This window comes from Myotis myotis, unplaced genomic scaffold (genome assembly GCF_014108235.1).
Source record: "Myotis myotis isolate mMyoMyo1 unplaced genomic scaffold, mMyoMyo1.p scaffold_m19_p_18, whole genome shotgun sequence".
Classification (NCBI taxonomy): Eukaryota; Metazoa; Chordata; class Mammalia; order Chiroptera; family Vespertilionidae; genus Myotis; species Myotis myotis.
In genome coordinates, this window is record NW_023416322.1 from 9,968,141 (window position 1) to 10,085,469 (window position 117,329).

The 117,329-nt window shown below is 48.3% G+C and overlaps 5 protein-coding genes and 3 pseudogenes across 11 annotated transcripts; 4 read left to right on the top strand and 4 right to left on the bottom strand.

Moving 5' to 3' along the window:
• The first annotated feature begins 9 nt into the window (after nucleotides 1–9).
• On the top strand, nucleotides 10–7,425 carry IL20 (interleukin 20). 2 transcript variants are annotated; one of them, XM_036344807.1, is made up of 6 exons: nucleotides 10–40; nucleotides 3,744–3,931; nucleotides 4,208–4,270; nucleotides 4,387–4,539; nucleotides 5,231–5,305; nucleotides 6,731–7,425. In XM_036344807.1, exons 2-6 carry the CDS (start codon nucleotides 3,773–3,775, stop codon nucleotides 6,806–6,808), a joined length of 528 nt encoding a protein of 175 aa, XP_036200700.1. In that variant the 5' UTR covers nucleotides 10–40; nucleotides 3,744–3,772; the 3' UTR covers nucleotides 6,809–7,425. The 2 variants fall into 2 exon arrangements, with proteins under 2 accessions (XP_036200700.1, XP_036200699.1); XM_036344806.1 differs by lacking the exon at nucleotides 10–40 and adding an exon at nucleotides 2,738–3,582.
• A 9,672-nt stretch (nucleotides 7,426–17,097) lies between these two features.
• On the top strand, nucleotides 17,098–19,115 carry LOC118673244 (annotated as a pseudogene).
• Nucleotides 19,116–24,487: 5,372 nt separating this feature from the next.
• Nucleotides 24,488–31,546, top strand: IL24 (interleukin 24). 5 transcript variants are annotated; one of them, XM_036344505.1, is made up of 6 exons: nucleotides 24,488–24,693; nucleotides 26,019–26,217; nucleotides 27,325–27,387; nucleotides 28,229–28,387; nucleotides 29,028–29,099; nucleotides 30,187–31,546. In XM_036344505.1, exons 2-6 carry the CDS (start codon nucleotides 26,047–26,049, stop codon nucleotides 30,268–30,270), a joined length of 549 nt encoding a protein of 182 aa, XP_036200398.1. In that variant the 5' UTR covers nucleotides 24,488–24,693; nucleotides 26,019–26,046; the 3' UTR covers nucleotides 30,271–31,546. The 5 variants fall into 5 exon arrangements, with proteins under 5 accessions (XP_036200398.1, XP_036200396.1, XP_036200395.1 ...); XM_036344503.1 differs by having other exon boundaries at nucleotides 24,491–24,592; nucleotides 29,025–29,099; XM_036344502.1 differs by having other exon boundaries at nucleotides 24,494–24,693; nucleotides 26,016–26,217; nucleotides 29,025–29,099.
• Nucleotides 31,547–31,822: 276 nt separating this feature from the next.
• Nucleotides 31,823–46,568, bottom strand: FCMR (Fc fragment of IgM receptor). 2 transcript variants are annotated; one of them, XM_036344507.1, is made up of 8 exons: nucleotides 46,409–46,568; nucleotides 39,768–40,100; nucleotides 38,964–39,083; nucleotides 37,543–37,765; nucleotides 36,003–36,133; nucleotides 35,578–35,736; nucleotides 35,205–35,284; nucleotides 31,823–32,532 (listed from the first exon to the last, which is right to left on the bottom strand). In XM_036344507.1, the coding sequence occupies exons 1-8, from the start codon at nucleotides 46,446–46,448 to the stop codon at nucleotides 32,356–32,358; spliced, it is 1,263 nt and encodes a 420-aa protein (XP_036200400.1). In that variant the 5' UTR covers nucleotides 46,449–46,568; the 3' UTR covers nucleotides 31,823–32,355. The 2 variants fall into 2 exon arrangements, with proteins under 2 accessions (XP_036200400.1, XP_036200399.1); XM_036344506.1 differs by having other exon boundaries at nucleotides 38,964–39,134.
• Nucleotides 46,569–50,639: 4,071 nt separating this feature from the next.
• Nucleotides 50,640–70,457, bottom strand: PIGR (polymeric immunoglobulin receptor). The gene is made up of 11 exons (XM_036344756.1): nucleotides 70,344–70,457; nucleotides 61,835–61,930; nucleotides 60,662–61,003; nucleotides 58,661–59,314; nucleotides 57,094–57,432; nucleotides 56,038–56,361; nucleotides 54,930–55,149; nucleotides 54,407–54,528; nucleotides 53,657–53,794; nucleotides 53,237–53,295; nucleotides 50,640–52,220 (listed from the first exon to the last, which is right to left on the bottom strand). The coding sequence occupies exons 2-11, from the start codon at nucleotides 61,875–61,877 to the stop codon at nucleotides 52,125–52,127; spliced, it is 2,337 nt and encodes a 778-aa protein (XP_036200649.1). The 5' UTR covers nucleotides 61,878–61,930; nucleotides 70,344–70,457; the 3' UTR covers nucleotides 50,640–52,124.
• An 8,550-nt stretch (nucleotides 70,458–79,007) lies between these two features.
• FCAMR (Fc fragment of IgA and IgM receptor) lies at nucleotides 79,008–85,693 on the bottom strand (the record flags this gene model as incomplete). Its single annotated transcript, XM_036344941.1, has 4 exons — nucleotides 79,008–81,780; nucleotides 82,738–82,856; nucleotides 83,998–84,757; nucleotides 85,279–85,693. Coding segments are annotated over 4 exons (1,464 nt in total), but the record flags the coding sequence as incomplete, so codon positions are not given.
• Nucleotides 82,238–82,382, top strand: LOC118673832 (annotated as a pseudogene).
• Nucleotides 85,694–98,051: 12,358 nt separating the features above from the next.
• Nucleotides 98,052–100,304, bottom strand: LOC118673245 (annotated as a pseudogene).
• Nucleotides 100,305–117,329: the final 17,025 nt, after the last annotated feature.

Consider the following 117,329-nt stretch of genomic DNA (forward strand, 5'->3'; position numbering starts at 1 on the left):
CTCCTAGGAGATCAGCAGCAACAGCCGGTTCTGAGTTCAGGTAAGAGAACTTGCCCTCTATCAACACCATTTAACCAGCCCAGTTCTGCCAGTCATCTACCTCGATGTGTACAAGGTCACATCTAAAGGAGCCCTTTCCATTAGGACAAAATATACCCTGGAGGGTGGGAATTTCCATGTTTATCTTTGTACTTCATTACCTAGCACAATATTCAAGACAGTAGGTGCTCAATAAGTACTGGTTGAATTGTTTAATTTATCATATATTTACTATACACTTACTATGTTCAGGGCAAACTAACATCATTCTTTATTTAAAACGAATTAACCACTCACTATAGGCAGGTGTATAAATTAGGCTTTATTTTATTTAAATGTAAAAACAAGTTTCTGGGGTATGTTTAATTGTCATCATTTTGGGGCTGAGAAAACAAAACTCAGAGAGGTGAATGGACTTGCCTAAGGCCCAGTAGATGTAGGGTGACTCACTGATCCGGTTTACCTGTGACTTTTCCAGTTTTAAAACTGAAGTCCTGTGTTTTGGCAACTTTCTCGGTTCTGGGCAAACTGGAACAACCTACACTGATGGGAACTTGTAGGGAGGGAAATGAACCCAGTTCTCTTGTCTCTAAACCCAGAGTTCTTTCAGATTTTGGGGGGTTCAGTTTGTTTATTTCTTTTTCCTACATTTGGCAATATCTCAGGTGGACATGGATATAAAATATACCTGGCATATTGCCTGGTACATAGGAAAAATTCAGTAAGTGGTAATGATGATCAGTGTGTGCCAGCATATGGGAGCCTAAGGCAAGAGGAAAGATGTACACCCCATTACATATGTTTTTATGTGTTTTATGTATGTTATTTCCCCAAAACATTAAAGTAGTTGAAAAATATTGAAAAATTTAAAAGTAGCTATATTACAACTCACAACATTATTGTAAATTTAAATATTTATTTATGCCCCATACATAATTTATTATAATTTTACTTTCTTGGTGAAGACTCATCACCTGTATTTTCATCATATATGTACTTCTGGGGAAAAATTAATCACTAAAGATACATAAAAACATATAGTGTAGCCTGGCTGGTGCGGTTCAGTGGTTGAGCATCAACCTATGAACCAGGAGGCCATGGTTTGATTCCCGGTCAGGGTACATGCCCGGGTTGCAGGCCCAATCCCCAGTAGGGGACGTGCAGGAGGCAGCTGATCAATGATTCTCTCACATCATTGATGTTTCTATCTCTCTCTCTCTCCCTCTCCCTTCCTCTCTGAAATAAATAAAAATGTATTTTAAAAAGCATATAGTATATATTAAGTAAATAGGAGTACTCATCTTCCCTTCTGTCTTGAGTTCCAATAGGGCTCAGCTTGGCACTGTCAGATTCTGTCTTTATTTTAAAATAGTGATATTTTATTTATCATGGATTTTTCATTAATTTTGATGTTAATATAAATTAAGTATATTTATAAAATTTAATTTATAAATATAATATTAAATATAATGATTAAAAGGTTACAAGTATTATCCTATATAATAAAAGCATAATATGCAAATCGACCAAATGGCTAAACAGTGGAACGACCATCTGGACGACCATCCGGGACCACGCTATGACACCCAGTGGTGCCAGCCAAGGCAGGGTCGATGCGATTGGTCAGGGGCCTAGCCATGGCCCCATGATAGCCCCACAGGGTGTGGCAGGTGGGCGGGGCCTCCCTCTGTGAAGGAAGCCCAGGTTCCAGGTACAGGAGAGAAGCCGGTGCTGGCATCCAGGGGAAGGAAGGCCTACTCTTGCACGAATTTCATGCACTGGGCCTCTAGTTATTTATATAATATTAGGAGCCCAGCGTGCAATTTGAAATCGCACTGCCCACCCTCCCATCCGGCCCTGCCTCCCTCTCTGGCCCTTGAGGCAGCTGTGGCTGCTGCTGATCAGGCCCTCCCCCAGCACAAGTGTGTGGAGGCCCCTGCCGCCCCACCCCTGATGCTGCACGTGCAACCTCCTGTCCAGTCGAACCATTTCGAAGCCCCGGTTAATTGGCATTTTCTCTATTTTTTATATATATGCAAGCAATACTAATTTTCCACTTACATCAGAGACAAAGTTTCCTGTTTAAATAAATTTTGGGGTAAAATCAAGAAATGCGGAAAATATTAACTACTAGAGAGTTGGTACACAACATTTGTTTACTGAGGGGGAGGTGTCCCTCAGCCCAGCCTGCGCCCTCTCATATTCCAGGGCCCCTCAGGGGATGTCCACCTGCCGGTGTAGGCCGGCTCCTCGCCGTGAGCTGGGCTTCTGGCTGAGCGGTGCTCCACCCTGTGGGAGTGCACTGACCCCCAGGGAGCAGCTCCTGTGTTGAGCATCTGCTCTCTGGTGGTCAGTGTGTGTCATAGTGACTGGTCATTCCACTGTTTGGTTAATTTGCATATTAGGGTTTTATTATATAGGATTAAATATAACGATTAAAAGATTATTTAAATCTCAATTTATTATTATTGATATTTCTGAGACTTTTGGTGCTCCCTAAAATTTTGTGCCTGAAGTAAGTGCTTCTTCACTCTAATCCAGCTGTGGGCAAACTACGGCCCGTGGGCCGGATCCGGCCCGTTTGAAATGAATAAAACTAAAAAAAAAAGAAAGACCGTACCCTTTTATGTAATGATGTTTACTTTGAATTTATATTAGTTCACACAAACACTCCATCCATGCTTTTGTTCCAGCCCTCCGGTCCAGTTTAAGGACCCATTGTGGCCTTCGAGTCAAAAAGTTTGCCCACCCCTGGACTAATCCCAGCACATTATTATTTCTTCGTAAAACTCAGCAAACACTATAAAGTGCCACTACAGAGCAAGGCTCACCCCAAGAGGAAATCAGTTTTCTCCTGCCTTTTTCCTCTGTGTTCGAGATCCTACTTGATCTTCACCAGGAGTTAAAGGGCCAGGAAAGAGTGTGCTCTTGGATTCATCCCAGTTGTGCCTGACTAAAGTCTTCCTGCAGAGGGCGCTGAGGAGTCAACAGCTCAGGAGGGTGGAGAAGTGTTAGGTGGACTTGGGATGATTGCCTATCAGATCTCGCCTTTCCCTGGCAGTAGAATTATTATGAAGTCATTGACTTTCTATTTGCCTTCAGGGCTGAAATAAATCTGCCATCCTCAAATAACCGATCTGATCTCAGACAAATGCCAATCAGAACTAAGCTTCTCTGCCCTGAGGTGGCCATAAAATTGAGACAATTTTCTCCAAGTGTTTTTGGTGGCTCAGCAACAACTTCTGTGAGTTCTGGTTTTCCCTAGTTTTCCCTGCGGGTCTAGGGTGAGCTACACTGGCATCCTGGAAGCGAAGATGATTTACGTCAAGGCACCCAAACAAGTTTTGACATTTTCCCTGAGATGTCATCCTCTGTCTACTCACTACAAGTGCCTGCTGCTCCAGGCCTTACCTGCTGGGCAATGACGATGGGGCTGGGATGGGGACAGAATAAAAGAGCTGGGACCTGTAGCACCAATTCACACTCAGACCTTGAACAAGCACCTGAAAGCTACTCTTTGAGGAGGCTCAGCAGTTTTCCTTAGTAAGTTAGATGAATGCATCCGACTGTCAGAAGTCAGATAAAGCTATGAGGTTTCACCCCCAAGAGACATCTGGGGGAGGCCCGTCCCTGGTGACTAGATTGGCTTCTGAAAGCATGAGATGGGAAATCAGTAAGTCATGCTCTTTCCTTTGAATTCCTAGCTCCTGTGGTTTCCAGATTCTGGCACAAGATGAAAAGTTCTTGTCTCCCCCTCTGCCTTCTCTTGGCTGTGTTTTCTCTCTTCTGGACACCTTCTGCTGGGCTGAAGACACTTCATTTGGGAAGCTGTGTGATCGCCACAAACCTTCAAGAAATGCAAACTGAATTTTCTGAGATACAGGACAGGATGGTATGTGAGGGAGGCACCCTCCCAATTTGTGACTGCTTCTCCCCTTCTCTACTTGTCTTTCTCTGTCCCCCAATAGTGTGAACATAAAAAGAGACAGGTTGGGAACTCCTTACCAGGAGGATGCATTCCCAGGAAATATCTGTAGTTCATAATTTAAAAGTGTTTTGGAAAGGGACACTGTCCAAGGGTCATGGCAAGGAGGGGATAAGAGGTCTCTATGTCTAAGACCCTGACAGCCATCACTGACCTGTCATTTTCTTGTCTTTTTCTGTTTAGCAAGCCGAAGATGAAATCATGGACCTCAGAATGTTGAAAACTGAGTCCTTGCAAGACGCAAAGGTATGTGTTTGGCCCATAGAAGTTCTGGGAGGGAATGTGAGCCAGGGGCCTCTCTATTACTCTGAGTCTTGTCCCTGGCCACCTTCTCCCCACCAACATCCTAGTCTTCTTTGTAGCCTGCAGATCAGTGCTGCCTCCTTCTCCTTTATCTGAGACTCTACCTGGACGAGGTATTCAAAAACTATCAGGCCCTTGATCGACATACCCTCCGGAAGCTCAGCAGTCTCGCCAACTCTTTTCTTACTATCAAGAAGGACCTTCGGCTCTGTGTGAGTAAGGGTCTTGGGTAAAGGATTAATCTTAGTACACAGCTTCAATGACTTAGCAACCAAGCTCTTTTTTTTACTCCCATTAATAGATGGAAAAACTGAGTTCAAAAGTTCTAATAGTCTGTGTTGAGCCGTGTGACTAGGTAATAAGAACTCAGTTTTATTGACTTTTGGGTATAGGTTCCATCTAAAAAGTCTAAAGAACTATAAAATGCTAGCTATTGGATGTTAATGACAATTATCTTTTTTCCACGAAATTAAGGTGAGGTATCTGATGGTGTGTGTTCTAGTACATCCGGGGTCCAGGCAGCCAGTCATTAGGCCATTGGACTCAATATCAAGATAGGGCCTCAGTAGGATCTAGGAATCCAATTCTTTCTTTCCATGGGGACTCTCTGGGAGGGGAGCAGACTAAAGCTGAATAGGGGGTACAGGCCAGATGACACTGTGATCACAAATTCCTTCAGTGTTACTTGTTTCTAAAAGAAGCAATGAGCTCTGTATTTGAGCCTAAAGAGCTGGTTTTCTGATCTACTGATGACTAGGTTAATGCTCTCAAATGATGAGGTTTGATAAGACTTGTCTATGAGAAAGGAGTACCTATAGAAAGAGTAGAATTCCCACTTACTTCATGTTAATGGCAGATAATCGAATACTTATAAAACCTATCATTCTTTGGCATTCTTTTCAGCATGCCCGTATGACATGCCCTTGTGGGGAGGAAGCGATGGAGAAATTCAACCAGATTCGGAGTCGCTTCAAAAAGGTATATGCAATTTTGGCCTCGGTTGGGCTGAGTGTGTTTTCAGAACTGAGATCATAAATGAGTGGGATGAGTATTCACACTGGGAGAAATCCTGTTGCCCTCAGGGTAATAGCTCTCTGAAGTCATGTGGTCTGTCCCTCTGCTCCACCCCAGGGACACCCAGGCAGGCTTAGAAGGGTGCTTTCTCTGAAAAATGCTTTAAGAATTAAAAGGGCCGAAACCGGTTTGGCTCAGTGGACAGAGCGTCGGCCTGCGGACTGGAGGGTCCCGGGTTCGATTCCGGTCAAGGGCATGTACCTGGGTTGCGGGCATATCCCCAGTGGGAGATGTGCAGGAGGCAGCTGATCGATGTTTCTCTCTCATCGATGTTTCTAACTCTCTCTCTCTCTCCCTTCCTCTCTGTAAAAAATCAATAAAATATATTAAAAAAAAAAAAAAAGAATTAAAAGGGAATGGCCATCAAGTCACTTCAGAGACATGTGATCTTCCAGGTGCACGAAGGAGAGTCTATAGTCTTCCAAACATGCATGCACTCACACATGCCCTCAAAAACAGTCACTCACAATTTCACCAGTGCCCACCCCATGCTGTTTTTCGCCTCATGCCTTTGCACATCTGCTACCTCTCTGAGTTAAATGCTGTTGTCCTGTGTGGACTCCATCATTTATTCACCATGCTACATTTTAAAAAAATATATTTTTATTGATTCCAGGGAGGAAGGGCGAGGGGGAGAGCGATAGAAACATCAATGATGAGAGAGAATCATTGATCAGCTGCCTCCGGCATGCCTCACACTGGGGATTGAGCCCGCAACCCAGGCATGTGCTCTGACCGGGAATTGAACAGTGACCTCTTGGGTCATAGGTCAACGCTCAACCACTAAGCCAAGCCGGCCAGGCACCACACTACATTTTAACTGCCTGCTTCTGCCTGTCTCCTTCACTAGACTGTAAAGGCCCTGTGGGTAGAGGATGTACAATTCATCTCTGGATCCCGAGCCAGCCCAGTGCTTAGCACAATACATATTTGTTCAATGGAAGTATGCAGAGTAAGCAGCCCCTGTGTGCGTGAGCACACGTGCACACACCCACACCCGCACACACCTACACCCACCCACACACACACCTTTAAAAAAACACAGCCTAATTGCTTTGATCTCTGTGATGCAAGAGGCTTGGGCTATAGTCCTAATTCTGCTACCCCTCCGGCCTTAGTTTCCCTATTTGAGACCAGGGTGATGGACTCAATAATTTTCCTTCCTCTTGTGAGATCTTGAAGTTCCATAACTTCTTCAAGCTCTTCCATCTTGAAAAGAATGCTCTGCTTGTGATCCCCAACAGAACTGCCAATGAAAAAAGAGGATCAATCTTGGGGCGCATGTTGTCTCCTTTTGATTTGCTCATTACACAACTGTATGTCTTTCAGCTTAAACTTCAGGAAGCGGTGGTGAAAGCTTTGGGAGAGCTAGACATTCTCCTGCAATGGATGGAGGAGATGAGATAGGAGCAAAGTGATGATATCACTGACAGTATTTCTGGCCGAGTCCCGTCCTGAAAACTGTGGAGACATGACCCCAAACCACCATCTCTTTGCTTCATCATTTAGTGCTGGTCACTGTGTATATTACTTATTTAATATTTATTTCCTTATTGTAATTGTTTTCCTTTCTTAATCTACATCATGGGTTTATGGTTTGGGTGATATCTTTTGTACTGTTGGATGTATTTATTCGTTAATTTATTTATTTATTTCTGCTATTTAATCTATTTATTTTTGTACTTGTGCATGTCTTTAAAAATTCGTAGATAATATTTATGACTAGGGCACATTATATACTTTCAAACCGTGAACAAACTATAACTTCTAGACGAGTGGCTGGGGTGGGTAGTCACTTTTATTAAATTAAGGACATATTTACTGACTGCCACAATGGTTTTGTCAATGGAAACAATGGATACTAAGTGGGAGCTGTGGAAGAAGTTCCAATGAAAAATGACAGACGTGCCTCACAATTACTGACCACCCCACCCAACTCCTCATCCCCATACTTGTGTATCTTCCAGCTGTGGCATCCTGTATGGTAAAAATTGTATTCTACGAATAAAGTTTTCTTTGCCTAATATTTGGTTGGTGTTGAAAAATGCGTCAGGAACAGAAACAATGACGGGGATGAGCTTGAATCTCATATTGCCGAGGGACTGCTTGCTCCTTTGGGGAAGAAGAACGAAAGTGGGGACCCAGGCCTTCTTTCTGCTGTGGAATACCTTCCCAGCTCTGACCTCTTAGTTCACTCACATCTCTGATCTCATGATTCTACCCTCCACATAAAGTGACTGTGACTGGAGGAGGGGCTTTAGCCATCCTTACTTTCACCTTATTGGCTTGAGCAATGTCCTCTCTGTACCTCAGTTTTCTTCCTCATTTCAGGTCCCCATACGCTTGAGCTAGAGATCTTGATTACACCGCAAATTACAATGGGCAGAAGTTTCTATTGTAGGTTAAGAGCACACACATGCGGAAGATAGTGACTGAGCCTTGCCCAGGAAAGTGCATGAGCCCTCTTTTGAGGCCGTTTCTTTTTGGATTCTGTCCACCCCAGGATCTAGGTTATTCCTGGATCAAGTATTTGTTGTCATGACCAACTAGTAAATCAGTGTTATTCAGGTTGAACTTCCCTGGGCTGTAAGGAGCCGGAATCCTGGCCTGGGCTGCTTGCATCCTTTCTCCCCACCTTGCTCTGAAAGGAACCTGAAGCTTAGCAGTTCAGTGTTTCCAATTTCAGAAACAGCAGACTGAGGCTGATGCCCTGGCTTCTAGAGAGCTCAGCTAACTGCCTCTGGTTTCTGCTCCAAGCCCTCAGCCTGAGACCTGGTTTGTTTAAATTATTTTACTAGTTTTCTTTTCTATTTTTTCTTCTCATTATACAAGTAGCAACTACCTAATACAGAAAATTTGAAAAATACAGAGAAATATAAAGATAAATTAGAATCATCCATTAGTCTACTGCACATAGGTAACTACTCAAACATTTTGACGTCTTTTCTTTAAAAAAATGTCTTTATTGACTATCTAGGAAGGAGGAAGGAGAAAGAAATAGAAACATCAATGATGAGAGAATCATTCATCAGCTGCCTCCTGCACACCCCTACTGTGGATCGGGCCAGCAACCCGGGCATATACCCTGACTGGGAATCGAACCATGATCTCCTGGTTCCTAGGTCAATGCTCAGCCACTGAGCCACCGAGTCTGGGCAAGAGAAAGTCTTTTATGCTCCTCTGAAAACAAGGCACCTTCTGCTTTCATGCTCCCCATTGTAATCACCCATTTTCTGTGAGATTTTTCCTATCACCCTTCTTCTATCAGATTTTCTAGTCACATGTCTCTTGGTTTTCTCTGACAAGTCTGACGAAAACTTAGCTTCAACTCTCAAGAAAGAGTGGAGCCGGAACCGGTTTGGCTCAGTGGATAGAGCGTCAGCCTGCGGACTGAAAGTTCCCAGGTTCGATTCCGGTCAAGGGCATGTACCTGGGTTGCGGGCACATCCCCAGTAGGAGATGTGCAGGAGGCAGCTGATCGATGTTTCTCTCTCATCGATGTTTCTAACTCTCTATCGCTCTCCCTTCCTCTCTGTAAAAAAATCAATAAAATATATTTAAAAAAAAAAAGAAAGAGTGGAGAAGTCAACTTCACTGAAGTCAGTGTTAAAATTAGAAACACCACTTCTAAAAGACATTGGATGGCAATGAGGAGGCTGGTTTTACCTGCCAATGGGGTGAGTCTTCCAGATGGGCGTGTCTGAGGTTGGCTCACAGAGGTGAGGACAAAGCTCCTTTATTTGTTTTCCTGGGCCTTGCCAACAGGAGGCAGCGGAACAAATGGTGAGAGAATGACGCCGCTATTTCACTGGAAGTTGGGAGGAGAAAAGGTGACACTCGCTGTTCAGCCCAGTTGTCAAGAGCACAGTGAGTCAGGCCTTAACTGGAAGAGGCGGGGCTCGGAGGCCAACAGGCAGGAAGCTGTGGATTACAACGGGGAGCGCTAACCCCCTTCAGAGGGCATTGCTTCACTACATGTTAGAAACGAGGGGAGGAACGTTCGGATCACTTTACAGTAACTCGGGTTCAGAGAGGGAAAGTGACTTGCCAAAGGTTACATAGTGAGTGACGGCAGAGTTGGCACTGAAACTCAGGTTCCTATATCTCCAGGACATGAAACCTCAAGTCAGTGTAAGAAGAAACACAAGTCATCCTGGTTGGAAACGAAGAAGTAAAACTACCTGTATTCATAGGAGACATGCTCATCGAGGTGGGATCATCTGATGGAATTTACAAAAAGCTACTAGAGCCCTAACCGGTTTGGCTCAGTGGATAGAGCGTCGGCCTGTGGAATGAAGGGTCCCAGGTTTGATTCCAGTCAAGGGCATGTACCTTGGTTGCAGGCACATCCCCAGTAGGGGGTGTACAGGAGGCAGCCGATCGGTGTTTCTCTCTCATCGATGTTTCTAACTCTCTATTCCTCTCCCTTCCTCTCTGTAAAAAAATCAATAAAATATATATTTTTTAAAAAGCTACTAGAACTATTAAGGAAGCTCCATTTGGTAGCAGAATATAAGCTCGAGGTACACAGATCAATTGTAATTCCATTTACCACAAACTGGACATTTTTTAAAAAAAGACTATAATAGCATCAAAGATTTTACATACTTGGGCATAAATTAGGGACAAAAGATGTGAAAGGTATCTCCACACCAGAAACTGTAAACCATTGTTGGGAGCAATGAAAGATGATGGAATAATGAAGAGTTTTACTGCCAGATTCTTGGGTTGGAAGTCTCAGTATTATCAAGATGCCAATTCTCTCTGAATTGATCTATAAATTCCACGCAATCACAATTAAAACTTCAGCAACCTTATTAAGGTAGAAATGGACAAATTCACTTTAAAACTCATATTAACATGCAACAGACCTAAAATAGTCAAAATAACTTCGACAAAGAACCAAATTGGAGGATTAATATTTGATTTTAAGATTTATATAAGACTATGGCCATCAAGAAAGTGTGGTATTGGTGTAAAAATAGACAGATCAATCAGTGGGACATAACAGAAAGTCCAGAAAAAGACCCACACATGTATGAGCAATTGGTTTTTGACAAAGGTGCAAAGGTGATTCAGTGGAGATAGAATAATCTTTTCAAGAAATGGTGCTAAAATAATTAGATAGCATGGGAGGCAAAAATGAATGAATCCCCACCTTATTTCACGTGTAAAAATTAACTCAAAATGGATCACGGATCTAAATGTACAATCTATACTATAAAACTTCTCAAAGAAGCCCTGAGCAAAGTCATTTGTGACTTTGAGTTAGCCAAATATTTTTGAGATATGACAGCAAAAGCAGAGGCCACAGAAGAAACAAATCGATTATTTGAACTTCATTAAAGTGAAACTCTTCTTCTCTTCAAAAGACGGCCATCGTCTGGGTGTAATTATTTGCAAATCCTGTTTATGATAAGGAACTAGAGTCCAGAAAATATAGCGAATACTCAAAACTCAGTTATGTTCCACCTCCTATCAAAGTGAGTTAGAGTGTCTTCTAAAGATCCATGCAATACAAAAGAGGTAAGGAAACTAGGGGAAACCCTTGGAACACAGTCAATACCATGAAGTTGAACTAAGATTGTTCCACAAAGGACAGATGATAAGGTTCTGAATCATAAGTTGTTAGAAGGATCAGTATTTGGCTCTGAGCTTTTCAGAGTCTGGAACAAAGAAGAAAACTACGGAATTCACTGAGCACATCATCTAGGTTGTCTCACTCAGTCTTTACAGACCTGCCTGGTAGGTCTGTCTCTCCTTCCAATGGCAGAGTCCAGTGATTTTTCCGCAGCTGTTGGGGACCTGGTGAATGCGCAGAAGGATTTTTCCTCTTTACTCATTTGCATGAAGGATGCTTTTTTATTTCATTTGATTGATTTCAGAGTGGAAGGGAGAGGGAGAGAGAGCTAGAAACATCAATGATGTGAGAGAATCATTGATAGGCTGCTTTCTGCACACACCCTACTGGGGATGGAGCCTGCAACCTGAGCATGTGCCCTGACTGGGAATCAAACCGTGACCTTCTGGTTCACAGGTCGATGCTCAACTGCTGAGCCACACGGACTGGGCTGAAGGAGGATTTTAAATGAAACTTCTCATTGAGAAGAAATCAAGAAAAGTTGGGAAAAAATCAGAAAATATGAAAAAAAAACAAAACCCCACACCTGTTTGAAGATATTAGAGATAACAAGACAGGCATAATTACAGGGCCGAGATATGGGAGCTGGAATCCAGAGAAGTGAGCCCAGAGTTGGGGACAGCTTTTCCCTGTGGGAAGTTATCTAAATTTAGAAAAGTTGATAAAAGTTTGGGAGATTGAGATGATGTGCAGAACTTTCCACAGATTTACAGGATCCGGGCAATAAAAATCAGTGTTCAGAGCCTGCTGAAGGGGGCCCTACTAACCTCTCAGACAAGCTTCCGGTTGAAATCCCAAAGTGATACCCCCTGGCAGTCATGGTCATCCCTGAATATACCAGCCCAAGTTGTGGGCTCGATCCCCAATAGGGGGCATGCTGGAGGCAGACGATTAATAATTCTCATCATTGATGTTTCTCTCTCTCTCCCCTTCTCCCCTCCTCTCTGAAATCAATAAAAATATATTTAAAAAATTGTGGAAGTACTTTGTAAAATACTACACAATGGTCTGGCTTTTGGACTAGAGCTGAGAGCTGCCCCTTAGCCCCCAACCCTCATGACATGTGGATTCTGGTCTCATGTTACCGGAAACTGCCCCAAACCAATCATTATGGAGGCACGTGGACATCCTGGGGCCAAGAATTGCTCTGAGTGTAAACTGGGAAAGCTGTTTCACTGAACTCTGTAATCCTTTGGGCCCAAACACCCTATAAAGGCAGAATGTGACTTCGTAACATCTTTTGGCTGCAGCAAGTTGGCACTAAGACCTGGTGAGGGGAGTCCCATTCTCACCATCATTGGGCAGCTGTTGGAGCTTGCAGCAGCTGGCTCGCCAGCCCTGATGGCTAAGGTCAGTTCACGGACACACCTATGGAGACACTCTTCTGGGGATTCTCAAAAGACTCGAGGGAGTGAACTCTTTAAGAGCCTGTGCTGCTTACATGAGCAGATGGGGCTTCAGAATATTGAGGTTTTTAATTTGTAATCAGAGGCTACTGCAACCTGGACATTCAGGCCATCCTATTCCACATTATTATTTTATTGTGGGAAAGCAGAATTAACCAGGATTCAGCAATTAGATCCACTCTCTTATGGGACCATCTCTCTGGCCTGGGAAGAGGGATGGTGACTTTTCCAAGCGGTAAATACTCTGCAACAGGAAATGCCTTCTCTTCAATTTCATCAGCAATATTCAAGAGGGTATTTTTTGGAAATTGAAGGCAGAGTCTATGGAGAGAGCCCCGCCCACTGTGGCTGGAAGCAGTGTCTACTCTTCATCAGTCCTTTGACTTTTGAGGACCCCCTGGATTTGATCATTTACTTGTGGGCAAAGCCTGGAGATGAGGAGCGCCTCCCCACAAAAAAAAATGGTTAGGAGTGGTTCTCCACCTTCTGGCCCTTTAAATATAATTCCTCATGTTGTGACCCAACCATAAAATTATTTTCGTTGCTACTTCATAACTGTAATGTTGCTACTGTTATGAATCGTCATGTAAATATCTGATATGCAGGATGGTCTTAGGCGACCCCTGTGAAAGGGTCGTTCGACCGCCAAAAGGGTCGCGACCCACAGGTTGAGAACCGCTGGTGGTTAGGTAAGCCTTATCAGGAACAAAATCTCTAGTTTCTCAAGCTCAGACATATCAGGCCTTAGCCTGATTTTCCTTGCCAGTTTTAAGATCCATACTAAGTAAGTATGTGTGGTGGAGTGTGATCGCGCGTGTGTGTGTGGGGGTGGGGGGAGGGAAGGCAGTTGGCTTGTTCAAAACATTTTACTGGCATCTGCTAGGAGAAGGGTCCTTTCCATCTCCCCTTCCAAGAGCACAAGGCTCTCTATGGTAGGTAGGGTGTCAGACTCCCATCTATCCTCCAGTCCGGAGCTATCGTCCCCATTATGTGACTCTCGAGTGACTGTGCTCCAGTTGCTGGATGTCAAAGTGGTCAGCCTCATGCCATAACCTGATCTCATCCTGCTGAATGCATCGTTTACATTGTGTTCAAGGAGAAAGCAGTTCTTTCCATCAAAGAAGGATTCAGAGAATCTCTGTGATTACAATGAGTTGTCTAAATAGCATATTGGATCACAGTTTTGCCTATAGCAGAGTCTGAATTCATTATCTGAGGTTTGTAAGGGATTTTTTAAAGGGCTTTGAATCCTTCTCCCCACAACATTCCTTATGTATTAGTCAGGTTGGGCTAAGTTATGCTGCAGTAACAGATAATATCTCAACCTCTCTCAGTGGCTGATTACAAGAGAAGTTATTTCTCACTTATTTTACATGTCCAATACATGTTAGCATGGGGGCTCTGCTCATCTCTGATACTCAGAAACCCAGGCTGATGGAAATCCTTCCACCTATAATGCTGCCATCTCCACACCAACAGGATATGAGAACATGGCTTAATTCCTTCCATCTGCAATGGCACATGTTTCTTCCACTTAGATTTAATTGGTCAGAATGGTCACATGGCCATGCCTAATTTCAGTGGGGCAAAGAAGTGCAGTTTTCCTGTGTTCCACGAAGAGGAAATGTGAGGAACAGTTGGGATGTCTACCATATTTTCAAGGGGAAAATCCAACCTAGAATACTTTCTGTTCCTTTGCTCTTTCAGGAGAGAGAGAGAGAGAGAGAGAAAAGAAGAAGAAGAGGAAGAAGAAGAAGAAGAAGAAGAAGAAGAAGAAGAAGAAGAAGAAGAAGAAGGAGGAGGAGGAGGAGGAGGAGGAGGAGGAGGAGGAGGAGGAGGAGGAGGAGGAAGAGGAGGAGGAGGAGGAAGAGGAGGAGGAGGAGGAGGAGGAGGAAGAGGGAGGAGGAGGAGGAGGAGGAGGAGGAGGAGGAGGAGGAGGAGGAGAAGGGAAGATAAGAAGAGGATAAAGGAAGAGTGAAAATGGGTGGGGTAGAAAAGGCAGGCAAGGGAAGGGATAAGATTTAGTGCCATACCCTGGCTGGTGTGGCTCAATTGGTTGTAATAGGTAAATTTTGTCCTAGAACAGAAAAGTAATTCATTCACATATTGGGTCAGAGTGAAATCTCTAGAAAATTTAATATTATTTAAATCAGCTTTTAGTATCTAAGAGAAATAGGTGGGACTCTGTATATCCATGTAAACTCGTGATCTTCTCAGGTGAAAACAAAGAGGTATTTATTTATTTTTTCAGAGATGCTGAAAAAGGCATTACATAAATCTATTACTGACAAGTATTGGCAGTCCACAGGAATAGCAAATAATTGGTTATGTAAATTTTGAATAACAGGGTGTTTGAGAAGATTTATAGCTATGAGATTGTGTACAAATCTTCCACCCTTTCCTATTGAGTTTCTTTACTGGAAGGATAGGAGAATTACAGGAGCTCATACATGGAATTATAAGCCCCTTTAAAAAAGTGATCGTGTATATTGGGCTTAATTTCATCTCATGCATAAAATTATATTGGCAACTGGAAAAGGCCTGAAGTTGTATTGGAATGTCCTGTAACAAATGTTAAGTTCCTCTTATGGATAAATGTTTCTTTAAAATCAATATTTTCCCAATTGGTTCAGTATCTTATTTGTTTACTTCTAAATACATTTCACTATTCTGGAAAAAGGATATGTGGGCATCATTAGTTTTAAGAAAATTTTGCCCTATTAAGTGAATTGGGGCATATTTGATTAGCAAAAATATATACTGACCCATATCATCCCCTAGTTGGAAGGAAACAGGTTCTGATTGAAAAACAGACATTGGTTGATTAGATCTCTCTACCATTTGTACAGAAGCTTCCCTCTGGGCCAACTTAGTTGGGTGTGCATGTCCCAGATGAGTCACGTAATTAATTACTTGGGTTGGAATTCCCTGTGGGGCTCCTGCACATCATGGGGGCATGCCCCCTGACACCTCCACAGAGATTCTCTGTCACCTAAGAATACCCGAGACTCAGGCTGGAGGACGGGCCCCTCATCTTCAGAGACAAGTGAGCTCAGGCTCTCATTTATCCAGCAAAAGGGTTTTGTTCAGACTCCCAGAAAGCGATTCTGATTGAAAAGCCAAAGTTAAAAACCAGACACCCGTTTTCCTCTCATCATGCCTTAGCTTGGGTTCTGTCAACCCTTAACCCTTAGTTCCACCTTGAGAATTAAAAACAAAAACAAAGAACAGCTCAAATAAAATCAGGATCTCGTACCTTAAATCAGGGCAATGAACATTAAGAAAGGAATTTTATGTATAAACGTCAGAACTTAATTATGGGACTGTGCTTACCCCTAATGGTTCCAGGGATGGGGAAGTTCCAGCCGTATAAGGCCCAAGAAGTCATGTGGTCTGGCCCTGCCAAGGCACTAGGGGTGAGCTAATTAAATGTTTGATCAAATATAGCAGGCTTATTTTTAAGTTGATAATTTTGTATGGTCTGCAAATGATGTTATAAATATCCAAACAGTCTTTGGCAGAAAAAAAACTTCCCACCCTGCCTAACACAACAAGGACTACTAAGGATATTAATTCAGATAGAAGCTGAAATGGCTCTAAAAACATGGCCCTCTATAACCATTGCTGAGGCACAGGAAATTTACTTATAAAACTCTCACCTTAAAACCCCTCCCAAAACCTAACCGGTTTGGCTCTGTGGATAGAGCGTAGGCCTGCGGACGCAAAGGTCCCAGGTTCGATTCCGGTCAAGGGCATGTATCTTGGTTGTGGGCACATCCCCAGTAGGGAGTGTGCAGGAGGCGGCTGATCGATGTTTCTCTCTCATCGATGTTTCTAACTCTCTATCCCTCTCCCTTCCTCTCTGTAAAAAAATCAATAAAATATATATTTTTAAAAAAACCTCCTCAAACCCTGGCCAGTGTGGCTCAGTTGGTAGGGCATTGTCCCATGAACCCAAGTTTTGGGCTCGATCCCTGGTAGAGGGCATGTAGGAGGCAGCCGATAGATGCTGTGCTCTCACATTAATGTTCCTCTCTCTATGTCCCTCTCCCTTCCCCCCTCTCTCTCTAAAGAAAAACAAAACAAAACAATAAACTATTCTTTAAAAACAAACAAAAAAGCAACCCCCCCCCCAAAAAAAACCCTACAACAACAACAAAAAAAAACCCACACAAAAACTCACCCAAGTTCACCTGATGCAAAACAAGGAGCCAATGGAATACAATGACCCCTGCTGGTGCCTAGCACGGGTCTGGGTCTGCAGGTGGTCCAAGTAAATGTCAAAGTAAGAAACGTCCAAATCTGTAAGAATTTTATGAGTTTATGTGATCTAAACTGACCACCATTGCTGGGAAGCAAAATCTCAAAGGATTAGGAAAAGGCGTCCCCAAATGGCAGTTTTACCACTTATCTTATACATCAGAGTCAAAGGGGAAGATGTAAAAGGGTTCCATGAAGTCCATTGGTGATAGACTACAGAGTCAGGAGAAAGCAAAGTGGGGAAACCTCTGGGATTGAATAAAAAGCGGAAGCAATAGACATATGCCTCTTTTACATAAGCGGGTACACAGGCTAGTGAACAGTTGGCAGCATGGTGATTGTGCTCTGAGGGGTCTGGAGAAAGAGGAATTGCTTGATATTTGAAAGGTATGTTACCAGGTATGTTATCTTAGATGCAAAAAGACAACCGACAGGCTCAGTTGAGGTGAAGTTTGGCATTTGTTAGGGAACAATACCTCCCTAGGACAGTGGTCGGCAAACCGCGGCTCTCGAGCCACATGCGGCTCTTTGGCCCCGTGGCATGAGCCACGAAGTTTCAATCGCACTGTACGTGCGCGCCTGCATGTGGTATTTTGTGGAAGAGCCACACTCAAGGGGCCAGTTTGCCGACCACTGCCCTAGGACATGGCTACCCTCCTCGAACTGCTTTGAGTTAGAAAGTTTTCATTTCAGACCATCCTATGTGCTTATTGGAGGTCTCTGAGTTTGTACGGCCACCACGCAGGCCTCCCCTGAGCTTGCCAGGTTTTGTGTCCACAGGTGTTAGTCAGCAAACAAGGGTCCTGGAAAACGTAAGGGTAGCCCCATCAAATGCTGACCCGGAACAAAAGTTCTAAGAAGAGTTCCACATGCTGGCGTGATTATGCAAGTGTCGGAGAGGATTGTCATAGCAGGAAATAATGAAGACATTTCATGTTCAAGACCAGCAGATCTTTACCTCATCCAGTCAACTTCCTTTAAACATCTGGCACTACAAACACCTCCCCCTGTCCTTATGCTAAGTGAAAGAGGACTGGACGTTCTGGATTTAGAAAGATCTCCTCAACCCTCAAGATGAAGAAACCCGTGCAGTTGGCAGGCTGAAAAGAGAGTGTTCTACGAGGGAAAATGCTGTTGGCCAAATTGTATCAGTTCTACCGCTGCCACTTCTGATCACCATCATGACAATGTCAGGTATGGCATTTCAAACATAGAGTGTGGGGAGCCGACACGGCCATGGCATACTCATGCCAGCTCAGCCTGGTTCAGTGACCCTGAGTGGGGGCGATGAAAGGCTTAGAAAAGACAGACAAGAGAATGAAAGTTGAGTCTCGGTGGGACGCTGCTTCTCTGAGAGACAGCGATGACGCCCACAAGCCATGTCTTTATTTTATAGCTGATGCCATGAGGCAAAGTAGGGATGTGATCAAGATGTTTACAACATTCTCGTGGGTTTCGAGCCTACTCAATTACATGCACCTGAACTCTATCAAGCCCACATCACTCAGCCACGTGGGGCCACGTGTTTGGACCACAGGTTCAAGCTTACAACGATAGCTGTTCGCTATCATTGTGCTGGGAAGGCTCTGCCCTCTAGCTGGGACTTGCACGTGGCCATGAGAGGACTGTGCCTTCTCATTAGTCCAAGGCTTGAACCTGTTCAAACACTGTAGCCGCACCCCACAATAGAGGCAACAGCTGAAGGGACTTCAGATGACATGACTGTGGGAGATGCAGCTTCTTTAAGACGACAGATAGTCAAACGAAATCGATGTCTACCACTTCTAGAAGAGGAGAATAAAGAACATGCTAAAAGAGAGGTGATCATGTACTGTTTTCAATTGCTGTAGCATTCTGGCCTCTGCTGCCTCTGGTTTGGCTGCTAGAGGTAACCTCAGCTCTCAAAAGAATATTGTCTCAACAGCTGGAAATATGAAGAATTAGCAAACTTCTTTGTTTCTGTGTCTGCGTTAATGCTGTGTTATAGTCCACGCTCTGAAAATGAACTTCTTCCAGAAAGGGAGTGGGGAGACTCATCGGTGCAGAAGTAAAGGTACATTGTGCCCCTTAGCAGCTGCATTCGCTTTTAACCAGGTCTGCACTAACACCTACTTACACTCTCCCTTTGCACGTTTTGTACATAGGCTCTGATTTGTTTTTTAAAAGGAATTAATTTTTTTTTTTCTTCAGCAGTCTGTACAAGTACTTCTCAGAATGGGGAAGGGGTAGAGAATTGACTTAGAAAAGTATCTGTAAAAGAAAACTACTTGATTTCTCAAACACCATTCAACAGTTTTGTTAACAGACATGTTTGCATCCACATTTCAACATTAACACTTCTGAAGTCATGGTCTGGTGTCAGGCCACTTTTATTAAGAGAATTCTTAACTTTTTCAGCAGTTAGAGAACAGGCGTTGTCTTTACCCCCAAAGAAACCCTGGACTCAGGAGCAGTCACTTCTGTTCTGCCCACCCACCCAGCCCCTGCCTAACTCCAAGCCCCAGGCAACCACTACTCTATTTTGTGTTTCTATAGATTTATATTTTCTGGACCTTTTACATAAAAGTTATTATAGTAATTTTTTTTTGCATAGCCTCTTCTTTTTAAAAAATCAAGTATATTTTTATTGATTTCAGAGGGGAAGGGAGAGGGAAAGAGAGATAGAAACGTCAGTGATGGGAGAAAATCACTGATTGGCTGCCTCCTGCATGCCCGACGCTGGGATCAAGCCCACAACCCGGGCATGTGCCCTGACTGGGAATTGAACCGTGACCTCTTGGTTCATAGGCTGACACTCAATCACTGAGCCACGCCGGCTGGGCTTGCACAGTCTCTTCTGACCCTCAGTGGGTGCTTAGGAAAGATGTGTTTAGTAAATGAATGAATGGATGCAAGATTGAAAGGTTGCCTAGAAGAGTGGCACAGGGGAAAGAATACTGTTCTAAAAGCCAGAAGACCTATACTCTAGTTCTGATTCTGCCATTTATTTAGGTGACTTGGGAAAAATTATTAGACTTTTCTGACTCTCAGCTTTCTAATATACGATGAAATAATATCTCAAAGGGCTATGGTAAATAGCAAGTGAGAAAATTCCCCTGGAAATATTTCTATATCTGAGCATGCTGAGCAAGTGTAAGAATAATTTGTGTTTGGTTTTCCTTTCATCCTTTGGAATGCCTGTAATAAGTCATTTAATAGACCAATGATGGAGGAGATGCAAGTCTAAGGGGCCAACCGGTGGACATACACCTCTCCTCTCTGCTCCTGGAACAGTGGCAGCTGCTGTTACCGGTCAGAAGAGACCCCCGCCCCCCCCATTGTTCATGGGAGTGGAATTCTTATGATATCCCGATAAAAGGAATTTTCTGAGACCCACACAGGAGAATGAGTGACTTTTATTTGCGTGGAATTAAATCCCTGAGTTGTGGTCCCATTTCCCTTTGTCACTCCAAGGAAGACGTGTAGCTATGGCTCTCATTAGGGCTGGAATTCGAGCCAGTGTCCAGAGTTTCTGGTCCATGTTGATGCAGTTCAATCCAGCATCAGGCTAGCGTGGTTTGTGTTTCCAGCTGTAATCCATCAGCCCATGGCATGCGGGGTTCGCAGGGCCACATGGCTGTGGAGGAAACATGGGCAGGAGCAAAGCCAAAGGAGCCAGAGAGCAACCAGAGGGAGAGGGAGTTCCTATTTTGAAGGATTATGTATCCCCAAATTTTGGCCGACTTGCAGTGGCCCGCCCACTTGGCCAACCCATGGTTCCCTAGGCTAGATTGACAGGCACCTTCCCTAACTTCACTGTGCATGCATAGATGTCCCCTTTGTTGGACCCTCTCCCCCAGTGTTTTGCAGGGAATGGGCCAGTGGTTCCCTGGGCAGTGTGAAACTGCAGCTTCCTGGTGAAGTTGCCCAAATGACCACGCTTCTAATGTCTGGCCTCCCTTTTGCTCCTTTCCTATTATGAATAGCTAGCTCATTACAACGGCATCGCTACTACAATGAAAGGGGTTGACAAAATGCCCAGGTATCCTACATCCATGACTGCATGCGTTTCCCAGCCAAAAGGAAGATAAAAATCTCTTTTAGAGTGAAGATCAAAGTTAATGCGCTGGAAGAAATTGATGGTGTAACTTTCTTTTATCTCTTGGCTCTCAGGAAATCTTAATTAATATGCTCATCACTTCTTTTCTGGGTGGCATTTCCATCAACCAGAAAGAGGGGGCATCCAGATGTAAGAGTGAGCTCTTGATTGCTTCCCACAGCAATGGAGAGTGGCCCTTCTCCATCTGTGTCAATCCCTTTCTCTAGAGCAGTGGTTCTCAACCTTCCTAATGCTGCGACCCTTTAACACAGTTCCTCATGTTGTGGTGACCCCCAATTTCATTGTTACAAATTGAACATAATTAAAGCATAGTGACTAATCACAAAAACAATATGTAATTATATGTTTTCCGATGGTCTTAGGCGACCCCTGTGAAAGGGTCATTCGACCCCCAAAGGGTCGTGACCCACAGGTTGAGAACTGCTGCTCTAGAGGTTTAAGGGAATTTGTAGGGGTGTGGGGTGGTAACAGATTGACTTCTCAAATGTAAAATTCCTTCTCTACAGATAGATGTACATGACAGAGGTGGCATGAGATTATCAGAATAACAGCCCGAAATCTCACAAGGGGCATGTTGGGAAAGAAAGTGGCCCTGTGAATCAAATTTATCCTCAGAGCACCTTTCTCTCACCCCATATGTTTGCAAAGGAAATCCCCCAAGTTCCAGAAGATTCAAGAGATTGGAAGAGCCTCAGGTTTTAGTCTGGTCCAGGATGACGTTTGGATAAAAATACACGGGTCTGGACTGGCTCCACTTTCTCCAGCCTCGAAGGCTGGATGTGGAGCTTCCCCAGGGGAAGCCAGGGGTCAGGCTCTATGTCATTGTGTCCTGGTGGCCCAGGGAGGACTTGATTTCACAGATGGGGAAGCTGAGGCTCAGAGAGCTTGTAGGTGGCTCAGTCACACTTGGAACCCACGTCTGCCAGCATGTAAAGCTGGTCCTCATAACCAGCGATCACAGTTGATGTTGTGCCAAGGGCCTCGAGTTCTCTCCTCAGCCTCCCTTCCCAGGTCATCATGTTACGGTCAGCTCAGCAGAGCCTGAGACTCAGGCACGTGTTTGCCTGGAACGTCCATGTTATATTAATCCGTCCTTAGACAGAAGGAGCTACTCATGACCCCAGGTGGATATCCTGGAGCCTAGTGAGCTGTATCCATGACCTCATGCCTCTGTTCTGGCCTGCCCTGCTAACAGCTCATCCCTCCTGCCTAGCAGTAGACAGTCATCTAGGATTGCAGCCACCCCCGAGGCTCAAGTCCCTCTCAGCTTCCTGATTTCACTATCTGTCTGGTCTTTCCAGCCCTCTTCTGCCTTCTTCTCATTTGTTGCCCAAACACTCTGACTTGGTCTTCTTCTTTTGGTTTGTAAATATATTTTTATTGACTTCAGAGAGGAAGGGAGAGGGAGAGAGAGATAGAAACATTGATGATGAGAAACAAGCATTGATTGGTTGTCTCCTGCACGCTCCCTACTGGGGACCAAACCCAAGCATATGCCCTGACTGGGAATTGAACTGTGACCTCCTGGTTCAGAGGAGCCACAGTGGCTGGGCTGACTTTGTCTTCTTTTCTGTCTTATCAATACCTCTAGGCATCTTCTTCCCACAGTGGTTAGGGATTTTTAGTAATGCCCTCAACCCTGAGGGGGGAAAAAAGGGTGTGATGTGGGGCCCCACCTACACTAGAGGGCAAGACTCAGGTCCTCCCAGAGCAAAGCAAAGGACTCCAGCTTGGTCCTTGTAGAGGCAGCAGGAGCAGGCCAGGCTGCTGGCTGGGGACTGCAGATCTCTGTGTGTGATGGAGGGAAAGGTGCGAGTGCCAGAGAGACTGGGAAGAGTCTGCCAATTGGAGAGATTGGGAAGGGCTGCTCCTCCCAGTGTCTGTCTTCTGCACTGAGCTGGAGAAAGTTCTCCTGCCCCTCACAGCACACCCTACTCCTAGACCGAGGTTTAAGAATGTTTGTGCAGGAAGGTGATTTGGAGCAGGGCTCTGCAACCTCTCCCTATAAAGGGCCGGAGAGTAGATATTTTAGGCTTCGTGGGCCACACAGTCTCAGTCACAACTACTCCTCTGTGTCACTGAAGCACAACAGCAGCATAGATCAGTGAACAAATGGGCATAAACTGTATTTATGAACACTGAAATGGGAATTTCACAAACTTTTCACGTCACAGAATATCATTCTTTTGATTTAAAAAAAAAGTATCTTAAAGTCTGAAAACCAGCACTGGCCAGTGTGGCTCAGTATTTAGAGCATCGGGCCCACATACCAAAGGATCTTGGGTCTGATTCACAGTCAAAGGCACATACCTGGGTTGCAGGTTTGATCCCTGCCCATTGAGACGTGTGCGGAAGGCAACCAATCGATGTGTCTTTCTCACATTGATGTTTCTCTCTCTCTTTCTCCTCCTCCCTCCCCCCTCCCTTCCACGCTCTCTAAAAATCAATGGAAAAAATATCATTGGGTGAAGATTAACAAACCAACCAACCAACCAACCACAAACAAACAAAAATGTATAAACCATTCTTATATCACAGAGCTAAGCCATTCTTAGCTTATACTTGGCCTGGAATATGCCAAGTATAATAGACCCTGATTCAGAGTCTAGTGGTTGTTTTTTTTTTTGGGGGGGGGGGGAGGGAGTCTAGTGTTTTCCCAACTGTTTCCAAGGGGTGTGGTCAAACACTCAGGGAAATGCTGGGCTAAGCAAAGCTAAACACCCGGCCTGCCCCTGCCCTCATGGGACTTCTCAGGTCAATATTCTCAGGAACTGAACAGGTTTCCCAGAGAGGCTGGCACAGGCCAGGCCTCTAATTTGCTGACAGTGAATCTCTTGTTTTGTGGAGTGTCTTGTAGACACGCATCTCTCAGGGCTAGGTTCTGTGGAATGTGCTTTGGGAACCCTCTGCAGTCTACCCCTGCGTGCCTTGCCAGCTGGACATACAGTCAGGCCCTGTGACTACACTCATGCTCTGACATGCCACTGCGCGTCCCTGGTACAATCAGGCCCCGTGACTGCTTGATGCTCCTGACATGCCATTACTGCATCCTCTGAGGGAGCCCAGCAGAGCAGCAGAGTCCGAAGCTAGTCCACAGGACACAGGTGTTTAGGTTCTGACCCAGCCTTGCACACACAGAACCCGGCCAACATATATTGGTTGAGTGTTTGTCACCCTGGTTGCATGTCAGGAAATCCCCCTAAAATTCCTGTCCCTGATCCATTGAAGAAGTACTTATAGGCTATCCTTAGCCTCTTGGCTACTGTCCCGTCATTAAAGGGCATAACTATTGAATGATTTGAGCAGTAAGGAGGATGGTGTACTCTACACAGCAATAATGTACTTCCATGTGAATAGACTTTACAAAGCACCTCTGTGTCATTTGCTCTTTACACCTGCCTCTGGGGGAAGTAGGACGGTTTCCTTTTTTTTTTTTCTTTTTTCAAATTTTATAGATACAAAAGCTGAGGCTCAGGGTCCCTAGACTTGCCCCGGGTCACACAGACAAGGGCAAAGCCAGAACCCAGACCCAGTTATCATCTCACCTCAGGGGCGACTTTCTCCTTGCCCCATTGTCTTCGAGTGAAGGGTGACTAGGCAATGAAGTAATTCTCTAGGAAAGCATGACCAATTTCCCTTTCTCCACCTCCCTCTTCTTCCTCCTCCCCCCGCCCCAGCCCCCATATATATATGAATCTTCACAAAACCGGCCTGCACACCTTTACTTTTGAAACGACTTCCACAGCCCGGACAGGAACCTTCCACCCACAGTGACATCCTGACTGGTGAGTGGTGAGGGTGCCTCCCAACTTCCCCCCTCGGTAGCAGGAGCCAGACACCTCCAAACAGCGAACTTCAAGCATCGACTCCAGACTCCAGCCCGGAGGTGAGTGATGCGGGAATTCCTGAGTGCTTGGCTTTGAGCAGCTGACTGCCGCCTCCCTGGGAATGGGGGTTGGGATGGCAGTGCCAACTCTTTCACTGAGTATGGAAGGATAAGATCTAACCGTGGATGTGGTGCCGCCTCTTCTGATTTAACACCAAGAAGAATTTAGGCCGGATGGGAGGAAAAGCAGGAGGAGTATGAGGCCCAGAGATGAATTTTCCGGAGAGGCTTTGAAGTCTGTGGAGTTTGAGAGAACAGAATGGAGTTTGAGAAAGACCCGAGGGCGACACTGAAGCTCAGACTTTGGTGGCGAAGGATACTGGGCGCTGGTCTTGGGTCCCACTTCCCTGCCCGTATGGTGGCAGTTGTTCCAGAGACAGGCCTTCTCCCATCTTCCTGCCCAGCCTTGGGGTGGAAGACTGAGTTTCTTCAGGTGGGAGACCACTGCCTTGAATATGAAAGGTTCTTCAGTGGTTGTGGAAGGAAGGAAGGAAGGAAGGAAGAAGGAAAGATGGAAAGGAGGGAGGAAGAGAGGGAGGGAGGAAAGGAAGAAGAGCAAGGGGCAAAGAAGGGAGGGAGAAGGAATGTTCTGGGTACACGTATGACAAATAGCTTGGGGCCTCTTCATAGTCATTCCCAATTGCCCTCTAGTGCAAGTTTTCAAGGTGAGTCATCCAGAAATGCGATTCCTCCCTCCTGTTCAGTTACCTAAAAAGCCAATTCCTAGGGTCAAAAGTGAGTCGTCAGTTGAGGTAGCAGAGTGAGAGTGTGCCAGGATTAATCCCTCAGCTCCCTCGTGATGAGGAGTCAGAGGTGGCCTGGAGTGAGAAAAAGACCTGCCCAGGTGTGCCTGGTGCCTGAGGGGCAGAACTCAGACAAGCAAACACCTAGTTCAGCTCTACCCTTGAGTTTGGGCTCCCTATACATGTTCTTTGGCACATTGTAAACGCCACCCACTGCCCCCTCCCCCTGCCCATTTCTTCACTCTTCTTGGTCAAATTCTGACCAGCAGGTTGTTGGCTAGAGAGAAGTGTATGGAGTAAGGAAGAAGGTGCCCAGTATGTGTGACGTGGATGGGCATGAGGGGGTGGGCAGATAGTGAGACAGTGAGACCAGCAGGTATGAGATGAGGGGCAGAAAGACCCTCACCCCACCTTGGGGCACCACATGTTTGCAATATTCTAACTCTAGCAACCCACCGTAGTCTCAGGTTTCCTATCGGTTTGTCAGGCTGGCGAGGCAGAGCCAAGGAGCCTTATTTCTGGGTGTACCAGTCCTGGGCCAGAAGGCCGACCTCAGCGGCCTGTCTCCCTTCCTCCCAGCAGCATCCTCCCGGTCCTTCCTCTGCTGCAGATGGGCTCTCCAATGCAGAAGACTGCCCTCCCCTGCCTGAGTCTCATCCTGCTTATCTGGAGCCAAGGTCCCGGGGCCCAAGGCCAAGAATTCCAATTTGGGCCCTGCCGTGTGGAAGGGGTAGTTTTCCAGGAACTGTGGGAGGCCTCCCGGGCAGTGAAGGACATTGTGGTGAGTGAAGTGTCCTTCTGGACCCAGCTGCTGGGGTTACTGTCATGGAAAGGATAATAGTTTATGATTATGGAGCCCTTTGTGCCTTGCTAATCATTACCCTGGAATAACATTGTGAAGTGAGAGACATCACAAGCCCACATTTCCTCTTGCACATGGGGAAACTGAGGCTCAGAAAGACATGGTCAGTCCATAAGAAAATAAACAGCTCATGAGGAATAAAGAACAGAGCCTGTTCATCCAGGGGGCCAGGAGACTCCAGCAATGGGAAGTCACGGGAAGTCCTTTGAGTCCCAGTTACTGGAGTTTTCACCTACTGTTTAGCCAGGATCCTGCTAGTCTGCCATCACCTGCTTACACTTTGGCTAAAGGTAGAAAGAATGGTTAATGCTGAGTGGGGGGCTGCTGGTGAAATGTGACTGGATTTCTCTTAGGCCTGCTCTAATATGTGCCCTCACAAATGCACTCGCCTCCTTAAAGGACAATCCAGAGGCAAGGCAGAAAGTGGGCGCTCAATGGGGCAGCCTGGGAGGGGAGAGTGCTGCACTGGAGACAGGACCCCTATGTGTGATCATGACCTTGCAACCAGCCCATAAAGTACCCTCATCCCCATCAGTTTCCTTATTTGCACAATGAGGATGTGGGACAAAGGAGCTCAAAAGCTCCTTCCTCTCAATGATTCTTTGAATCGAAATCCAAGAACTGAAATGAATGAATGTCTGGGCTGCAGGGAAAGCCCCGTGGGTGAGAAAAGCAGGATTTCCCCACCTGTTGGAAAAGGGAGGTAAAATCTTGCCCTTAGGGGTTCTTAAACCAAATAGGGTTATTTCCTATTGTCTCAGAGGAATCAAACAGGTTCCTGATCAAGGCTCTAAGAACTCCTGGGATTGCATCTGACCTTGGGGGCCAAGTTTAGTGATTGTCTGTGGCTGAAACCTGTATCTCCACCCCAGGGGCCAGCTCAGCCCAGCCCTTCCTGGGCACCCCCTGACCTCTGAGACTTCGCAGGCTGGAGAGGTTTAGGAGCCTGGGGAGGCAGCATGCATTTGCACGGTTGGTTTCTATGCTGCCTCCGAACTGAGACATCTTTTCTTCCTGTTCCCACAGCAAGCTCAGGATAACATCATGAGTGTCCAGCTGCTGCGAAGGGAGGTTCTGCAGAACGTCTCGGTAATCACACCTCCTCGGGGAAGGAGCATGGCTGGTCTTCTGTGGGTGGGGGTGAGGGGTTGTCTGGGGAGGCTGGCAGAAGACTTCCCTTCTGCCCCCGGCTGGGCCTACCCAGGACAGGGCTGGGCAGTGAGCCAAGGAAGTTCATGCACGGGGTTTGCACCCAGAACCTGGGTTATGTGGGCTTGTGTGTGATGGCATGAGGCGAGGGTGGAGACGAAGGCTTGTAAACATCTGTCTCCACTTGCTCAGAGAGTTGCCATCAATCTTTCTCTTTTGCATCTGCTTGGGTCTCCTCCCATTTCCATCCTTTTCCTCTCACCCATCTCTGTCTTCTTGTCACCCAGCTAGTCAGCCAGCGAGCACACGGATACTGCCCCGATCCCTAAGGCGCTGAGCTTTGCTCTGGGGCTCTCAAGGGGGCTGGAGTGCAAGTCCTGTGTCCAAGGATGCTGTTTTCCCTCCTCGTTTCTTCTCCTTCCAGCCCATTTTCCTGCCAATTCATAACCACCAAATTTTGGGTGCTTTTCAGGGTCTATCACCCCACATGGCTATTGAGCAGATGTTGGGGGCGGGGGGTCAGAAACTAGACCTGTGTGTGCCACTGACCAGCTGTGTGACCCTGGGCAAGCCCTTCTCCCTGGGCCTGTGGTTCCTGCCAGAAACCAAAGGTGCCACTGCCCATGCTGGCGAAGGCTCCTTCACATGTAATGCTTAGCAGCATCTCCTGGAAGACCCCTGCTTCCTTTGTGCCTATCTTGCGTCGGCGACGTGTGGGTCATTCATCCAGGGCCGGGGTGGGCAGAGGCCTCGGATCCCTCATGACCCAGACCCTCCTCAGGGCGCTGAGGGCTGCTACCTCCTCCGTGCCCTGCTGGACTTCTACCTGAATACCGTGTTCAGGAACTACCACAAGAAGGCAGCTGAACTCAGGATCCTGAAGTCATTCTCCACCCTGGCCAACAATTTCATTGTCATCCTGTCGAAACTGCAGCCCAGCGTGAGTAGAACAAAGCTGGGACCAGGCACCATGGGAAACGGTGTGTTTGGAGGAGACTCCGCTCCCCTTAGCTCAGCGGTTCTCAACCTGTGGGTCGCGACCCCTTTGGCGGTCAAACGACCCTTTCACAGGGGTCGCCTAAGACCATCCTGCATATCAGATATTTACATTACGATTCATAACAGTAGCAACATGACAGTGATGAAGTAGCCACGAAAATAATTTTATGGTTGGGTCACAACATGAGGAACTGTATTTAAAGGGCCAGAAGGTGGAGAACCACTGTCTTAGCTGGTCCTGGCTTTTACTCCACGACAGGGAGTCGTGAGAAAAGAGCACAGCAGGCTTTGGACACCAGCAGTTCTGGGTTCCAGCCTAGCTCTGCGTCTAGCCAGCTGGTTGGCCCTCTGCAGTTCTCTTATGTATAAAATGGGATGAGCTCCCACCTGGCAAGGCCGCTGTGGGAATTCGAGGCGGCCCTGCCACGTGGTGGGCTTCAGCCTTGGCTCCTTGAGGACGTGGACTCAGCGCTGTTCTCCGAGGCCCCGGGACCCTCTGGCATCACTAGGAAGGAGTGGGAGGGGGCTTGCCTCTGCCCCCACCCAACACCCGGCACAACCTTTTTTCTGTTCTCCAGCAGGAAAATGAGACGTTTCCCATCCGCGAGAGTGCACGCAGGCGGTTTCTGCTGTTCCAGGCAGCGTTTAAGCAGGTAAGCAGGGCTGGCAGCTCAGGGCTTGCTTGAGTTGTCGCCGTCAGATGACTCAGAGACCTAAAGCAAATGCAATGCAATCGCCTCCTCCAGGCTTGCCCCAAAGCCACCTGACTTAGCAGGAGCACAGCCGTGTTTACATGAAGTAGCATTTACTTTGCATAAACACCGCAAACGACATACTATATTTTCCTGCCAGATTTCAAATGAAAATGCTATTCTCTTTCCCTAGGGGATGATTTCACTACTGAGCACTTTTCCTGGGCAATTGGAGTCGGGAGTGAGGGAGAAAGAAGGGAGACTGCCTTACAACCCCCCGCCCCCTACACATCTCCATACATCAGTGGTTCTCAACCTGTGGGTCGCGACCCCTTTGGTGGTCGAACGACCCTTTCACAGGGGTCGCCTAAGACCATCCTGCACATCAGATATTTACATTATGATTCATAACAGGAGCAACATTACAGTTATGAAGTAGCAAATAATTTTATGGTTGGGTCACAACACGAGGAACTATATTTAAAGGGCCAGAAGGTTGAGAACCAGTGTCATACATGGTATTTTCCTTAATGGTTATCTGGCTTAATTTGTGAGGAAAAACATCATGGGGAAATATATTACTTTCTCCCAAATTAATACAACAAAGAAATGCCAAATGTCATCCCCAGCTCCCCGTCCCCAACATGGATGATTTTGATCACCTTTTGAAGGAACAGATACATCAGCCTAAAAATAAATGGAGAGCAATCACACACAAAGGAAAGGGGTCACCCAGGCCTCAGTGTCGGGTACACAGTGGACTCAGGAGGTGGACCAGATCCACCCACACCGGGATTCTAGGGTTCTTGTTGCCAGGGGCCCCAGTTGCTTTTCCCTGGCTCCTGACTCACTGTTACCCACTGTTTTCAACCCCAAAGTGGGCAACACACATAGAGGGGGGACAAGTGATGGGTGGGTGAGTTCCTCAGAGGCCATCCCAAAGGGGCTGCCACCCTGAGGTGGAGTCAGCCAGGTCTGGGAGGGATGGTCGGAAGGTAACTACGCTTGCGGCTAAGATGGCAGATCTTCAACTCTTCTTTCCCTTCAGCTGGACATAGAAGCAGCACAGACCAAAGCCTTTGGGGAAGTGGACATTCTCCTCACGTGGATGCAGAAATTCTACCAGCTCTGATTTCCCAGACAGAAACGCCCTCCTCATCCTCCCTGTCATTTCAAGAGTGTCCCTTCCAGTGATGTTCTCTGGGCACTTCCCACTCCGAACTGTGGGTCCCATTCTTGGTCCAGGCGTATCCCCTAAGACTTCATTCTTTAAGTGGCCCCAACAACAGCCATGGAAGTCTCCCTCAGATGCTGTGAAAAAGCTACAAAGCAGGCTCCTATATTTATTACATCTCTATTTAATTCCTGTCAGTGTTTTAACTGATGTTATATTTATTTGTTTGACTAAAATCTGTGAAGACACCAGAGACAACGCCCCATGCTTCTCTTTTATCCTCCATGATCCTTGGAACCATGTGGGGCAGTGATGGTGCTCAGTAAAGGCCTAATAAACTGGATATTTTTGCCTGTTTTGAATGGTTGGGGAACGATGAGGGATGCTGGGATATACAGTCGAATGTTTGGGCATGACTATCTCATTGTCCTGACATCTCCAGGAACAGAGCCGTGGGGAAGGGGTGAGGGGCACAAGTCTGAAATGTAAATGAGAAAAGATCTAATGCGTTAACTGCCCAACACAAAGCAAGCTCACGAAACATTGCATTTCGTGCCCACACTCCCCACCCCACTCCACCATCCGTTACCCTTGGGTGCCCTCCTTTGTTATCCTACTCATGCTTCTCTCATCTGCCACCAGAGAGGGTGCCAGAGGCAAGCTGACATTGCTGATGGTGTCATGGTAGCTGGGTGGACTCTCTGATCTGTGACGCAATTCCCTGCTAGTAAAAGGCAGGGAGCTCACGTCTGGCAGCCTTTCCTTTCTATTTCTGGACAAGGGCCCAGTGAGGCTGAGTTGTGTGTCTGGGAAAGACCTTCTTCCCAACGGCAAGACTGGGCATTCTCTAGTCTCAGGCTCTGGCTTGTCTCTGTAGTTGACATCAGTCTAAAGGTACAATGTCTGCCCATGCCCTTGCACAGAAGACTTAAGGGTAAGAGCCTGTGGAGGAGATGGGATGTCTTCCTCCATGACTGAAGTGCTGTTGCAGAGCCCATGGCCCTCCAGGACCCCAGGCCACTTTCCTTCCCCACCTTGCTGGGACCACTTGGAACTGGCCAAGAGATAAGGTGCATTTCTGAAAGCCAAGAGAGGTAACGGTTTGGATGGCTAAGATAGAGTCATGTTAGGATAAGAATGGAAGAAGGATAAGGAAGTGACACAAACGACTTTTAGAAGACTGTATATTCTGCAGCTTTGGGGTGAAATGTTCTATAAAAGTCAATTAAATCCATTTGATCCTGTGTGTCCTTTATTTTTTTAAAAAATATATTTTATTGATTTTTTTACAGAGAGGAAGGGAGAGGGATAGAGCATTAGAAACATCGATGAGAGAGAAACATCGATGAGCTGCCTTCTGCACACCCCCTACTGGGGATGTGCCCGCAACCAAGGTACATGCCCTTGACTGGAATCGAACCCAGGACCCTTCAGTCCGCAGGCCGACGCTCTATCCACTGAGCCAAACCGGTCAGGGCCTGTATGTCCTTTAGAGTCACTGTTTCCTTTGTTAATTTTTGTCTGTAAGATCTATCCAGTGATGTCAGCGGTATTAAAGTCTCCTACTATGACTGTATTGTTGTCAATCTCTCCCTTGAAGTCCTCTAGAAGTGACAAAAACTATATTTAAAAGAGGGGAAATGCTAGGGTTAGGATCCTTATGAGCATCAAGGAAGGGAGACTTAAAGAAGATTTAGGGACATAGGGAAATATATATGGTTCTGAAAATTTAGAATCCTTCATCACATCAAAATTAATGCCACATGGTCTAGAGCTGAGGCAGCAAAAACCCTGTGATCAAAGAGAGTCTGCAAATCCCACAGCCTGTTATAGGGCTTGAAAGGGAAGCAGGTGGCATCGGGACAAATGCCCTGCATGGCCAGAAGCCACCTGAAGGCCACCGGGGTTTGCAGAAGAGCCATGGGAACTGAGCTATGCTCAGGGCAATGAGGCAGAGACAGGATGGAAGGTGGGATGTGGGATGTCACGAGGGGCTCTAAAAGTAGACGAAGCGGGTGTTGGAAACCAGCAGACAAACCAGACTCATTGGCGCAGAGGCCTGGGCCCAGGGGGACAGCTGGAGGGGTGAGTCAGGCAGTAGATATTGACGTATTCATCTGAATCAGCATCCTCCATCATGGCGGCAGGCTGGTGGTAAACGGTCATATATTCACAGCTGGTCTTCAGAGACGGCACGTGGGGCCAGGGAGCTTCCGACACCTGGAAAAACCAAGGAAGCATGACTGGGTCTGGGTGGAGTGACTTGCTAGTTCTCCAGCTGGATTCCCACAGAGGGCAACGGCGGGCAGGCAAATGGTTGCTGACTTCCAGAAGGCAACGACACAGAGGTGGCTGCGCTCCATCAAGCAGCTCCGCCCTGGGGATTTTCGGGGCGGCATCTCACCCGAGATAACTGGAAAACACTTAGATCTAATGTGGGCAGGAAATGCCTTACATGGGGCTCCGACTACAGTCACGTGGTTAAGCACCCGTCTGGAGGAGACTTGGCTGCCAGAGGAGTTTTCCCCTCTGGGATTGGATGCTGTGACTTGTGGAATGAATATACATCCTCAAGGGAGTTATTCAGAGGCAGGTGAGTCACCCCTGTGCCTCTGGAAGGCTCGGAGAGGCAGTGACGTGGTGTGACAGAGCATTCCAGGAAGGCGCTGGGTGGTGAAGGGGAGAAAGGCAGCAGGACCTGTGGGCACAGGGGTGCTCCTTTCCCCAGAATCACCTGCCTTCAGGATGAGACAGTTCTTGGGGGACAAGGCTGAACCATGACCCAAGAAGGCTGTGGTGGTGATGGGCCACATGTTTATTTATGTATTTATTTTAGATATATTTTTATTGATTTCAGAGAGGAAAAGAAAGAGAGAGAGAAACATCAATGATAAGAGAGAATCATTGATCAGCTGCCTCCTGCACACCCCACTCTGGGGATCAAGCCCACAACCTGAGCATGTGCCCTTGACCGGAGTCAAACCTGGGACCCTTCAGATCCCAGGCCAACCCTCTATCCACGGAGCCAAACCAGCTAGGGTACGGGTCACATGTTTAAACACAACTGCTGAGAATTAGAAGTCCAGCCCCCTGAACACAGTAGGCACTCAGTAACTGCTCATTGAAAAGACCTGTTACTTTTGGTACTTAGCTCCCATTGCCTGTTATGATTTGCCATTTGAGATTAATTTGTCTTTAAAAATTAAAATATTTCCTGTGAAGGCTACAATATTCAGTCATTAATCATATGCACCTTGTTGAGAACTTGTTCCATCAAGATTTTTGTCCCTAATGGTAGGAATGAGAGTTTCAAGCAAGGAGGAAGGATAAAAGTTGAGCAAGCTGATGAGGTGAGGGTTGTGTGGCCACAGGGCAGTTCTAGACAAAAGGGTGAGAATAAGGGTAGAGCGGGTAGAGTCTGGGCACTGCTGGACCTGCCTAAGCTACCGTGAACCCTCTCCAGCAGGGGCGAGTGACCGCAAACTCAAGAAGCTGGAGGTGACTGTGGCAGAGCTGTCACTGGCTGCTGGGCATCACTCTCCCCTTTTTAGCACATGATTGCCCAGCCAGTGACTACATTTCTCAGCCAGTGGATGGGAAGGAAGTGATGCGTCTTAAAGAAGCAGGGTTCTTTTCCTCCCTCTATGGACTGGAATGTGGCTATTGAGCACTGACCATGGTCCAGGCAAGATGCCAGGGGTGGAGGACCAACAAGACAGAAGGTGTTTTAGTCCCTGGACGGCCTCCTGCCCTTACTTGGGAGGAAACAGGTTTCCATCTTATGAGCCCTCTGGTTTAAGGTCTGTTGCTTTAGATTAGTCTACACCAGCGGTTCTCAACCTGGGGGTTGAACGACCCTTTCACAGGGGTCTCCTAAGACCATTGGAAAACACATATATAATTACATATTGTTTTTGTGATTAATCACTATGTTTTAATTATGTTCAATTTGTAACAATGAAATTGGGGGTCACCACAACATGAGGAACTATATTAAAGGGTCACGGCATTAGGAAGGTTGAGAACCACTGGTCTACACCCTAATTTAAAAACAGACTTTGGCCACCCTAGCCAGTTTGCTCAGTGGATAGTGTCAGCCTGCGGACTGAAGGGTCCCAGGTTTGATTCTGGTCAGGGGCATGTACCTTGGTTGTGGGCACATCCCAGTAGGGGGTGTGCAGGAGGCAGTTGGTCGATGTTTCTTCCCTCTCCCTTCCTCTCTGTAAAAAAAAAAATCAATAAAATATATTTTAAAAATAAAAAAAGACTTTGGCCATGCTTCGTTTTTCCTGGTCCCTAAGCAAATAGTGTTTTAGCTACTGTGGGCTACTTTAGAGAATAAAGTCTTTTCCTCCCTGACTTTGGGAAAACAAAGATGAGTCGATGGTTTGCCCATCTGCCAATGGCCACGGACAGAAACCCGAGTTCCTATGTCCATTCCTAGATTTCAAGAGGAACCCTCCTCACCCCAGGTGTTGAGTCCTCTCTACATCTTGCCAGCAGGTCATCCTGGGGGCTTCACTGCCTCCAGGGATGGGTAAAGAACTCCTCTCACCTTGGAGAGCCACTTGGAAGTTCTCCCTCATATTAAGGTGAAAGTGTGTACTTCCACCCCCTTCAGGCCTCCTAGAAATCGAATCTCTCCCCCGAGAGTGCTGGATTACCACCCATCAGCCTCTACTTAGCACCCACGGAAATGCTTGGCTAAAAGCCAGGTAACTAAGTCTACCCCGTCGTTGGGCAGGCCCTGCATGGGCACTGAGACTAGTTCCCGGACTCCGCGGGAGCTGCTGGGAAAGCCCAGCCCGGGAGCTACACGTGGCTGGGGCCATGGCGCTGGGTCCGCGCCCAGCTCTGGGACCGCCCCGTCGGGTCACCGCGGCTGTTCTTACCTGGGCGGGGGCAGGGCGCACCTGCGGCGGGGCGGGCGGTGCCGACGCTCCGGGCCTTGGGATCGGTGCCTCCAGGTCACCTGGGGGAAGGAACCCGAGGCCGGGATGAGGGTGTGGCCCGGGGTCCCGCCCCACCCTAGCTCTGCGACCAGCCCTGGGGAGGAGGAGCCGGCCCTGCGCTCCAGCTCACCCGACGGAACCCTGGGCCCCCGCAATCCTGCATTCATCCGCCCCACCCCTCACTGCTCCGCACCCACCCCCGATCCCCGTACCCACCCCCGATCACCGTGTCCTCCCCGCTCCCCCGCACCCTCCCTTACCCTGTGGTCCCCCTGTCCCCCCGCCAGCCAGCTCACCCACCGCCCCTGCTTACCCGCAGCGTGCGCCCCCCGGTCGCGCCGGGGACAGGCGCTGTAGACGTTGTTTTGGGAGCGTGGCCGCGGGGACACGCGGGGCCGCTGCGCCTGGGGCCGCTGGGAGGCCGCCAGGGCGCTCATCCTCAGGGCCAGTCGGCTCGCCCGCCTGGAAAGGGCTTCTCGGCAAAAAGCCCCGGGGAGGGGAGAACGGCTTAGGGTGCGCGGCGCCGGCCTACCCTCCACGGAAGGCCAAAGCTCCCCGGCGGCTGCGACCCCACTTCCAGGCGATTCACCGCCCCCCCCCCCCCCATCCCTGGTTCCCTGTAACCCCGGCCGCTCATTGAAAGCTCCTGGGATCCAGCGGGGGAGGGGGGGTCGGGGGGTGCGGGGCTCTAGGCTCTTTGGGCCGCTCAGTTCTCTCTAACCCAGCCCGACCGCTCACCTTTCTTCCTCTGAATGATCCTGGTCACCAGCAGCCCCAGAAGGGTCAGCAGGATGAGGCTCAGGAAGGTGGGGATCAGGAGGTGAAACCCCTGGTCTTCCATTCGGGACGCCGGGCTGTGGTGGGAGGCTCTGAGGGGGGCAGGAGAGGGAGAGGGGAGAGGGCGGGAAGGGAGGAGGCTTAAGGAAGCACTTTTGAGTGGCCACTGTTTGGAGATGGCTAAGGTTGTCCCTTTGTTAACCGATCCCCCCCCCCCCCAACAAAGAGCCTTGTTTTGGAGCCAGGAAACCTGGGTTCAAATTTAGATTCAGATTTTCACTGGCTGTGTGATCTGGAACCAGTCTCCTAACTTCTCTGAGCCTCATTTCCCTGTCCATGGGTCTAGTAAAACCGATTTCACAGAACCGTTTAAGGGCGAACCACAGAGTGGATGAAAAGAACTTCACGCACCGGGTCCACGCGGCAGTCAGCAAATGTCAGATTCCCTTTCTGGACCTCAGTTTCCCCAAGCTTATTGCAAATGTTCAATGAGTTAGTTTCTTTTCGTTGTGGGAAAGAGGATGTTGTTTTTTATGGTGCTCCCTCTGCCTAGGAGGCCTCCCCTCTCTTTCCCCTGCATGTGGAAATCTTACTTTCCACAAGGAGCCAGTGGGTAAGTCCTCTTCCCTGAACATGGCAAACCAGAACCGATTCTTTTCTCCCTCTTCCCAATTCTGGTGATCATAGCCTTTACAACCTTTGTCACCGTCAGTCTTGCATTAGCGAGATAGGACCTATGTACCGCACGGCTTCGTTTTTTCTACATCTTCAGGACATAGCGCCATGCTTGACACATAGTAAGAAAATGTTGATTGACTTGCCTTGAATTCTTCCCTAAGGAGGCTGTTGTCGTTTCCTGAACTAATAATCAGGAATCCTGGTTCCGTTTGAAACTACTTCCCTCCCATGGTCTCAGTTTCCTCATCGATACGACCTAAATGAAGGTCCCCTTTCTCACTCACATGTTGATCTTTGCTTAGGTAAAAATAATTCCGATTATTGTAGCTTTTCTTTGGTGGCTGCTGTAATACTGCCCCCTAGGGGTCTATTGCAGCACTTTCCTAGCATCTATTCTAGCCTTTCCAGCAGTGCTGTCCAGTAGAAACATAGCGTGAGTCATTCATGTAATTTAAAATTTCCTAATAGCTAGATTGAAAAAGTAAAAGGAAACACGTGAAAGTAGTTATAATCCTTAGTAGTTCAGTCGTTAATTTTATTCTCGTTTAGTTTCTCCCCATCGAAATAGATGTGAATGAATGCGGAGGGACTGAAAATTTGGGGTCTGGCTTCTACAGGGTCGCCTGCTGGGGCGTTGGCAAGTATATTCATGTTAAGGGCACTAAAGAGTTAATGTGCTATCCTCACAGGTCGTCTGTGTCACAGTGGCCTTCTAGAGACAAAGCCAAGAAGGGCCTTGGCTGGTAGACATTTCAGTGGGTCTCCGAATCCTAGACTATTTTGCCTGGGTTCTAGCCCTTCCCGGGTGGTGGAGGCCTCTCACCTCTGCCTGTGAAGCCTGGTGTGCTGGTTGTAGCTGGCTGTCTGGGGCCTGAGCAGCCTCTCCGGGGCTGGGGTCTTTGAGCTTGTGGTGGATGGCAGGCGGGTTGTGAGCTTGGCCGCCACCACTGCCGATGACCTGGAAACTCGAGGGCGGTGGGTGACTGGAGGGGTGGGGGAGGAGGGGTGTGCTGGAGGGGCCTCTGTCCTTGGAGCTGGTGAGGTCACTGCAGGAGACAGCGGGGGGGAAAAAGTGATCTTCCGTCCACACCCTGGTCTCCAGCAGGGGTGGGCCGTGACCACCTCTTTCCTGAACACACTCTCCCCTTTCACCTAGGCCAGTGGTCGGCAAACTGTGGCTCGGCAAACCACGGCTCGCGAGCCACATGCGGCTCTTTGACCCCTTCAGTGTGGCTCTTCCACAAAATACCGACTTCTGCGCATGGGCCACGAAGTTTCAATCACACTGTACGTGCGGGCCCACACGTGGTATTTTGTGGAAGAGCCACACTGAAGGGGCCAAAGATACGCATGTGGCTCGCGAGCTGCGGTTTGCGGACCACGGACCTAGGCTATCTTTGTTCTTGCACTCCTCGGGGCCTGGAATGCCTTCCTAGCATTCTTAGTGCCGTCCACACCCAGTAAATTCTACCCAGATTTGCTTCAAATGCCATTTTCTCCAGGCAGCCTTCCCCGACTTCCCAGGCAGATCAGCCTCCCCTCCTCTGAGCATGGAGAAAGCCTTGTGTTCTGCCATGTGCTTGTCTATTCTCCCCCCTCCCACACCTGCCAGTCACAACCAGGGGCACATAATGAGCTCAGCTGCACTCTCCCTCTTGGCACCCAGCAGAGTCCTCGAGTGACACCATGTTCAATTACTGTATCTACCCCACAGGGTAGACGGGATGGCAATATTGCATGTCAAAATGCATTTAAAACAGGGAAATGATAGGGAACGTAAAGGTATCATTAGTATAATCGTGCTTTTTTTTTTTTCCATTGCAAAATAGAGTTGTTAAGATCACTGTATGCCAGCAAGTATGACAGCCCTGTGGGCAGCAGGAGTCATAACGAGCTCCAGCTGGGAACCTTCTGCCCCATTTCGGTGTCAGCAGTCATTCATAAAAGAGCTGGATTTTGTGAATGGAGCACAAACTCCAGTGCTTGCGGTGCCACCTAGTGGTGGTGTCAGTTCTGCGACTAGAGCCGAGTGTCCAGGCTGTAGGCTGGGCTTGAAGGACACAGAAACAGACCTGGGTGGGGGTGAGGGTGGGGGGTGGGTACCCTCTCCTGAGTCAGGGAAACACTCATCGGAGACTCCGCTATGCTCTGCCAATCACTCTATGAACGAACACAACTTCCTTCCCTTCTCACAACGCCCTGTCACCTCCACCACCCCTCCCACCCCAGCTTTGGGGAACTGACCTTGGGAAAGGACTTCTTCGAGGGAGCTGGCAAGTACAGGTTTCTGGAACCAAGGGAGCATCTCCATGGGTGGAACTCTCCATGGTGGAAACGGCTCCTCTTCCCAGAATGGGTCATACTCTGCTGGAGGCATGAGGAATGCACTGGTGGGCTCTGGGAGGAGCCGGAAGTCTGGGGAAGGGGCAGTAGTAGGAGCTGAAGCTGACTCAGCCAGGATGGATGGCAGCGAGGGGATGAGGGCAGGGTCCCCCAAGAGGAGCAGTAAAAGAAACCCTTTCACCCCAACCCAATTAACCCAGAGGCCTCTGGGTTTCTAGGCTGTTGAATTAGTGCTGCTGGCGTGTGAGGGAGTCGGTGGAGAAAGACAGGACTCCGCAGAAATATGGAAAGGATCAGATCCTAAAGCAACACGTTTGGCCTACAAATGTGGCTTGAGAAAGAGTGTCTTTCCTTTATATTCACCCCTGATATTTCTCATGGGAGAATTATGTCTTTTTGCTCCCAATTTCCTCCACTCTCAGAGCCTCTCCTCAATCTCAGCCCCTGCTCCTCCCCTCATGCCCCGGGTAGGATGGGTACAATTCAACACGAGGAGAGCGCCAGCCTTGCTTGCATAGACAATTCTGTGGACCCTGAATTTAATTGACTCTACGGGGTCCGCCAATCCAAATCCAAGTTATTATTGGACTGACTATTATGGCACTAGCATAGTCTGGGGGACTGCCATAGCCCGATGCTGTCCTAACCTTCCTGAGAGGAAAGGTTTGCCGGCTGGGCGGAGCCTCCATCAGGTCAGGCACCTACCACTGTGGACATCCAGGGTGACTTTCTGGCTCTTGCCCCGGTCTGTGTTCAGGCCTGTCCCACAGGCATAGACTCCACTGTCACTCTGGGTCAGCTCTGTCACCTCCACTAGGAACAGGTTCTGGTCTGGATACAGCTTCAGGGTGACGCGGTGTTTGTATTCCTTCCTGACAAAGCGCATGCTGGACACCACGGTGAAACACGCTTGAGATTTGTCTATCTCGCGGCACAGATACGCTCTCGTATACGTTTCAGGAAGCGGGCACTCAATGGTAATAGATCCGCCCAGCATCCCCTCCAGCTTGACTTCTGGGAGCACCAGGGCTCCAGATACTGCAGGAAGAGGGAGTTAATGGACAGGAAGCCCCATCTCCAGCCATACTCCCACCTCCAGCCCTCTTTCCAGCCCAGGTCCCAGTCCAGCCTCGTGCTCTTCCCCAGAACAGCCCATCCCCTTTATCAGCCCGGGCCTCAGCCAGCCCTCAGCTTCAGTGCTATCCTCATCTCTAGCCCTAGCCTCATCCCCAACCTGTTCCCAGGCCCACCCCTCTTTACATCCTCAGTCCTACTCTATGTTCATCTCTGTGTCCAAACTTGTCTCAGCCGCGCTTCTCCCCAGCCCAAGCCTGAGCATAACCCTCAGCTCATCACCAAACCCATGTCCACCAGGACACCAACCCCCTAAGAATATAGTAAAAAAATACTGCCCTCCAAGGAGAGAGAATATTCCATGGAAATCGCAAACAGCACGTAACCCCCAGGTGTCTTCAGTGTGGCATTGGGAGGCATGGAACCATTTTGCTGCAACAGGTTTGTCTGTCTAGTTTTGCTTTGCTCAGATCCATTCAGCCGAAACAACCATCGCCACCCAGTTCTAGTTGTTAAATCACTCAATAAGCATGAATTGAATGCCTTTCAAGGGACAATAAGATAGTTGATATTCCTCCCCTCACAGAAAGACTCATTCAGTAGGTGGTACAAATGGATAGCCACTGCCTGCCTGGTGTGGCTCAGTGGTTGAGTGTTGACCCATGAGCCGGGAGGTCACGGTTTGATTCCTGGTCAGGGCACATACTTGAGTTGTAGGTTTCATCCCCAGTGTGTGTGTGTGGGGAGGGGGTGCAGGAAGTGGCCGACCGATGATTCTTTCTCACCATTGATGTTTCTATCTCTCTCTCCCTCTCCTTTCCTCTCTGAAATCAATAAAAAAAACAGAACCTTGATCTCTTGACTGCAACTCTATATTCTTCTTAAAATGAACAAATCCACACAAATGGACAGCCACTATAGCACAGTGTCAAAGATCCCATGAAGAGACAGACCAGTTAGCAAGATGACAATGACCAGACCCCAGCTCTCCTTGGAGTTCAGAGTAGCTTCTAATTGTCATCCAAGGCTTAGAAAAGCAGATATCCCCAACAGAAGAAAGATAGATGTACTAGTAACTTCCTGGTTTAGAACTTATGCACAGTGTGCTAAGATTCATGTGGAGAGAACTTGCAGACAGCCTCGATCCAGGTTGGGTCTAGGCACCTGCATGGCAAATAAGCATCCCAGCTGTCCTTAATGTTTTGTAATTCTGGGCTATAACTATATTTCCAAATGATTCTTGGGAGAAAGGGAGGGGTGCAAGAAGCTATATAAAGGAGCCAAGCTGTTTAATGGCATTTTAGCTACTAAACTAAGTAAGTGACATTAATCTATAATTTGGCAACTTGACTTATAGTGGCGCTGTAGGGGAGGATTTCAAAAGTTACTAATTATATAATTAGATATAAATGGATGTTTGGAACATGAAAATAATATAATTTTCATAATGCAAAATAAGGTAAGGGGTCACATGGCCTTGGCTGGTGACGGAGCTCAGGAGATAGATTCTGGATTCCACAAAGCGATGATTTTCAGGGGGGAGGGGTGATAATGAGGAGCTTATAACTCAAGCCATAGCAGAATCTCTGAAAGAAGGAAGCTTGCCTGAGACGTTTACAGTTATAAGATAGAGCGTGGCTTTGTTAAGAGGATGAGAAACATCCAAATCCACTTTTCACTTCCGCGTACACTAACCTATGTGTGTCCAGGCCTGCGGCCTGCCCTTCATGCCTTCACAGTGAATGGAGTGTCCCTCTTCCTACCAAACGCTAGTGCCTTCATCTGTACCCTGAAGCCCATCCTGCTCACCTTCCCCAGGACCTCTCTCCTGCAATTATCCTTTTCCCTCCCTGCCTCTTGCGTTCTCCTCTTCCCACATCGCCGTGGCTTCCACACACGCTCCATTGTGCCGTATTGAAAACCCCTCGGGTGACTTTTGCCTCCCCTTCAGCTGCCACCCGTCTCTGTTCTCTTTCTCAAATGAGCCATCAAACTCCCTGAATCCACTTCCACGCCTCCCAGTTCCTCTTCTACCTACACCTGTCAGAACGTTGCCTCCAACACTCCACTGAAAGTGCTCTAATCAAGGCCACCCAGCCTCTTCCTATTGCCATGTTTAATAGCCGCTTCTTTGTCTTCCTTTTACTCACCCTCCTGGCAGCATTTGATGAAATTGAGCCCTTCAAACACTTTCTTCTCTTGTCTTCCCTGACACCACACTCTCAATAGCTATTCTTTTTCAATCTTCTTACTTACTTCTTCTCTACTCACCTCCCATTGTTGGGCCACCCCAGGGCCTCATACTTGGGTGTGTTCCTTTCTCTGTCCTCCATCACTCTCCCCCCGCCCACACTAGCTTATTTATTCCTGTGGCTTTTCATGACAACTCTATACAGAGTTCATCCAAACATATATCTCCAGTCTTTTCTTTACCTCTGGGCTCTAGAATTGCCTTCCCAATGTTTACATTTGGGTTCCATGTGAATATCTCCTATGTGTTTCAAACAAACAATGGCAAAAAAAAGGACTCTTGATTTCTTTTCCAAAACCCATTTCTACCCTTGCCTTTTGGGTCAAATTTATAAAATGTTTTCTACAACCAAGGTCTATAAGTTTAGTACCTATGTTTCCTATGTAATTTATTGTTTCAGATCTTATATGTAGGTCTTTGGTCCATTTTGAATTAATTTTTTTAGATGGGGATAAACTGTAATTTAGTTTCACTCTTTTGCATGTGGGAAGTAAAGACAAAAAGAAATGAATGGAACTATATCAAACTAAAAAGCTTCTGCAAAGCAAAAGAAACCAACAACAGAACAAAAGGGCAACCAACCAAACGGGAGATATTAGCAAACAATAGCTCAGACAAGTGGTTAATTTTCAAAATATATAAAGAACTCATACAACTCAGCACCAAACAAACAATTCATTTAAAAAATGGCCAGAGGATCTGAACAGACAACTCTCTCAAGAAGACATACAAAAGGCCAACAGATATATGAAAAGATGTTCAACTTGACTAGCTATTAGGGAAATGCAAATCAAAACTACAATGAGCTGCCACCTCACACCTGTTACCAACAAGACAAGTAAAAACAGGGTTGGGGAAGTTGAGAAAAGGGAACCTTTTTCACTGCTGGTGGGAATGTAGAATGGTATAGCCACTATGGAAAACAGAATGGCCATTCCTTAAGAAAGTAAGAATAGAGCTACCTTATGACCCAGCAACCCCTCTTCTGGGTATCTACCCCCCAAATTGGAAAACCTTTATTCACAAAAATACATGCGCCCCTATATTCATTGCAGCATTATTCACCATGGCCAAGACATGGAGGCAACCAAAGTGTCCTTTGATAGAGGACTGGATAAAGAAGATGTGGTACATATATACAATGGATACTACTCAGCCATCAGAAAAGATGAAATACTGCCATCTATGACAATGTGGGTGGACCTTGAAAATGCTAAGGGAAATAAATCAGTCAGAAAAAGCTAAGAACAATGTGATTTCACTCATATGTGGAATATAGAACTAAAATTCGTATAAACAGATAAAACTATGGTGGATACCAGTGGGAAGGGGGTGGGAGAGTGGTGAGTGGGGAAAGGGGGCTCAATGTCTGGTGAAGGAAGATGATTTAACTTTGGGTGGTGGGCACACAGTGCAATATACAGATCATGCATCATAGAAATGCACACTTGAAACCTATATGATCCTATTAACCATCCCCCAATAAATTTAATGAAAACAAAACAACAGTAAAGAACAAAACAAAACTGATTTCTTTACAAGCTCTTCCCATCTCAGTAAAGAGCACCAACATTCATCCAACTGCTAAAGCCCAAAACTCATCCCCATATAAAAGAATCAAGAACAAATTGTAGGGGTGTTGTGTGTGTGTGTGTGTGTGTGTGTGTGTTGGATCATAACATCTAGTGTATGCATGTATTATTATTATTATTATTATTATTATTATTATTATTGGTAAAAATAGCTTGAAACTCTACACCTTGTGATACTGCCTTACTTTATTAGGCAAAGCCACCTAAGGCTTCAGGCAGTGTGGCCTGTAGCTTGGGCCTCATGCATTGGGCTCTGGGGACCAGGACCTGGGGCATGAATGCAAATAAAGGCCCATATATTATATGTCTAAATATTTTAAAGGTATAAATAAAGCTAATAAACTGTTAAATAAAGTTTGTTCTATCCCCTTCTCTTTACAAATTCACACATTCCTTGGATGTTCACTCTAAAACATGGCTATAAGGTAAAGAAAGGCCCCACGTCCCTGTCCCAGCCTCTTGCTTATCTCCCTGCTTCTCTCATCCCTGGCTCCTGCCACCACAAGGGTGCTGGTATATACATGATGGATTCCCCAGTTTGCAGGTATAATAAGCCCCATCTATCTCCGTTCCAGGCAGACTCCTGTGCCACCCTTTCATAGGCCAAAGGTTAGAAGACCCTGAGATGGAAGTGCACACAGTCATTGAAAGTGTGCCTGCAGACATTTGGACAAAGAACTCAAGGTCTAGAAGAGGGGGTTAGGGGTGACCTTGGTGTGGACACATCCCATTGGGCTTGTGAATTCCTCACCCTGTGGGTATGGGCACAAATGGGGAAGAACCAGGCCCACAGCCTGGACTCCTCTGGCCCAGAGAATGATGGTATTGCTTAGAACAGATGGCCGTGGTACAATTTACGTACCCTTCACTCCTGGAGGCCTTCCTTTCCCACCCAACCCCTCTTCCCCCTGAGGTCTGAGTTTAATTTTACTCACATTGTGCTCACTTATGTTCCACTACCTCTCACCCAGTCTGACACTTCATTAAAACTCTATTCCCTTGGGCTTTTTAGGGGTTTTTGATCTTCAACTTGATAAACATTTGACTTTCTTCCATACTCAAGCCATCAGAAAGAAAGCAAGTATGAATAAAAAATCCAAATTGACCCTCAAGGACAGCCGTGGGCAAACTACGGCCCACGGGCCAGATCCGGCCCATTTGAAATGAATAAGACTATTGAAAAAAAAGACCGTACCCTTTTATGTAATGATGTTTACTTTGAATTTATATTAGTTCACACAAACACTCCACCCATGCTTTTGTTCCGGCCCTCCGGTTCAGTTTAAGAACCCATTGTGGCCCTCGAGTCAAAAAGTTTGCCCACCCCTGCTCAAGGAGGTTACCATTTAATCAATAAATGGTAAAATGAGGTGGGCAACACCCCAAACCACAATACAAGGCAGAATGGGATCAGCTATTGGGTTTCAAAAGAGAAGGTTCTGGAAAGTGTATAGGAAGGAGGCGATGGTTGAAGGACCCATAGAAGGTAGAGGTGAGCAGAAGAATGTTCCAGGCAGAAGAAATGGGATGATCAAGGGCTGGTGGCAGTAAGTCTAGCACATGCTCAAGAAGTCCTGTTTAGCTGGAGGTTAGGGAAGTGCTGGGGAATGTATAAGCTCAGAAATACAGAGAAGCAGAAGGGAGAGGTATATAATTCAGTAGGCAGTGGGAGGGCAATCCTATGATTGGAGTCAAGCTTTTAGGAAAATTAATCTGGAACTATAGGTAGGTCAAATTGCAGGAAGAGGGAAAAATAGGTACGAGATGACTGTGTGTTCTTTTCTTTTCCATTCCTTCCCCCTGTTACGTCTCTAGTAGAGGCTGCCATTGCTTCTTATCCCGGTACATGGAAATCTAGAAAGCACATGAATTGGCCATTGATTGTATCGAAGTTTGGCTGGGGACAAATGGAAAGAGGTTGTGAAGAGCCATTCTAACATTTTGCAGCTGATAGTTTAGAGAGATTAGCTGGTTTGGATGGTGACCAATGAAACAGCTGTAAACTGCGACACCGAGTTTGGGAAATGGCCTAGGCCCACCGAATGGATTAGGGAGTCTTCATTTAGTGTTGGAAGTTAAAAATCAGGAGTGAAGGAGATCCAAAGAAAAAGAGTGTAGAGGTAAGAAGAAAGAACTTTGGTGGCACTTGCTATAAGGTTCCAAATTAATAGGCTCTACATCTGGGAGAAGTGACATTTTCAGCCCTTGTGAACCCAACAGGAGATGTGTCTGGGGTGGAGGGAGGGGTGCTAGCAGGGAGTGGGGAGGTTCTCCAATGCCTCATCTGGCCTCTGTCCATGTCCTGCCCTAGTATTGGTCTGCACCTCATTCTGTCTAGAAACCTCAGAGCTGGAGACACCAGCCACTTCTCTACCCGTGGCCAATTCAAACCTCATCTGACATGTAAGCTCTTTCCCCACAGCACTTACCTGTGGGCAGGAAGTAAATTAACCAAAGCCAGGGGTCCATGGCTCCTTCCAGGACAAGGGCCCATTCAAGAGCCTCAGGAGAGGGGGACAAGGATCCACTGCTCACCCAGGAACTGTCACAATCTGAGGTTTGAAAGAGATTTCTGGTCCATGTGAGGATGAAGACTTGAAAATGAGGAAATGACTGCCCCTCTTATTTGCTTGCTGGTCTTAGACCAAAAAAGAAAACATCAGCAAACCACACCGGAAGTCAGGAGTTGAGAAAACATGTGTTGCACGAGATTGGGTCACCAGGGTTCAAAGTGCTTCTGCGCAGATCCGAAAGACCACCAGAAACTATCAGGCATGATATTTCTTTGTCTTGGGCACTTTCTCTTGGAGGGGCCTCCCATGCCTTATGTGTATTCATTGATGCCTTAGCCAGAGTCCTTCTACTTTTTTCTTGTCTTCAGGATATAAGAGCCTCATCACCACTTTTCTTGGTCTGAGGGAGGCTGTGTGGACAGAAGCTTGTGCCTGAGTCAGAGGTGTTGGTTGTAGCCCTTGAACTTATTTGACAATTATTTGAGCATCTGCTATATGGGAATACTATGGGTTTTGAACCTCGATTTCTTTATCTAGAAATGAAGGTGGGGCTAGATGATCCCTGGCATTCCCTCCAACAAAACATTGTTCCTGGGGTCTTAACCTCACATCAGCCACCCTTCATATCTCCTATATCTCCCTAAGGGGCTGGCTCTGGCAGGAGCCCAGGTAACTGTCCAATGACCTCAAGGGTGATGACAGGAGAGGGTGTGACAGGTCACACAGAACTCTGCCTAAAGTCACAGCAACTTGGTACAGCTATACCTTCAGGACCTCAAGTGTCCAAGGGCACAGCCCAGGAACTGAAGGTAGAGACACTGAGGTGATCAGCCATGAGGTATCATGGGTTCCAGTCAGAAGTCCTGAGTTCTGGTCCTGCCTTGGCACTTTCTAGCTTTGAGCCTCAGTTTTGTCATTGATAAAATAGGGATGGTCCCTGCCCTGCCTACCTCACAAGCTTTCATGAGACCCAGCAGGAACCGAACTCATGGAAGTGCTTTAAGAGCCCTTGAACATGCGATGTGTGGGGCTGTCACTTATCAGAGAATTTCCAAAACTTCATTCCTGGATGTTACATCCCAGGTTGGTTCCCAGGGCCACACCCCTGGGCGCTGCTGCCTCTGGTGCCCACAGGGGACTGAGGCTTCTTCCCACATCCTTCTGGGTGGATGTGGCTCACGGCCTCCAGGCTCCTCAGTGGTCCTGTGCACACCCCTCCCCCTGGCCCCTACACACCAGATTTATCACAAGCTCTCCAAAACACAAAACAATGACGTCCGCAGTGGAAATCGAGAGTGAGGCTCAGAGCAGGTGCAGAGGAAGCGTGTGTGGGGGCGGGCAACCTGCCCTGCCCACCCTATCTGTGTCTCCACCGGCCCAGAGCAGCTGTACTCATGACTTCCTGCAACCACACTCGGCCAACGTGTCAGTGGGCAGCCTCAGGCCTCTGATTAGAGTGAAGGCCAGAGGCCACAGGTCCCCTTAGCCTCCATCCTTCCTGACTTCGAGGGCTCTGCCACATAGCTGGGCAGCTATGGGTTCCATGTCTGGGACTGCCTTGGAGAGAGAGAACAAATGAAGGAATGTGTCGTAGGTGTGATTGTGGGCGTGAGTGTGTGTGAGCATGAATGTGTAGTGTGTAATATGTGAGAGTTGAGTGACATACAGCTGTAATGTGTAAGTGTGTGACAGTGTGAGGTGTGCAGTGGGAATGTTATGTGTGATGTCAGTGTGTGAATGCATGATGTGTGGCATAATGATGTGTGTGTGTGATGTGTGAATATGTGATGTGTGGCTGAGTGTGTATATTGTGTTGTAGGATACGTGAATGTGTGCTGTGTAGTGTGAGTGTGTGATGTGTGAACATGTGGTGTGTGAAGATGAGAATTGGCTTGGCTGTGGCTGGGGCCTGCCAGGAGGTGCTGAGGATGTGTGGGATGAGTGGGTAGGAGAGATTTTCACATCTTGTGTGGCCCAAATAAAACCCTCAGAAAAACCACATTGGGGTGTTAAGAGCAAGAATTAGGGGTCTGAGGACATGTAGACAGGAAGTGAATGTTTCCAGTCTCAAAGCTTCGAGACCTTGGCTTGTCCAGTCTCTGCCTCCACATTGCTGCTCCAGGATCTCACGGTTGAGCCCCAGGGAAGGCTGATGCCTGGCCAAATTGCAAAGTGGGAAACACTTACTGTTTTTCTCTTTACCCTCTCTTATTTGTCTCCCATTTAACCTCATTTCTCCTTCCTGATTCAGGGCTGCTGAATTGCCCTGGTGCTCCTGCTCCCAGGAGAAGATCTGATCAGCTGAAATACACTAATGGAAGGGGGCTTGATGGTCAAACATCCTCTAGGAGCAATGAGTGATCAGAAGGGATGGACAGGATGGAAACATTCAGAGCCCGATGACAGGTAGGTGGAGGCAATAAATAATACACTGGTACCGAGGACTTAGAACACTTCTCCTCTGGTCATATTTAATCTCTAGTAATTTAGGCTTCATTATCCTTCCTATGTTACAGATGGGCGAAGAAGAATATTTCTCAGAAGGTTGTTGTGAGGATTGCATGGGTCAGCATTGCACAGGGCTTCGCACGGGGCCTGGAGTAATGTCTGAGAGCAGTGGAGGTTAGCCATGGTCATCAGGTGGAGATGGTCGTTATTGGTTCTGCTTGACTAATGCTCACCCTGCGTTGGCCTCCCTGTGACCAGGCTCCCAAGGGCCATCTTCTGGGCCTTTTCAGACTGAAGGCTGAAGTCCTCAAGTGGCCCTTTCCATGATCCAGTCAGAAGTCCTGGGTTCTGGTCCTGCCTTGGCACTTTCTAGCTTTGAGCCTTATTAGTATCCCAGGTTGGCTATTAACCCATTTTCTTCTTCATTGAAGGGTTTCTTTGTCCAAGAAGCTGCATAGAATCAGGTGCACTTTGGGGAGTACATTGTTTTACTTGCTATCACCTATTGACAATATTAGTCAAGAATAATATAGGATTGTCTTCAGCTTTAGTGACATATCTTGGCTTTTGATTGTAGGGACTGATATAGGCTGCACAAGCTTAGGATTGGCTGCAGGTTATTGGCATTAATACGGAAGCTGCACCTTAAGCCTCTGCCCCAGTCATGACCCTTTGGTGAGTCAGAGAGCAGTTTCCCAGGGGTAAAACTTTGATAGGGTTTGACACACACCTGTAGCGTTGGGGCTCCTGGACTGATTTGCTCTCATTCCGGAGAAGCTAGGTATGTATTTCCGTTGTAGAGGACAGAGAAATATTCCAGACAACCACCCCTCCTGGCCAGGGAGGAACCCAAGGCTCAGGGCTGGGCACTGCGGTTGGTGGGGCTGGAGGGGAGACGAGGAGGACTGATGTCTGAGTCCTGTCAAGGGCAGGCTGAGGAAGCATGTGGCATCAGCAGCATCATGTTCAAGGCCTGGGTGGAAGCGAAGGTTGTGCCCCACCTCAGGCAGGATAGAAGGCTGGGAAGAACTCTCTCCCAGAGAGAACTCTCCATACACAGAGCCCGGAGGAGGAGTCTGGGCTGGAGTGGGGGCTTATAGGTTCTGACACGTTTCAGTGCTAGAACCTAGGAATGGCCTTAGTAGACAATGGTGGTTTTTTGGTGTGTTTTTTAATCTAATCACTGTCCTCCAAGTGACTTTGGATCAACTATTCTAAAAGCCAAGCTATTCTTTAAGTAGCTTCTAGGTGATAGTCCAGTGGAGGGAGTTTATTTATTTGGTAACTTGAGTTTTGATGAACAGTTTCTTGTTCTTGGAGGATACCCCATTAAGGTATGAAATTCAAGGTCAAGTATTCTATGGATGCTTCACCAAGATTTTTTTTAATGCCTAAGAGGAGCACTGATTGTACCTGCTTTCAGTTTGTTCTGTTATAAACAGTCTTAATTATGTTCTGTTACACAGAGGTTTGGGGTCTTGACCATTGGTGGTGACCAAATTATTCTTTTATTGAATATAATCTTGGTCCCATTTGGAGGGAGTTTCATAGCTCTCCTCAGTCCAGTGATGGAGATAGAAGAGACTTTGTTTTAGATACATGTTATGGGGTGCCTGAAAGTGGGGTCCAAGCAAACTGCTCTGAAAGGGTTGTCTGGGAAACAGAAGGTATGGGGGACAAATGCAGTCTAAGGCTCTTTAATGGAAATCATAGTCTTTAATTATTAAGTCACATTTTTATTTGTTAGCAAGTGCCAGCTGGTTGAGGTACAGAGCTCAGAGGAAGAAAGACCTTAAACCTTAGCTCTTTGGAGACCAGACCCTCCCTTGGCACCATCAAATGCCCTCTTATCTTCCCTTCCACTTGGTACTCTTCTAATACAGGGGCTGTGAGTGTTGGACCATTCTCTTATCCTCTTAGATTCATGTGAGTGACAGAAAGGGAACCGGTTGTCTTACCAGAGGTGGGGCTTGGGAAAGACCAGCCTCCATTTGCAATTTTGTCTTCCTCCCCCGCTCCCTCCCCTTCTGATTGTTCTAGAATCCTGATTTCACGAGGAGAGCAGGGGCTCTTGTAGAGAGATGCCTGGCCAAGAAAACAGGAGTCACCAAATCAGTGTAACTCATTTGGTGCCCCTGAGCAAACCTCTTCACCTCTCAGGACCTCAATTTTCTACCCTGTAAAGTGTTAAGAATGTGTATTTAAGGTTTGTTGTATATATGCCCATGATACGGGATCCCTAAGGCCTCAGGACTCCAGACATTTTCTGATTTGTCCCAAGGTGGACAGAGAGGTGAGTATACCTGATGAGGATTTAGGTCGTAGTGAGTACAATACACTGAGAGGAGCTGTGGCTTCCAAGGACTCAGTGAGGTTTACACAAAGGCTGCAGGCTGGGTGTGCAGCATCTCTGTTCATTCTGCTAGATGCCTGGGTTCTGGTGAGGATTAATGTATGTGTGTGTGTGTGTGTGTGTGTGTGTGTGTGTGTGTTTTCATTTTTATTTATTGATCGATTTGAGAGAGAGAGAAAGAGAGAGAGAGAAACATTGATTTATTGTTCCTTTCATTGGTTGCGTCCTATATGTGTTCTGTCCAGGGATGGAACCTGCAGCCTTGTAGTATCAGGATGACGCTCTAACCAACTGAGCTACCTGGCCAGAGTTCATATATGTATTTTCAATGAAGGAAAGAAGAAGAGAGGATGGGTGGGAGGGAGGGGATAAGAGATGAAGGGATGGAGTAAAGAGGAGAATCCCATTGCCATCCCATAATAAGGGTACAGAGAAGCCCTGAATGGCCCGCCTTTCTAAAATTACCTCCCACCCTTCCTGAGCTATTTTTCTTTTCTTTTCTTTTTCTTTCTTTTTTTTCTCTTTTTTTTTTTTTTTTTTTTTTTTTTTTTTTTTTTTTTTTTGAGGAGGCCTTTCTAAAAATTGCTTCTCCTTCCACACCTTAGTTGTCTCATTAGAAAGACGTTCCCTCAGGCAGGAAGTCCTCACGTCGCCTCACCCCCAGCAGGAACAGCGAAGCCAGGGTTGGAAGCCACTGAAGAGGGACTAGGCAGGAAAAGCCTGGGTGGGGTTGCGTGCAGGCAGCGAGCCCTGCCGAGCTGAGGGCCCGAAGGATCAATGTGATTCTGAAGGTGATTGGCAAGGGTGGAAGGAGGAGGCAGGGCGCTTGGCCTAGGCTTTGCTGGGGCCGTCTTGGACGTTGGTCGCCATGTTGTTCGCCTGGAGCAGGAAGGCCGTGTGGGCCATGTCAGCTTCCTCCTTGGAAGACTGAGGGGGAACGAGAGAGGAGTCAGTGTTTGGAGAATTCGCTCAGCAAGCGGGGTTGGAAGGAGAGGATGCACTAAATATCCTGCGTCCATCATCCTGGCCCCGCAACCCAAGCCTGTGTTGACTGCCTGTTCTTATGCCAGCCCCCATGCTTACCAACAAGAAACGGAAAGTCAGCTTCTAAAAATATCTCCCTCTGGTCTCACTACCTCCTTCCGACACATGGAGTGGAACCCTCTGCTGCCTGGGCCTGTCCCCGGAAGCTCTGCCCACACAGTTCATGAGGGCAAGGGGTCTAGGCTGGCAGCAGCCACGTTGGGTGAGTGGTCCAGGCTTCCTCTACCCGCCCAGGGACACAACACAAGACTGGAGGGGAAAGGCTGTCTCCAGAACTAACTGGTTCCCATCATTGTTCCAAATGCGGGGCTTGGCTGCTGTGAGGGAGAGCAGACCTGATAAACACTGTCACCTTGGGGTCAGGGAGGCTGAGGGGAGGGTGATAGTGACCCAAAGGCAGGAGTCCCCTCTGATAGGATTTCAAGTGAAGTCGCACTTGGTTGGGGTGAGGAGGGACATCTAGTGACTATCAGATTGCCCACCAGCCTTAAATGTCTTCCAGGCCCAGGCAAAAGGCCAGTCATGAGCAAACTCTCAAGGGAGGGTGGGTGACATGAAGCCCATGGGCCCCAGCCCAGGAGGAGCACCTGCCTAATCACCAGCCTTTCATATTTGACCTTCCCATGCTGCGGCCAAACTTCATGCACTTGCCTTGCTCCTCCCCAGCCTCCCTCCCTCCTGTGTGCATTCAGCCTATAAACATAGTGCATCTACCTGCCCAGTGCCACGCCAGTAAAGTGCGTCTCAACCTCAGACATTTCTCCTGAACACTGCTCATCCCGCCTTCCCTGCTCCGACACAGCCCTACTCTGAGGTAGTTTTTCCTGTCTAACTGCGGTCCCTCATACTGTGTTTCTTTGTCACCCAAGGGAGGCCTCCTTCCCCCTCCTCACCCTTACCCTCTTGGCCTTCTTGGGCTCTTGGGTCTCCACAGTGTCCTTGGTGGTGGCCGTGAACTCTGTGTGAAGAGAAGGGGGTGAATTAGCCCTCACTAGTCTCCCATTCCCACCCCACACAGAGTCAGCTCTAATTCTTTTTTAAAAAATATGGTTTCATTGATTTTTAGAAAGGGAGGAAGGGAGAGGGAGAGAGAGGTAGAAACATCAATGGTGAGAGAGAATCATTGATTGGCTGTCTCCTGCACGCCCCCCACTGGGGACGGAGCCTGCAACCCGGGCATGTGCCCTGACTGGGAAGCGAACCAGCGACCTCCTGGTGCATAGGTCTATGCTCAACCACTGAGCCACACCTGCCGGGCAGAATCAGCTCTAATTCTTGCTCTCCCAGGGGTCAGGCATCCTCTCAAGTGAGGGACATACCATCTTCTCCTCCGAGAGATGTCTCCTGAGTGATAGTGGTCGTAGAGGCTCCCATGTTGTCATTGGTTCCAAAATCCCTGGAGTTCTCCAAGTCCGTCATGCTGAAGTCTGTCCTGTAGCTTCCAATCGAAACCCGGTCTGTCAGGGGAAAGAGGGGTTGGTGTAGGGATGGGATTGAGGACATATGAGAGCAGGGCGTGCTGCTTCTTTCAGAGGGAGCCCCCCAGGACAGCTGGGGGGAGGGGCAGGGTCTCTGGCTGCTCATCTCTGTGACCCAAAGCAGACTGGAAGTGTTATGAGTCTCCTCCCAGTCTCTGTTCATGAATAATCAAGACTCACTAATCCCTGGTCTGTTTGTCATTCTGAGACCTTTCCGTGCACAGCGCCTCGCGTTGTCTTCTCATCAGCCCTCTGAGGTGGTATGATGATCTCTGTCCTGAACCGTGAGGTGTGAAATGGGACACCCAAAGTCACACATCCAATCAGTTCTCAAGTTAGGCTGGAAGTGCAGGTGCCCGAGCACCCTGCTGTTCTCTTTAGCAGCTCTGCCTCTGAACTTGGACCTGAGCCAGCGGGGGGTGGCCTTCCAGAGATAGCAGCACTTCATGTAAGTTTGGGGCCCCTGTGGGTTTATCTTTCCCCACCCTGCTTCCCCTGAACCTCTTCTTGAGTTTATGAAAGAGCAGAGAACATGGTAGCCCCCCACCCAAGGGGTGGGAGGTGGGGGGCAGGGAGCATCCCAGGACTCACCAACATTCCTCCTATGCCGGGCTCTAACCACCGCCACCGCCATGGCCCCCAGTGCTAGCACCAGGGCCAGGGGCACCAGCGTGGAGACCAGCACTGTGGAGCTCCCTCCTTGTCCCGCCGAGCTGGAAGAGAGATTGGGTGCATTCGTCATGGAAAAGGAAACCTGGGTGCCCCGCGTTGTGCTGGCGTTGGCTAGATCTTCCTCTCAGGTTGATCCAGACCTTCCTCCTGTTAGAACCCTCCAGCTCCATTGTGCTAAGAAACCTTCCCAGCCACGGCAAAGACAAGGGCTGGGCCTTCTCTGCATCCCAGACCTGGGAAATTGACCTGGGCGGTAAACACTGCCCTAGCCCCTGGAGAAGGGCCGAGAGCACCAATGGCCTCTCCCAAGCACCACAGTGGCAGTGAGGGCTGCCCCATGATCAGGAAGCGGACAGGCTCTCCTGCTCAGACCTGGGGGCCCAGCCTCAGGTCCTTGTCCTCTGAGATGCTCTCTGAGTGAGAGCCCCAAATCCTTCCTCACCTGCCAGAGTCTGCAGATGCTTTGCTCCTGTCCTCTGGGTTTCCATTATCCTTCACTGGTTTGTCCTCTGCAAAAAGGCTGGGATCTTTAATGACTTGGTTCTCGATCACCTTGACACGTGGCTCTATCACCTTGACAGGCGGCTCTATCACCTTGACAGGTGGCTCTATCACCTCCTTGCCTGGAGCCGCCGCATTCACTTGGCTGACATCTTGGAATGCTGGAGAGAGCAGAGTGGGGCTGAATTGTGGCTCTTTACGTTTGCACTTCTGAGGCTAGGGAGTCTGAGGAGTGGGACTTTATTGTGACTCACAGGGTCAGAGTGAGATTTCAAGGCTGTTAGGGTAGGGACCAGGATGACATTAGACGTAGAGGAATGATGGTCTCTTGTTTGTCACAAATGACCTCTGCCCCATTAATACCAAATTCATTCTTTATTCTCATCTACAAGGCTCCGTATCATAGATCCAAGTGTGCATAAGGGCTGACCCACCCATCATTTGAGAACAAGGAGATTTTTCACAGCTTTAAAACCCTGCCCAACGCCTCCTGACTGTAGGGCTGGGTGCGATAGTGCTGCCCCCTGGTGGGAGCATGGCACTTTGTTCCTCAGTGAGGCAGAACAGTAGGCCCCAGACAATTGCATTTCTAGAGGGACTAAAAATACCCGCATTAGGGATAAAACATTTCAGGTGACATTTAAGAAAGAGGTGTAAAAGGCAAACTTACTAGAAGAGGTGGCCTTAACTTTCTTTCTCAGACCTTGCAGGAGAAGGCATCTGTCTATAGAGACCCGGCTTTGGCAGAGTGTATTGCATATGACAATGACTTAGAAATTTCTATATAAAAAGGAAGATCTCTACATATAGAAAGGTTTTCAAATGGCCCAGAGGGGCAACTATGGGACTTGTCTTGAGGTTAAATGGCAGGCCTGCTATTTTTTTCTTGGTTTGTGTATTTATTTGGGATGCCCCTTTTGGAGGGCTGAGACTCTGTGGGGGCTAAACCTCTTCTATCCCAGCCTCTTGGAGCCAAACCTGGGCCCCCACCCAGCAGGAGCCTTTATCTGGGGTCCCGGGGGAAGCAGGCCTTGGCCTTGAAGACTCACCCTTCGCCTTCTCCTTGACCTCCACGTAGACAGCCACGGTGTCTCCGAATTGGGGCCCATCCTTCACCCCACACCAGTACCAGCCCGCATCCTCCTCGGTGACTGGTTTCAGGATCAGGGAGGTGAGCTGGTTGTTCGGGTCACAGTTCACAGAGGCCTGCCTGGAGGCCTCGTTTTGGCTGGGCAGGACCTTGCAACCTTTGTTGCTCCACTTGCACCAGTATTTCTCGTAGGAGAAGAACTTGCATGGCGAGTGGCAGGGCACCTTGAGAGTGTCTCCCAGCCAAGCAATGGCTTTCTCGGGTGCCTTGAGGTTTGGCTCTCCTGGAGCAGGAAGGGAGGGAGGGAGAGAGAAATAGGCACAGAAGTTGGCACTGGTGACGATGCTGCAAGGAAATGGCTGTGGTGGGGACCTTGGTCCAGCTCATTTCCTTTTTGGACAGCATTATAAAGAATGGCATTATAAGACATGTAATTATGCACCCAGGTAATAATTTTTAGGAGTGACCACCAGGAAGTAATCAGTCTATCACAGAACAGAGAACCTCGCACACTGGCTTCAGTTGGCTTTCCTTGTTCTTCTTTCCTGGACTCAATACAAAGGCTGGGCTCACTTCAGATAGGATGAGCTATGTGTGCGGTAGTCTGGAGTGAAGGCCAAGAGCTGGGAAGGGTGCTTGCTGCAGGTCTGAAAGCATGACCTCTGCACAGGCAGGCTCTCTCCTGGGGTCTGTCCCACCAGCATGGAGGTGGGTGAAGTAGAAGAAGAGTGGTAGGGGGTGATGCTATTGCTGACTAGAGGAGCACTGGGCTGCCTCCCTTCCCACTTGCCCAGTTCAGCTCCTTTTTTTTTTTTTTTAATCCTCATCTGAGAATATGTTTTTCTATTGATTTTTTAGAGAGAAAGAAAAACATTGATAGGTTGCCTCCTATATATGCCCCAACTGGGGGTTGAATCAGCAACGTGGGTATGTACCCTGACCAGGAATCGAACTCACTACCTTTTGGTGCCCGGGCTGATGTTCCAATCAATTGAGCCACCCAACCAGGGCTTACCTTCCACAATTTTGAGCTCCACTGTGAACCACCAGCGAGTATCACCGCTGGTCAGACACCAGTAGAAGCCAGCATCCTTGGTGGTGAGCTGGTTGAGAATGACCGTGTAGGTGCCATTGCCTGGCTCTTCATGCAGGACGAGCCTGCCCTCGTAGGGTTTGCTCTGCTCCTTAACCAGCCCCTCGTTGCTCACCAGCTGTGGGCAGCCACTGTTTTGCTCATTCCAGCGACACCAGTACTTCTGGCTATTTTTATCCTTAGGGTGGTAGGGGCAGAGCATGGCCACAGAGCCTCCTACCACACCTTTCATCACAGAGACAATACGTGGAATCGTCGTCTCTAGAAGGGCAGAGATGGCATGGAAGAATGTCAACATGGTCTGAGCAGGCTCTTCCCTGGTCTCACTCAGGGTGAGGTTCATAATAATGACCTCACCTGCCCCAGAAAGTGAGAAAGACATTCCTAATGTCACAGAGCCTGTAGCTGGAGTTGCCCAAACAGACCCCTGTAATCGTCACCGCTAGTCAGGACATCTTGCTCCTTCCCCTACCTTATTCTGAGCAGAGACTGGAAGGAATTTAAGAGAGACTACCAGCTCCTCTCTTTGCCTTCTTACAAAATCTTCCTGTATATAACTTTTGCCTGTTTATTCGCTTGTACCACAAAATTAGCCTGACGCATTTTCTCCAAATTAAGAAATTATATTTAGAACAGTGTGATTTAAAATACAAACTCTGTAGCACAGATAAGTTTAATTGTTGAGGACCCCAAGGGCCCTCCCAAAGAGAAGGACAGCCCTTCTCCAAGAAGTTCATACTGAGGTTCAGTGAGATCCTGGGTGACTGGAGTGGATGAGGAATGTGGTAAGGACCCCACGCCGGACAGAGAAATGATGCCCAGGGAGTGTGAGCCCCTTAAAAGGCACAAGGGCAGTAAGTACTGGTTTGTTGTTTCTTATGAGGATAACTCCATGCAGAGTGCTCTGGGGTGAGAGAGAGCAGAGATTTAAGTATTTCGCCATATTGGTGGCTCACCAAAGTAGAGCTTAGTAAGCCAGATCTTGCTGAATAACAATTAATCCTAAGAGATATTGGGGAGGAAAATTCAGAGGTAGGGTGTTGCCTTCCTGGGAAAGCTTTGAGAGCAAGACAAACCACTGATTCTATCATCTGAGTGTAAGTCAGGAGGAGCCATCTGCTAAGAGTCAGGGAGAAGGGACAGATGGGCCTGCAAGCCCTGGGATGCCATGTTCTGTCCTCACTGTGGCTCTCTGAAGCCCAGCCAATCTACAAGTCTTGCTTCAACCAGGAGCTTCACTCTCCGCATTTCTATCAACCAGGGACAGCCATCAGAATGATGACAGAGAAGAACTAAAAGATAACACGAGGCAGAGGCTGTGTTTCCTAGTTGTCCTGTACAGCTGCCCACAAAGCATCCAGTTCAGGGCTCATCTGTGAACAGATATTGTTGACTGACAGATGAAGACTGAATAGACTCACCGGGAGTGAGCTAGGCTCTCACCTGCCAGAGCGCCCCACCTCTTCCCTCCCCCGCTCTCGAGTCTCACCTTCATTGACGAAGAGTTGCCAAGCCTGCATGGGCGAGCCTTCCTGAGGCTCCCCATCAGAGTGGGCTCCACACAGGTAGCTCCCAGCATCCTCTTTCCTCAGGCCAGTAATATGCACACTGAAGAAGCCCTGGTTCTTGAGAGTAATCAGGACCCTTCCATCAAAGGCCTGAGCCCTTGTCCCCAGGGTGTTGATGACCACTTCACAGGCTTTATCTTTGTTCACCCGGCACAGAAATTTGGGCAGACGTGCCATTTCGGGGTCCACGGCACAGTCAAAGGTCGCTGAGCCCCTCAGGTCTCCATAAAGTAGCTCAGGCTCAGGCTTCAGCACTTTGAGGTCAACATTGCTTTTGTCACCTCTAGAATCATCCCCAGCCTGGCAGACATACTTCCCGGCATCGCTGAGCTTGACTCGGTTGATGATGAAGCTGAACGATAGTTGGCTGGTGTCCTGAATAGTGATTTGAACTCTGTTGCTGTACTCAGGGCTCTCATACCCAGTGGAGTCGGTGACTAGGACACACGCCTCGCCTGTCTTCTTGCACACAGACTTCCTCTGCATAGCATTCTCGGACGTGAAAGGGCAGTTGATGGTCACTGTTCTGCCCAGGTCTGCTGTATAGACTTGAATGCCGTTTTGGAGCCCGGGACCTGCAGGATGAGGAGCAGGAGGTGAGTTGTGATTTCACTTTCTGGAGACATAGGACTACTCAGTGTTCCCAGTGAAGGTCTGGGTGAGCCTGTCACCCTTACTGCTGTTTCCTCTGTGAAGCGCCTCCCCCGCCCCCTCCGCCCCGCAAGCTGGCATTAATCTTTCCATCTTCTGTGTTCTCCTTTTACTTACATCTATATCACATACATCCAGTCTTGTGTTTAGTTAATTATGTTCCCCACAGACTGGAAGTCCCTCGAGGACAGATGCTTTACACATGTTCAACTCCCATGCAGGACCTAGCATGATGCCTCTACATAGTAGTGTCCAAATTAACGTGCATTAAAGTGAGCAGAATGAATGTCAGCACAAGGGGGTGGATTTCAGTGTATTGTGAGAGAGTTTCTAAACTGTACAGCAGTCTAAACATGGAATGCACTTCTTTGTGAAGTAATGAATTTCTGCCATTTATAGTGTTTGACTGGTGGCTACATCCCCATCGCCTCCAGTGTTCTCCTGGCTGTCCTATATAGGGCCAACTTTAAGCTCTCCTTAGCTCTTAAGACTCTGATTTTATGAATCTCCACAACCACCTGAATTAACTCTTTATTGGGTCCACAGATAATACTAAGCACACCCCAAAACAGAAAAACATATCTTTGGGAATCCCTCAAAATGTCCTCCCTTAAGACCTTTCTCTTTTAATTTCCCTCCATTATCTAAAATGCCCTTGTCATTGAAACCTTGTCACAAAAATCTTTTTTTTTTTTTTTAAATTTTCTCAATTAGAACAGGCTTGTTCAAAGGCCTGTCCTTTCAGAGCCCTGGTCTTTGGAAAAGAAGTGGCCATATAGTTTATGCTGAGAGTGTTGATGGACTAATGGGTCTTGGATAAAAAATGCATTTGCAAAGAAGCCTTCTGGTGACCTGAGGTCTTGATCTAAAGGGTGCACTGGTAGCAGGAATTTAAGGATCCCTCTGCAACTCTCCCTGCCTTTTCTACATCCCTCAGCTCATAGACCTCCTGTCCCACCTCACCAAACACTAGAGTTGTTCTCCTAATGTGCTTGGAAGCTAGGGCCTCAGTAAAACCCTAAAATGTAATAGGCCCCAAAGATCTAGAAAAGTCCACCTGCCCCCCCTCCCCCCCCCCCCAGATAGGTGCCATCTGTCTCATTCTCATGTTTTGTTACCAAAGGTCCTTGCCTCCAGAGGGAGGAGGACCCACAGCCTTCCCCAACTCATACTAGGCTACCTTTCCCTCTCATCACATTCTTCCTCCAGCCCTCCCATTGCACCTGGGATGATTCCCTCTCACTCTCCCACAGAAGCCCAATGATCCTCACCTTGGATGACCTCCAGGTTCACATCAAAGTACAGGCCTTGGTTAATAATGCCTAAACCACACTTGTAGTGCCCAGTGTCATTCTTGGTGAGATGGCCAATGTCTACCACAAACATGTTGCGCTCTGGGAAATCGGTGATATTGGCTCTGCCCTCATAGTCCTTGGAGAAGTAGCTGTCCGAGATGAGGGTAGTGCAACGGCCCCTGGCTCCCTGCTTGCACCAGTACTTCCGGGAATGCCGGTTGACAGAGGTGGCTGGGTAGAAGCATTTGATGGACACTGAGCTGCCTTCCACTCTGCTCACCTCCTGGGGGCCGAAGATGGGACTTTTCATGGAGACCACTGTGGGGACAGAGAACAGAGGCTTTCTGAGGCCGTGGGAGGTAAAACCTGCTGAAAGAATGCCGATAGCCCACCTTAAGGAGATGACATTTCCACCCAACACACAGGCCTTCAGTGGATTATTTGCCTGTACTACAGCTAGACAATTGCTGCTATTGGGTAAAATAAGTGATTAATCATTAAATTCTAATGATAATTTATTAATGATAATCATTTGAAGGACAATGAAATGTAAACTTTATTTAATGACTAGAGACCCAATGCACGAAATTCGTGCAAGAGTAGGCTTTCCTTCCCCCGGCTGCCGGCACCAGCTTCCCTCTGGCACCCTGGACCCGGGCTTCCCTTGCAGCCCCAGCTTCGTCCAAAAGGACATCCGGTCTAATTAGCATATTATGCTTTAATTATAGATATCCCTTGGTTATTTAAAAAAAAAACAACACTTGTAGGGTGCTAAACTTTTGCATTTACTGTCTGTTATTTCCTTATTTTCCTAAAAAAACACATTCTAGATTATTTTTTTTCTAGATAAAAATATTGAGAGCCAGGAAGGATAAGTCATTTTTTTCCCAAACCCCATTCATCTCATAGAGATGTTTGGCTCAAGGTCTAGGTCTTTTTTATAATTCCCAGTGAAGAGCAGACCCCTGGCCTTGAAATGAGAAACTTCCATTTCTGTTCCTGATCCGTAATCTATTTTCCCCATCACCTGTGTGATCCCTTCTTGAGGGAATAGACTTTTTGAGAGGGGCATCCCTGGGGTGGGCCTGATCCCAGCATCCCCAGGGAACTGGATCCTGCAGGGAGTGGGCCGGGACCTGGCAGACGCACCTGGGAGAACAGCCAGCAGGCAGGTGAAGAAGAAGAGCGTCATCGTTGGTGGCTCCCTCTGGGCTGTGGGGCCCAGGCCAATTTCTTGCTTGGATGCTGAAAGACAATGACATGAAGGGATGAAGCTCCTATGCCTTCCAAGTCTACATGACCTTAGAGTTCTTGTAACACCAGTTTGGTGTTGAATCTCCAGTAATGGACATAAATCCTATTGAAAGAATGAATGGCTGCGCCTTTCCCATTAGAACTCAAAGTCTTGTCACCTCACAGTACTTTTCGTTCCTCCGAAGTGATCATGTATATTTTTATCTTCTCAGCTCATCTGCAACTTTCTCTGGGACGGGTCACAAGTACCATTTCTTCCGTATTTCCGCCTGGGAGGCACGGTCCTGAGCATGATCTGTCAGATCTCAGGAACGGCTCGCTGGATGGTTGGTTCCTACCAACATGTGGCCCCATCTCTCCGTCTCAGCTGCCGTCCTGGGAGGTGGAGGGGGGCTGCCATATTTTATGGTGTGTTCATATGAGTAAAGCAAGCCCCATAGAGAAAGCTTAGTAAGGATTAAAGTTTCAAATGTAACAATGATGGGCATAACCACCATCAACTGTTTTCTTACATGTTCCAGGCACTGTGTGAAATAATGTCGGTGTATTGTCTCATTGAAACTTGATATCAGCCCTTATGAGGTAGGGATTCTTATCCACATTTTACATAGGAAGAAATGAAAGCTTAAAGATTAAGCGCTTTTCTCAAGGTCGCAAAGGGTCAAGTGTGTGGGTGGGTAAGGTGGGCAAGATTTGAACTCAGCTTTGCTGGACTCTCATAACCTCTCCCACTGCACCGTAATTACACCTCAAATACAGCAGTGTGCTTATCCCACGAGCTTGTTCCTGTTATTTATTTATTTATTTTGGTTAATCCTCGCCCGAGGATATTTTCCCATTGATTTTTAGAGAGAGTGGAAGGGAGAGGGAGAGACGGAGAGACACATTAATGTGAGAGAGACACATGGGTTGATTGCCTCCTGACCAGGGCCGGGGAACCTGAAATCGAGGTATGTGCCCTTGACCAGAATCTAACCCGGGACCTGTCAGTCCGAGGGCCGACGCTATATCCACTGAGCCAAGCCTGCTAGGGCCTTATTCCTGTTATTTTAGACTCCTCATTGCTCTAAAGCCCTGTCCTTTACACTATTTCTCTGAAGCTTCATAACTTCCCTTTAATAAGACAAAACAGATAGAATTATAGCCATCTTATGCAGAAGAAAATCAAGATCTTGAGATGCTAAATGATACGCCCATGATTCCCCAGAGACTTGGTTCTTGCTATCCTGCCTGGAGCGCCTGGGCAGACGAAAGCCACTCAGAGGGTGCAGCGCACGTGGACCTTGTCGAGTCTGTGGACACAGCCCAGAGCTGGGGAGAATTGAGGGTCCCAGGGCCCAGTCTGACCACAGCTGTTTTTAGGACACAAGCTGCAGCCCAGGGGAGGAGAGGGGAGTCTCCGCTTTCCCACAGACTCTGACAGGCTTTAAACTTTCCAATGAACTTGAAAGCAAGAGTGTTGAAGGAGAGAAACATGTTAACTGAGCTTGGGCAATAATGAGCCACCCCAAACATAAGGAAGCTCAAAGCAGTAGGGAGTCAGGACCGCTCTCCCAGGCTCCCCTTACTGCCCAGCCCTCACTGCCCAGCAGCAACTCCCTTCGCTAGCCTGAGCCAAAGGCAATAGAGCTGTTTATCTTGGTTATTTCTTTTCCTTGGGGGAATTTCCCAGCAAGGAACCTTTTTATTTCCTTGTGTAGATAAAGGTACTCTGTTTCTCCAGTTCTTTGGAAGAGGAAGGGGAGCAGGATGGGGGGTAGGGGGGTGGGGACAGATATGGGTGTCAGGTGGCAAGTTGAGGCTCTTGATTCTGGTTAATTGCCCTGGACCGTTCACACCAGGCCAATGATTAACTTCTGGAGTGGGGCCTTAGCCAAAGGCCACATCAGCCCCACCCTGGAGGGGCTCAGGGGACGCTGGAGGGGGGACCACCTGTTTGAGCAACTGGAGTCACGGTGAGGGAGGCTCCCAGGTGGGAGTAAGTGTCAGAAGGCTGAGAAGTCTGTGTCCTCTGGGACACATGGCTGCAGAGTCTGGGGGAATCTACCACCTGCCATTTGCACTGGCCTTGGGTTCAGTGGCAGGTGGGAGGACAAACTGCCACTTGCTGTTTTAAGAGCCACCAGCAGTGGCTCTCCATGGTTCTGGTTCCTATTCTCTATTTAGATAAGCCAGCTTCTTAATATTTCTGTGAGACTGGAGTGAGTCTTCCCATGGGCTGAGCTGGGGATGCAGCCCTCCTCGAATGGGTAAAAGCGATTGGCCCTGGTCACAGAGAGTCAGATGCCAGGGTTTGCAACCGGCATCCGGATGTTCAGCCCAGGCTTCCTCTCATGTGTGACATGTTTGGATGGCTGTGGGTGTCCGGGTTTGGGGAGGATACACACGTGTACCCATGACTCTTTGCACAGCCATGGGCCAGAGATGCAAGCATCAGGCATGCACAGCTGGAAGGGCAAATCTGGCAGAGGGTGGTCTTGGAGAGGAAACACAGTCTAGTCCCAGGGGAGATGATGGAAGGGCAAGGGCGCCCACTCTCTCAGGAATAGGAAATCTTTGCCCAGAGCTAAACTAGAAGCACAATTTCTCTGCTAACAGCCGAAAGAAACTTGGGCTTAGAGAATTATTAGGGATCTCTTCCTTGTGAAATCAGACTTCCTCTCCAGGAAGGATTTGCTTAAGGAAGGAAGGAAAGAACATAACCTTTAGTGGGTACCTCCTATGCACCTGGTGCGTTTCTAGCCTCTTTTCTTACATGGCTTCATCCGTCTCCACAACAGCACAGAGGCAGATACTATTATCTTCATGTTGCTGATGGAAAATCCAAGCCAGGGGTCCTCAAACTACGGCCTGCGGGCCACATGCAAATACAAATATTGTATTTGTTCCCGTTTTGTTTTTTTACTTCAAAATAAGATATGTGCAGTGTGCATAGGAATTTGTTCATAGTTTTTTTTTTTTAAACTATAGTCCGGCCCTCCAACGGTCTGAGGGACAGTGAACTGGCTCCCTGTTTAAAAAGTTTGAGGACCCCTGATCCAAGGGTAGCAGGGGTGGGCAAACTTTTTGACTCGAGGGCCACAATGGGTTCTTAAACTGGACTCAGAAGGAGCTGCGGCCGTGTTTCCCGACGTTGCCATGTTAACACTGCTGCTGGTGAAGGAGCGGAGGGGAGAGCAAGAGAACCCTCCGCTCTTTCGGCTCCGCAGGCCGGATAGAACAGCCGAACGGGCCGGCCCGCGGGCCGTAGTTTGCCCATGGCTGGGTTAGAGAGATTCTTGGCCCCAAGACCCATAGCAGAATTGGATCACTACCCTGTTATCACTCCTTGCATGAGCAGAGGGGCCTCTCCTTTTGGGATATACATAGGCTGGTATATCACACATGAAAGTACCTTTCTAGCCCTTAAAATAGGAGTTGTTTTTCGCTGCTGAGGCTGGTGTAATCTAGATCATTCTCTTTTTACCAAGCCACTGCCCTTGATATATTCATAATATAAGTCTACACAGCTGTGGAGTGGGGCATGGGTATGTGATGTGCTGGAGAATAGTGATTGTCTCCTTATGAAATTAACCTAGCTAGCTTCTGTTCAGTTAGTATAATTAATTTTTAAAAAATATTTTTATTGCCGAAACCGGTTTGGCTCAGTGGATAGAGCGTCGGCCTGCGGACTGAAAGGTCTCAGGTTCGATTCCGGTCAAGGGCATGTACCTGGGTTGCGGGCACTTCCCCGGTGGGGGATGTGCACAGGCGGCTGATCGATGTTTCTCTCTCATCGATGTTTCTAACTCTCTATCTCTCTCCCTTCCTCTCTGTAAAAAATCAATAAAATATATTTAAAAAATATTTTTATTAATTTCAGAGACTAAGGGAGAGATAGAAAGATCAATGATGAGAGAGAATCACTGATCAGCTGCCTCCTGCGTGCCTCCCTTTGGGGATCAAGCTCACAACCAAGGCATGTGCCTGACTAGGGATCGAGCCGTGACCTCCTGGTTCATAGGTCGATGCTCAACCACTGGGCCACACTGGGCAGAATGACTGATCTTTAGCTCTCATCGCTTGAGTCCAAACCTTTGTCCATCCAATGTTAGGCTTCCTCCCTTTTTGGAGGGTGAGGGGTCTCCTGAACAGGTCCTGGCATGGCCACTGCTGAGCTACCTGTCCTTTAGCAATTCTGGGCTCTTCATTTGTTTGGTATACAGGAGAGGGCCAGGGGAGCCCTCTCAGGGGTTTTCCAGCACTCCGGTGCAAGGCCCTCTGGGGATGGAGAGGTTGGTATTTCAGAGGGGCTTCAGAGGGGACAGAGAGCATGCCCTATGGGGACTTAAAGCCAAGTGGCAGTGGCTGACAACTTGTGAGTGTGAACTTGGAGGAGCAGAAAGCTTGGCACTCAGAGGCGTGAAGAGAGCTGGCCTGGCTGGAGAGGGGGCCTCCCTTGGCCTGTACTGAACAACCCCTTTCCCTACTCTTGAGTCTCATCTCTCATGGGTGCAGGGGCTGAGTACAGACCAAACTAGTGGTTCTCAACCTTCCTAATGCTGCGACCCTTTAATACAGTTCCTCATGTTGTCGTGACCCCCAACCATAAAATTATTTTCGTTGTTACTTCATAACTGTAATTTTGCTACTGTTATGAATTGTAATGTAAATATCTGATATGCAGGATGTATTTTCAGGGGCCGTGACCCGCAGGTTGAGAACCACTGGCACCAGATGGAGCCCAGAAACCACAGCACCTCTAGGGAGGGAGAGCAGTCTGTGTGGTTTGGAAGGGCCTTAGGCTTGTGATGACAGGTGAGAGCTTAGGAGAATTTATATAGTCTATGGAAGCCCTAGAGCAGCCGTGGGCAAACTACGGCCTGTGGGCCGGATCCGGCCCGTTTGAAATGAATAAAACTAAAAAAAAAAAAAAAAAAAGACCATACCCTTTTATGTAATGATGTTTACTTTGAATTTATATTAGTTCACACAAACACTCCATGCATGCTTTTGTTCTGGCCCTCCAGTCCAGTTTAAGAACCCATTGTGGCCCTCGAGTCAAAAAGTTTGCCCACCCCTGCCCTAGAGTGTGGCTGTCTCCAAGTAAAGGCGATGTCGAGGGAAAGGAATTGGAACTCCAGAGGGCAGGTAGATGGAGAAAGAATAGCCGAGGGGATTGAAGAAGGTATGAGCTAGAAAGATCCAGGACTTTCTGGTCCTTTCCCTGTCTAAGTGGCCTACTATCAATGGGAGACTAAAGCAGAAGTTAAGCATTTGAAATACCAGCTCCATGAAGCTCTGGGAATAAGCCTTTCAACAAAGACTTAGAATCCTTGTTATTGGCTCCATCCCCCTCTACCTTGATGTGTAGGTATTTATCTCATCCACCGTGCCAGAGAGCAGCTCCTTGAAGTCAGTGGCCAACTAGACCAATCTCTCCATCCCCAGAGGGCCTCGCACCAGAGTGTCTTGCAAGGACCAGCTGCACAGCAAAGGCCGATGGGATTGGGAATGTTACATCCTCTTAGCTCCCCTTTGAGAAGGAAAATGTCAGAATTAATTTCTCTCACTTTGCCAAATGCCTTCTTGGTCCTGGGCACTAAAGGGACAGTAGCGTGAAGAAGAGCCTGGAGGATGGAGGACAACCCAGAGGCCAGAGCCCTGCTCTGTCACAGGCTACAGAAGACCTGTACCACTGTGCTTCACTCCCTCAGAGCTCCTGACGCTTCTAGATCGAAGGGCTACCGTGGGATGGGGAAATAGGGAGGGGGATAGTGGGACAGTGTATATGGGGGCACTTTAAACAGTATAAAGTTCTCCTCAGCTTTAAGACGTTGCAATTACTCAAGCACAGGAGGACTGGGATCCGTGCACTTGACTTTCACGGTTCCTGTGTCCTTGGAGAGTGGCACAGAGCATGGGCTCATCAGCTCGGCTCTGAGCTCTCTCCCTTTGGGGCTGCATGATTTGGGGGCGGAGTCTTTAAATTATTTGAGCCTCAGTCCTCACCTGTAAACTGGGGATAATTGTACCGAGTGTAGAGTTGCTGTAGGGATGAAATGGAACAACATATGTAAAGTCTTTGGTATGGTGTCAGAATTTAAAAAGTGTTAGTTTCTTTTCCATCTCCTCTCTAAAATCAACACAGTCTCCTGTTTTTCTCATCTTAGAATGAGAAGAGAATAGAATTCTATTCACTGAGCATCCTTTGAAGAAGGGTGTGTGTATATGTGTGTCTGTGTGTGTCTGCGTGTGTGCTGCTCAGATTGGGGCCAGCATGGCCTGAAAGAGGAGACATTTGTTATGTACTAGGATTGGAATGGGGGACAGTATTTACAGTTAGCACACTCTGAGTAATTTCCTAGTGCTTTGCATATGTTAACTCATTTAATCTTTGCAGACACCCTATGAGGTAGAATTAAACAGGCAAACTCATTTCACAGAGGCACAGAGAAGTTATAATCTTGCCCAGCTGGTAAGTAACTGCGATGGGATTCAAATGCAGGTACTCTGGATCGAGAGTCTAAGCTCTCTGCCACTCTGCTATACTGCGGGGCCTTGACGTTGAGGGGAAACAGTTGGGAGAAGGAAATCCAATCGTAGAGAAGTTAGTTTCGTTCTCTGCCCTCCACCTTTCACAGAAGACTTAGTTCCAGCGGAGGAACACCTAAACCCAGAGGTAGCTGCCGACAAGACGTTTCTTCCTGGAAATAATAATGGCTGCTATTTATTGGGCACCTACCGTGTGCAGGGCATGTTACAGTTGTTTCCTGTAACCAGACACTCCAAAGCTTCTCTCTACCACGTCCTACTGTGTCAAGGCCAGGGTCTGGGCGACCGTGGCCTCAGCCCACTCAGAAGGGCGAGACACAGATTCGGGGAGTCTCTGCTAAGCACGTGCCTGGGTCATGCTACTTTTCAAAAGTTGGTTATTTCGTTTCTCAGGTGATGTCAAAATGTCCCCATGACCACATCAAATGCCTGGGCCAAAATGTCATCGTTGGTACATGTGGGTGACCCGACACCACTCGCACTAGCTCACGGAGTCTTAGTTTCCCGACTATAAGATGCGATTGTGACACTTACCCTGCCTACCTTCCGGGTGTGTTTCAGGCGGGAATGAGATTAGAGCTGTGGGTAGGTGGATTCACTACGTGGAAGTTGCTGCTGTCACTCTCTTTATAAAACAAAGCCACCAAGATCGAGGGCTGCCCAGGGAGAGGCAATGACTGCAGAGCGTAGATGCTCTCCTGACTCCTGGTGCATGGCTCTTTCTGCTGCAGCCCCACATCCAGGCCAGAAGGAGGCATGCAGAGCGCAGAGCTGCTCCGGGCAGGCCAGACAGCGGCCTTCTACCCTATCCCGGGAATCCGCACATCCCCTCTCCAGATGCTAAGGAACCTGTCATTCCCCTCATGAAGGGGAGAGGGACAGCTGTGTCCAAAACAGAGCCAGCAGCTCGGGCGACCCCAGGCCTCAGACAGTTGCAGGAAGGGAACTGGGGTGGTGAGGATGGAGCTTGTGCTGGAGGCGCAGGGCTGGCTTGGGGACCCAGTCAGGATGGGCAAGAGGAAGGGCATGTGGAGGAGAGGCCTATGTCTGCAGAGCCAGGAGTAGCATCGGGATGCCAGAACGCCAACTGTCCTGGGGAGCGGGTTCTATCCACCTTACTCGCTCACCCTGGGAGGATCTCATCTTCCCCACCTTAGCAAAGGCAGAACAATATGGTGCTACACCTCATGGAGCAAAGCTGGGTTGAAATTAGGCTCTCAGAGCTTCCTCGAAGCTCCAGAAAAGGGGCTGCATGAGCCCTCACCAGGAAGCTGGAGGAGGAGAAAGCGCCATAGGCTAGAAGAGTCACTGCTATGTGCCGGGCACTTTATACGCATTATCTTATCCAGGTCTGTCTGATGCTCACAAGTCCTTGAGTAACTGAACTAAGTCAAAAACACACCCAACAGTTGTTGCTTTTGCTCGGGAGTTTTCAAAGCAATTTCCCACATATTTGAACCTCACATTTCAACCTCACATCCACCCTACGTGATGGCTGTTATTTTTATCCACATTTTACAGGGGAAGACACTAAGGCTCAGAGAGCCACGAGGGGACTTGCCTAAGGCCACACACTGCACCTGTGGAGGCGCGAGCAGGGAACTCAGGGCTCAAACTTGGAGAACAGCCACATGTGCTGAGCACAGGCATCCCTCTTCCCACCTGCAAAATTCCACACACAAGGGGTGCGGGCCTCCACACACGTGCGCCCCTACCCATCTCTCTGGGATCTGCACCTCTACTCCCCAAGCAGGTGCTCAGTCCGGCGCTGGGAGGCTGAGAGCTGCGAATGTAGGGGGTTGCCTACGCCACCATCCCAGACCCTTCCAGCTGGCATCCCATCTGGGGATCCCAGAGCAGCCACACTTACTTTTAGAGACTTGCTTCTCTCGCGTCGAGTCAGTTTCGGGGGAACAGCCTGCTGGCGAGTCCACAAGCCCTGCCTTCCTAGGAGCTGCCAGCAGGACACTGGGCGCTGCTGCTGCCCAAACTGAAACTATGCACAGTGCTTGGCCCACACCTGGGTTCTTAAAGGGACACTCTCCACAGGCGTGGCAGCCAGCCAGGGCCACGTGACTCCCACAGATCCTTGCTTTCCTTCCCCTTCAGCTTTCTGGGCTGCCTCCACTGCTTCCCCTTGACCTTGGGGCGACTGTTACCTGGGAAGCCCCACATCATTGCAGCTATAGGGTTTGAGAGCATGAAGGGCCCTTCTGCCACTTTCTAGCTGCCAGGCCCCAGGCACGTCGCCTTCATATTTCTTTTCAGATTCAGGGAAGTAGGGACAGGAACACCAAACCTGAAGGTTGAGGGTATAACCCGATGTTAGATGTAAGACACCTGGCCCAGGCCATGGTATGATATTGGCATGGATTGGATAGGGCACAGATGGCAGGGATCGGTCTCAGCTCCCACTCACTTGGGAACACTGCCCCCCAGTCCCTAGGACACAGCCTGGGTTGAGCGCCCTCTACACATCTTCTGCGGAGCCCCCTGACCAGCGTCAGTGCTTCCGGGATCTAGGGGGACCGTGGCTCTTCCCTTTCCACTCCTAGAGGAATGAAGACGCTGGCTGCCGCCGGGCTCCCCTGAAATGGTGAACCTCTGAGTCTTGTCAAGACCTGGGCTCAGGGCCACATCAAAGAAGGTGCCGATCTATGAGCTGGAGTAGAAACCTCCTTCTCCACCTCAGCGAGTCCCTCGTGGCCTTCGGGTCATGACCTGGTCAGGACTCCCAGGTGTTCCCCAAATGATCTTGACAGTCCTGGGTCACACAGTGAAGCTCTCTCCCCAGCACACACATACACACACACACACGCCCCCACCCCTTACCCCACACCACACAGAATCCTGCCCCTTTCTACCTGTGCAGGGTTGGCCCATGCTCTCCCTCTGGTGTCCTGTAGGCCAAGCCCAGAGGGGAAGGAGAAGTAGAGTCCCGGAAAGCACAGGGCGGTCAGAGCCCGGGGGCTTATTTTAGCTCACCACTCACTCACAAGTGAGAACCCACCCACCGTCATGAATTTGGATGGCAAGTGAAGAAATTGTATTTTCTATTATGGAGCTTAATTTCCGACCCGAAATGCACAGCTTGACTAATGTAAGACTTAAATGACCTAGTCACTTCCAAGCAAACTGGGTCCAGTTCAACGGTATCTCAGTTACTTCGTTCCCAATTTAAAACTCACTCTCATTCTAGATGTTCTTTCCCTTTTGTCTCCTTCTCTCCTCTGGGACTTATGTTAAGTCTGGGGTAAGTGGGCCCACTGAATACTAGGACAGAGATTAGGTGAGTGAGGAGGGGAGGGCGAGAGGGGAGGGCAGGAAGCTTATCCATGAAACGATTGCTTCTCATGCTGTTTCGGGGGCCCCAGACCTTCTTCCATGTGCTTGTACTCTATGACGGTGGGGTTTCCTAGATCATGACCCAGCGTGTGTTCCCAGGAGTCCCCAAAACTATCTTAGCGGACCGTGTCAGACACATATGTGTGCGCACGCACACACACAGATATTCACACACACACACACACAGATATTCACACACAAGCACATAAAAGCACACATGGGTGCACACACACATGCACAGATACACACACATAAAAGTACACATGTGTGCGCAGATACACATACACACATGCACAGATACACTTCTAAAGCCCACCTGTTCTATGACCCAGCTTAGGGAAAGGGAAAATGAGAAGTAAAACCCAGGTAAGAACCAGGAAGTCAAAACCCTGCATCTTATTTTGGGCTCAGCCACATGCTGTGGTGTGATTGGAGTCCCCCAGCTTCCCCTCTCTCATGGTGGTTTCCCCATCTGGGACTCGGTGCCCCTAAAAGTAACCCCTGCATCCCATTCCTGGGGGAGGAGGAACTGGCCAAGAGGCCCAACTGCCCAACTCAGTAATAAGGATGGTAACAGCAGTCATTTACTTACTTACTTACTTCACGTGCTTAAACACTTCCTTCTCTTTTAAAATAATAGTATGAGGAGCATATAATAAGAAGTGCAGCTTCTCAATTGACTTTCATGACTCTGGACTTGGCATGAGTCAGTGTGGGGACACGCAGAGCCCTGGCCTGGGGTCAGAACTCCTGGGTCCTGGTTCTGGCTCTGCCTGCAGTTTGCTGAGTGGCCGCTGCCAATCGGTCCTCCTTTGGGGCTGTGATTATTCCAGCTGCTAAATGGGAGGGCTGGGCCAAGTGGTTTCCCGGGCTTTTCTACTTCTAGGATTCTGTTTTCACTGAGCACCGCTTTAGGGTCCTGGGGCTGCTGCAACAAGTCACCATAACCTCCGTGGCTTAAAACAACAGAAATGTATTCTCTCCGTTCCGGAGGACAAAGTCAGAACCAAGGTGTGGGCAGGGCCGTGCTCCCTCTGGAGCAATGGTTCTCAACCTGTGGGTAGCGACCCCTTTGGGGGTTGAACAACCCTTTCACAGGGGTCGCCTAAGACCATTGGAAAACACATCTATAATTACATATTGTTTTTGTGATTAATCACTATGCTTTAATTATGTTCAATTTGTAACAATGAAAATATATCCTGCATATCAGATATTTACATTATGATTCATAACAGTAGCAAAATTATAGTTATGAAGTAGCAACGAAAATAATTTTATGGTTGGGGGTCACCACAACATAAGGAACTGTATTAAAGGGTCACGGCATTAGGAAGGTTGAGAACCACTGCTCTGGAGGCTCCATGGAGAATCTGCCCAGGCCTCCCCTGGCTTCTGGCGGCTGCTGGCATCCCTTGGCATTCTTTGCCTGGTAGCTGCTTGTTCCAATCTCTGCCCTTGCACTCCTACTGCCTTCTCTGTGGCTGAGAGGTTTCTCTGCCTCTCTCTTCTAAGGATGGTATTTGGGGTCTATCTGGGTAATCCGAGGTGATCTTATCTCACAATCCTGAACTGAATCACGTCTGCAAAGACCCTTTTCTCAAATAAGGTCACATGTACAGATTTCAGGTTTCATGAGATGAACATGTTTTTGGGGTGGCATTTTTCAGCCTAGCATGGCATCTATTATGTTCATGACCAGTTCAAGGTCCAGGCAGATTTGAGACATACAGGAATGGGCATCTCTGTTCCCCAAGGGCATATGGTCTAATTGAGGAGTCATTATGTCGCCGCCACCACCAAGGAGAACAGTCAGGTGGCAGCCAACATGGAGAGGCGGGCAGCCTGTGGAAAGCTCACAGGCTCCAGGCCCAGCACGCCCAGGTTCACCTCCAAGCCTGCCACCTGCTAGCTAAGGGACCCTGGACAAGTTATTTATAAAATGGGGCTAATTATATTTACCCGGTATGTATGTTAAAAAGATTAAGTATAACGTGCATTGGCTGGCATCTGCTAGGTGCTTATCGATCAGCTTCAATAAATGGGACAGCATAGGCTTCCAAAGCAAAGAGTTATTCCCCACTGATCCATGAAGAACCAAGGGCAGAGAAGTGGAATGACTTGCCCAAGTTTACACAATGAGGCAATGGCGTAGCTTGGGCGGAGGCGGCGGGGGGGGGGGGTGTTCTAAAACCTTTTGAATTGTGTGTTCACAGGTAGCAAAGGACTCTCCTTTGCCCCTTTGATTGATCTTCGAAACATTGGAGAGGACCAAACACACAGGCCCACACAGGTCCAACCCTTCAGGGTGGCATCCTTAGTTTGATGCTTCAAGACCCTGGGTTGACCCAGCAACCAACTGAAGGGGAGATCACAGTCATACAGTTCTTCCCCACATCCCCACTGCCCTCCCAGCACCCTTCACTGGGGAAGGTTCCTGTGAATGAGGTATGTGAATGAGGTAAGAGGACAGATGGAATGCCCATCACTGCTGTTTACTGCCAGCTCTCTGCTCCCACATGCACATCTCTGGCTGAGTCAATGTTAAACCCCTGCCTGGGCTCAATGTTTAACCTCTGTTGGGAGTCAATGTTTAATCTCTGGCCAGCCAGCCCTGAAACCCAGCATTCCTCAGTAAGCTAATACTATAGAGTTATTTTAGTATCAATCACTGTAAGACAGAAGTGTGACAGTAAATCTACCAAAGCTAACTAGCCAGCCCCCTCCTCCATTTTTTTTTTTTTTAAGGATATTGACTGTTTGGGATAATCCATGCCCAAGTAGTTTCACCCTTGCCGTCAACAGATAATGATCTGGTATTTCCTCACTCTACTTGTCATCCATTGGCGGGAGTACAGCATCTACTCCTCCTGTTCTAGTGTCAACTTTTGGGCTGGGGGAGGGCATGGAATGGGGACTACTGCCCTTGTTGCTCAACTCAGTGCTGCTGGTTGGCCTTATGGTCCCTCGTGTGGTTGCTGTTTAGAATCCACCTGAGAGAGTGAGGATGGGAATAGCACATTTGGTTGGCTGGACTTGGGTAAACTTTTAGGGAGTTTCTGAGTCCAGACTTGTGTTCAAAAGCGGGAGCCTTTTGTCAGATGAGCTTCCCTGTTAGGGGGTAGGTAGGAAGACAACCGGCAGCATGTGTCAATGCCAAGAGCAACCTTAGTGAGGGACAAGTCAGAGGAAGACAGGCTGGTGGTGGGCATGTGGGGGTGTGAAAGAGGGGAGAGGGCTATGGCCAGATTAGCAGTTCTAGTCACTGGATAGTGTTGGAGAGCATGACATAGTGGCCAAATGTATGCATCTGAGCCTTAAACCATTTTTTTACATGAACTCACTGCATCACCTCCTTCTCCCTGACCACCTGTCTCCCTGTGTCACAGCCCAGATGTCCAATCCCTCGCCTGTTTTTCTCGCTCTGTTGACTCCCAACCAGAGAGTGAAAACTACATTTTTTCTGGGGCTTCCAGGATGAGGAGGTGTCTGTACTGTTTATTCTTTTGGCTGGTGGAGGAGTAAAGGCGGAGATGGCTGTGTCTTGCCCTGAGGAGGCTGTCATTTGTGGAGAGCAAGGAGTGAGGGGTGGAACTTGAGAGCCTAGCAGTGGAGCGCTGGCCTTGGTCCACGGCTCTCCCAATTCCCCCGAAGCCAGAGAGAGCTTTCGAGACTCTGGTTCTAAGAGGTAAGAGCAGATGAACCAACCCTTTCTGAGGTTACCAAACCACCCTTTTGCCCTCTCCTACCTCCATCCCTGGCCGGGGAGGGGAAGAAGGAGGAAGATTTTTGGAGCAGACATCCAAAGTCAACGAGTGGAGTGTCAAGTGACAGGGCCCACAGCCCCTCTCATAAGCCTTCAATGTCTTCCTAAAGACTTGCTGTTTCCTTGTTCCTGGTCTAAACCTGGCCTCTAGCCCAAGGTTTGCTTGGCAGGCAGAATATTGAAAATATCCCATGATCCCCTGCAGCCAGTGCCCATCTGAGCTGCAGCATTCCCATCCGTACAATGGTGTGCAATCCACTTCTTTCTGGGGATGTATACCGTAATGAATTTTGAGTTGTCTGCACCACACATGTGAAAGAGAGTGCTGGCAAAATGAAGAGCGTAGCATCTTAGACCCTTGCAGTCCTCCCCATGCCAGGCTCCGGAGAAACAAACTCCCTGACGCCCCTTTCCTGAACATGAAATACAGACGTGAAGTACATCCTCTTCAGACAAATTGCGGGGCAACTTAGAAAACAACTTGGGTCATGGCCATCCTGCTTCTCTTCCGCCCCCCTAAGATATCCAGAAACTTGTAACATTAGGGAAAGAAGTGGCCCTTAACTGAGCCTCTTGGCTCAGAGCAGAACTGTAGATCTAGGTCCAAGCAGCACATAAGCGAAGGGTGGGGACTCGGCCAGAGGCTAGGAGAAGCAGGACACAGAAGACTCCTGTGATAATTAAGGAATGAGTGTGTGTCTGCAACAAAATGGGACCCGGGGGCAAACGGTGGCCTCCTGGCCCAGAGCCTCAGTGCTCACTAGTGCGGCATTGGGTCCTCTCCCGGAGTGGGCACCTCTCTGCTGCCTATTTGGGTTTCAGCGGAGCCCTCGAGAGTGGACCATAGGTGCCAGCTCACCCTCTTGCTGACAATAGAGGGAACAGGTTGGCCTGGGAGGGCCTGTGTAAGACAAGCTATGTCACTTTATGAGGGGTGGCGCTTCACGCAGGGTCGCCCACGGAGTCCGTTTCCTTTTGTGTAGAATCTCCATTCTCTAGTCAATATTTGTCAAGCGCTTTGTCTTGGAATAGCTGTACCAATGAGAAACAATCACCTAATCCATGTTTACTTGGCTGAAGTACATGATGGGTCTTTCCGTGGAAATACCTTCCTCTTTGCATCTGACTTAAGTGGCTATTAAACTGAGTCTGTATTTCCTGGCGTCACTGGCTGCTGGAGGAGAGGAAGAACCCACCCCCAAGGTCTAAGTGGAGAACAAGGAACCATTGTCTGGGGGTCGGGCATCGGCCCTGAGTTACCTGAGAAAGATGGACCCCCGCAGGGAACAAAGATCTGAGCTCGGTTTGTACAAACCCAGGAAGGACCTCAGGGCTGGTGACTGAATTTTTAGCTGTCAGTTCCAGCTCCCTGAGCTTTTCCACGCCACTTGGCCAAGACAGGAATATGCCAGTTAGGTGACTGAAGAGAAGAAATTACTGGAAATGCCTATGAATCTTTCTACACCTGGGCCTAAAAGGGGAAAGCAAAGGGGGCTTTGAAAACCTGAACAGGAAAGGGCCTGACCAGATACCCAGACCGTACCCACACATGGAGGAAGGCAGTGCGGCCTACTTATCAAAGATTTAAGCCGTGGGGGTCTATCACTCACGTTGCGTTCAATTCCCAGCTTGCCCTTTCCCTATGAATGGAACTAGTTAATGTCTCTGGATTCAGTTCTCTCATCTGTAAAATGGGAATTATTACACTTACCTTACAGAATATGAAAACATCTATGGTGGTACCTGCTAGGTGGACTCACTGTAACAGTGGTGGTGGCATTAAACATAGAGGGGAGAATGGAAGAGCCGTGCCCTGAGCCAAAGAACCTGCCGGATCATAGAGAAGTCAGTGGTTCCTGAGTCTGGGATTAGAAATCGCCATGGACCTGTCCTGACTCCAGCCTGGTGGTGGACGTCTCCCTGCCCCCTGTCCCCATGATGTGGCATCATGCCAGCAGGAGATATACAACGAAAAACAAACCACTGATAATACCAAGTAGTGGCGTTGGCTGGCTTTGCCTATTCTGAGTCTGATCCTTTAAGTCAACCACTCCTGCCCCATTCCATGCATCGATTAGTCCATAAAAAAGAAGCTATAAACACTCGGGGCTGCCCCACTTCCGTCCTGGCAAAGCTTTCACTCAGGTCTTATCTCTGCCCAGTTCCATACTCGGCCCTGAGACTCTGATCTTGGCTCTGTTCTGGCCCTTTGAACTTGTACTGGCTCCCAACCACCCGTGGACCTCGGCGTTCCCTGTCACACCTTACCTTGGCAGCCTTTTCTACTTCTGGGAGCTGCTCCTGACCTCAGCCACCTGGCTAACACCCTTGCCGGGCTGGTCGCCTCCTTCCCCTGTAAGACAGGTGGTCAGGCAGGGTGTGCTAACTGCTGAGTCCCAGGCAGAAAGTATTAGAGGAGTTGGGAGGAAGGGGAAGTTCCTATGGAGCTTTTGAGGAAGAGTGGGGTCTGGTCCTTCCCACTGGAGTAGGAGTAGGAGAGTCTTGTTGGTTTTATGGCTTAGTGCAGGAACTGGCAAATTCCTGCTACTTGTGTCTGCAAATAAAATGTTGTTGGAAGACAAAGTCAGCCCTTCATGTATTGTCCCTGGCCACTTCCTGTGCGACAACAGCAGAGCTGAGTGGTTGTGATAGAGGCTGACTGCCTATAAAGTCTAAAATATTTACTGGTTGGCCTTTGTTAAAAAACAAAATTCAACTGAGTAAATTTTAAAGATCTTGGCTTTACTCGATTCATAAGTCGGGCGGGATCCTATCCAGCAAACAGAAAGGAGCTCCAAGGGACTGTGCAAAAATGACAGACTTTTATAGGCAGAAGAGAGAGGGACAGGTAAGTCATCCCAGCAAAAAGTGAATTGGTTGTGGCAAGGCCATTGTCCTTAGGGGAACGGCAGGGATCTAGCAGGCAGATAGCCTCACTACTGTTGACAGGCAATTCCTGATTGACTGATTTAAGACTCCATTTCTGGGAGAGGCTGAAACTATCATTAAGTCTCTTTTTGGTGATATGGGCCAAGTGACTCCATCTTGGGCCTGCTGTTTTGTTTTTAACACACTTAACTTTTTTTTTAAGAGCAACCTTATTTATAATAACCAGACCCTGGAAACAATACAAATGTCCATAATAGGTGAATGAATAGTCCAAATTGCGTATATGCATACAATTAAATATTCTTCAGCAATAAAACAGAATGAACTATTGGTACACACAACAACCTGGGTGAATCTCAAAAACATGTTGAGTAAAAGAAGTCAGACACAAACAAATACGTATTATATAATGTAGGCATAAAGATAGGCATAATGATGGAAATCTGATGAATAGGAAGAAGGGGAAGAGGGGTTGCTGGTCATTGTTGACTGTCAAGGACACTGGGAGTGAGGGAAGTGGTCTACATACTTTTATTTATTTATTTTTATTGAATTTATTGGGATGACATTGGCTAATAAAATTACATAGGTTTTAGGTGTACAATTCTATATTATAACACATCAGCTGTATATGGTTTTGTGTGTTCACCACCCCAAATCAAGTCTTCTTCTATCACCATTTATCCTCCCTTTACCCTCTTCTACCTCCCCTTACCCTCTATACCTCTGGTAATTACCATATTGTTTTCTGTGTCTATGAGTTTTTGTTAGATATTTTTTTTCTTAATCCTAAACCTAACCCTAACCTTTTTCACCCAGCTCCACAACCCTCTCCCTTCTGACAGCTATACAAAAAAGTTTTGCAGATCCCTGCTTTAGTGCATTAAGCTTTCCCTCAAAAGGGGTGATCAGAGGAACCCAGTTTTGTAAGATTACTTCATCAAAATGCAACAGTCCAAAATGTTGGGGAAACAGATATAATGCCCCCACCTCCTGGGGCTATTCACAATGCACTTTAGTGTATTGGAAGCTCTACAACAGGAGTCCTCAAACTATGGCCACACGCGGCCCGCCCGAAAGCATTTATCCGACCCCCCAGGTGTTTTTGCCGCTGCTGTGTGCATAGGAATTTGTTCATAGTTTTTTTTTTAAACTATAGTCCGGGCCTCCAACGGTCTGAGGGACAGTGAACTGGCCCCCTGTTTAAAAAGTTTGAGGACCCCTGCTCTAAAAAATCCTATGCAGAAGAACCTGTTTGTTGTTTAACCCTCATTTGCCAAACTTCGTTGAGTTTCCAAATCTGCTTTTCCTCAGAATATCTCTTAACAATCCTGAGAAGCTAGCATTCTGCGGAAAGCCCGATAAATGTTAATTAGGTAAAACGATTTTATATTACCTGGTTCTCAGCCCGTCCCTGCCTCTAACGAGCTAAGTGGCCTTGGCTGAATTACATATCCCTCAGCGCCTGCTTCCTCATTGGCCGAGTGGGATAATGTTGGCTGTTCTATCTCTCTTACAGATTTTTTTTAAGCAGGTCACTGAGATAGTGTGCATGAGAATGGCCTGGAACAAGACAACTTGGTGTAATTGGTTTTTTGATTAGTTTTGTTTTGATATATTGTTAATCATGGTGATGATGGTGGAGAAGGCACTAAATTAAGGTTCTGAGTTCCCTTTTCTGGTTCTCCCTCCGCTATTACTAACTGGGTTAACTGAGTGACTTTGAACAAGTCGCTTCCCCCACAGGGCGTTAGTTAGCTCCCAGGAGGCTGAGGGTTTTAGAGAGGTCAATCTCTAAGGACCTATTAGCTTGGAATTTCAATGAGTCCCTTTGGTTACATGCATACAACTTCCCTACTTATCCAAAAACAATGGGTCTCTCTCTTTCACAAACCAGGAAGACAGCAACTCCTTGATTTTCTTAAGAAGGTGTCCGGGTTCAGACTCAGCTATGAGGAGGCATTGATAAAGGGCCTCTGGTGCCGCCGACAGCTTAGGAAGCAGGGCTAACGCATCTGGGAATGTCTACCTGACAATTCTCATTCGCTATCAGAGTCTTTCTTTCCCTGCTCTTCAATAGCGCAAAGGTTTCTCTGCCCAGACATGAAGCTCAGGCAGCTGGTTAACAGATATGGCAAAATCAAAAAGCAGAGGTAACGCCTGCAAAGACAGTGGGACCAAGGATGGAGCAAAAGTGCCCCCAGAGGCATGAGATGAAGTGGTTACAAAAGCAGAATTTACATAAATTCCATTTGGCCCCTTTCTCTCTTACTCCTTCCCCCGCCCCCCTCAACCATTTTCTAGCCCCATCAACATCCTTGCTATCAAGGGTTTAGAAGCAGTGGAACAAGAGAAGCGTTGTGAAAAGGCGAGAATCTACTGAAAGATGCCCTCCTCCTCCACAAATATAGGAAAATCCCAGAAAATCTTGACTGGGTCAAACGGTCTACAGCATGATGAGTATGGGGCCAAATGGGGAGAGGTGATTTGAGGACAGGCTGTCCTTTTGGTCTCTATGTAAAAACCACCAGGGCACTCCTGAATGAAGGGACAGTCAGAGCATTTGCGTGAGTAGGATCCCCAGAGGCCACTGAGCCTGTGCCCTTGCAGTCAGCCATTCAGTCAGAAATATTTATGGGGGGCGGAGCGGGGGGGGGAGCTACTGGAATGGAAGTTCTCTGGGGACATCGTGAGATAAAACACAATTACTGCCCTAAAAGAACTTAGAATTTACTTGAGAAAGCAAGGCTAGTTACATGAATATAATTCAATGTAGGCAGTAGGCTGAATGCTAACAGATGTCAGAGAAGAGGGCAACTGGCATGGGCTAGATGTGATGGTTGAAAATTTGTAATTCCTCACACTGATTGAAAACCTCTTACATTTTGAAACCTCCAAGAATGGAAATTTCACATTTTTCCTAGGTGACCTGCACCAGTGTTTAATAAATCCTTTCTTGAAGCCTTTTTTGAGTCACACTGTCATCTTTGACTGTGGCCAATTCAGGACTTTGTAGGTCCAAGGATGGTCAGCCTTTGCTTCCCCAATAAAGCACCAGCTCCATTCGCTTCCTTTTGTACCGGAGGAGGAAGGATGAGAGGGGTCATGGTGTTTGGTCCTGGGTATCCTTCCATTCCTCAGGGTCCAGGGTCCCTCGCTGGGACCGTCATGGTGGCACAGGCAGGAGAAGAACCCTCTTGGAGTATCTTCCTCTCCACATGGGGCAGCTGATCTGGCTGGAGGCTCAGCTCCAGCAAATGTGTCACCTGAATCAAGGTGACTCCTGGGGCCTTTTCTGTCTCCTGAGCTGCAAAGACAGAGACACTGTGAGGGCAGTGGGTACTGAATTTGATTCCTCAAGAATCACCCCCATCCACCACAAGCTTTCAAGAGCATCCTGAGCCCTTAGGTTGACACAAATTGGATCTGAGAATCTTAGCTTCCTCCACTTGCTCCCCCAAAATCTCACCCTTTCTTCGCCAGATATAACACCACCAAGTTTAAACTCATTTTAGGGATATTTAAACCTGAGCATGTTGCTGTAAGAGACTTTCAGATGAGCCATGCCGAGGGTGCAAATGTAGTCTGGTCCCACATCTGAGCCCTGCACTCCTGCTATCTGTGCTGGGGTTACTCATGGTTCATACACCTATGGTTGCCATAGGTCTTGCCATCTTCAGAAGAGCTTCTCCTTAAGCTCTGGGATGCCACTGAGACATGAGGTGAAAGATGATTTTCCTGTTTGATAAAGAAACCAAGGCCAAAACCCCTGGCAATGGGTTAGGAGACACCTGATTGGTGGTGTTGCTCTTATATCAATCAGCGGCAAAGCAGATGTACAGTTCTTAGTTCATCCTAGCTTGATGCCTGTGTTGATGGCCAGAGCTCTTTCATGCCTGAGGCACATAAAATAATAAATAAATCATATATATATATGGCATGATGCATGAAATTCGTGCAAGAGTAGGCCTGCCCCCCCACCCCCCCCCCCCCCCCCCCCCCCCCCCCCGCCGCTGTCAGGACCTGGGCTTCCCTTGCAGCCCCGCTTCATCTGGAAGGTCGTTTTGTCTAATTAGCAGATTGTGCTTTTATTATTATAGATATATGAAGCCAAGACCAAGAATGGTTAAATGGCTCAGGCTAGAACTTACCATTTCTACATCTAGAAGTCCTGGCACCCACTTTGACCCAACCCTGTCCTGAGGGTGTCAGATGGGAGCAAGCCCCTCCTCCCCACCCTTGGGGCTACTTAAACTCAACTCACAAGTCCTCTTTCTCCGCAGCTTCCTCTGCAATAGAACAAGAGCCACGAGCGCAAGTGGGCACAGCACCGTGGAGACAGGAGTCAGCATCCGAGAGGGGCTTTTCTCTTCTGGAAAAGCACTGGAACGCAAGTAGCAGGGTGGGGGGGAGAAGAGCACCAGGCGTGTGAGGTTAGAGCTGATAAGAGACTGCAGACCATTTGGCCCCCAACCCTCATTTTATAGTTGAGAAGCTGAGGCCAAGGTGAATTGGCTGTCCTCATTCCCATGACAGGTTAGGAGCAGAACTGGGACCAGAAGCCCTGCCTTCAGGTTCCTGAGCCCGAACTCCGTTTCCCAGCTCCCCCACCTGTGTGGGCCCCTCTACTGAGCTATAGTGGGAAAGAGGATTGGGCGAGAGTCAGGGAATCCAACCTCGGCATTTGGCTCTGCCACAATTTTTCCTTGTGGTTTCAGCAAGTCAGAAACCTCTCTAGAGCTTTTGTTCCCACCTTTTAAAAAAAGTCCCACCCTGCCCTAACCGGTTTGGCTCAGTGGATAGGGTGTCGGCCTGCGGACTGAAAGGTCCCAGGTTCGATTCCGGTCAAGGGCATGTGCCTTGGTTGCGGGCACATCCCCGGTGGGGTGTGTGCAGGAGGCAGCTGATGGATGTTTCTCTCTAATTGATGTTTCTAACTCTCTATCCCTTCCCCTTCCTCTCTGTAAAAAATCAATAAAAATATTAAATAAATAAATAAATAAATAAATAAAAAATAAAAAAAGTCCCACCCTAACATGTGTGGCTCAGTTGGTTGGGCTTTGTCCCATGCACTGGGAAGTTGCTGGTTCAATTCCCAGTCAAGGCCACATGCCTGGGCTGCGGCCTTGATCCCTGGTAAGGGGTGTGCAGGAGGCAGCCGGTCGATGTTCTGCTCTCACTCAATGTTTCCCTCTCTCTCCCCCTCCTTTTCTCTCTTTCTAAAAAATCAATAAAAACTAAAAAATAAATAAATAAATAAATAAATAAATAAAATTTAAAAGTCCCAAAGTTTCCATTGTTTAGATTTTTCTTGAAAACCACATGAAAATACTGATTCTTCTAGCATGGACCTCGAATGAGGGAGGATGGATGATTTTCTGTCCCTTGCTCTTTACTGTCTTGTGGTTACAGAAGGAAAGAAGTGAGTAGATGGAGATGGGCACAGGAGTCAGCTCACTGAGGGGAGCGCCAGAGGAAAGGGCAGAGGTGGAACCCCAACCGACAGAAGGGCCTGGGGCTTTACCTCTTCTTGGAGGACCCCCTGCCTGGGGGCCTTAGAGGTCCTGCTACCAGGTCCTGGCTTGGTGCTGTTTGGGGACCACTGCCTCCAGCAGGCATGTCTAGGTCCCCTTCAGTGCTCCCTTCGGCAGATGACATCTCTGTGCTGGTGGGCCCCCAGGCCCACCCACCTGCAGCTCCAGTAGTCCCTTCAATGGAGCCCGGGGCTTGTGGCGTAGAAACCAAGCTTGCTTCTTGGCGGGTTTCCCACACCAGTTTTTCTGAGGCCAGTGTTGATGGCTTGATGGACTTTAAGATGGTCCAGTCTGTAGCCAGGGCTATTTTGACCCTTTCTGCTTCCTGTCTTGGCCTATTGGCCTCAGTGGTTGTCTCTCTCCCCTCCTCTTTGGCCCCAGCTCTGTTTGCTGCTGAGCTCCTGGTGCCCCACAGCCGATCATGTTCCACTGTATTGGGCATCCCTCCGACTGCTGAAGCCGGACTCTCCGGAATAGGGATGGGGGCCCAGCTGGAACTCTCTACCTGACTAACTGTCCCTGCAGCTACCAACCCAGGGGTTCCTGGGGTTTGCATTCCCTTAGCTGAAGCTGTTGTTCTTTTACTGGTTTCTGGAGTCAGAGCAGCTCTGTCCCATTCTGTCCCCTGCCTTTCTATAGTCTGGGTGGTTCCCGGGGCCCATCTGTTGGTCTCTGGAGAGGCTGTTCCGAAGGATCTCCTGATGAGCTCACTGGCAGCTGACGTTGCTCTGGGGCTGGGCCTGGGAGAGCCTGTGTGAAGAGCAGAAGGAAACATGGGAAGACTATCTGCGGCCACAGGGTTTAGCAAAGGATGCCAGGCTGCAGGTGTTCGCTACATGCAATGCAACCTCACGAGGTGATACGGTCTTTGGCCAATCTGTTGGATAAAATTAAAATTTGGGAAAACCAGATGTATTCTCTAGTCTGTTGCAAATATTGACATTTGATGGTCCTATCTCCCCTTTTCTGCCCACGGCCGTAAGCAGCCACATTATCCAATTCATTACTTTCTCGGAACTCTCCCTAAATGTACAGGCCAAACATTGGCTGGGGGGGGGGGGGGGGGGATGGCCAATGTGCATCCAGTTGGGCAGTTCTCCCTGACAATGCCTTCCTTCTGATGGTGGTTTCCTTAGAGGTGAAGCCTTCTTCTCAAAGTCCGTGCCTCACCCCAGCTTTCCCTCATCACCCCCTCATGGTTGAAGCCCCCTGGGACCTCTTCCTTCCCCTACCCCTGTTTCCTGGCACCCGCTTCATCAACCTTGACTCACCCATTCCTGCAGAGACGGCCAGGTTCATGCTCAAGAACAGCATGTCGTTTCCGTTTCCGATGCCACAGCGGTAGGAACCCCCATCCTCCGGGGACAGCTGGGTCAGCCTCACCACAAACAGGCCGCTGTGCGGGAAGTCTGCCAGTGCCACGCGGCCCCTGTAGCGACCGTGCGTGTAGTGGTTGGTGGACACGATGGTGTGGCAGAGCCACGTCAGGGGGCTCAGGCGGCACCAGTACTTCCGCTGGTGCCTGTTGATGGATGTGGGGGTGTAACGACACTGGATGGTGACAGCGCCCCCAGGCTCCCCAGACACCAGCCTCGGGCCCTTCAGCGCGTTGGCAGCTGCAGGCAGAGAGAGCAAAGTCTCAGGAGAGGGAGTGTCATGTTCAATCCAGCTCCACACTCTGCAGGGTTAGGGGGCAGGTGAGAAAACGCCTCCTTAAAAGTGAGGCAAGAAGAATCAATATAGAAACGTCAGAACTTAGCCCCCGGCCGAGGAGTCGTCTCAAGATCTGGCATGAAGCCACATCCAAGGCCCCATCTGAGAGATGAGCACACAAGAAGCACCTTAGCCACCACTTAGCCCACACTCCTCGTGCGCCAGGTGTTGGCACACAAGGCCGTGCAGGGCCTGGCTTCCTTCCGCTGGGCTCCGAGGCAGACGTTTAAAAGGCTGCCATCTAAGCACGCGTAAGAGGGCAGAGGGGACATCTGGTAGAGGACTGCGGTGTATTTGCATGAAACGTAAAGAGAAATGTTCAATAGTAAGATCAGATCAGCGCGCTTTCTGCTGAAATGGGGGAGGGGGGTTGGGCGTGGGGAGGGGACTGAAACACAAGGATTCTGGGCTGATGACGGGTCTCTCCCCAGACCAGGGGTTGCAAACGTGTTCACACTGGCCACCTTTTTGTAGAAACGGACACAACCACGGCCACGCCAAGGCCCAGAGGCCGGTAGTGTGACTACGTTGCTTTGGCAGTAGGCGTAAACCCCAGTCGAACCACCGCGTGTGGCCTGTTTACTGAATGCCTTAAATTTGATCGGTGCCAGCAGAAACAATGCTTATTCTTTCTCTTTCTGCCTCTTCATCCTCGCTCTGTGGACTTCTCTGCTCCTTGATACAATCTCAGGCATGCTTTCACGCACGGTGGCTTTCACAGTCTCCCCTAGGTGAGAGAAGCCCAACCTAGACTGGTTGCATATGTAAAATCATGGAACCAGTCCAGTCCAAAGACTGTTTCCACCTCCACTCTCTGACCCAACTGAAGCTTTTCTCTTTCTTTCTCCCAGTTAGGATTGGAGGCCTGTGTGGAGGAAGGGGACCTTTGGGGGTCTCTTGCTTTGCTCTACCCCCAACTGCTCTTTTAGGCCCCTCTGGGAGTGGATATGGAGGAGAGCAGAGAGAGGGACAGTGGGGGTCTGCTCTGGTGCCCTCTGGACATGCAAATGGCCAGAGCAGCTTCCTTCTCTGCTGCCTCTCAGGTCTGTCCATGCCTCAGGCTGCAGTCCCTTCCTTGTGAGGCTTGTCTCTCCTGCTGGCCTCCTGGGACTCCACCACCACCAAGCTTACGACTTCTGGACACCTGGGGCATGTTGTGGGCAGTCTCCTCTGGGCGGCCCTCTTGGTGGAGGCCCCGGGCCAGGTCCTTTCTGCAGGTCCCACATGTGCTCACAGGAAGCACACCTGTGTCCTGCTGTCAGAGGAAACGTGGACATACGACAAGCTTGTGGAGTGCCTTTCTAGAAGTCCCTTCGAACCTGGTTTCACGTGGCTCCCACGGTGAGCTCTTCTACCCTCAGATGGCTACGTGGTGGCTACTGTGGGAACAGCCAGCTTTGCAGGCTCTCTCCACAGTCCGACACAGTGGATCAACATCTATCCATTGATTCTATGTCTTCAGCACCTCTGAACCCAAGAAAGTTCAGTTTAACATCCTGTTGCGAGGACTGGCTATATAATTTGCAGGCCCATTGCAAAATGGAAATATAAGACCCCTTGTTCAGAAATGGCAGGGTCCCATGTGACTGCACAGGGCATGTGCCCATGAAGCAGGCCCTGTCCGTTGCATGTGTCTTGAGGAATAATCATAGGAAGAGTCAAGGCCATAAATGCTATGGATGCACCAATAGTCAGTGTAGGTTTAACACTAAATGATCATCTATCAACCATGACCCTATTAATAAAATTAAATGGCAATTGATCATTAAAAGGCAAGAAAATTCACAATTACAAACAAGGACCTTCTCAGGACAACAGTGATGGTGGCCTGATAAAGGGCTCCTCCCCCAGATTTCAGGAACTCTCGTGATCAGCACGTGGCATGTGTGAGAAGCGCTCTGCCCCGTCAATCAGCAGGATGGGGCGGTCCGACTTTGCTGTGGGAGGCTGATTAAGAATCCTGAATCTGCCCTACCTGGTTTGGCTCAGTGGTTAGAGCATCGGCCTGAAGACTCAAGGGTCCCAGGTTTGATTCTGGTCAAGGGCATGTACCTTGGTTGCGGGCACGTACCCAGTAGGGAGTGTGCAGGAGGCAGCTGATCGATGATTCTCTCTCATCGATGTTTCTAGCTCTCTATCCCTCTCCCTTCTTCTCTGTAGAAAATCAATAAAATATATTTTTAAAAAAAGAATCCCGAATCTACTTGGCAATGAACACTTTTTCTTTTCTTTTTTTTAATATATTTTATTGATTTTTTACAGAGAGGAAGGGAGAGGGATAGAGAGTTAGAAACATCGATGAGAAAGAAACATTGATCAGCTGCCTCCTGCATACCTCCTACTGGGGATGTGCCCACAACCAAGGTACATGCCCTTGACTGGAATCGAACCCGGACCCTTCAGTCCGTAGGCCGATGCTCTATCCACTGAGCCAAATCGGTCAGGCAACACTTTTTCTTTTAATAATACTGAATGTTACTGGCCCTTAACTCATGTGGTGGATTACTGATGAGTAGCTCTCAGTTATCTATAATTAAGGTATTTGGGGTTTTCTTAATGGTCCCCTGTGAAAATTAAAGAAAGGGCTAGTGTTTCAGTAGGAGTAGGGTGCCCACTTGGCGTCCCTGATGCAAACTCTCTGCCCTTCAGGGGCAGAGGTGCCCTGCTCTCGTTCACCCACCCTTTCCCAGCAGTTGTCCGTAGCTGTGGCTTCTACTAGGGAGGGTGCGTGAGGCCTGTAGTTGGAGGAGGCCCTGGACTGAGCAGGACTTGGCCTGAGACAACGCAAAAGGTCCGTGGGGTTATCCCTGCACTGGCTCTCTTCTCCCACCAACAAAGGTGTGAGAAACGTGTGTGTGTGTGTGTGTGTGTGTGTGTGTGTGTGTGTGTGTGTGTTTCCCTGGCCAGGAGGTGCGGCCTGGAGGGAAGAGAGCCAACCCATGGCCATCTGAGATGAGGGTCTGCTATGTGAGGGGTCACAGCAGAACCTGGGCACAGGGAGGAGATGGGCCAGCAGGGGCCATGTAAGGGTCCACAGAGGCAGCTCCAAGAGGAAGGGTCAGCTCTAACCCCCTGCCAGGCCATCCCATCACCAGAGTCCCTGTCTCTGCCTCTCCTCCCTCCTGCCGCTGTGACCCTGGTGGGGTCTCCTCCCTCCTGCCAAGATAGGGGAGGGAGGGGGAGGGGAATAGAGGAGGAGGCCACCCCAGCCCCCTTCCTGCCTTTCTGACCGCAGGCTTTGGGTGCATGAGGAGCCATATTTCTGAATGAAGATTAAAATGCTGACTAAGATGTCTAGCTGGCCACTTAAAAGTATTACATTTAGCGTGTTTGAAACTTAAAGGAATGAAGTTAGGACTATTATCTACATGTCAGCAGAAAAATCATGGGCTGCCTGAGTTTTCATTTGGGGACATGGGGAGTCAGTTCCTCCTGATAAATTATAGGGAGCGGTGAGAAATTAAAGAAATGGTATGATTTATCAGAGAATTCTTGCTCAAATATTAGCTATCTTTTATTCATTAAAACTCTGATTTGTTTATAAGCCAAAAACAGTTGTTAATTTTTTGTTGGCATTACCATAACATTTTCATCTGTTCGTTCATCCAGCAGTTACTTGCTAACAATTTGTTAGCATCTACTTGGGGCCAGGTTCTAGGTACCAGACACTCTAGGCACATTCCTTAATGGCTCCCTCTTGCCATCAAATAAAGTCCAGAAACCACAGCATGACAACAGGCCATTCATCACCTGAGCCTGATATGTACCTGGACAGCCTCACCTCACCCCCTGCCAGAGCCTTTAGGGCAGAAACTCTGCCTTACATCCATTTGTCCCTAGTCCCTGGCACATGGCAGGCTCTCTGTAAATATATATCTACTACGTAAGTATTTGCATAGACACAATTTTTATTTATCTATCTAGGTTTTTTTATAGACTCTAACTCTTTTAGAGTAGGACAGGGTCTTTTTCTTTATGTCTCTTGCACTGGGCCTGATTGTAGAGTAAGTGGTCATGGAGTAGTGCTAGTCTTTTTTGCATACCCTGGAACCTTGACCTTGCAAATGCAGCCGACTTCCAGTCATTACATTGAATGGAAGAGGGCAGAGAGTAGGGAACATCAGAACAGCGAATATTCTGGAAGCCATCAAGTCAGGCATGTGCCTTCTCCTGGGAGCTCTCGGCTTCCTCGCTCCCCCAGGGCCCAGATCTGACCACCCCCTGGGCCCGCTGCATGGCCTTGGATGCCAGGAGAGAAGGCCACGGCGGTGCCCTAACTGCTGAGGGAGCACTGACTGCCATCGAGGTGCCCGCCAGGTGTCTCCGTAGCCTGGAAGGCTCGGGTCTGGCTTTGCAAGCTCTGCCTCTGGGCTGTTTGGGACTCACCTTGCAGCAGGCACAGTATGAGGGCCACCTGCATTTTCCATCCTACCCTCTGGTTGGCGACCTGCAAAACACACTGCAAATGAAGAGGCCTGAGAAGGAGGAAGCGAGCAGCTGGGGTGAGCAGCAGTGGGCCTGGGTTCAGCACCTTCTAGCTTTGGGGGCTCGGTCTGCTCAGTGTGGGCCGGGATGGACATCTCTAAGAGCAGGACAGGGGCCACCCTCTCTGAGCAAAGCTGGACTCTGTCTTCACACGGCCAAGCATGCATGCTTGGCCTGGGCCACTGCCACCAAGGCTACCACTTCCCTACTTGGCCATTTCTGTGTTCAGAAGAGGCAGAAGGCCCTCTGTGGCATTCCACCCTCTACACCCACTTGGCAGTGGGAGCTCTGGGTTTGGGGAGCTCTGGGTGTGGGGAGCTCTGAGTTTGGGGAGCATGGTGCAGGGGAAAGACCATATGCTGGAGGTTTAACCCTTAGTGGCCCTGTGGGAACTGGACAAGGTTACTCTGTGCCAGGGACTGGTCTCCCCTCCAGGGAAAGAGAGCGCTCATATGGGGTTGTTACACGACACCAAAGAGATTGTGTTGGAAGTGCCCACAGTGTGCCTGGTACAGAGCAGTGCCCTTTCCCCCTCTCCCGTCCCCTTCTCTTTTGTGGAACAGATTTCTCATGGGAAACTTTCTGCTCCCCCGATCGTGTGCCTCTGGTCGGTAACAAGGAGTTAAAAATGAACTCTCAGCCCCAGGATTGTCTGCACGAGGGTCTTATTCTGTGTCTTCTCCACAGCTTCTAGAAAGCTCTCCCTGTCCCCCCATTTGCTCCTATCTTCCCTGTGGTGTCTCCCACTGGCCTGGGGAGCTCCTTGCAGACAGGGCTGGGTCTCCTCTGCCCACCTCCAGGCTCTGAAGCGGGATCCAGCTCAGTGTGGACAGCTGCTGCGGACAAGACCCGACCACTCTTGATAGACCCCATACTGAGCATGGCAATGGACTCTTAGTGCCTGCCGATTCAGAAGACAGTGCACATGGTGCTTCTTTTGTACCCTCCATGGTTTTCATGGATGCTTTTCGATGAAAAATTTGGTCTTTGACTCTATCTACTGCCTGCAGTTCCTGGGACCTACCGATAACAAATAAGGCAAACTGCCCTGGCTGGTGTGGCTCAGTTGGTTAGAGCATCATCCCACAATCCGAAAGATTTCGGGTTCAATCCTCGGGTGGAGCACATATGGAAAGCAGCCAATAGATGTTCTCTCTCAGATTGATGATTCTCTCTCTCTCTCTCTCTCTCTCTCTCTCTCTCTCCCCTCCCCCCTTTCTCTGGAATCAATGAGCATATCCTTGGGTAAGGATTTAAAAAAAAAGACAAACTAAAGAGCCATTGTTTTCTCCTTCCTGCTCTCACATCCCACACTAATGCTAAGAACAGGCTCTGCAAGCCCGCGGCCTGGCCCATGGGCAGGAGCCTCCTGCCCCCCCGCCCCAACTGAACCTCTGAGCTACACGAGGTCACTGGCCAGTCCGGGACACAGGCTATAGGAGGAGAAAAGGGAACGGAGGAGAGCGGACAGCAAGAAAATCAGAGCAGGGGGAGAGGAAAGGAAGGGTGGGAGTTGGAAGAAAAAAGAGAGGAGAGAACAGGAGAAAAGTAGAACCCTAGGTTTGCCCGATAGCTGCACATTGCACGGCAGCTTGGCTCTGCCGGCCTCTCCAGGTAGAGCCCCGAGTGTGGTCGGATTTGGAGAAGTCCAGGGGCTCCTCGTGCCCGCTCTGCGCCCTCCTTCAGCAGCCCCCCTGTCTGGGGCACAGCCTTGGGCCTCCCCTGCCTCCCAGAGCTCCGGCTTCCTGCCCTGGCCTGGAGGCTCCCCCAGGTGTGCCCGCACCCAGTCCATTGTTTGATTAATGTTCTCCGAGCTCAGGCTCATTCAGAGGCTGGCACCAGGCCCCCAGTTTCCCTAAAGAGCTAAGTGCTGACGCTGCACGCATTGGGGCCAATTTCTTCGGGGGCACAGTGGGGCCGCGTCTCTGCCTCGGAGGGGCAATGAGGAAGCACAGCATAGAGATTAAATGTCCCTGGGCAGTTATCAGCCTTGATTGGAGGCTGCAGGATAACGCAACACCATGTTGTGGACCCTGCCAATGACCTCCAGACAACCTTTTCCTGGGCACGGAGCCGCGCTCAGCAGCGGGCCGCGGGCCTGTGACAGAGCACGGCTTCTCAGGCGACGAGGGATGCTCAGGGCCTCTCTTGTCCCCCAGTCCTGCTGGGAAGAGCATCTAGCTCACCTGCAGCACAGGCTGGTGTATGGCCCCCCACACCCTCCCCCCGCCCTCCTGAGAGCCACTTCTCTCCTATCCTCCCAGCCCTGGGGACAGCACCCAAGGAAGGAGGGAGCCAGTGAGGTGTAGATGGAAGCGAACAGAACACAACCAGGATTAAGGAAGGTCTGCCTTGCCCGTGGCTGATGGAATGGCCTTGTGCAATGCGCCTTCCATCCCCGCTGCTACAGCGGAAGAGCACTGATCGCAGGATCTCCAAGTTTCCTTGGCTGTCTAGCATTTGTTGGTTCTACATGATGCAAGGGGCCTCCAGGGAATCGCCGTCTGATGGGAGGGAGAGTGGGAGTGAGCAGAAGAGGAGGGGGGAGGAGGAGAGGCTGAGCCCTGAACTCCAGTCTTCCCTGGCCTTCTTGGGGGGATGGTGGGGAGGGAAGCCCAGCTGCTCTGGGAAAAGCACTTGACAGCCACCCACTGCAGCTCAGCACCCACATTCCACACTCGGAGACCAGGCCCCGACCTCTGGGGAGAAAGCCTCATCTCACCTTTTGTCCTCCAGGCGTGGCGGGGGCCTCTCCATCCATCTCGGTCCGGAAATAAAGTCCACTTGCACTTTCCTCTTTCTCTCTTTGAGATGCCGGTGGTTGGACCTCTTCTAGCTTCTTCTCTTGAGACCTGCAGACTGAGGAGGCAGCACGGGCTGGGAAGTGGCCGGAGGCAGCCCTAAGGATGGAGGTGCAAGCGCAGCTCTGCCCTCACCCCCACCCTCGCCTCAAGTCCCTTCCCCCTGGGCCTCGGGTTTTATCCCATGAAGAGGGAGCCGGTCCTGGCCCCTTGGTCTCGCGGTCCCTGATTTCTGTAGAACTTCTGGAGCAGTGACAGTCGTTTCAAAGAAAACACAGTGGTCATAGCCGTCCACCACTTGTCACCCCTCCAGTCCCGGGTCCTAGACCTGTCAGGATGCTCCAGCTGAGCCAGCCCAATCAAGTGATGCAACCCCCAGGCAGGAGAGAAAATTCAGGAGAGGAATTCCCCGGCTGACTGGGGGCAGCTGGTGCCTTCGAGCTGACCTGGCCCCTTGGACGCCCCTGCAGAGGCCGTTTGGGTCACTGACTGCAGTCCAGCTGCTCGCTGGCAGCGACTAAGTCATGCCCTGGACAAAGCCCCACACAGTGAGGAGACGACCTCGTGGAAAGAGGGCACTAAGTGTGGCTTGTCTGGCTGGATGACATGCTTGGAAAATCCCCCAATATTTCCCTTTGGAAAGATTTCATGGGTGGGTTTTGTCTCCTACAAGATGTGACCTGCCTGCTCTGCTGGTGTTAAGCTGACCTCTCAGTGGCAGGCACAGCCCAAGCCCTCAGCAGCCGAAGGGCTCCTGGGACGGAGCTGCTGCAGACTGGAGTTAAGGACTCTCACCAGGACTCTCGCCGACAACGTGGCACCCTTGGGCCAACGAGGAAGGACCCTTCTTCCTTAAGAAAAAGAACTTGAGCGGGTACATTGCTGCACAATTTGAATAAACACAGTGACAGCGTGTACTCTCTATGCATTTCCCCATCCAGGTAGGACCACAGGTTGGGGTGGGGGTAGGGGGTCTCTGAAATTGAGGAAAGGAGCAACAGCCCAGGACGCCTGGGCTGGGACGAGGTGGTCTCGTGCATGTGTGTGCCCGGGAGCGCGCACAGGTGCCTGTGCCACTGTCCCAGGGCTTGGCTGGGCGCCCCAGTCTGGAGCTCAGCCTCAATACTCGGCCTCCCATGGACATTAGGCCCCAGCTATGCCATGAGCGGCATCCCCAGAGCGAGGCGCGCCTGCTCAGGCGCAGGGCTTGTCAGAGGCTGTCCTAGGACGGAATGACCCTGTGCAGGGGGAGGAAGGCTTAACGCCTGGCGAGGTGCCCCCCTCCCAGCTCCTCGGGGAGCCGCCTGGCATTTCGGTTGATCGATCCATGGGTTGATCACTAGACTTTGGAATCAGACTCCCTCCAAGTTAATATCGCAGCAACCCTCCCTTTTTACTGAGAAAGTGATTAGAGTCAGATTGTTTACCCTCCTTGAGCCTTGTTTTCCTAATCTGTAAAACAAGAGGTGATAGCACCTACCTCATAAAGTTATTATGGGGAAGAAGTGTGATAATCAGAAAACATTAGCTGATAAAACGTAACAGTTCAGCTTGTAGCAGCAGGAAGCTGGTGTTTGTCTGGTAATGATCAAACCTTTAAAAAAAAAGTCCTTTATGCCTGGCCGGCGTGGTTCGGTGGTGTGAGTGTCGACCTATGAACCAAGAAGTAACGGTTCGATTCCTGGTCAGGGCACATGCCCGGGTGGTGGCGGGCTCGATCCCCAGTGAGGGGTGTGCAGAAGGCAGCCCATCAGTGATTCTCTCTCATTATTGATGTTTCTCTCTCTCTCTCTCTCCCTTCCTCTCTGAAACCAATAAAAAAATATATATTTTTAAAAGTCCGTTTGAAGGCTTTCATCTGTTCAGAAGTCTGCCACTTTCTTACATTTCTTTGTTCTTTTGCCATTTCATTATTTTGGCATTTGAGAGATTAAAAAGAAATCAATTGGGGACATGTCTGAATTGATTTTGTATATTAAAATAAGTATCTATCAAATGTGTATTATCTTATAAACAGTGCAGTCATTTTACACCCCTGAGGCTGTCTTTTCTATCTTTTTTACTTTTGGACGCTTTGAAGACTATTTAGTTACTAAAGACACCAGGTAACGCCAGTTAGTTGTGAAGTGCTGGGCCAGTTTCCAGGGCCTTGTCCCCGAGCCTGGACGGCTGAGCCTGGAGCTTTAAGGGCGATAACACTGCACTGGCTTCTTCTCCTGGGGGTACATCTTGCCCAGCACAAAGCCACAGGTGGCCTTTATTTTATTTTGTTTAGTTTTATTGTTAACCCTCACCCAAGGATATTTTTTTCATTGATTTTTAGAATGAGTGGAAGGAATGGGGAGAGACACAAAGAAAGAAACATTAATGTGAGAGAGACACATCGATTGACCCCGGGGCTCAAGCCTGCAACCAAGGTACGTGCTCTTGACTGGAATCGAACCGGGGACCCTTCAGTCCCAGGGTTGAAGCTCTGTCCACTGAGTTAAACCAGCCAGGGCCAGGTGGCCTCTTTACAAAGGCTCATGACACTGTGATCTTCTGATTTCAGGTCCCAGACTCCAGGAAACGGCTAAGTAATAAATACTTAGACCAAATGCCAGCTTTGGGAAGAGCTTTATCCACTCCCCATCCCGGTTTTAGCAAAGGATTTTACCTGCAAATGGGCACACAAGGGTGAAAATCAGCAGGCAGAACACTAACCAATGCAAGGAAAGCCCTTTGTGGTATAAAACGATCCATATTGATCCCTTCTCTTTCCAAAATGTTTCCTGGTGAATAAATTGAGAGCAACGTACAGAGACGTATTCTGCATCGACGTGGCTGGCACTCAAAGCTTACATTCCTCCTTATACATCATCGCAAAGTTTCCTGCTTACTATGCCTACGTATTTGAGCTTTTTTCTGTCCTTGTTATTTGTGGGAGAGATGGACCCCTCCCCCCACATCCCAATTCCTCACCAAAGCTCTGGTCAGAATACCGAATGCAGAAGAAAACACTGTTTAAAGACACTTGGGTTACTACAAGTCCTACAAGTCTTGATCATTTACTTAGAAATTCCTAGAAGAATGTAACTATGACACTTGTCACTCCTCCAAACGATATCAGAAGGAAGTATTTGTACAGCACAAATAATCATTTCAGAGTCGTTCCCCCCCCCCCCCCATTACCTATGATTTCACTTTTTGAGGTTCAGTTACCTGCAGTCAATTGTGGTCTGAAAAGATTAAGTGGAAAATTTCAGAAATAAACAATTCATACTTTTAACATATATATATATATAGAGATCTCAGAGAGGAAGGGAGAGGGAGAGAGAGACAGAAACATCAATGATGAGAGAGAATCATTAATCAGCTGCCTCCTGCACGCCCCCTACTGAGGATCCAGCCCACAACCTGGGCATGTGCCCTGATTCATGGATCGACGCTTAACCACTGAGCCACACCAGCTGGGTCAATTCATACGTTTTGTATTGCGCACCATTCCGAGGAGTGTGGTGAAATCTTGCGCTGTCCTGCTCTATCGCAGGTGGGACATGAATCCTCCCTGTGTCCAGTGTCTCCACGCCACAGACACTCTCTCCCAATAGTCACCTAGTATTTGCCATCTTGGTTACTACATGGACTGGCTAGGTATCAAAGTGCTTGTGTTTAAGTAACCCTCATAATAATCTAACTCTAAGTTCCATGCCTACGTCACTCACCTCACTTTATCTCATCACCTAGGTATTGTGTCATCTCACATTATGACAAAACTAGAGGCCCGATGCACGAAATTCATGCAAGAGTAGGTCTTCGTTCCCCTGGCTTCCGGCATCGGCTTCCCTCTGGCACCCAGGACCCGGGCTTCCCTTCCAGCCCTGGCTTCATCCGGAAGGACTTCTGGTCTAATTAGCATATTACCCTTTTATTATTATAGATGAAGAAGGGTGAGTACAGTACAATAAGAGATTTTGAGAGAGAGACAAAGAGAGACCCCATTCACATAACTCTTATTCTAGTATATTGTTATAAATGTTCTATTCTATCATTAGTTATTATTGTTAATCTCTTCCTGTGCCCACTTTATAAATTAAGCTTTATCATAAGTATGTATGGGTAGCAAAATACATTATATAGAGAGAGTTTGATACTCTCTGTGGTTTCAGGCATCCACGGGGTGTCTGGAATGTATTCCCCTGTGGATAAGAGGAGACTGCTGTCCAATGGCACTCAGCAGGTTTGACAACCTCCGCCATCATGTGGCTGACAGTAAAGACTGCAATTCAGCACCCCTCCAGACACAACAGGCATTCGGAGGCGGCAGGAGAGCACTGTGGTTTATGCCCCCACACACGGCTGATTAAAGCACAGGGTACAGAACCCTAGCTCATTTCCTAGAACATAGGGGCATGTTGTCTAAGACCTCAGCTCACGCTCATCTCCGCATGTTTTGGGGGACAATATTCAACCCAATAACAGGGACAAAAAGAGAAAAGAAACAAGCTGACAAAGTATCACCTGGAAAACAGTTGTTGGACACATCTGAGCAGTCTGTACCTCCCGACCTCAGAAGCTGCTGGGAGCACGGTCCTTCCCAGGGTGTCCCCGAAAATGCTTGAAACAAGTCTGATTTTACGAGCTGAGAGAGGCCAGCTTTTCACAGCTGCCAGTACGGTCGTGCCATCTGTCCCACGACAGGGGACGGACTAGGTGATCCCCCACAAATCCTTGCATTTTAAGGCACCCTCGCTGTGTTAGCTTTATTTCCAGAGCTGTCCTTGGCTACCCCAGGGACCCCTTTCTCTGCCACAGACACTGGAACCTCCCACAAGCTGCGGTACATTTTCAACTGTGAGAAGATGCTGCCACCTTGTGGCTGAAAGATGCCATGGCTCCAGTGACCATGTACCATTACTCAGACTAGGACACTTTTTAAAAAAAATTTATTTTATTGATTTTCCACAGAGAGGAAGGGAGAGGGACAGAGAGCCGGAAACATCGATGAGAGAGAAACACCGATCAGCTGCCTCCTGCACACTCACTACTGGGGATGTGCTCGCAACCAAGGCACACGCCCTTCACCGGAACTGAACCTGGGACCCATGAGTCCGCAGGCCCAAGCTCTATCCACTGAGCCAAACCGGTCAGGGCAAGACTAGGACACTTTTTAAAGTGAAAGGGGGCACTTTTAATCATTGTGGTGGGACAGCAGGTGTAATTGTTCACATTAGGGGAATGATCATTTTTTTAAATTTATAAAACAATTTATTTTTTGAACTTTTCCTTCTTCAGAGCCTGCCATTCACCTTTCGTGTAGCCAGACTGCTTCACGGTTCCTTTCTTTCCGCATCCGCATCCGTTCCATGACTTCGGAGAGCTGCATCCCAGCCGGGAGCTGGTTGTTTTAGCGGGATGTTTCCAGACGGTCCTTTAAATTCACGGTTATGTTTGTGGGTCAGCCTTTTCCTTTCTTGCTCCTCCTTCCTGCTTCCCTATTTTGTTCCAAACTTGAGGACTTGACCAGCAGGGGGTGCCGAGTACCAGTGGCACCAGCTGGCTCTGCTCACAGATCCCTGGCTGCCAGCACTTCCCTTGGTTTTCCTTTTCTGTTCCTCAGCTTACAGACAGCTGCTGGAGCCCGAGCTGCAGTGGCCAGGCACGGTGTCAGGAGGGTTTCCAGGGGCCTTACCACGCCATGGAAGGATGGCCACAGGCCATACATGAGCACATGGCTTTTTACCTGAGCCAGACAGCCTTGGCTGGGCCTCCAGTCCCCTGGCTGGTGCAGGGAGAGGTTTCTCCTTGGCCATGATGCCATGTCCTCCTTCTCACACACCAGGAGCAACTCCCAGCTCTTCCCACGTGCTCTGAAAGGCTGCATCAGAGCGTGAGCTTGGCTTGGCTTGTTTGGAGCCGCTATGTAAAGAACCCCAAGAAGAAAATCAGTCAGCTAGGGTCGAACCTCTGAGACAGAGACACGTGGTCCAGGAGCACACAGCGCACCAAGAGATCCCTCACGGCCTCTTGGAGACACAGGACGCGGCACTGTGCGAGCAGCTGGCCATCACACCAGAGCAGGAGCCACGACGGGGAGCCAGAATTCAGGGCTGAAGACAGCATCCCCCCAACATTCAAATAAATGGGCACGTCCAATCCTGGAAATGTTTCTGGGGCTTTCTCCTCAGTCACCCCTTCCATCTCCTGCGAGGCATCTCGGAGGACGAACTGTAGGAAACATCTGGCAACAAGCATAGAACTGTGCAACCACCTTATCCATTACCCCGAGGCCTGGGAGGTCATCTGTAGCCAAATCTCCTACATATTCCAAAAGGAAGCCGGCCAGCGTTCTATCGTTGCTTTGTGTCTGGCTGCGAGACTTGGGTGGTTGTATTTCTGAATTTGCTCCACCACCGAAAGCTGCTCTTCCACCGGTTTTCCTGATAATAAAGATTTCCGTTCCCTATGGGACTGAGGAGCTGCCAACGAATAGGCAGCTTGGTTCTGGCGGCTCCTCGAGCTTCCTCACCCTCACTCTTGGCCTTTTCCAGGAGCCTGCCGCTGCTCTCCTAGGCCTCTGACTCTCCTCCTCACCGCCTTCCTTAGATTCCAGGTCCCAGGGGCTCTCTGAGCCACCACTGTCCCCTGCGACCCCCTCGCCCACCCCTTCCTCCTCGTCCTGCCCATCACTGGCTTCCCGGCTTTGCTCTTCCTTGACGTTCATCTTCCCGTCTCAGTAAGAAAGCAAACACCTGTCAACCCTGTCCAATCCGAAGCCACCGCTTAAGTCATCCGCTGACATATGCTTTGGTTTCTTAATATTTTCATCCTCGTCCTTTCCAAGAATTTTTCGGAGTCCTTCAGCCTCCAGCCTCTTGAGCTGCCTCTGGTCCTGCCCATCCTTTTCCGCTTCCACGGTTCGAGGGCTGTGCCTTCATTCAGAGCCAAGCTCCCGACCCGTCATGTCATTTGCACCAGGGCCTGGGGTTCTCCTTTCATCTCCGACGCGGGTGCTCTGGGGGCCGGGAGAGACGGGCTTCTTTCCGGTCTTGGTCCAGCTTCCCCAGAGCATCTGCTCCTTAAACTCGTCTCTCCCTCTTCTCTTGCGTTGGCTTCGCAGTGAGCGCTTCAATCAGTTCTTTGTGAGCTTTATCAAGGTCTTCTAAGGAGCTCGCCGCCTCCAAAACGGGCCGCCATCAGCTTGACTCAGTAGGAGAATGATGACATAACACACAGGACAGTCACTTGAGGGGGATACAGTCAATTACAATAATAACGGTTGTTGTGAGACGTGAAGAAACCTTGTACCGTTGTAGCATGTATGAATCTTACCTGCATACCCAATTGTGCCAAAATAGTAACTTAAATTTTCTATAGTGAGACGTACTTTCTTTCTCAAGCCCCTGGACCCTGTGTGTCCTGCCCCCGGTGTGCTCCGGGGGCAGATCCTGGCAGTTTCGGGCAATTCAGTCTTGTCACGCCCTCCTGCCAGCGCTTGCTTTCCCAAGCCCTGTGCCCGGTAGTTTGCCATTACCTGCTCTCACTGGCACCCGCCGGGATACCCACTGACTCCTCCCCTCTTTGGTCATTGGTCCCTGCAGAACCTGTGTGCCCTCCGATCCTTAATGCAGAAGTTTCTAGTCTGTACGTCTAGTTTATACAGTTGACCTGTGAACAACACAAGCTTGAAGGGTGAGGGTCCAATTATCCATGGATTTTTTTCTTTCTTTTCATTTTTTTTAATTTTATTTATTTATTTATTTATTTATTTATTTATTTATTTATTTTTATTGTTTTATTGCTTAAAGTATTACAGAGGGTATTACATATGTGTCCTTTCTTTTCCCCCGCCCTTGACAATCCCCTGGCCTCCCCTACCCCACAGTGTCTTATGTCCACTGGTTATGCTTATATGCATGCATACAAGTCCTTCAGTTGATCTCTTACCCGCCTCCCTCCTGCCCCCCAACCCTCCCCGGCCTTCCTGCTGCAGTTTGACAGTCTGTTTGAGGCAGCTCTGCCTCTGTATCTATTATTGTTCATAAGTTTATAATGGTCTTTATTATCCATGAATGAGTGAGATCATGTGGTATTTTTCCTTCATTGACTGACTTATTTCACTTAGCATAATGCTCTCCAGTTCCATCCATGCCATTACAAATGGTAAGAGTTCCTTCTTTTTTACAGCAGCATAGCATTCCATCGTGTAGATGTACCTCTTTTCATTTTTAAATGTATTTTTATTGTTGATAGTATTACAGATAACTCTCATCCCTCCCTCATTCTCCCTTCCTCCCAGCCCCTACTCACCACAGTCCCTAGGTCTTCACTACCCTATTGCCCGTGTCCATGGCTATGCATATAGGTATATAAGTCCTTTGGTTTATTGCTTCTCGTTCCCCCAACCCCACAACGAGGTGTGTCCGTCTGTCCCATGCCTCCCTGCTTCGGATCTTATTTTGTTGGTCAATTCATTTTGTTCATTAAATTCCACAAATAAGTGAGATCATGTGATACTTGTCTTTCTCCGTTTGGCTTATTTCACTTAGCATTTTCCAAGTCCATCCAAGCTGTCCCAAAGGGTAAGAGGTCCCTCTTTTGGAATGTTTTTAGTAAGTATGTAATCCGCCCTCCGCATCTGTGGGCTTCGTGAATCTGGTATTTTTGATCTGCCGTTGGGAATCCACAGATGCGGAGGGCCGACGGCACTGGGCTACACTATTTTATAGAAGGGACTTGACAAGCACTCGTGGGTTTGGGTACCCAGCAGGGTCCCGGAACCAATCCCACACAGATACGGAGCGCCCACTGAAGTTTGGGGCGAGTCAAAAGGTATACGCAGATTTTTGACTGCGGGGTCTGCCCTCCTAGCCCCTGCGTTGTTCAAGGGTCAACTCATCATCAAATGCCTCCGGGCCATGAGAGGCTGTTGTCTCAGCTGGACCTAGAGCCACTGCTGCTCGTGGGGGGGCCTTGGCCACACCCGTGACTCCTGCAGGCTCTTCTCAGGAAGATGGTCCTGCCTTGCCCAGGAGGCCCCGGGGGGAGGGGTGCGGGGGGGGGGGGGGAGCGGACACTCACAGGCACCCTCCTTCTGCCTCCGCAGCCCTGCCCAGCTCAGCGCACTTGATCACATTTCTGAGGTCAGAAAAACTGGTTCTGGCTGTTTATTTACCTTCAATGTGTTTGTCTTTGGCCTGCACCTCAGCTTTTGAAATGGAAAGCCCATTATTTGATGATTTTATGATTTGGTTCTGCTGCACCACAGCCTCAGATGTAAACGACAACAGCACAAACCACAGTAAGCGTGCAAACTCATTGGTGAATGCGCCCCAAAGCCCACCACCAAACACTAAGAAAAGCAAACAGCCCCAGAACGGCACACGCGACGTCATTATAACCGTGTCAGCATTATCTGTGCATTCGCACGAAACTGTAAGGCGACAGTAAGCTAGATGATGTGTTGGTGAGGGGAGAATATGGGTGACGGGAAAACACACACACATTTCCTTTATGTTTGCTATATGTAAATAGCAGCCATGTTGTTTGAGAACAACATTAGATTATTTTACCTCTAATAAGATTCTCCCGAGTTCCTGTGCTTCGCACCTGGGCTCCCATCGGTCTCCACCTGGCTTCTTCCCTCCAGGGAAGACTGCGCCCTCACAACCCCCGCGGGCCAGCCTCTGTGCCTCCTCTGTGCCTTCGCTGAGCCCAGTGGTTCTCAAACTTTCGCTGCATCGGGATCACCGGGAGGCCTGGGCCCCACCTCCAGAGTTGCTGATTCCCAAGGTCAGGGGTGGGGCCTGGGAATCTGCATTTCTAGCAAGTTCCCAGGCGATGTTGTGGGCTCGATCCGCAGTAGGAGGCTTGCAGGAGGCAGCCGATCAATGATTCTCTCTCACCATTGATGTTTCTATCTCTCTCTCCCTCTCCCTTCCTCTCTGAAATCAATAAAAATATATTTAAAAAGGAAAAAGGAAAAAAGAAAGGAAACGAAACAATGCATCGCTTAAGCCTTAGGGACAGATGCATATGTGGATAACACAAAGAAAAGCCAGGGCATGACCAAAATGTGGGCTGGGGCCACCTTCAGGGGAGGGGGAGAGAGGGTCAGGGAGGGCCCCAGAGGTGTCGGAGGAGCCGCTAACGCTCTCCTGAAGCGTGGGGGCAGGTGAGCGGGTGCCAGTGGTATTACTTTAACAGAACACATTACCCTTTAAAGTGAGCGTCAATGCTCTCTCCGTCTATCTCCAGTCTATCTATATGTCATCGATCTATGTAGATACACATACTCATCTATGTGTATGTTTCCTAATTTCTAAAAATTAAATCCCTTTTTCCTATCCTTACACTTAGCGTTTCCTAGTAGTCTATGGCCTTTTTTAATGGCTATAATAAATATCGCTGAGGGTATTCATTGAAATATTTTATTTTATTTTATCTTTATTTATTTATTTATTTATTTATTTAAATATTTCATTGATTTTTTACGGAGAGGAAGGGAGAGGGATAGTTAGAAACATCAACGAGAGAGAAACATCGATCAGCTGCCTCCTGCACACCCCCCACTGAGGATGTGCCAGCAACCAAGGCACATGCCCCCGACCGGAATCGAACCTGGGACCCTTGAGTCCGCAGGCTGACGCTCTATCCAGTGAGCCAAACCAGCCAGGGCTCATTGAAATATTTTAAAATTTTCCTTCCTGTCTAAATTATCCGTTTGTTTACAATCCTCCCGCCCCCTGCCTCCCCTCATCCCCCACGGTAAAGGCTCCTCTAAGATATCTGGTTGTCCTTGGCTGTCTCTTCACATTTTAAAGCCTGAGGCTGGGAGTTCTGTGAACTTGTACTCACCTTGCTTCAGACTGGGGAGCTGGGAAGCCAGTGGTTACACAGGGGACATCTAAGTGCCACTGAGGGTATATTTTCTCTGGGACGATTCCATTTGTCAAGGGAAAAGGCCCTTCATTGTTTTTGCCTGGGAGTCTCGTTGGTTTGGGTTTGGTTTAGTGCAAGGGTCCCGGGTTCGATTTCAGTCAAGGGCACATGCTTGACTGTTTTATTGTCCTGGGAGGTTGGTGCTTGGCCCCTGCATGCTTTGGGCAGCAGGGTTTCAGCAAATCCCTTCTTTCAAGCCCATGCCTCATCCTTGGGTTCACTCCAAGGGGCGTTTCCCAGACCCAAGTCCGCTGGGCTCGGCAGGGCCTGGCGACCCCTGCTCTGGCCTGTCTCCCCCAGTCACTCTCTCCTCCAGGCCCTGGGTTCTGCTCCCAGCATCACCAGTTGTCACTCCTCCATCGGTCTCATTTACCCACCTCCCCCACATAATTATTAACTTCTCTCATCTGCTGAAAGCCTCTCTACCGGTCTCTTCACTGCTCAGAGTTCACAGTTTCACTCTTTATTGTTACTTAGAGGAGTCTATTATTACTTGAAGGGAGAGAAGAAAATGTGTATAGTAAATCCGTCATCTTTAATCAGGAGTTAGGTTACCTTTAAAATTAAAAAAATAAGAAGAAAAAGAACCCATGTTTATTGAACACTAACTAAGGGCCAGGCACTGGTCTGAGAGCGTCGCCTGCATTCTTTAATTAATCTCCACAACGATCCTATGAGGCAAGTGCTCTTATTTCTCTTCCCTACTTTACAGATGAGGAAACTGGGAGACGAGACGATAAACATCTTGCCAAAGATGGAAGAGATAAGCGAGTGGTGGAACCAGGCAGCCCCAGTGCAGGAGCCATGTCCCTAGTCATCATGTGACACAGATAGATAGGTGACAGGTAGAGAGACATACCACCCGAGGTCCTATAATCAATGCGGCAGGTGGAAGACGCACAGCTCTGTCCCAAAGTGGAAGAGTGACAGTCAGCTCAGAATGAGAAATGAAAAAGCAGCCCCGCCCTTAATCGGGTTGGGAGGACAGACACAGACAAAACCAGCCGCAAAATTAGCAGAAACGTTGCTTCTCTCACAGTCATGCTGCGGATGTGAAGTGTCACCAAGAAGAAAGAGCCTCCCTCTGGGTGAGCACAGCTTTCCCACCAGAGATACTCCCAGGCTGCTCTGCTCTACCCATCTATTGCTGGGGAGACCCAACTGCTAACGGCCGTCCGCTCATGACAGCAGCCAATCCAGGGGTGGGCAAACTTTTTGACTCGAGGGCCACAATGGGTTCTTAAACTGGACCGGAGGGCCGGAACAAAAGCATGGATGGAGTGTTTGTGTGAACTAATATAAATTCAAAGTAAACATCATTACATAAAAGGGTACGGTCTTTTTTTTTTTTTTAGTTTTATTCATTTCAAACGGGCCGGATCCGGCCCGCGGGCCGTAGTTTGCCCATGGCTGATCCAATCCCTCATTAGATCCCTGTGTCTTCATCCTGCATCGGAAACAGCAATGAACTCAGAACTGAACCCCACTTCCCTGAGACTTTCCTCAAAAACGTCCAGCAGGAATCACACCTCAGGCTCTTCCCTCTTGTTGAGCCTCCTTCAGAAGTTCCTTTGGAATGCCCGCCCTCCCTCCATGCACTGAGTCTATCAATGTGATTTTGTCAGACGACAGGTGTGTGCCTGGTGGCCTTGGCTGCTTCCGCTTGGACGTAGATATGTGCGTTCTTAGAGATTCGTTCCTTTGGCTTAACTTCATGAGCTTTCCTGCAGTGCCAGGAAGGGAAGGGCAGTGGTGGAGGGAGGCCAGGCATGGAAAACCCATGAAAAACCTTGGGAGAGAGGGGCCTCCTTGCGGGGAAGTGGGAGGTTAGGACTTGGAAGGCACATGTAGCTGCTTTGCATTTTGTTGTCTGGTTGGCTTAGTTCTCTCCTTTTAACCTGGTCTCTGGGCACCAAATGGTCTCAATTTTAGGAGGCAGTTTCCATCCTGCCTGCCCGGGGCAGTTGCAACTGCCATTTCTGAACTGATAACGATCTCTAGCGCCTTGCCCTCTCGACCTTTGTACTTACTTTTTATTTTATTTTTAATTTTTTGAGAAAGAGAGAGAGAGAGAGAGAGAGAGATCAATTGGTTGCCTCTCGCAGGCCCTGGCAGGTGAGCAAACCCGCAGCCTGGGTATGTGCCCCGACCAAGATTGAACCTGCCACCTTTTGTCACTTACTTTAGCCAGATGGGACTTCAGGACAACTGTGTCGCAGCTAAGAGAGAGGTGGTCTAGCCTGCATGCTCAGTGCCATGTGGAAGCTGCCCTAACCTAGCGGGGCTGAGCGGGGCTGTCCTGGCCTTGAGTGTGGTGCCTGAGGGCCAGGAGGGCAGCCTCAGCCTTTGGTTGGAGGTCAAGTTAAAGAATCCTCAGTGCGTTGGCAGCCAAAGATGAGGACAGACTAAGTTATTATGACTGTTCTTGTTGTTGCCATTCATATTGTTATTAATACTTCTACACGGTATTGTGATCCAACTTCTCTAAGCACCGCCCCTCTGATCTTTCTCCCGGGGAGGTGTACTCAACACAGGTGATCAGTCTCTTATTTTCTAGTCGAAGAAAACGAAGCCCAGAGAAGCTGTGTTACTTGCCTGTGTTGGTGACAGAGCAGAGGTCTAAAATCAACATCCCTTGGCCCCAGGCAATGGTCACTCCCGTTTCCCACAACAGGAGAAAAGACTGTTGAGCAGTGAGTGTTGAGGGATCCACCTGAGCCTGGCGTGCTGGGTTGTGGATATGCCCAAAGTGTAAACCACTGGGGCTTAGTGGGTTACCAGGACTGGAAACTGGTTCTTATTTCCATCTCCGATCCGGAACCTACCTACTGATCTCGCCTCCAGAAGCCACCCAGCCCCAAACAAGAGACTGGAGCAATGCCCTGGGCTCAGGTTATGTAAGTGGAGGCTGGGCCGCTGCCACCTGTCTGGGTAGGAAGGGGTGGAGGAGGGCCCTGCCTCTGCCCTGGCCTCCCCGGAGGGCGGGGGGGGGGAGGGGGGGGAGTATGGGCACAGGAATGCGGAGAGGCCGCTCTGAGCCAGGCCAAGTGGATCTTGCCTTGCAGCCAGCTCTGAACTGACGGGCTCAAACCAGTTTGTGGCTTAGCCTGCACTTCAGAATGGGGTGGTGGCTGCATTTTTCCCCATCTGCGCCCTAACCCAGGCTGTCCATTGAGAAGGAAGCGTGGATGACACAGGAGGCAGTAGGTCGGACAAATGTGCTTTAGGAAGGAGAGGGCGCTCAGGGCTGGAGGCTGCGTCTGCTCTCCGAGCACCGCCCCTAAAGTCAGCTCTCAGGCCCAGGCACCTTGGGTCTTTATCCTGAGTGTTCAAGGCATCAGTGCTTTTTAAACTCAGTTTCCCTCTCCGGAATCCCCTCTTTCTCCTTTTCAACCATTCCTCACATAGCAATCAGAGTGAGCTTTCGAAAACACAGCCCTGATCATGTCATTCCCCTGGCCTAAGACTCCCAACGGTCCCCTGCTAGGCATCAAGTCCAGGCCCTCAGCATGGCCTGCCAGGTTCTGCGTGCGCTACAGCAGCCCACAGCAGCCTCGCCTTGCCCCACTGTCCTCACTGCTCCCAAGCTAAGCTCACATTCTGTGGAAAGGGTTCTGTGCTTTCCTGCCTCAGGACCTTTGCACCTGCTATTTTCAATGCCTGGAATGCCCACTGTCTTTAGATCCTTCATATGTGAGCTCAGTAGTTGCTTCGGAAAAGTCTACCCCAACATTAGAAGATACATCAGAAAAAAACATTTGCTAAGATAAGTGTCAGAGAGTTACTGCCTATGTTTTCTTCTAGGAGTTTTATGGTTTTGAGTCTTACACTTAGATCTTTAATCCATTAGGGGTTTATTCTTGTATATGGTGTAAGAAGGTGGTCATTGTTAACCCATTCGTTGTTTAGTAACATGCTATCTAGCCTCAATGTGTTCATGTGCTTTTTAGTTTTTCTTGTAATTGATTTCTAGTTTTGTACCATTGTAGTTAAAGAAAATTCTTGATATGATTTCAATCTTCTTAAATTTATTGAGGCTTGTTTTGTGTCTTAACATATAATTTATCCTGGAAAATGTTTCATGTGCACTTGAAAAGAATGTACTAGTATATTCTGCTGCTTTGGGCTGAAATGCTCTGAAAATATCAATTAAATCCATTTGGATAGTGTGTTATTTAAGATTGCTATTTTCTGGTTGATTTTCTATCTGGAAGATTTATCCATTGATATCAATGGGGTGTTACAATCCCTTACTATGACTTCATTACTATTGATGTCTCCCTTCATGTCTATCAATATTTGCTTTATATATTTAAGTGTTCCTATGTTGGGTTTTTACAAGGGTTATATTTTCTTGTAGGGTTGATTTCTTTACCATTATGTAATATCCTTCTTTGTCTCTTATAACCTTTGTTTTAATGTCTATTTTGTCTTATATGAGTATTATTACCCCCAGCATTTTTTTTTTGTGTTTCCATTTGTATGAAATATCTTTTCCCATCTCTTTATTTTCAGCCTGTGTGTGTCTGTCATTTTGAGATAGGTCTCTTGCAGACAACATATATATATGGGTGTTATTTTCTTATTCATTCAGCAATCCTATGTCTTTTGATTGGAGCATTTAATCCATTTACATTTAAAATTATTATTAATAGGTATGCATTTATTACAAACTTATTCTTTTTAATTATTATTTTTTCTTTGATGAAGCCACAGAACTAACTCTTACCAGCCTTGTTAGTCTGTGGCTGGACTTGAATAAGGAATCTGAACTCCACAGACTCTTGTATTTCATGGTTCTTCTACTTCCTTATTTAGGGATTTTTGTCTTTTTTATACTTTTCTGTAAAATCCTTTGAAAATAATTCCAGCTTTAACCCAGCTAAACCAAGGAGAAAATGAAGATAGCCTACACCTGGCCAAGGGCCCCTGGAGGACAGGAAGACAAAGGCCAGGCGTGGGGGTGTGGTGGCCACTTCATCAGATCAGTACAGAGTCATGTGAGGAGCTGGGACCACTGGTGGGGTCTGCCATTCTCCACACCTCCTGGGTTTTGTATGTACAAGTGTCTGGAGGATGCTTTGTCTAATGGCTGACAGCAGCCCGGAGAGTTGGAACTTGAACAAGAGAATGCCGTATGGTCGTCAATGAGGCCATCCTACCAGAAGGCAACACCAGCCTCAAGGTCTCCATCTTGCATCTAGGATCTTTGAAGCTACGCATAGAACCCAGCTCAATCTGTGCACTGCCCTGCTTCTCTTCTCCCCATCAGATTACATTCTCCTTTGGGCTGCTTACCATGCCTGTAACAGAATGAAATGCTCACTCTCTAACTCTATCTTAATTCCAGCCTGCATGTTTTCCATGGGCTTCAGGCAAGTAGCTTCCTGCCATAGATTTGATAATTATTAGAAGAATTCTACTGGAGGCTTGAGCTTTTGGGAAAGCTTTGCAGGAGCCTCGAGACAGAGTAGGGTCAGCAAGGGTAAATGGGAACAAAACAGTTCAGAGATTTCAAACTCTTCCTTGGATTTCTGTTGGTGCCCAGATGTCCCACACCTCTTGCCCTGCCATTCTCCCTTTTCTTGACATAAAAGAAGCCTGAATTCTAGGCTTTCTTAAGATGGATTAGTAGAAGCTTTAACTCCCTCTGTCTTCTCGAGCTGGTGCCTTCTAAGATCAATAAACCTTTCCTTACTCCAAACTCTGATGTTTTGGATATCGGCATTTTGAAATGTAGGGCACACAAACCTTGAATAGGTTACATGCCCCCTTCTCACGCACAGCCCTACAAGATGGGTCCAGTGAGCAGCCTGCCTTCTTCAAATCCTGCTGGATGCAAGAGCACTCACTGTGGCTCTTGATGAGGGAGCGACCAACTGTCAGAGATCCCTTCTTATCCCACCACAGTTCACCTCACATGCGCTCCCATTCCCTTCCCTCCTCAGCCTTGGAGAGAATGACAAGAACCCTTCCTTCTAGTTCAGCTGATTCTTCTACTTTCTTCTCCCCTCCCCAGAGCCCAGGTGTCATGGCTCTGCTTTCATTGTCCAGACCAAAGTACCAAGTCCGGTTGAGTTCCTCTTTATCCTGGGAGGTGGGGCACAGGGCAGGGCTGGAGCAAAGGAAAGGGACGGGCAATGATGCTAAAGGGGCAGAGAGGGGGGCACATTGATTTGTTGATTTGCTACTTCTCTTTTAGTGGACTGAGAGTTTCCTACAGTGGGCCCTCTCATGTCTTTGTTCCCAGTAGCTATTCCTTTCCAGCCTCTCTTTCACGCACATGACTTTAGCCCTGTTTTTCTGCACTTAGTTCCAATTTGTGTGCAGGGTGTGTGTGTGTGTGTGCAGGGTGTATGTGTTGGGGTGGCGGGGTACCCACACCAGCAAGTAATTCTCAGACACCAGCTGGGTGTTCCAAAATTTAACTCAATTCTACCTGGAGATAGCGTCAGATTCCACAGGTTAAGGGCTCAGTTCTACAAGACTGTCACGCCCCTGCTGCCTTCAGATACCAGTCACAAGCTTAGGTTGTTACCTGTGCTCTGAGCAACCAGTTAGAGACCGCAGGTTCCTACGACTCCCTGCATCTGTTTGATTCACTTTCTGGAGCAGCTCACAGGATGCAGGTTTATTATAAAAGGGTATAACTCAGGAACAGCCAGATGGAGGTGATGTATTGGGCAGGGTCTGTGGGAAGAGTGTAGAGCTTCCATGCCCTCTCCAGGCACACCACTCTCCCCGTACCTCCATGTGTTCACCAACTGGGAAACTCTCAAAATCCCATTCTTATGTTGTTGTAAATGACAGCTTTATTACACAGACATGTTTGATTAATAATTCATTGGCCATTGGTGATAGATTCAACCTCCATCCCTTCTCCTCTCCATGGAAGCTAGTTCGGTGCACTGAAGCTCCAACCCTCTGATCACTTGGTAGAGTCACCTGGCAACTAGTCCGCCCGCCTTCCCCCCCCCTCCCGCCCTTCCCCCCCCCTTTGTCTCCCCCCACCCACAGGTGATCTAAGGGCATTCTAGAAGTCACCTCATTAACATAACAAGGACACCTTTATCACCTCTACCACTTAAGAAATTCCAAGGGTTTTAGGAGCTCGGTGCCAGGAGCAGGTGGAAGACCAAATATATATCTTATTATAAATTACAATATCACAAGACCTAGCCATTTCTCCCACCCTTCCTGATAAAATCCTAATGGTTTTTCGCTTCTCTAAAGTGGTCAGAGGTGACCTCTGAAAATGGTTCGCTATCCACTTGACCCAGAAAACCCCACAAAATCATGCAAATCAGAAGGTTCAAAGCTGTGTGTTCACTTTAACAACACTCATGAAACTGCCCAGGCCATCAAGGGTGTGCATACTTGCAGAGACACCGAGTATCTGACGGATGTCACTTCATAGAAGCAATGTGCCATTTCGCCGTTACAATAATGGAGTTGGTAGGTGTGCCCAGGCCAAACAGTGGGGCTGGACACAAGATCGGTGGCCAGAAAGAGTGTTGAATTTTTGCTGCACGTGCTCAAAAATGCAGAGTGTAATGTTGACCTTAAGGGTTTAGATGTAGATTCTCTGGTCACTGAGCACATCCAGGTGAGCAAAGCTCCCAAGATGCAGCGTGGAACTTACAGAGTTCATGGGCAGATTATCTCACACATGAGCTCTCTCTGCCACACGGAGAGAGAGGATCCTACTGAAAACGAGCAGGTTTTTCCCAAACAGAAGAGGAGGTTGCACAGAAGAAAAAGATACCCCAGAAGAAACTGAAGAAACAAAAATAAATGGCCCGGGAGTAAATTCAGCATAAAATAAATACTAACTATATCTCCAAACGGCCCAAACAATGGCTCTAATCTGTGAGCACAGGCCCTCCTTCCAAGAGTCATTCTTGATCAACTAGACCTGAAACTGGCTGAACTTCACCTGACCCTTTCTCCAAAGCCCTGAAAACATTCCTCTCTCCTTCCCCGAGTTAGGAGGAAATTGAGGCTGTGCTCTTGGGGGGGTTGGGGGGTAGGGAATGGGGCCCCCCCCCCTCTGGCGATGCTCCTTCACAATGCACTCCTGGTGATAAAATGGTCCCGTCTGGGAGAGGGTCTTCTGTTTATCCCAAGAAATGTCTCCTGGGGGAAGAGAGGAAAGAATGATCATTCTGCAGTTTGTGGAGGGATTTGAAAGACTGTGCCAGGGAGGACGATCCTAGAATAGTGAAGGTGGGCCTAGCAGGTACCCTAGCTGGCCCAGGGCCCTCCCGGACCTGTCCCCGGGTGGATGGCCCCTCGCTTCCTCGAAGCTCACTGTGCCCACCTCTCACGCCAGCTGTGCTTGCTCAGCACCTCTGCTTCCCTGAGAAGCCCAAGCACCTGCTGAGTTTTCCCATTTAGATTTTGCCTTGGAAAGGCGATCAGCTGAAATAATTGAGATGAAGCAAGAAAAGGGCACTGCACAGAGGAAGCCAGGCCTCTAGAAATGCAGGAGAGGACAGGTCTCAGTCCCAGAGCAGTGCGGATACAAGCCCTTGCTCTCTCTCCACACGGTTACCTGGCCCCGATCCTATCTCTTTCGGGGCAGGTGCAACATTCCTGGGTGTGAGGAGGGCCTTATCAGAGGGGAGCAGCAGAAGCTTGATAGGCAGGCCAGGGTCCAAAGTCAGCCCCACGCTCGCTCGGTGCAGCCACACGCGTCTGGAGGGACAAGGGCTTCCTCACCAATGCACTTCCTGTTCCTGCCTTTCCTGAATGGAATCCTAGCTTGTTTGCAGAGGGACGAGGTCACTAAGGCCAGGGTCCTATCAAAGGGCCTTTTGTCGCCTGAACTAAACATTGGCTCATTGTTGCTTTCCTGCCTGGCCCCTCCAGAGGTGAGAGGCCACTCAGAGCCTCCAGTTTCGGTGTGTGGCTCTGAATGCAACGGTGCAGGAGGAGGAGGCTGGCCTGGTTCTGGGGAGAGGGACCCTGGGGCAGGCTGATGGGATGCCTCTGCTCAGGGCTTCCCGTCCAGCAATGACGGGTCCAGCTGGGCATGTCGACACACTTACCTTCCTCCAGGACAAAGGATTCTTATAGCTTTGCCTTCCTCCCTTATAAACTCAAGCCTGTTTATAGGATTCTTTTCCTCTCGCTTCTCAGGGGATGGAGGTGACCCTGCAGTCTCTCAAAGTGGAAGTGGCCCACACCACCTTCCTTTCTCTGCACATTCGCACTTTCCCGGGAGCACAGGGTGGTCTCTGACCCCTGGAACATCCACCAAGTGGGACAGTTTTCACCTCTTTGAGAGAATGATTGAGACAGAACAATTTTAGAAAGTTTGTAGGACAGACAGAATTAAAGTCCTGACACCACTTGTTAGCTGTGGAACTTAGGACAAGTCTTTTATCCTCTTTATGCCTCTGTTTCCTCTCCTACAAAACGGCATGATACTGGAGTTGTGCGAGGACTAAACAGGACAACGTGGGCAACGTGCCGAACTCTGGGTCTTGTATATATCAATTGCAGTCATGTTACCTAGAACTATTATTCTCAGGATGGGCCTCAGCACCTGACCCCAGAGTCTGCCCAATCTGTTCTCTGCTGCCCCTCAAGGCACATCAGCATGGTCTTGGGGTGAGGTTCTCTCTCTCTGTTTAGAAGGCTCCCCAGTATAATTCAAGGCCATGGGTAGAGACAATGTTCATACATTTGCTTGTCAAGCCTGACTACTAGGAGAACTACAAGGGACACCTGGTTCTCTAACACCGGGTCCCCATATGAATGGGTCATATTTGGAAAAATTAAAAAGAGGTAGCTGAGACTTGGTGGGTCAGACTTGTCTCACTTTGTGTTTGAGCTGTAGGAAAGATGAGCCCTTGTGGCATCCTGCACTCAGTTTCACCATTTTTTCCCCTTCCTTTAATTAACAAATATTCATTGAGTGCTCGCTGCTTGCTGGGAACTGTGCAATGTATGGTCTCTGATCTTGTGGAACTTAGTCTAATGGAGGAGCAGACATTAATGTAATAGGTACGAGCAAGTGCTCTTAGGGGAAGAGATGACAAATTCCATTAATTGATGGGGTGACAAGCTCAGAGACGTGCAGGGGAGGCTGGAGGGATGGACTGGGGTTGTTTGTGATGGGACTTGAAGAGCTTGGAGTCCACGTTTAAGGTTTTGGTCTGTATCCCAAGAACAGTGGGGAAACCAGCCAGGTCATGACTACTTCAGCTTTCTGAAAAAAAAAAAAATCTTTCTTAAAACTTTTTATTGTAAAATAATTTTTGACTTTAAAATTTTTCTAAAATAGTACAAAGTGTTCCCACATACGCTTCACCCATGTCCCCCAAATGTTAGCATCTTACATAGCACACTTATTAAAACCACATGGGGATGTCCTTTTCTGGAGCAAAAGCCAACCTAGGATCTCACGTTGCATTTATAGTTCTTCAGTCGTTATCTTTCAAGACCATAGGGCTTTTGAAAAGTATGGACCAGTTATTTTGTACAATGTCTCCCAATGTGTGTTTGTCTGACGTTTCCTCTTTTTAAGTTCAGGTTGTGCATTTCTGCGATGTTGCATCCGTGTAGTGTGATAGGAGGTACGTGATGTCAACATGTGCCATAATTGGTGATGTTAACGTTTGATCACTTGTTCACCTTGTGCCTGTCAATTTTTTTCATTGCTAACATACTATCTTTTTTCCTCCTCAATGAGTAAGTATTTCCAGGAAGATACTTCAAGACTATGAAAATATCTTATTTCTCATCAAACTAATTAATTAATAGATGCACTAATTTTTGCATCTATTAATGACTCTTGCCTGACACAATTATTACTAATTTGCCAAATTGTGATTATCTACTTCCACAACTCCTTCTACATTTATTGTTTAGAATTCTACTGTAATGAAGAACTGTTCCTCCATTTCATTATTTACTCAATTATTTATTTATATCAATATGGAATCATGTATATTTATTCTATGGGTCATTGTCCATGACTATCATTGGTTTTGTTACTCAGTTTATTCCCTATTTGGCTCTTAAGGGACTCTTTACTTTGACTCTTCTGTCCTTTTGACATTTATTAAAAATAAATAAGAAAATGAAAAAGGCTAGAAGAAACCTTGTGTTATTGGATTGGAATTGGAGGTACATTATTAATGATGTTCAATATGCAGGCTGTCCCCAAAACATGTATGCACACTTTCACAGCTGATAGCTCAATTGATGTTTCTCCCTTTTCAACCGGAGTAAGTTTTGAACAAAGGAAATTCATCTTAAAATGCTATTGGAAGTTTGAAAATGCAGTTAAAGTACAAACACTGCCTTTATAATTATTCACAATGTGTCTACATTGGGGGTGGGGGGCGGCGGGGACACAATTTAAAGCTGGTAACTCGCTTAATTTTCACTCCTTTTCAGGTTTAACTGATTTGAAATAACGGAGAAAGCCAGACTAAGCTTTGAACAAAGAAAATTTATCCACTAGACTCTTTTATGGGGATACATAAAAGATAAAGTTTATGGTACAAAAGTGGCAACAGTTGACTAATTGTGCTGACATGATTCTTGATGTTTGTGTTTCCATTGCTTTGTGTTATCAGCAGTGCCTGGACCAGAACAACCATCAGTTCGTAAACAGACTGATGAAAAAATATATTCATTTCTGTAGATTCTTTTAAATTTTGAAAATGAACTGTATGTTAATAAACACTGACTTTATAATCACTCAGAGGGTGTGTAGATTTTGGGGGGACATAGATGAACATAGACAATGATAGAGATGTGTGTGCATGTGAATAGACATCTATTTTCTAGCTCTGTCAGCTGAAAGGGCCTAAGAGGAATAGCACCCCAGTCTCAATGAGCACATCTAGCAGCCAGATCTTGATTTCTAAGTATCATTTTACAAAAAGAGAATCCAGAGGTCCTTGGATAATTGCAGGGTGAGGATAGAGAAAGAACAAATGGGCCAAAAAACATTTTCGTGGCAAAAATAAAGACAGTACCCAAAAAATGGTGGGGGCATAACAAAAGGAAAAAAAGGCCAATGGAAAGGGTCTCTCAAGAGCCAAATAGGGAATAAGCTGAACAACAAGATAAATGATAGTTCTGGATAATAAGCCACAAATATGCATTCTTCCATATGGATATAAATAACTACTGAATGGGTATTAAGGCTCTGGCTGGGTGGCTCAGCTGGTTGGAGCATCATCCCATGCACCAGAAAGGCAGTGGCTTTGATTCCTGGTCAGGGCACATACCTGGGTTGCAGGTGTGATCCCTGGTCAGGGCACATGCAGGAGGCAACCGATAGATGTTTCTCTCTCACATCAATCTCTCTCTCTCTCTCTCTCTCTCTCTCTCTCCCTCCCTCTCTCTAAGTATATCTTCGGGTGAGGATTTAAAAATAATAATAATAAATTTTTTAAATGGGGGTTAAGAAACAATTCTTCATTACAGTAGAATTCCAAACAATAAATGTAGAAGAAATGATGAAAGTAGAAAAATCACAATTTGGCAAACACTGTAGGGATAATTGTTTCAGCCCAGAATCATTAATGGATACTAAAATTAGTGGAAGAAAGGATGAGAAGACATAGGATATTTGTGTAGCCTTAAAGTATTTATTTCATTTCCCTTCTCTAACAGTGAGGAATCCGGTTCTTTTATCCAGAGATAGTTACTTATTTGTTTAATCTAGTAATACACATATAGTAAATTAAGAATGCTAACCGATAAGTATGAACAACACATTCAACATCTAGAATCTGTTTTGAGCCTTTGACAGCATAAAGTAAAAATACATTTTTTTCAAACTTACTTAGTTTAGGTCTTTTCTTCCCCCACTCCCCTCAGTGTAGTTATGTCATTCTTTTATTTACTTTTTAATACAGTGGGTTTGTTTTTTTTTACTCTTTGGTATTCCATTTTTGGATCCTTCCACCCTCCTCCTCTAAACTCACACACACCCTTTACACACACACACACACACACACACACACACACACACACACACACACATCCTGGCTGTTATTTCTTTATTATTTATATATTAATTCTGTGGCCATGCAAAACATTGCCATGGCTCTAAAATCCGAACGCTACAAAAAGATATGTTCAGAGACAGGCCATCCTCCCCTCCCTTCCACGCTGTTTCCATTCCCCTTTTCCTTCCAGTTTCTCCGCCCACGCTCTGTAGGTAATCAATCACATTCGTTTTTGGTTGATCCTGCCTATATATTTTTTGCACAAATGCACTAATACGTATGTATTTTCTTAGGTCCTTTTACTCTTCCATGAAAGGCAGCGTACCACAGATGCAAAGGTAATTCTGGTTGCTGGGTGGAAGGGGCTAGAGTGGCTGTAAAGAGAATACTCAGCTGCTACTCTGGTCCAGGAGCGGTGGTGGGACC

Coding starts and splice junctions, on each gene's coding strand:
- IL24 (XM_036344503.1), top strand. CDS start 26,047: ATGGGCTCTCCAATGCAGAAGACTGCCCTCCCCTGCCTGAGTCTCATC. Junction 27,388..28,228: donor AGGTTCTGCAGAACGTCTCG/GTAATCACACCT, acceptor GACCCTCCTCAG/GGCGCTGAGGGCTGCTACCT. Junction 29,100..30,186: donor TCCAGGCAGCGTTTAAGCAG/GTAAGCAGGGCT, acceptor CTTTCCCTTCAG/CTGGACATAGAAGCAGCACA.
- PIGR (XM_036344756.1), bottom strand. CDS start 61,877: ATGACGCTCTTCTTCTTCACCTGCCTGCTGGCTGTTCTCCCAG. Junction 57,433..58,660: donor GCAACTCTTCGTCAATGAAG/GTGAGACTCGAG, acceptor CTGCCCTTCTAG/AGACGACGATTCCACGTATT. Junction 55,150..56,037: donor GGTCAAGGAGAAGGCGAAGG/GTGAGTCTTCAA, acceptor TGCTCTCTCCAG/CATTCCAAGATGTCAGCCAA.
- IL20 (XM_036344807.1), top strand. CDS start 3,773: ATGAAAAGTTCTTGTCTCCCCCTCTGCCTTCTCTTGGCTGTGTTTTCT. Junction 4,271..4,386: donor AGTCCTTGCAAGACGCAAAG/GTATGTGTTTGG, acceptor TCTTCTTTGTAG/CCTGCAGATCAGTGCTGCCT. Junction 4,540..5,230: donor AGAAGGACCTTCGGCTCTGT/GTGAGTAAGGGT, acceptor CATTCTTTTCAG/CATGCCCGTATGACATGCCC.
- FCMR (XM_036344506.1), bottom strand. CDS start 46,448: ATGGACCCCTGGCTTTGGTTAATTTACTTCCTGCCCACAG. Junction 35,737..36,002: donor GATCATTCAGAGGAAGAAAG/GTGAGCGGTCGG, acceptor TTTGCCGAGAAG/CCCTTTCCAGGCGGGCGAGC. Junction 35,285..35,577: donor CCGGGGGGCGCACGCTGCGG/GTAAGCAGGGGC, acceptor TCCTTCCCCCAG/GTGACCTGGAGGCACCGATC.